General features: G+C 40.6%; 4 protein-coding genes across 10 annotated transcripts; 3 read left to right on the plus strand and 1 right to left on the minus strand.

Annotated features, from left to right (window-relative positions):
- The first annotated feature begins 22,756 nt into the window (after positions 1-22,756).
- On the plus strand, positions 22,757-78,765 carry LOC134204444 (uncharacterized). 7 transcript variants are annotated; one of them, XM_062679262.1, is made up of 9 exons: positions 22,757-23,031; positions 62,184-62,384; positions 62,568-62,676; positions 62,738-62,837; positions 62,903-63,125; positions 63,204-63,568; positions 76,716-76,830; positions 77,098-77,310; positions 77,367-78,765. In XM_062679262.1, the coding sequence occupies exons 2-9, from the start codon at positions 62,280-62,282 to the stop codon at positions 77,589-77,591; spliced, it is 1,455 nt and encodes a 484-aa protein (XP_062535246.1). In that variant the 5' UTR covers positions 22,757-23,031; positions 62,184-62,279; the 3' UTR covers positions 77,592-78,765. The 7 variants fall into 7 exon arrangements, with proteins under 7 accessions (XP_062535246.1, XP_062535248.1, XP_062535250.1 ...); XM_062679264.1 differs by having other exon boundaries at positions 62,184-62,372; XM_062679266.1 differs by having other exon boundaries at positions 62,184-62,372; positions 62,568-62,643.
- LOC134204441 (uncharacterized) lies at positions 29,416-31,902 on the plus strand. Its single transcript, XM_062679261.1, has one exon. The coding sequence runs from the start codon at positions 29,416-29,418 to the stop codon at positions 31,900-31,902; it is 2,487 nt and encodes an 828-aa protein (XP_062535245.1).
- A 26,789-nt stretch (positions 78,766-105,554) lies between the features above and the next one.
- Positions 105,555-110,954, plus strand: LOC134204440 (uncharacterized). The gene is made up of 2 exons (XM_062679260.1): positions 105,555-105,677; positions 107,950-110,954. Exons 1-2 carry the CDS (start codon positions 105,666-105,668, stop codon positions 109,915-109,917), a joined length of 1,980 nt encoding a protein of 659 aa, XP_062535244.1. The 5' UTR covers positions 105,555-105,665; the 3' UTR covers positions 109,918-110,954.
- Positions 110,955-121,809: 10,855 nt separating this feature from the next.
- On the minus strand, positions 121,810-129,875 carry LOC134204439 (REPTOR-binding partner). The gene is made up of 3 exons (XM_062679259.1): positions 129,593-129,875; positions 122,902-122,983; positions 121,810-122,801 (listed from the first exon to the last, which is right to left on the minus strand). The coding sequence occupies exons 2-3, from the start codon at positions 122,915-122,917 to the stop codon at positions 122,587-122,589; spliced, it is 231 nt and encodes a 76-aa protein (XP_062535243.1). The 5' UTR covers positions 122,918-122,983; positions 129,593-129,875; the 3' UTR covers positions 121,810-122,586.
- Between the last annotated feature and the right edge of the window lie 14,304 nt (positions 129,876-144,179).

Raw genomic sequence — 144,179 nt, forward strand, 5'->3', positions numbered from 1 at the left:
AGCGAGTTTGAATCACGGTCCAGTCCAGAATATTTGTAGGAAACATTCACGACGCCCTGAGCATAGTGCAACCATGCAATGGTGGGTATAGAAAAGCTTTCAATTAATAACTGAGGAAATGCTACTAGTATACTAAGTTGAATCAGACCGTATTGTGCTCTTGTACTGTGCGATTGTCTGATATTCCTTGTCTTTGTTGAAAGAAGTTTTTAATACTACCCGAGAAGCTATTTTTATTTCCAGCGCTCAGCGCTTTTTGTACCTGTTGATCCCGTTACGATCTTTGCTTGGACCCGTACCTTCGTTGGACCCGTTTGCGGAAATACAATTCCGACAAGCGATGGTTTTCCTGCAACCTCTTAGAAGGTCACGTCTCCACGCTCAGCAATAAGCATTAACAAAAACAAGAGGCTTCCCACTCTGAATTCTGAACTGAGCAATCAGTTCAAATTGATTCATGGCGAAATTGAACAAAAAATTTACGTACAACGACAAAACTCAGCGAATATTCAAAGTCGTGTCGAAAGGTTTTTTTTTCAGGTTCGTTTATTTGGTAGGCTCAGGCGTGTATAACACTTTACGCTCATGGTTCTTTGTGATATATACAATCAATATCATTTTATTATACAGTTAATAAGAGAGGGGAAGGAGCCAGCGTACTCGTATCGAAAGGTTTCCCCAGAGATGATAAATCACTGGATGAGATTAAAATTGAAATTTCTCAATAACTTGGGGGCAAGCCAGATTAAACGCGACGTGCGATGCGACGGTGCAATTTGAGAGCCTGTTGATAATGATTGTTATTCTTTTACGTGAGTCGCGTCGCTTCGCATCGCTCGTCGCGTTTGCTCTGGCTTGTCCCTTGGATTTGCAACAGTCCAAGTAATTAAGATGCAAAAGAAATCTCACTCTGGTACTTCCCAGAGGAGTATTAAGGCTCCCCCAGACCTAAGCGATTTCATCGCCGCGACGGCGACAACTAGTCGCCGCGATTCAATCGTTGGGTCACTGCAGGCAATGTTCTATTTACGCTTCCATGCCAACGGCGACAGAATCGTTGTCGCCAAGCGATAGAATCGCATCGCAACATCGCAATGATTATTTTCTGATTTTGATGCAAGATTGATGTTCTAGAGCCTGGTGAGCTCTATCTATGACTGCATTTCGAGATCAGTGTTTTACTTGAGTTCAGTATTAGAAAATGTAAACAAAGAGTTTTTTTTCTTTTTTTTTTTTTTTTTTCACTGATTTTATTTGCTAATTATCTAATACATGCATTCATCTCTTAGACTAGGTGTTCCGTGTTTTCTTAACACTATCATCCTTATTTGCTATGTTACTTTTTAGTTATTATTAATACATTTCAATTGCCTCTGGCAGTTAGAATTTTTCCTCTGGTTGAATTGAACCATGTAGGAATTACAATGTTTTCAACTTAAACTAAACTTAACCTATTTTATACTAAGGGTACAGGAGTTAATCGTTACAATAGAAGATTGTAACGATTTTTGTCTAAAATTGAAATTATTTTGTTGGACATTTGTTGCAATGTCTCAATATTAGAAATTCTATGAAGTTCATTGGTACTATACCACGGAGGCAACTTCAGAATCATTTTCAAAATTTTATTTTGAATCCTCTGGAGTGCCTTCTTTCTGGTATTGCAGCAACTAGTCCATATTGGCACAGCATACAACATGGCAGGTCTAAAATTTGTTTGTAAATCAAAAGTTTGTTCTTAAGACAAAGTTTTGATTTTCTGTTTATAAGTGGATATAGACACTTAATATATTTGTTACATTTGGCTTGAAGGCCTTCAATGTGATTTTTAAAGTTAATTTTGATCTAGCAGAAGTCCTAAATATTTAGCTTCGCTAGACCAATTAATTGGAACCCCATTCATAGTGACAATATGTCTGCTAGAAGGTTTCAAATAAGAAGCTCTCGGCTTATGTGGGAAAATTATAAACTGAGTTTTGGAAGCATTCGGGGAAATTTTCCATTTTTGCAAGTAAGTGGAGAAAATATCCAAACTTTTTGCAATCTACTACAAATGACATGAAGGCTTCGCCCTTTGGCTGAGAGACATGTGTCATCTGCAAACAAAGATTTTGACACCCTGGTGGTAAATCAGGTAAGTCAGAAGTAAAAATGTTATACAATATGGGCCCCAGTATGCTGCCTTGGGGACACTAGCCCTTACAGGTAATCTATCAGATTTAGTATTCTGATAGTTTACCTGCAGTGAGCGATCTGATAAATAATTTTGGATCAGTTTAATGATGTACAGAGGAAAATTAAAATTCATCAATTTTACAATCAAACCTTCATGCCAAACACTGTCAAATGCTTTCTCTATATCAAGAAGAGCAACTCCAGTCGAATATCCTTCAGATTTGTTGAGCCGAATTAAATTCGTTACTCTTAATAACTGATGGGTGGTTGAATGCCCATGGCGAAAACCAAATTGTTCATCAGCAAAAATAGAATTGTCATTAATATGAACCATCATTCTATTTAAAATAATCTTTTCAAACAGTTTGCTTATTGAAGAAAGCAAACTGATTAAGGATAACTAGAAGCATCAGCTGGATTTTCTCCGGCTTCAAAATTGGAACAACTTTGGCGTTTTTTCATTTATCTGGAAAATATCCCAAATGAAAACATTTGTTAATTAAATTAAGGATGAAGAGCTCTCAGGAAGTTTTTGATAAGTATGTAGAAAATACCATCATCACCCGGGGCTTTCATGTTTTTAAATTTTCTAGTAATAGATCTCACTTCATCCAAATTAGTTCCCAACGAAGGGTCAAAAACATTCTCTTGATTGAGAATGTCTTCGAAGCTCCGTGTAACCTGATCCTCAATTGGACTAGTGAGACCTAGACTAAAATTATGGACACTCTCAAACTGCTGAGCAAGTTGTTGAGCCTTTTCGCTATTTGTAAATAAAATTTTATTTTCCTCTTTAAGCGCTGGAATTGGCTTTTGAGGTTTTTAAGAATTTTGTTAATTTCCAAAAGGGTTTCGAACTGGGATCCAACTTCGAGACATTATTCTCAAAGTTGGTATTTCTCAGAATAGCGAAACGTTTTTTAATTTCATTTTGCAAATCCCGCCAAATAACTTTCAACGCGGGATCGCGAGTTCTTTGGTATTGCCTTCTTCTCACATTTTTAAGACGGATCAGTAGCTGAAGATCGTCGTCAATAATAATGGAGTTGAATTTAGTTTCACATTTAGGAATTGCAATGCCTCTGGCTTCGACAATTAAATTTGTCAAAGATACGAGAGCATTATCAATATCACTTTTGGTATCGAGAGGAATATCAACATCAAAATTCCTATCGACATACGTTTTATAGAGAATCCCAATCAGCTCTATGATAATTAAAAGTAGAGCTGATTGGATTATAAATGGCTTCTTGTGAGATTTCAAATGTCACAGGAAGATGATCAGAGTCAAAGTCAGCATGAGTTACCAATTGGCCACACAGCTGACTTGAATCCGTTAAAACTAAATCAATTGTAGAAGGATTTCGACTGGAAGAAAAACAAGTTGGTCCATTGGGATATTGAATAGTATAATATCCTGCAGAACAATCTTCAAATAAAATTTTACCATTGGAATTGCTTTGAGCATTATTCCATGAACGGTGTTTGGCATTGAAGTCACCAATTACGAAGAATTTTGATTTGTTGCGAGTCAGAATTTGAAGATCAGCTTTCAACAAATTCTTTTGCTGCCCATTGCATTGAAAAGGCAAGTAGGCTGCAATGAAGGAAAATTGTCCAAAATTTGTTTCAACAGAAACTCCCAAGGTTTCAAAAACTTTGGTTTCAAACGAAGAAAATAATTTATGTTTGATACGTCTATTAATGACAATGGCGACCCCACCACAGGCGCTGTCAAGACGATCATTTCTGTAGATAAAATAGTTTGGATCTCTTTTAATGGAGAGTCCTGGTTTTAAATACGTTTCAGTTATAATGGCAATATGCACATTATGAACTGAAAGGAAGTTGAATAATTCATCTTCCTTACCCTTTAGAGAGCGGGCATTCCAATTTAGAACTTTCACACAATTATTTGGATCCATTGAAACGGAGTCCGATAACAATTTTTTGTGTGTACTTTATACCAACCTGAACAGCTTCAGGAATGGTATTTGCTTTGAACATTGCATCAATCATGTGATGCAATTGTTCAGTTAAAAAATCAAAATCGGAAGCAGTCATGCTACATGAATCGGCAACATAACCATTATTTTCCGTTGGGACATGGGTATAAACCTCATTTTGAGAAGAGAAATTTTGTCTACCAGCAGCGATGTTTGCATAATTGGAATTTACTGAAGTGCTTGCTACCCGATGACGAGCGGCAAAATTTGTTTGTGAATTGTGGTGGGTATGAATTGCTCGACCGGTAACCGGTTTCGAAATTTGAGCGTTTGAAAAATTTCTACCCGTCGAATCTGGGATCCGATTGGAATTTCCCGTCATCAATTTTGCACGGGAATTCAAAACTTTTTTGCGTGAAGGGCATTCCCAGAAATTGGATTTATGATTGCCACCACAGTTTGCGCACTTAAATTTATTGGAATCTTCTCTCACAGGACATGCGTCCTTGGCGTGAGAGGTTCCACCACAAATCATGCATTTAGCATCCATGTGACAATGTTTGGTTCCATGACCCCACTTTTGGCACTTACGGCACTGGGTAGGGTTTTGAAATTTCCCCAGGCCTGCGGAAATGTTCCCATGTAACACGGACATGAGACATAATACAGGCCTTTTCCAACTTTTCATATTATTTAGTTCACTTTTGTTAAAATGAACTAAATAAAATTCTTGAGAAATGCCCTCTGGGAAGTACCAGAAAGGGATTTCTTTTTCATCTTAATTACTTGGACTGGTGAAAATCCAAGTAATTGAGAAATTTCAATTTTAATCTCATCCAGAGATTTGTCATCACTGGGGAGACCTTTCAAGACGACTTTGAACAATCGCTCAGTTTTGTCGTCGTATGTGAAGAATTTATGGCGCTTCTCAGTTAAATACTGAAGAAGACGTTTGCGATCGTCAAAGGATCCCGGCAAAACGCGGCAGTCACCCTTCCTAGCAATCTGAAATGAAACCTTGATCCCCTGAAGGTTACTCAAAATCTCATTCCTAAAGCCAGAAAACTCGGCAACAGATACCATAATTGGTGGAATCCTTTGCTTTTTCGCATGAATCGAATCACCTGGGCTAGATCCGATTTGCTCAATATCATCATTAATCAAATCGAACTGATTGCTCAGTTCGATAGGAGAAAAATTATTTCCGACATTAGAGTTTGAAGGAATATCTGAATTCTCCAGCTTCCTTCTATTTTTTCCGCGCTTTGGCAGGACGGTCTTGAAACCTTGTTTCTTTGAAGGAAGTGGAGAATTCAAAGACTCCCCTTCCTCTTGTTTTTATTAATACTCATTGCTGAGCGTGGAGACGTGACCTTCTAAGAGGTTTTTCCCAGAACGGTGTCCCTGCAGGATTACCACCGCTTGTCGGAATTTTACTTCCGCAAACGGGTCCAACGTAAAACGAAGGCACGGGTCATTGCAAAGATCGTAACGGGATCAGTGGGTACAAATAGCGCTAAGAAGCACCGTTGAAATTAAAATAGCTTCGGGTAGTATTAAAAACTTCCTTCCGCAAAGAGAGAAAGAACCGCACAGCACGAAAGCACGATGCGGTCTGTAAACAAAGAGTAAGAATAAGTAAGCAAAGAGTTGTGTAAAATTTAAATGATTTTTTTTCTGATTTCGATGAGAGATTGATGTTCTAGAGCCTGGTCTCCATCCATGACAGCATTCCGAGATCAGTGTTTTACTTGAATTCAGTGTTAGAAAATGTAAACAAAGTGTAAGCACAACTAAGCAAAAAATTGCGTAAAATGTTGTTAATGATTTTGATACAAGATTGAGTGTGCCTGGTAAGCTCTATCCATGACCGCATTTCGAGGTCAATGTTTGACTTGAGTTCAGTGTTAGAAAATGTAAACAAAGTGTAAGAATAAGTAAGCAAAGAATTCCGTAGAATGTTGTTAATGGTTTTTTTTTCTCTGATTTTGATGAGAGAATGATGTTCTAAAGCCTGATGAGCTCCATCCATGACTGCATTCCGAGATCAGTTTTTTACTTGAGTTTAGTGTGAGAAAATGTAAACAAAGTGTAAGTCAACTAAGCAAAAAGTTGCGTAAAATGTTGTTAATGATTTTGATACAATATTGATGTTCTAGTGCCTGGTAAGCTCTATCCATGACCGCATTTCGAGGTCAATGTTTGACTTGAGTTCAGTATTAGAAAATGTAAACAAAGAGTAAGAATAAGTAAGCAATGAGTTGCGTAGAATGTTGGTCATGATTTTTTTTTTTCTGATTTAGATGACAGATTGAGGTTCTAAAGCCTGGTCCATGACAGCATACCGAGACCAGTGTTTTACTTGAATTCAGTGTTAGTAAGTGTAAACAAAGTGTAAGTCAACTAAGCAAAAAGTTGCGTAAAATGTTAATGATTTTGATACAAGATTGATGTTCTAGTGCCTGGTAAGCTCTATCCATGACCGCATTTCGAGGTCAATGTTTGACTTGAGTTCAGTGTTAGAAAATGTAAACAAAGTGTAAGAATAAGTAAACAACCCAACTAACAATTTTGGTGCTAAAAGCTTCAACTTCTAGCCTAAGGCTGTATAATATTTGTATTAAAGCAGCTAATGCTGAATAAAAAAGGCTTCGCAAATAATTCCTTAAACTTCAACTCGTCTATTGCCCGAATATTTATCAGCTAGTCAGTTTGTGCCGAATATATCTTATCTTTTATAGTTTATGCAGCTTTCATATAGTCATAAAACAGCTCTGTCTGAATTAGCAACAAAGCTTATCGGTTAAGAGCTCATGTATGTAATTGAGTTGCTTGTTAGCAACTTCTCATATTACAGTGAGTAGCATTTACAATGAAAACGTTTTCGCTGTTCTTATAGCACTAACAATATAGCGTAATGGAACTAACGAAACTTTTAGGCAACTTCTGTATCTTTGAAGATTACACAACGTTTAAGTAAACTTCATACTGCTTCTTTTAATAGCTTACCAGTATGGAACGTCAAAACCGCAATGTTTACATTTGATTTTTGTTGCCGGAGCTGTGTATGAGCTATTGATTTCTGTAATGCAGCTACAAAGGTATTCACCTGCTCTTATAGTAATTGACAAAGCGCTGTCATTAATGCTAGTAGAAAGTGTAAGAAAACAAGCCATTTAGAAGCAATATTTCTGTTGACGGCTACTGTTAAACGATTAGCAAGAGAGTGGCATCTATACAGATCGAGAAAATGTTGCCTAATAACAATTTCAGCGATTGATGATGCATAAGAGTGAACCAACAGAACATGCTGATAGATTTTTGAATAATAGTTGAAATAATGCTGAAAGTATAATTTTCAAGCTGATGTGCTAAAAGCAGCATGTAGGCCGCTTTCTAACGTTTATACAGCATGAATATGAAAATAGCGTTAGTAAAACAACCTATAGGGTATGCGAAGAAGCACATCCATAATTTTCTTTGTTATTACATATGTCAAAGTGACGGTGATGACAGAACAGCAGCCATTGAATCAGAAGATCAGGAGTTCGAATCTAGGTAGCAACAAAATTGATATTTCAGTTTTCACAAAAAAAAACATTAAATAAACTTCGAAATTTACTCTCCTCTCAAATAATATTAAATCAAATTGAATTCAGTGGCTGTATAAAACTTATTTAACAGATTCAAAAAATCTGAACAAGCGCTATTGAAGCGAATTATATTACTAAATGGTTTAGTAAAGATTGAGAAAAAAATATGTAACATGCTGTAAAGTAGTTATGCAGGCACGTCAAAAACAGCTGAATAGATTCGCCAGATTTGCTTGTAAAATAATTGAATAGATGTTCTTGATCATATGTATAGCACACATATTCAGCTTGAAGCCGTATAGACGAGTTGAAATAACATTTACATTGACATTAAATGTTAGTTGTGAATGAGTTGCGTAGAATGCTGGTCATGATTTTTTTTCTGATTTTGATAAGAGAATGATGTTCTAGAGCCTGGTGAGCTCCATCCATGACTGCATTCCTAGATCAGTGTTTAATCTGAGTTCACTGTTAGAAAATGATGAGATGTGAGTCAGATTTGGAATCCAACAAAGCTCGACATGCTAGGCGGCTATTGCCGGAACCATATACTACTACCTTTGCCGTCGAAAGAAGGAACTTGCTTTGTTGTTGCCGCTCGGGCACATGTGACACTACTTGGTAATTGTGTAGCCACTTCGCAATGTTCTTCTGGAACTGGTGATGTTACCGCAGATGATTGGCGTACTCCAGATTGTGGAACTGTGGTCTTGTTCTCATGAAGCAAACTATGATGCTAATTGCTAATTCATTTGCAGTATGATGGCCGCGTCGAAGGCAATAAAAGCAAAGGCCAGTCTGCTTCACTGGCTTGCTTATCGTCATCTCCTTGAACACGTCACACTTGTAGATTAGGTGTTTATTTCAACAGCATGCACACAATTCCTTGGACTGATTCGACGTTAGCATTAGCATTTCCCAAATTGCATAATATTGTAGGTGGTACTACTTTAGACCATTGTTAACAGCAAAGCAAACGTTTCACCCGTTTTTGGATAGGAAATAATTTGGGATTAATTATTAACTCTTAGGCGAAGACATTGCTTGTTCCATCAGCCCTGAATAGTGCTGGCCACGTGGTTGCAACTGGTGAGGATGGGAAAAGTTCAACATTTACTTGAGAGAGATGCAGAGAGCTCTACGACCTCTCATAAATGTTACGGAAAAACAGGAATTCTGACGTTAACATCTACAAGGTGTACCAGGACCGACGTAAAGATGAATCAGATGAGCTGCGTCTCCTTGTTGTTCGGTAGCGGTTAACGCTTCGATGTTGTCATGTCTTCCGAATCCGGACATGTTGGATAAAAAATAGTTCACTACAATTGAATCATTATATAAAGATTACCGATACCCATTCATCCTTTGATTCTGACTCCGGGAAGTTGTATAGTTCTTTAAATTTAATTTCAAATCGTTCCTTATTTTCGGCCAACTTATTTCATTCTTCCACACTTATGTTCTCGAACCTCCTTCACACCCTGTCAGCGATGGAGTCCCACCAAGTGAAAGCTGACCGACCACGCTACATGTGAGATAATGTATATTCTGCTGCAAGCTTGAGCAGATGATTCGCTGGTCTTCGTACTACATGTCCCCATTACATGTGTTGAAGAATACGAATCCATTTTGTAATGGATCTTGGACTGTCAGTGGCATTTGAAGAATTGTCTTCATAGCAAATAATTTTGAAAATTCAACGACGTGTAAAATTGCAACTTATCTCATCAAACGAAGTAACAATCGAAATTCTATTAAATTCGATTGAAATTTACAAGCAAGCACCGTTTACATTTATTTTGATTTAAAAAATAGTGAGATCGATTGAATGTTACGTTTGCATGCTCCAAATATGTGCATAAAAATGCATTTAAAATCACATCATATTTTTATCTGTGCTCCTTAAGCATTCCCTCTATTAGACCATTTATTTGCTTTCGATATCTTCGTAGAGATATCCGGGAACGTTTTGTAAGTACTGTTACTTGTGTTCCGTAAACCATTGTTGAGGGTACCACAGATTCGTATAGAATGGTTTCTAACTTTCTAGATGGTTTCCTTTCCTTAAGAAACTCTAAGAAGACTTTCAATGCAATGACTGCATCTTTGGAACGCGATCCTTTGGACTGGACCCAGAAATATTTTTTTGCTATGGCATAATTTGCTTCAGATGCTTTCCACTTTGCGATTGCCGTTTGGATGTGCACAAAAAGCTCAGTGTGCAGCGCCGCATCATATAAATGGCTTCGTTTGGATTCTTCACACTGATCCCTCGGAACAAGGTCACAAATTTCGAGTTCATCAACACTGACGATGCATTTCAAGTTCTCGGTGTTTTTTTGACGTCCGGAAATTTTCAATTTGATTTTTCGATAACCTTACAAAAAGACCATAAGAGTTTAGATTTTTCGATTAATAAGTGCAGATGCAGAAATAGATGGGAAGTGCAAAGTTCATCCTATATCCTTTTTGCTGTTTTTCGTGTGTTCGTCCGGAGGAAAAGCCGAGCAGTAGAGTGCGCGACTACAGTTCCGGTGGATATACTGGGAGAAGAGAAGGTGTCTCGAAGATGATTGAAGGCGCTAAGATATCCTCGGTCCAGCCGGAAGGATCATGATGAAGATAGAAGCTACTTTGTATTCAATTAATGGGCATACGAAATTGGTAAGCACGTTCCAATTATTGTCTAACGCATCATTCGTTTAATACACATTTAAAATATATTCGATGCGTATACAATTGTTTTGTGGAAAATCTACGGTAAAAAAATTATAGTTAATTCGATAGGGGGGATTTTTCGGGGAAATTTCGCAGAATTTCCCGAAGAAATTCCGAAGAACTTCCCGACGAAAATCCGAAGAATTTCTTGAGGAAAATTCGAGCAACTTTCCTAGACTCTTCTGAGAATTATTCTCGGGAAATTCTTCGAAAAACAGAAGAATTTCCCGAGGAAATTCCTCAAATTTTCCGAGGGCATTTCAAAGAATTTCCCGAAGAAATTCAAAAAAACATTCCGAGGAAAATCCAAAAAAAATCCCAAAGGAATTCCGAAAAATTTCTCCGAGGAAAATCCGAAAAACTTCCCGAGAAAATTTTGGAGAAAAATTTCAAAGTATTTCCCGTGAAAATCTCAAAAAAATTTTCGAGGAAATCCGAAAAAATATCCCCTGAATTTTCCGAAGAAATTCCGATAAATGTTCCGAAAAATGTTCCGAGGAAATTCTGAAAAAATCCCGGGGGAATTCCTGAATATTTCTCCGCGGCAAATCCTAGGAATTTCCCGAGGAAATTCCGGAGAATTTTCTCGAGAAATTCTTCGAAAAACATGAGATTTTGTCGAGGAAATTCCAAAGAATTTGCTGAGGAAATTGCGAAGAATTTCCTGAGGAAATTGCGAAGACCTCCCGAGGAAATTGCGAAGTGGAATTCCAAATTCCAAAGAATTTCCCATGGAAAAGCCAAAGATTTCCAAAGAGTTTCCCGTGGAAATTCCAAAGAATTTCCAGTGGAAATTCCAAAGAATTTCCCGTGGAAATTCCAAAGAATTTCCCGTGGAAATTCCAAAGAATTCTCCGTGGAATCTCCAAAGAATTTTCCGTGGAAATTCCAAAACAATTCCCGTGGTAATTCCAAAGAATTTCCCGAGGAAAATCCGAAGAATTTGCATAGTAAAATCTGAAAATTTCCATATTCCGAGGAAATTCCAAAAATTTTCTCCAGAAATTTAGAAAAGAATTTCCCGAGAAAATGCAAAAAAATCAGGAAAGTTTCGAAGAATTTCCAGAGGAAATTCCGAAGAAGTTTTCGAGGAAATGTTGAAGAATTTCTCAAGAAAAACCCAAAGAATTTCCAGGAAAATGCAAAGAAATTATGGAGGAATTCCTAAATATTTCACAAGAAAATCCAAAAACATTTTCGAGAAATTCTGAACAGTTTTTCAAAGAATTTCAAAAGAATTTTTCTTGATGAAATTCAAAAAAAAAGTTCCAAAGAATTTTTAGAACATCAAACAGCAGCATACTATCGTGTCGGTATGCTTACGGTTAAAGATATTATTCCTCTCGAATTAGAGTAAGTAAATTTTCTGTGATTGTAAAGTTACATATTGGTTTTCGCTTATTACTAAGGGCATATATTAATATGAGTACATAATTTCAATTGGGATCGCATAAGGGGAAGGGAAAATTAATATATTTTATATTCTTTCTCGTTTCAGAGAGCGAACAATGGCGCTTAAACCTAGGCTAATTACCCGAGCAGCACAAGTCAGACTAAAACGGTTGCAGCAACTAGATAGTGACCAAATCTAGTCGCATATCCGTTGCAGTAATCTATGTGGGACATGTGTGCTACTTGGGTAGCCAGGGCAAGTTTAATAGCTTCGCCCCATCCCAGGATAACAATGGAGTGACAAAAATTTCTTAGCATGGTCACTCCCAACGTCTGTTTAAACGCATTATATCATTTGCTTATGATGATATTTCTAAACTATATTCCCTACCAACCATCCAACTCCTTGACATCTATGAGGGCGTCGGTGAGTCGCTGGCCTCTCGTTAAGTAGATGTCATATCATCATTTCCTTCCCTTCCTTAGTAACAGAGAAGATGAGCGTGGCCGGCAATGGTAGCTTTCATGCTTTATCATTTTTGACTCCAATTGGGTTGCTATTAAATCCCAAATAGTAATCCATAAGCAGTTGGAGTAAGAAAGTTAAAGAAAATACATGACAGCTATCAGTATGCAATCTACGAAATACTCTGTTACAACGCAACGCAACGCAACGCAACGCAACGCAACGCAACGCGACTGACGATGCATTTCAAGGTCTCACGATTTTATCCCAAATTTCAAAACAAATCAATTAAAGACCATAACGAATGGTTTTCTGGTACGAATGAACCAAAATGTTTTTGAATATTTTCATAAGAATTGTTTTTTTAGATATGCTCGTGAATCAAAAATACGCGAGTCTTAACAGGTCGACAAAAAATATTCCAACTGGTAGTTTTCCTTATTCTAGTACCTACATTTTTCTTTTCTTATGTTCGCTTCTAGAAGAAGCTGCGAACAGGGCGAACATCCTTTCGCGCCAAGAGGAAGTGGCGATGCTGACTGCGGGTCGAACGATGTAAGTGCTTTTGTATCATCATGACTTTGTTTTGCATAACAGTAGCCCATATTTGCAAAGAAACCAAAACAATAAATAGCCGATATAAAAAAATATATCAAATAGAATTTGATTAAATGCCGTCGGAATGCAAGTTCTCTAACGACGTATCATTTAACAGCTGAATAGCTAATCAACGAAAAGGCATAATTACGCCCTGCTTCCAACTATGCATGTTCCTAATTGTTGTTGTCCGGAAATAAATAAAATATTCATGACAATCACTAATGAAAACCCAGCTGACACCCACGCCCATTTGAATCGAATGATTCAATAAGAATGCAGAATTGCTTGCAGCAATACAACTTGAATTAATCGTTTTACCAATTAAACTCATTGTGGTAGCTGATATGTCTGGAGTCGCCGGCTTTATTAGCACAGAGGCGCGATGGGAATATGAATTACAAAATTTACTGCCCAATTTGGTGAGTTATGATCAGGGTCGAAGTAATTAAACTACGGCAGAATGTGCAGCTTGACGTTAAGAGCAAAACGGTAATACTGAACCTGTATGAATTCTTGTACCATGTTTGTTTGAATTCCTATAACTTTAGTATAGATATGTTTAGGGGCAAGCCAGAGTAAACACGACGAGCGATGCGACGCGACGCAACTCACGTAAAAGAATAACAATCATTATCAACAGGCTGTCAAATTGCACTGTCGCGTCGCGTCGCATCGCTCGTCGCGTTTACTCTGGCTTGCCCCTTAGAAGAGAGCCTTGCGAGCAAAGGCGTATAGGGGAACTGTTCCGATCTCCATCTCACCGAACATATATTTATCTCATCGTGAAACAAAGAAATACGACATCAATTTCGTCGCTACTTTTTGCTCCTGCTGAAAAATCACAAAAGTAAGAAATAAATCAAATACCTTTCCATCTCACTGAATATTTATTTATCTCATCGCGAAACAAAAAAGTACAGCACCGATTTCGTCGCTTCTTTTTGCTAACATCCGTGTTCACCGCTTCAATCTTAAAAATAAGAAACTAATCAAATTCCTTTCCATTCGTGGGGTGAATATCTAAAATATAAGATGAAATCCAGGAGCGGTAACCCTAGGGTAAATGATGTATTTTGGACTTTTGGTTATATTTTGCGTGTTTTTCGACTTAGCTTTCTTCAAATAAATAGGAATTATGTGCCTCTTTGGCCTCTATTAGCGCGTATTGGCGCTAGCATTGGCAAGCTTTTAATTTGCATATCAAAATTTGTGACTACTGGAAGAAAGTATATTCATGATCTGTAGGGAAATGTTATGCTATGCCTCAAGTATTCTGCATATAAAATTTTGGTATTAGTTTTTGGTATTGTACCTCTTATGTAAGGCTAGTTCATACCAATTTCTGTTATCGAGGTCGTCGCTCCTGCTCGGGCGGAAGAGGGTGAGCTCAATGGGGCCTCTCTTCAGGACTGCCGGAATACGGGACACCCTGTGGGACACCCTGAATAATTATTGACACTTGACAGATACGACAAATCTGAGCAATGTCAAACTTGAAGTTTGACAGCGCACATAATCAGAGTCAATATCGAAGCGAACAAATAAAAAAATGAAAAGCGTACTTTCCTCCTGCATCAAAATATATCAAACTATTGCTAAAAAGTTTGTAAGGGAGGACCGAAAAGATTTTTTTGTAAAGAATCAGAAAAAAGAATTTGTTATGTGATAAGTGTAAATGTGATATATCCAACTAGTTATGAATAGGATATATCAATGCACCATAGAAGCACTCTACCGTCTAATGGTTTTTATTTGTCTGTTGCTTGGTTATTGGTAATACCCTTTCATGTTTCAAAATAACTAAATAGTTTATGGATATACAACAGTAAAGCACATGTGACGATTGAGCAAATCAAGCGACAAACGTGACCTTTAAGTGGTCTTGTTGTGTAGGGGTTATCACGCCTATCTAGAGAGTAGGAGGTACACAGTTCGAGTCCCTTCAAGGCACGTGGATTCTTTTTCGCAAATTTCATGTCAATTTGTCCATTTTGGAAAATATGCTGTTGAAACATAATCGTTGCCTTTGCCGTACAGTAGACTTTTTATTGTGGTACTTTCAACTAGGGGAGACTGGGGAGACTAGATCCCCTTTTCTGATTTCCGATGTATCACAGCCAAAAATAAATAAACATACGCGATTTCCACATGGACTCTCTAAGAAATATAATATTTAACTTTACTGATGTATGACAGTCCTTAAATTATTGTTGTTATTGATACACAATGGATTTTTTGGAGTGGTGTCCAAAATCGACTTTTACAATATTCGGGGGAAATTGATGCCTCCCCAAGAACTTGCTTTGACAAAATTAAAAAGGTGCTCTTAGATTTTTAAAATATTTATCTTTCCAAATACGCGGAATTTTTGGATTGCTGTGCGTATACATGAACATTTTTTGTTATTGAATTGGACAGCACATGCAATGTTAAAATTTTGAGAGACTTGATCCCTTTTCTATGATATCTACGCAATAATCATTTTTTCCTGGCAACCCTCCATCAGATCTGTAAAATCTACAAAAAAAATAGAAGCCTTAGAACAGATTTATATTTTTTAAATTTTTTCGTCAAATTTTTGTATGATTGACTAATGGGGGATCAAGTGTCCCCATATTGAGGCAATAACTTCAAATCCAAATATCCTAAAACTTTGATGGAATGTTGACATTTTCATCAGTACAGATCATTGAGCATATTTATGGCTTTGTGCTGTGAAAAAACGAAAGCATTTGATCATTGTTATAAAAAGTTGATAATTTTTTTTGCGTGGCCAATAAACAAATCTTTAGGAAGGCCAAAACATACAAACCGCCCTGCAGAATAAATAAGGTTGGCAATCCAAAGAATAACTCACCACATAAAGGTCATTTGTCTACTACTACTACTACTACTACTACTACTACTACTACTACTTTAGTTCTCGATAAAACAGGGGGTGGCCAAGTCTCCCCGGGGATCAAGTCTCCCCACCTTCCCCTACTTTGTTCTTATTGCATCTATAATAAAACAACAATAATTTAGTTTATTTAACGAAATACAATGAATTTATTGCTAATGGGCTCTATCCAGCTAATTGAATTTGAAGAAAAAAAAATAGAATTTATTTTAAAATGATTTATGAATCCAATCTCGTTCTGACGCGGTAATTAACGCTTCCATAATAGTTGGTTCATTGAATTATCAATTATTTTCAATCATTTCTGTCAACCCCCCACAGCCCGGCTACATCCCTGCTGAATATTCTTCGTGTGATTAGTCATTTCCATAATTTACTATCCAAATAAACGGTTTCTTCCCGTACGTCCAAACCAACACACCATGACACCTAGAAAAGTATGCGCAAAAGAAGTCACGATGGCAATTGCATCACACACTGCTAAATGCATAAATGCAAAGGTATGCAATCTGCTAGCAGTTCCGAAGCCGATAAAGTCGGAGATATCTATTCTATATGCACCTCTTCGTGTCTTCATACACAAGTGCGATCACATTTGACGACAATATTATGCGCGTGAGAGTGTCGCGCATCGCGAGGGTGCGCACAGTCGAAAGGCGACGTTGTGTTGTTGGTTGGATAGTCCAATGACTCTCGCCGATCGACCGATGCCAAAATCAATGAACGGTGAGAGAAAACAACATCACACTTTTATCCGCTGGTGGTCGGTCGTGACTCGCTCTATGACGTTTGACTAAACAGATCAGATTCAGTAGTGTCGCGCGAATATGGTCGGGCTTACTAGAATAGCTTTCCGTATTGTTTTAGCTTTCCGTCATTACTATATGCAAACGGCAGTTTAAAATTTTACATAGAAATGCACTTGTTTGAAAAATCGAGAATCATTTGCGATTACGCGTTCCGGAGCCGTGAATTTTGATTTTATAATTTGACAATTTTTCATAAATTTGTTTCAATGTTTCATTTCATTAATTTAGTTTACATCTAAACAGATAACACTGAATCAACAGTTTGACGCCACAATACATGGTTCGAGGCCGCATCTCTCCATCCTCGAAAGCGCCCTACGCTCGCCAAGTCGTTTTGCACCTGGTCTGCCCACCTTGCTCGCTGCGCTCCACGCCGTCTCGTACCTGCCGCATCGGAAGCGAACACTATCTTTGGAGGGTTGCTATCCGGCATTCTTGCAACATGCCCTGCCCATCGTACCCTTCCGGCTTTAGCTACCTTCTGGATACTGGGGTCGCCGTAGAGCTGGGCGAGCTCGTGGTTCATTCTTCGCCGACACACACCGTCTTCTTGCACACCGCCAAAGATGGTCCTAAGCACCCGTCTATCGAATACTCCGAGTGCTTGCAAGTCCTCCTCGAGCATTGTCCATGTTTCGTGTGAGGACTATTGTCCATGTGTTTCGTGAGGACTACCGGTCTTATCAGCGTATTGTACATGACACATTTGGTGTGATGGCGAATCTTTTTTGACCGCAGTTTCTTCTGGAGCCCGTAGTAGGCCCGACTTCCACAGATGATGCGCCTTTGTATTTCACGACTAACTTTGTTATTAGCCGTTAGCAAGGATCCAAGGTAGACAAATTCCTCGACCACCTCGAATGTATCCCCGTCTATCGTAACACTGCTTCCCAGGCGGGCCCTGCTCGGTTCGGTGGGAATTGTTTAGAAAGTTGGAACAGGTGGATAAGCTTGTTGCCTGCGGTAGAAGCTTATCCACCTGTTCCAACTTTCTTAACAGTTCCCACCAATTTCGTCTTCCCAGTCACAAAGCTCCTGTACTAGAATATTCCCGTGTATCGTAAACGGGGCGAGTAATCCAAGCGGATCGAAGAAACCCATAACGCAACTGTGCACGGACTAGATTTGTAAAAAACGTCACTGGATTGTTCGAGAGAACGGAAAGAATGCTCGTAGATCATCGTAAGAGTTCGAGGAGACACTATTTCTTGCAAGTTAGGTGACACTTGTACTGGAAGAGAAATAATTAAAATATAATTACAGTTTGAGCTGATCGCAAATCAACTGCTACGAAAACTAGTTCTTCCTCTGGAGATTCCGAACAGTACCAGTGGGGGACGAAATGCCAATAAGAAGAAGACGAAGAAGAAGTCGAAAAATTTCTTGTGAATATTCCGAAGGGTTAAAATTAGCCCAAGCAATCAATGTAGGTAATAATTTAGGACATGGTTTCCCAAACTGTGGGTCCCGACCCCCAAGGGGGTCGCGAGCGGATTGTTGGTGGGTCGCGCAGAACAAATATTAATTGCAGCTCGAATGCCGAACCTTTTGATCATTTTTTTCAGGAACATTATTTCAAGTTCAAACCGCATTTTATTTTAAATATCCATCACCACGCTATTTTATTTAAACATGTATGCCGAAGAGCTGTCCCCTTAATGAAGTAAAATAAAAACGCTAACATTTTGACAAACAATACCATGTTCGTCATTTTTTGCATTTGTAACGTAAATATTATACGTGAATATTTTTTATGTGTAAGAAGCCGAAACAGATGACATTCTGATTCAATTAATGCTTAATACTACTTGGTAAAATGGTTTTTTCATAGGTGGGTCGCGAGACATATAGAATTTTGCTAGGTGGGTCGCGTACGCAAAGGTTTGGGAAGCTCTGATTTAGGATTAAGAACCCTAGTTTTTTTTATGATAATGCCAATGACCAATTAGGATTATTGTAGTGCGTATAAGAAAGGTTATGTCATAGAGGAGCTTGCATTTAGTTAATCAATATAAAATTCTGAATAATGGTAATGCATTTTAAATTCATAAAAGGGTCTTAGAACTAAGGACTGGATATTCCTTGCGATATGGAACAATGTTGCAATGATATGGAAATGCTAATATCATCTTCCAAACTTAGACGTACATGTTCATGATAGAACGGCTCCATACAAAGTGGTGGCCAAAAATATTTTTTTGGTTTTTCCGCATTATTTTATAGTATTCTAGTAAGATTAGCATATAATTAATTATATTTATGCATTTTCATCGCATCCGTAAAGTGTAACTAGTATTTAACCCAGTAATGAGCTACGTATTCCTAAACAATAAACTTGAACGATTGTTTTTAATTTTAGGGGCAGTTCAAGTGCAAAGTAAAACTAGAATAAGGTTGCTATGTATAAGATTAAACAGGAGAAGTGGAGGTTGAAGACCCTCCCCTAACCAAGATTTGACCCTTCCCCATTTTTTAACGATGTCGTATAAGAGTATTCTTTTATCAATCAGGTATTTTGATGAAGAATTATTTGTCTTCCGAACCTCCCTCCCCACACAAAGTTATCTGCCCCCCCTATGGAAAATTTTTTTTCCGTACAAATGAATCATCCAAACTAATCGAAAGGATTATTTTTTAATATGTTTCCGTTATTTTTGGAAAATCATAAAGCGCGTCGGAACGACCACTGGAAAATGGATTGTGGTTTGAAAAATCACAAAGCGCGTCGGAACGACCGCTGGAAAATGAATTGTGGTTTGGAAAATCACAAAACGCGTCGGAACGACCACTGGAAAATGGATTGTGGTTTGGAAAATCACAAAGCGCGTCTGGAAGACCGCTGGAAAATGGATTGTGGTTTGGAAAATCACAAAGCGCGTCGGGACGACCGCTAGAAATGGATTGTGGTTTGGAAAACCACAAAGCGCGTCGGGATGACCGCTGGGAAATGGATTGTGATTTGGAAATTCACAAAGCGCGTCGGGACGACCGCTGGAAAATGAATTGTGGTTTGTAAAATCACAAAGCGCGTCGGGACGACCGCTGGAAAATGAATTGTGGTTTGGAAAATCACAAAGCGCGTTTGGATGACCGCTGGAAAATGGATTGTGGTTTGGAAAATCACAAAGCGCGTCGGAACGACCGCTGGAAAATGGATTGTGGTTTGGAAAATCACAAAGCGCGTATGGATGACCGCTGGAAAATGGATTGTGGTTTGGAAAATCACAAAGCGCGTCGGAACGACCGCTGTAAAATGGATTGTGGTTTAAAAAATCACAAAGCGCGTCTGGAAGACCGCTGGAAAATGGATTGTCGTTGGGAAATCACAAAGCGTGTCTGGGAGACTGATGGTAACTTACTCAAACCCCACAGGATGGGTCATATATGCCCAGCGTTTTAGATTGGCTGTGTAAAATCACAGAAGGGAGCTAGGCCACCATTTTCTTCATCAAAATTGGTTATCAGGATGTTGGCTTTACTGACAAAATATCGGAGGTCAAGTTTGACTATACCCTGAAAACCCAGATATCTAAAACCTTGCTACGCATCATGCAAACCCAATTTACGTGAATACGAGATCTTCAAGTTACTCCAAAACGTTCTTGAGTTTAGTTCATAGTCTACCACATCAATCAAGACTTTTGCAATGTCCTCATCGTCGGTATATACCCAATCTGGTGCAATAAGCATATCCTAATTTCCATTAACATGAGATCCAAAGTCCACGGTTCCCAAAATGATCTTGAGTCAACATCAAAATGCACATTGACAATGAGGTTTGCCGAATAGTCGTTCGGAAAGGAGGGAATGGTCATTAGGCTGAAACCCATTTGGCCGAATGCCACTAGGCCGAAAGTTGTTTGGCCGAATATACCATTTGGCCGAAAAGACCATTAGGCCGAAAGTCGTTTGGCCGAAAGGGTCGTTTGGCCGAAAGGGTCATTGGCCGAACGGGTCATTTGGCCGAAAGGGTCATTTGACCAAAAGGGGCGTTTGGCCGAAAGGGTCATTTGGCTGAAAGGGTCATTAGGCCGAAAGGGTCGTTTGGGCGAAAGGGTCATTTGGCCGAAAGGGTCATTTGGCCTAATAGGACGTTTGGACAAATAGGTCATTTGGCTGAATAGTTCATTTGAAAAGTTAGAAATTAGGAATGAGGAGAGAGATGCCTCAGTTCTCGCTCTTCATTATTCCCTTCTCACTGTAAAATATGAGAAGCGCGAAATGAGTAGTGAAACGTCTCATTACCCATTTTGCACTACTTACTTTTCACAGTGAGAAGTGAAAAATAAGGAGTGAGAAGTGCAACGTCTCACTTCTTACTCTTTATTTCTCACTTCTCGCTGTAAACAGTGAGTAGTGAGATGTCTCACTACCCACTTCGCATTATTCACTTTTCACAGTGAGAAGTGAAAAATGAGGAAAGAGAAGTGAGGCGTCTCACTTCTCAATCCTCATTCATCACTTCTCGCTATCAAAAGTGAGAAGCGCAAAGTGAGAAATGAGACGTCTCACTATTCACTTCACGCTTCTCACTTTTGGTAGCGAGAAGTGAGAAATGAGGAGTGAGAAGAGAGACGCCTCACTTCTCACTCCCCATTTCTCACTGTGAAAAGTTAGTAGTGTGAAGGGGGTAGTGAGACGTCTCACTACTCATTTCGCGCTTCTCACGGCCCTTTGGCTAAATGGCCCTTTCGGCTAAATGGCCTTTTCGGCCTAATGACCCGTTCGGCTAAATGACCCTTTCGGCTAAATGACCGTTTCGGCTAAATGACCCTTTCGGCTAAATGATCCTTTCGGCCAAATGACCCTTTCAGCCAAATAACCCTTTCGGCTAAATGATCTTTTCGGCTAAATTACCCATTCGGCCAAACGAAATGATCTTTTCGGCCAAATGACCCTTTCGGTCAAATCACCCATTCGGTCAAACGACCCTCTCGGGCAAATGACCCTTTTGGCCAAACGACCCTTTCGACCAAATGACCCTTTCGGCCAAACGACCCTTTTGGCCAAATAACCCTTTCGACCAAACAACCCTTTCGGCCAAACAATCCAAATATTTTTAGTATGACATCATTTGCTTCTACGAGTCGATTTCGAGTCTTAGAACATCGACTCATGGAAGGTCTATTGTACCTTGTGAAAGTAAAAAATGAAATTGTATCGGCTCAATGGACCTGCTTGGATGTTTAGTGACGCACGGATACATCGTTCAGGACATGGCTGATCGGGTCGATCATTTCTTCTGAACTCCAGGACGTTTTGCAGACCCTGAAATAATTTACGTTTATTCAAAACTCGGTAATTTCATGTATTTTGATCACATAGACATTTTTGGACATATTCTCAGCTTAGGACATTTTGTTTCCAGACATGATCCCTGATACCTTCGAGGATATATATTTACTCCAGAATAGTTTAGCCTAGGGAATCCGAAAACAAATCTACCATTATTCAGTTCTTTCCATACTAGTTTTGGCAAGATCGAGGGGGAAAACCCAAATCTGTACGTTTAATCCATTTAAAAAAAGTCGATTTATTCACATTATATTTCTTATTAGTATTTCACACCCAAAAAACAAATCTGATAATTATTGCATAAAATCTTGCCAAGGTTTCAATACAAGAAATGTAAGATACTGATACTGTATGAAAATAATATAAAACTGTAAAATTCTAATTCAATGGTGCTATTAAAATCTTCCGAAATTATATAAGCCAAATTTTTATTTAGTTTCTGTAAGGTTTTATGCCGAACTGTATTAAAATCTGCTATTGGCTGGGTGGGTGCAGTGATGATATGGTTAAAAGAGATGGCAGTCCGTCAAGTTTGTGGAAAACAGTATAAACTGCCAAGAATGCATTTATTGTACCTAATTATCTGAAAAATGATCAATATAATGCCAATTTTAATGCTTTCGACCTCCGGCCTCCAGACAAGTCACTAGATCCTGACTCTTTCTTATTCCCCAAATCCATTGTCACCCCCGATGACAGTAACTATAATTTAGAATTCTTATAATTGACTACAATTGCTAATACAGAATCGAACAATCGTATGGACGCCCCTCCCACCCCAGCAGACGTCACTGGACTTACAGTAGAAAATATCAAACGTTCTTTAAATAAACGAGAGCCAATTCGTTGCTCACGAAGGAATCCATTTGCCAGTAACTCGACTCCACTCCGACACGACACTGCTGTGTATCTCGCGAGCCAGATACGCACGGGATTTTTTATGTAATATTTCTAGTGTGCTGGCAAAAGGAACATTTGTTCTCCAAAATCGCAACATCGCCAAGGATAATAGTTTCCGGGTTGTAAAAAATCGTTTGTTAGTGTAGTGTGAAAAACTTGTGCGATCATATGTGAAAATTGCAGAGTGACATAAACGGAAATAGAACTGTGATCCCGAGACGAAAGTGTAACGGAAAAGGTAAAAATTGCTTCCGTGCAAAAATATTTCTACAAAAGATTTCAAATCAATGTGATTAAAGCGAAGAAATTGAAACGTAGAAATAGTGAGTGATATAATTGATTCTCAGCGAAAGCTGGAACCGAGCAGGTGGTAAGAGAAAAATTAGTTCATCGCCCGTTTGCGTTTGTCGTACGTTGCACACTGGGGCAAAATTTAATTTTGCCTATGTAGCGAACCTAATTTCCATGCAAATGGTTTACGTTACCAGTAGTAGATCTCTAGCGAATCTTCGTGTGTGGGTTAAAACTTTGGATTCTACTGAAGAACTTTGGAAACTATTTACATAACTAAACCAAGCTAGGAATACCAAAATGATACTAAATTCACTCGAGCAACAACAGACATCCAGAATTAATCATCGGGAAGATATAAGCTTCAATCAATGAAACAAGGTTCTGCCCCAGTGTAAGCGACTGATCGTGACGCGTTCGGTGATCTAAGCGGTGGGCGGAAGCTGCGCGAATTGTCGTCTATAACTTGTTTGAGTGTTGCAGAGCGAAATAGCAAACAGAGAGCGATTCAGTGATGTGTTGATTTATCTGAATCACTCAAAGTGCACCATCACCTCTTCGGCAATGAAATGTATGATAGAAGCCGGTTATCGTGAGAAAGATTTTCTCGCAAGAATCTCCAATCCGAATAATTTTCACCCATTTTCATCGGTACGCTGCGGAGTGCTTAGTGTCTTCTGGGTGTGCGTTTACCTACTAAGTCTAATAATAAAAGTCTATTTACACGCTTGGCACGGGCAGCAACGGTGGAAGAAATTTGGTGGTGTATTTTTAAAATCAAACATCTGTGCAACGTGAGGTGAATCTAAACTGTTGTGATTATCCGTTCGATTGAACCCGAACCGAAAGAAAACGTGAAAATGTCATGCAACGTTTAGTATCGCAGGCGGAGCTTGTGTGAGATGGTGCGTGGCGGAACAAATTGCACTGAGCATTCATCGGATGTGAGTCGTAATTTGAAAATTCTTGTGACTCATCGCCGCACCGAGAGAAGGCGAAAATCTAGCGTTGCGCATAAGCAAAACGAAGCGCGCTCATACAGAGCAAAGTGTGTGCGATTGAAAAGCTGAGATCATTAGGCTAATACTGGATGCCGCCAGCTCTATATACATATGTATGTAGAGTCAATGATGTGGAACCAAACTACAAAGAACAACAAATGCTAAACAAAACACTAGTGCAATGGGAAAGTTAATATCCTGCATAGCTGCACTGCAACATCATAAAATGCGTTTGACAAAATCTTAGAAGTACACCTGCTTAAGTGTAAACAAGTGTTCATCGAAGAAAGAATTTTCTCTTACAGATTGTTGAAACAAGAATTTCATAGTTATTTAGTATTTACAGGAAAGTGATCTACGTTTCAAAGCCGATGTTCAACCAGTTGAAGCATTTTTAGTGGAACGTCAGGTCTGAAAGACAAATTTGTTCAATTTCACACTTCAATTTTACATTTCCAACATATAGAGGTGTAGTGAATACGGCTACGGGTTAACTGCAACAAGTACGTCCATTATCGAAAAGTGAGGATCCAAGGATGATTGATTTTAGTATGTGTTTTGTGTAGAAACTAGCGACGAGCAATATTAGGTGATAAATGTAAAGGTTCCTGGTCCAATCCAAAAGTATATTGACTAGTATCTAGACATGCGAGAGTCTAGATTTGATAGTTCCATCAGTATACGGCAGGAATGAAGAATATTCTATAGAAGAATATTTGTGATGGTATAAATTTCACGACCTTCCTTCTGTCAACGTCCCGTAAGAAGAGGGAGGGAAGAGTATCAGTGTGGAAGCTGATATCTCTCCACTGGCCAATGCACTGCAGTGGAAGAAATTGTTTATCGTCTTTTTTTATTCTTTTCATATTTCAAGGCAACAAACACAAATAAACGCGAAATGAAATTAAAAAATCATTCCTTATCTTTGTCAATTTTGGCAGATTTTCAGTTCTTCACTTCGTAGTACATACCAGCCCTTATAACATCGACCGACTTATTGTGGTTTTATAGCACGCCTAAAATGTAAATTGGTGTCTCCAAGAGCATAATAAAATCATGATTGTTACTTAGCAGGTCTAAGAAAGCCCCTAGCAAAGATACATCAAAGAGCCACCTTTCCATAGGCAAAGTTCCTCCAGTTGCAGAATCTCTGCCAGGTTGACCTTTTGGAGACTTATTAAGAATACTAAGGATAATTCTGTAGATGCGCTGTTCTTTAGAGGTATTTTCCATCTTTGATCAGCTAAGGTAAGAAACACGGCATACAAAAACAAGGCACTATCGATACGTACGTAAACATAAATTTTCACTGTAAACAATTGACGTCACTGCTATCGCTGCTCGGGACAAAGCAAGCCAACGCTCTACGATTGAGTTTGGCCATCTTTTGCACTCGTTCACACTGTGATAGCAATCACGTCACTTTTGAACTGTCATTTTTTTCACGAGCCTACCTTGATTCTGTATACCGTGGGTAAGAAAGATGACGCCAATCAGAACGCCAACTTGGATTGACCGTAAAGCAATACTAAATGCAATTCAGAACGCTGGCTTAGCACAGTCGATTTGGCGTTACAGAAGAACATTCAGAGCGCTTACAAAAAAAAAACTGTGGCAGAACGTGTTGGAAATTCTGAGAGCGACTTTCCAAGATTCCTATTTTATAGGAATATGGCTGGCAAAATAAAAGAAAGGATGGATTTAAGATGACGGCAGTGTTTTACAGAACGTAGTTGATCCGGTAGATCAATTGATTCGAAATCTGGAACAGTTTGGAGAACTTAGAACATCTGGTGTATGAATGATTGAATTGCTAGTTATACATATGAGCTATATGGACTTGACATGCGTGGGCTCGATGGGATGACGTCGATGTGGTACGGAGCGAAGTTAACCTGGAAAACCAATCGATCTGAACTCCGGGACAGGGTTACATCGATGTGGAAGTTGACCTGGAAGACCAAATGATCTGAACTCCGAAAAAGTTTGGAGATCTTATAACACCTGGTTTAGGAATTATTCCATTGCAAGCTAGATGCAAAGGCTCCATGAACATGCGTGGGCTTGATCAGGTGATGTCGGTGTGATACAGAGTGTAGTTGACCTGGTAGAACAATTGATCTGAACTCCGGAACAGTTTGGAGAACTTACAACACCTGGTTTAGGAATGATTGGATTGCAAATTATACCCAAAGGTTCAATGGGCTTTCGTGGGCTTGATTGGTTGACGTCGGTGTGGTAAGAACGTAGTTGACCAATTGATATGAACTCCATAACGATTTGGATAACTTAAAACTACTGTAGGAATATTGTTTGTATTACCTATTACGATTGGCAGCGTCCTGACTCACGGTGTTCCAGGAAAAAACTGAACATCCCTACAAACGCAAAACACCAGTATTATGAAACAACGTGAGATAGATCGATAAACAGAATTTTTTAAATTGAACTTTATGTTTTTGTGCGGGAGACGGCCCACTGTGCGCACTACCACCACGCTGATTGAAAGCGAAGACTACCTTCGATACACTCATTTATCTGGATTGAGGACCGAGGATAGGTGATAAACATTGAAGCAAAACAAACCACACAAAAACGTTATTAAAAAGTAAAAACGTGGTTTAATATATATTCTCTTAAACTAAACATACATTATTGGTTGGTAAATCTATTTTCTACTTATTGATTATTGGATTTGTAAGTACACTTGAACTTAAATTTAAAATGAAATAAAATAATTAATAATCATGCAATACACAGACAAAATAAAATCAACTAAAAGGTTGTGGACAGTGACAGGCAGTTAAAAAGATTAAAGGAAGGACTAATAACGTAAGTCTTATTAAAACAGGAAGTTAAAATGTATACTAACTTAATAATAAATCCACAGCTTATAGCATACTCCAAATTTAAAAGCGAGTTTGCTAACAAGTGTCCGAAAAGTTCCTGCTGTCTCATCCTCCACAACAAACTATAAGGTTATTACCTGCAAGGGAGAGTGCTTTCCGTTGATCGCCATGTCAACATCAAAGAAGACGGGGGAAAGAAGGCATGGAGTTGTCAGACAATTAACTGACGAAGAAAGTTCGGTGCTCGCTCGTTGCCCCCTTTGCGATCGCCCGGATGTTGCCGACAAATGGATGGTGCAGTGCGATCTGTGTGAGAGGTGGTTTCACTTCTCGTGTGCGCGGGTTGATGAAGGCATTAAGGACCAGAGCTTTGCGTGTGTTACGTGTGCACTCCAACACGTCAGGGAATCCACTAGGTCGGTCGCATCCAGTAGCAGTTCAGCCCGAAGAAGACTTGAACTTCAGCGTCTGGAGGAGGAAAAGGCACTGCAGGAGAAGCTCCTTACAGAGCAAGCGGAAGAAGAAGCTGCATTCCAGAACAAGGCGTTCGAAGAAGCGAAGGAAAGAAGGAAGAGGATAATGCGAGAGAAATTGGAAATCGCGAAGCGTTACATCAACAAGAAATACGAAGTGCTACAGGAGGAAGAACGATCGAACGACGCTAAGAGCCGGAAGAGTCATTCCAGCACACATAGCAAGAACAGCGACGTGGAGAAGTGGGTCGAGAACCAGCAGAATTTGGTCATGGAAACTGGATCCGGGACGAATCAGCTCCCCATCGGTTCCACACCGATCTCTGAAGCGAATCCCACAGCATCATTCGCTGGCAACTTGAGTGGCGGGGAAGGTGGCGGTATACTTCCAACATCTACTATGCGATCTGAGATCCCTAATCAATCTGGGGCAGCTATCGGCCCATATGATCGTGAGAATAACGCATCGTTGGGAATATTGGTGCCCAATTTCACACAAACCTCTGCACGGCTTGTTTCTATTCATCCTGCTTCGCTACCTACTACTTCTGGCACCCCGGTGCGTCAGCAGCAGATTGCTCAAACCAGCAACATTTGCACGGCAAACGACGTCTCCCCTCCGATGGCCTCCCAACAAGTTCAACCGCCGGTGAACATGAATATTTCTCCACAGGACATCGGCCATAATTCTAAAGCAGCTCTAGAGCGAGAGGTACAGGAATTACAGCAGCAGTTATCTAACATGAAGCGTGTATCCAGCCAGTTCGATCGAAACCTAGCTTTAGGAAGAAACAGACCGTCGATAGAAGCAAATACTAGTTTAAGTAATACAACACGTGCAGGTATGTCAAACTTGCATGTCCCGTTACTAGAATTAGGTAGACAAGCTCAAATCTCGCATAGTTGTCCTATAGGGACTCAAGCTAGGGTCAGTTTCGCTGAGCAGAATATTCCTCAGAATACTGTATCGAGTTCCAGTTCAATGTTACACAGGAACCCGTCAAATTATTTGCCATATAGTCAACCAGAAGTTTCTAACTACTCTTTAAGTAACGTGCCTGTAGTTTCCGCCAGCAATTCGTGTCACCAGTTTGGACTAAGCGTTCCGAATTCTTTCGTCGCGAGTGGAAGAAGTGATGCAAACTCGTTCATCGCAAGTGCTCCTCATATCCAGCAATCTGCTTTCCCGACCAGTGTATCATCCTACCCATTCGTCGCGAGTGTACCGAGTGTTCCAAATCCTGTAGTCACACCGGCAGTTTCCCAAGTGTACAATCCAATCGTCTCGCTGTGCGGACCGAGTTCACAACAAATCGCCGCAAGGCACGTCGTACCCAAGGAGCTACCTGAATTCTTCGGCGATCCCACAGATTGGCCGTTGTTCGTAAGCAGTTATTACAACTCAACTCGTATGTGTGGGTATACAGACGACGAGAATCTTATGAGACTTCAGCGCTGCTTGAAGGGAAATGCGAAGGAGGCAGTTCGTGGACATCTATACCATCCGTCTTCTGTGCCACAGATCATGAACACCTTGGAGACACTGTACGGACGCCCGGAACTAATAGTGAAGTGCCTAATGAGCAAAGTCTACTCAACGCCGGCGCCAAAAGCGGACAAATTGGAGAGCCTCATCAGCTTCGGACTAGTTGTGCAGAACCTTTGTAGCCAGCTGCAAAGTATGGGAATGATTACTCACCTATCAAACCCGTCTTTGCTGCAAGAACTGGTGGACAAGCTTCCCGCCAATATTAAACTAGACTGGGCAATATACCAACGACAGATTCCTGTGGTGGATTTGCGAGCGTTCGGCGCTTATATGAATTCGATAGTATCTGCAGCCAGCAATGTTACACTCTATACAGAGCCGGTGAAACGGTTGGAGAAGTTTAAGGAAAAGAAAAGGGTTCGTTAACGCGCATTCTACAGAAGTAGATCTAAAACTGATAGTGCAGTGAAGAAGGATGAATTCAACGTTATTGCAGCATACCAGCCGAAGCCGTGTTTAATGTGCAAGAAGGATGGACACAAGTTGAGAGATTGCAACAGTTTCAAGCAATTGTCACTGGAGAAACGTTGGAAGACCACTCAGCAATTGAGCTTGTGTCGTCGGTGCTTAATTCCTCACGGTAAATGGCCATGCAAAGCCACGGTCTGTGGCATTGGCAACTGCGACGCACGTCATCACAAACTTCTACATCCCGGAGATCCTCAACAATCGACTGCTGCAGTCACAGCGTCAACGAAAAGTCGGGCTACTCCAACAGCGACATTGAACGTTCATCGTCAGCTTCCGTGTCCAGTGCTCTTTCGGATTCTTCCCGTAACACTGTATGGGAATAGTGCGTCGATCAACACGTTGGCATTTCTCGACGATGGGTCATCACACACGTTGATTGAAAAGGATTTGGCAGATGAACTTGGCGTTGAAGGCAAAGTGGAACCCTTGTGCATGCAGTGGACCAGCAATATCAAACGGATCGAAAGCAATTCTCAAAATATCCAGCTTCAAATATCAGGTGTTGGCAGCGATCGCAGGCAAACATTGGATTACGTGCGAACCGTTGAAAGTTTAGATCTTCCTCCACAGTCTTTGCAGTACGAAGTGATGGCAGACAAATTCGACTACCTCAAAGGCCTGCCAGTGCACAGCTATTCTACTGCTGCACCTCGTATCTTGATTGGTGTCGACAATGCCAAACTGTTGCTGACGTTGAAAAAACGGGAAAGAAAGTACAGCGAACCAGTTGCGACGAAAACGAGGCTAGGTTGGACCATATACGGTAAAGCTGAGGGTCTGGCAGTAGCGTCCGAACATCTTCTCCACCACATTTGCGCATGTACGACTGATCAACAGCTGCACAATTCAGTAAAAGATTTCTTCTCCATCGAAAACGTGGGTGTCGCTCTAGTTCCACAAGTAGAGGCCGAGGAAGATCGGAGATCACGTGAAATCCTGGAGAAAACTACCATCCGCACAGCATCCGGAAGATTTCAGACAGGTTTATTGTGGAAGTTTGACTGTGTTGAGTTTCCTGATAACCGATACGTAGCAGAGAAGCGATTGGCGTGCCTAGAGAGAAGTTTGGCCAAGAAACCCAACTTATACGCAAATGTCAGACAACAGATCCTCGATTATCAGACAAAAGGCTATGCGCACAAGCTTACCGACGAAGAATCAAGCAGTAGTGCACCCAAAAAGGTCTGGTATTTGCCATTAGGGGTGGTGCAGAATCCTAACAAGCCTGGTAAGGTACGTGTCGTGTGGGACGCCGCGGCAAAAACGGGCGGTGTTTCGTTGAACTCCATGCTGATGAAGGGCCCGGACCTTCTCACTTCGTTATCATCCGTGTTGTTCCGATTTCGTCAACGAGAAGTTGCCATCACGGGTGACTTGAAAGAAATGTTCCACCAGATCATAATTCGACCGGAGGATCGCCAAGCGCAGCGCTTTCTGTGGCGCGACAATTCAGAGGATCCGGCGGAGGAGTACGTGATGGACGTAGCGACGTTTGGGTCAACATGTTCACCATGCTCTGCCCAATATGTTAAGAACAAGAACGCAGAGGAATGGAAACATGTGTACCCGGAAGCTTCAGCAGCCATAGTGGAGAACACCTATGTAGATGACTACGCAAACAGCTCCGATACAGTGGATGAAGCTGCTTGCCTTGCCGTAGAGGTGAAAGAAATCCACGCAAGTGCAGGCTTTGAAATCAGAAATTGGCTTTCCAATTCCAAACAAGTTCTCCAAAGGATTGGGGAACAAAGTACGGAATCATCGAAAAGTTTCATTGCGGAGAAGTCTACTGACTCAGAGCGAGTCCTGGGTATGACATGGCAGCCAGAAAGTGACGAACTTACCTTCGCTCTTAAGTTTCGGCCTGACGTGCAACATCTCCTATCGGAAAATGTCATCCCTACGAAGCGCCAGGTTCTAAGAGTCGTAATGAGTGTCTTCGACCCACTTGGGCTTGTTGCATCGTTCGTTGTAGAAGGAAAATGCTTGATTCAAGATATTTGGAGAGCGCAAGTGGATTGGGACGATCAAATTCCAGAAAATCTAGACACTCGATGGCGAAGCTGGTTGAAGGTGCTCAATAATCTCAACCAGGTAAAGATTCCTCGCTGCTACTTTCCTGGATACGAACCTCGTAGCCTGCATAGCTTGGAACTCCACGTATTCGTTGACGCAAGTGAAGAAGCATATGCTTGTGCTGCTTATTTCCGGATTGTAGACCGCGGACAAGTACGCTGCACACTTGTGTCGGCCAAAACCAAAGTAGCTCCTCTACATCCAATAATGTCAATTCCGCGACTGGAACTACAAGCTGCAGTTATCGGAGTTCGCCTGATGAAGTCGGTACAGGACAATCACACGCTACCGATTAGCCGTCGTTTGTTCTGGGAGATTCCAAAACGGTGCAGTCCTGGATTCGTTCAGACCAGCGGAAGTATCGGCAGTTTGTGGCATACAGGATCAGTGAAATTTTGAGCGAAACAAGTGTAGATGAATGGAGATGGGTCCCAACATGACTAAATGTAGCAGATGACGCCACGAAATGGGGAAAAGGGCCTAACTTTCAAACAGGCGGTCGTTGGTTCACCGGACCGTCGTTCCTTTACGAGGATGAGTCATCTTGGCCAAATGAGTACTCGCCACCAGATACTCCTGAAGAAATGCGCTCGGTACAGGCCCATCACCGAGCAATTCCGGAAACCCTAATAGCTTATCAACGTTTCTCTAAATTTCAACGATTACTACGAACAATGGGTTACGTACTTCGCTTCATCGCTCGCTGTCAAAGAAAGTCTAAATTAGAAGATCCTTGTATTGGGTTTTTGTCGAAGCAAGAGTTGCAAGCAGCAGAAGTTGTATTGTGGAAACTAGTGCAGACCGAAGAGTATCCCGAAGAATTGCTAACGATCCGCAAGAATATGAAGCAGCCTCCAGAACATGCGAAGCATTTGGCTCATAGTAGTCCACTACGAAAGCTGTCAGTTTTCCTCGACGACCACGGTGTGCTACGGATTGATGGAAGAATTGGTTCTGCTGAATTCGTACCATACGCACCGAAGTATCCCGTAGTTCTCCCGAAAAAACATCGTTTTACAGAGTTACTTGTCGAGTACTTTCACCAACAGTACGCACACGGATATAGGGAAACTGTAACAAACGAGCTTCGACAGGTCTTCTATATTCCCAGTTTAAGAACTCTTGTCCGAAAGGTGGCCAGAGAATGTGTTTGGTGCGCAGTGTACCGTGCTGTTCCCAAAATACCACGAATGGCACCCCTTCCAGCTCCTCGAGTTACACCATACGTTCGACCATTTAGCTTCATCGGTATCGACTATTGCGGTCCCTTCTTAATTCGCATCGGAAGAAGCAGTGTGAAGCGATGGATTGTACTCATCACTTGCTTGACTATACGAGCTGTACATCTAGAGATAGCTTACACTTTATCCACTGAGTCGTGCAAGATGGCTCTCCGGCGGTTTATAGCCAGAAGGGGTGCCCCGCAGGAGATATACAGCGATCAAGGCACGAATTTCGTCGGTGAAAGTCGGGAGCTACGTGCAGAAATTACGGCTGTTCAGTCCGCATGGCGGACTGAAAGATGAAATTCTTAACCACTAACAGCATGCGCCTCCAAATCATCGTTGGATGCAATCGACGCTCAGAACGACGATGGGAACATAAACAACAACAGCAGCACCTACACGACGTCTATCCATCAAGCGAAGCAGCACCCGTCGCCGACGACGCGAGAGAGTGAGTGTCAGCATATCATCGACGCGACGCCGCGGTGAGTACCACTGAATGCGAGAGATGTGTCACCGTGCAGTGGCGCGCAAGGGCAATCGTCATCATCAATCATCATTGTCATCATCGATAACGTACGCGGTACGCCTGGAATACTCCACGTGCTGCGTGATGTTTCTGGAATGCGCGTCAAAGGGATATAAATAAGCGCGCTCGTCGCGCAGAAAAGTCAGTATAATAATGAATTGAAGCCTGGCGAAAGGCAAGTGAAGGATCAGTATGAATTTGAATGTGACCTGGCTAAAGGTAGTGATAAGTAGTGATAGTATAGTTATGAATTGATGCCTGACGAAAGGCAAATCAGTGAAGTATGAATTTGAATTTGACCTGGCTAAAGGTAGTGATAAGTAGTGATAGCATAGTTAAGAAGTTTAGCCTGGCGAAAGGCAAGTGAGTTTAAGTATTATAAGACCCGGCAAACGGTCTAATGAAGTGTAATTAGTGAAAGAGAAAATGCTAATAAATCTAGTGTAAAGTTAATTTCGTCCGTGGTTTCGTTTCAAAGCCTGAAGTCCGCCCACATAGTACCGTGGTGCTCTAGGATGAGCATTTCCCTTCCGTAAAGTGTTTAGTGTTTTGAGTGAAATTGAGGTGCTGCCAGTCGAGCGAGACTGGTCCAGTCCACCATCATCGAGGTGAAGTCACAGGGACTTCACAGCCTGAGGGCCATCCAGGGAAGGAGTCACCTAGCACTCCTGCTCCCACCCGGCTTCGTCACTGCGGGACGCGAGCAACAATCCCTATCCACAGATCTGCTTCCACAATCCACACCATCCAAGAACCATCTATACAGTCCACTGTTGAGAAATCCAACATTTTTTTTGGTCCTTCGAACCGGATGAGGATTTAATGCTCCGAGAGCTGCATCCGCAGCAGAGTGTCATCAATCGACTGATTAAGATAATCCATTCCCGCTGCTATTACCGATAGCAGTCAGCAACTCCATCTTGCCCAGACGGTTGCTGTCGTTCTGAGAGCTGCACCCGCAGCTAAGTGTCAATCAGCCATTTGAGACGATTTCCATTTCCACTGCTATTCCCGGTAGCAGTCAGCAATCCCGTTACATTCGGACTATTGCTGTTGTTCCTGTCTCGGTAGCATACAATCCAGATGCTTGGTGGAAGTAAATCCATAGTAAACCGGTCATCAGTCCAGTACTGTCCGGTATCCAGTAGTGTGCGGAATGCGAGCGAGCATTACCGATCCGATTGAGTGATTCGTCAATCGACGAACGAATACATCGAGTTGTGGCCAGCGGACACGGACAGAGAAGCGGAACCCGGAGAAGTGAATCGTGTGAATTGAAACAAAGTGAAACAAGTGAACCTAAGTTGAAAATCGAACATTAACCAAAGTGAACAATCTATCTAATTCAAGTGGTAGTGATTGATAAATATTTCAAAATGCCTCCCAAAAGAACACCAGTGAAGAAAATCCTGAGGCAACAAAAGGTGATAGTGCTGCTGACCAGGACCTTGAGCTGTTGGTCTACAATCGTGGATTGACGAAGCGTAATGTGATTCGGATTCAAACCATCCTGGAAAAGGCAAACGAGGACAACGCTGAGCTAACTACCGCTCAAGTGAAAGTGTATCAACGAAGTGTCGAGAATGCCAACGCAGAGTTTACCAAACTTCATCAGGAAATCGTCGCCCAGGTTCTTCCTGTCGAACGTGAGGAGCAAGACGATATCTATTTCGGATTCGTTGAGCTGTACGAAGAAGTATCCATGCTGCTTGAGAGCTGGTTAGAGAAAATTGATAAACCACCAGGGCCACAGCCTGTCGGAAACCAGCAACCGCTGATCATCCAACCATCCCTACCACGTGCCATACCGACATTCGACGGGAAGTATGAGCATTGGGAAAAATTCAAAGTTATGTTCAGAGACGTGGTAGACAGGAGTAATGAGCCCGACCGTATCAAGCTCTATCATCTGGAAAAGGCTCTAGTTGGCGACGCCGCCGGTCTGATTGACGCCAAAACAATCACAGACGGCAATTATGTGCGAGCTTGGCAATTACTCGACGAACGTTTTTCCGACAAACGACGGATGATCGACAAGCACCTAGCAAGCATGCTAAGCGTGAGAAGACTCACCAATGAATCCTACAGTGAACTGCGAGCATTGGTGGAAACTTTCGATGGTCACGTAGAGAACCTCAAATTTCTGGGTCAGGACTTCGCTGAGATATCAGAGTACATAGTGGTATTTATGATTGCCCAAGCTTTGGACGATGAAACCAAGAAGCTGTGGGAATCAACCGTCAAGAAAGGAGAGTTACCTGAATATGCAGACACCATACATTTCCTGAAGGAGCGTGTGTCTGTCCTGGAAAGATGTCAAACAGCTAATGACAGCCAGTACAAGCGACGACAGCAAATCAAGACACACCCATCAAAGCATCTCTCAGTGAAGATCAATACTGCCTTATCGCCAACCCCAGAAGTACAACATTGTAGCTATTGTACCGAGAGCCATTACACGTTCAAGTGCCCGGCATTCAACGACTTATCAGTCAGGCAAAGAATCGCCATCGTAAAGGATAAGCGTATCTGCTACAACTGTCTCCGGCGAGGGCATCGGGTCAAAGATTGTGCGTCGAAGAATTCCTGTATCAAGTGCCATCGAAGACACCACTCTTTGCTGCACATGGAAGAGTCAATACAGCCAACGAAAATTAGCAACGAAGCGAAAGAAGCAACGCAGCAACCTGGTCCAGTTGTTCCAGCACAAGCAACAGTTCCAGTTCCATCGTGTCAAACATCGACTAGCAGTGCATTCACAAATGCAGCCCATTCACCAGTTCCAGTGCGACAAACGAGTCAAGTGTTCCTGCTCACAGCTATAGTCGACGTTTTGGATCAGCATTCGAAGCCTCATCAATGCAGAGCCCTGCTGGATAGTGGTTCTCAGGTCAGTTTCATCACGGAATCATTGGCCAACGCAATAGGAATTCCAACAAGAGAGGTGAGTGTTCCCATAACTGGTATTGGTAGTGCTAAATCCACAATCAAGCAAATTTGTGAAGATCAAATCCGCTCCAAATGCAATAACTTTAAGTTATCTCTGTCCTGCCTTGTGTCGCCTAAAATTACCGGTCTTCTACCTTCCTTCACAATTGACATTGAGTCTTGGAATATCCCACCTGGTACTCAACTTGCGGATCCAAGCTTCCATAAAGCAAACCAGATCGATATGCTTATTGGAATGGATCATTTTTATGACATCATTAAACCAGGCTACATGAAGCTATCGGATGATCTTCCCGGACTTCATGATTCCCAATTAGGCTGGCTAGTAGGAGGTAACTATCTTCAGAGTCAGAGTTCAGGTTTAGTTTTGAAGTCACTGACTGCTTGTGCAGAGCCCGTCCACTACCCCTCAGGGATATTTTGGGAAATTGAGAGTGTGAACACGGAGCTAGTACCAACAACCAAGGAGAAAGTGCGTGAGGACCGATTTTTGGCAACTCATCGTCGTGACGAAACCGGTCGTTACGTGTTTCAATTTCCATTGAACAACCGTGTAGCGCAATTGTCAGATTCTCGTCATATGACATTGCGTCGTTGGTATCTTCTAAGAGCCAAATTAGTACGAAACCTTGATCTGAAAACTCAATACGAAGCGTTAATTGAAAATTATGAATCGAGAGAGGTCAAGGCATCCAAAGATCCACCCGATCTAAAGAAATGGTATCTTCTTCATCATGCCAATCTTTGCCCATCGTCAGATAACCTTATTACAGTTTCTCGAGAGCAAACTGTCACTGAGTTGGTTAAGAAGCACATGTGGTGGAATAGACCCAGTGCTCTACGTAATACAGTTTATGAAGTCGATGTTGTCGACCTTCCGGGTGACAACGAGATACCAGAGTTGAAGCCAACTGTATCTGTTTACACAGTAACGAGAGTTGACGAGTTTCCAATATTTTATAAGTTTGAATCTATCCGGAAAACGCAGCGAAGTGCTTACACATTGCATTTCCTGTCCAACTCTCGAGAGAAAAGGGAAAAACGAGTTCTTTCATCCTATCTAACCGTTCCTGAACCTAGAGAATCCAGACTGCTTTTGAATAAGTTAGTAAAAGTGAAGACAGGTGACAAAATCATCGACTTAGAAATTTGAAACCCTTTCTCTACATCGATTTGCAACGAGTTGCAAAACAAATTCGACACTCTCAGCTCCCCAATAAGACAAAGGCCAGTACATCCAACCTAATATAAATCCAGTTACTCGGAACCTTATTGCCACAGTCCGTAGCGAGATCTATAGAATTCTCAGCCATTTGCGAGAGTACTCTTGGAGCAGATAGTCCAGAGAATATTTAACGGAACTTCATGTTAGCGGTCAATGGACTCAAAAGCAAATAAGTGTAAGACCTGGTTTAGTTGTCATGTTGAAGGAAAATAATATTCCACCTCAAAACTGGAGACTAGGCCACGTAGACAAAGTATATCCAGGAGCGGAAGGTTTAGTTAGAGTTGTGGATGTGAAAACCAAGTCGGCAGTATACAAGCGATCCATTTACAAGTTAGCACTACTACCAATACTTGACAACCTCTCATCGTCTGAACCAAATGTTGCGGCTTCCACTCTTGCGGGGGGAGAATGTTCAGTCCGCATGGCGGACTGAAAGATGAAATTCTTAACCACTAACAGCATGCGCCTCCAAATCATCGTTGGATGCAATCGACGCTCAGAACGACGATGGGAACATAAACAACAACAGCAGCACCTACACGACGTCTATCCATCAAGCGAAGCAGCACCCGTCGCCGACGACGCGAGAGAGTGAGTGTCAGCATATCATCGACGCGACGCCGCGGTGAGTACCACTGAATGCGAGAGATGTGTCACCGTGCAGTGGCGCGCAAGGGCAATCGTCATCATCAATCATCATTGTCATCATCGATAACGTACGCGGTACGCCTGGAATACTCCACGTGCTGCGTGATGTTTCTGGAATGCGCGTCAAAGGGATATAAATAAGCGCGCTCGTCGCGCAGAAAAGTCAGTATAATAATGAATTGAAGCCTGGCGAAAGGCAAGTGAAGGATCAGTATGAATTTGAATGTGACCTGGCTAAAGGTAGTGATAAGTAGTGATAGTATTATTATGAATTGATGCCTGGCGAAAGGCAAGTATTAGTATTGAATTTGAATTTGACCTGGCTAAAGGTAGTGATAAGTAGTGATAGCATAGATAAGAAGTTTAGCCTGGCGAAAGGCAAGTGAGTTTAAGTATTGTAAGACCCGGCAAACGGTCTAATGAAGTGTAATTAGTGAAAGAGAAAATGCTAATAAATCTAGTGTAAAGTTAATTTCTTCCGTGGTTTCGTTTCAAAGCCTGAAGTCCGCCCACATAGTACCGTGGTGCTCTAAGATGAGCATTTCGCTTCCGTAAAGTGTTTAGTGTTTTGAGTGAAATTGAGGTGCTGCCAGTCGAGCGAGACTGGTCCAGTCCACCACCATCGAGGTGAAGTCACAGGGACTTCACAGCCTGAGGGCCATCCAGGGAAGGAGTCACCTAGCACTCCTGCTCCCACCCGGCTTCGTCACTGCGGGACGCGAGCAACAATCCCTATCCACAGATCTGCTTCCACAATCCACACCATCCAAGAACCACCTATACAGTCCACTTTTGAAAGAACAACAACGGCTGTAAATCGTGAGTTAGCTGGAACATTCACGAACCGTGATACCCAATGGCGGTTCAACCCACCTGCGGCCCCACATATGGGTGGGGCATGGGAACGCCTGGTACGCACGGTAAAGTCTACGTTGGAAACAATTTCTGTCAGCAGAACACCGAATGAAGAAACCTTCAAGACACTCCTGACCGAAGTTGAGGGAATCATCAATTCCAGGCCCTTGACCTTCGTACCATTAGAGATGGAAGACGATGAAGCGCTAACGCCCAACCACTTCCTTATGTTGAGCTCTAGTGGTGTGGTTCAGCCAATGCAGATGCCCTTGAATGACAACGGACGTAAGCTCAGGACTAACTGGGATCACATACGGAGTCAACTGGACGAGTTCTGGACGAAGTGGATCAAAAGTTACCTGCCAATGATATGCCGTCGTACGAAATGGTTCGACGACGTCAAACCGGTAAAAGTTGGAGACTTGGTTGTCGTTGTCGACGAAGGTGTGCGAAACAGCTGGACTCGTGGAAAAGTAGTGAAGGTGGTTCCTGGCAAGGATGGTCGGGTACGTAAGGTAGAGGTGCAAACTACAAAAGGAGTGTTCCAGCGATCGGTTGCCAAGGTGGCAGTGCTTGATGTAGCTGTGGATAGTATAGCTGAGGCAAACCAGCAGCAATACGGGAAGGAATGTGCGGAGACGGCCCACTGTGCGCACTACCACCACGCTGATTGAAAGCGAAGACTACCTTCGATACACTCATTTATCTGGATTGAGGACCGAGGATAGGTGATAAACATTGAAGCAAAACAAACCACACAAAAACGTTATTAAAAAGTAAAAACGTGGTTTAATATATATTCTCTTGAACTAAACATACATTATTGGTTGGTAAATCTATTTTCTACTTATTGATTATTGGATTTGTAAGTACACTTGAACTTAAATTTAAAATGAAATAAAATAATTATTAATCATGCAATACACAGACAAAATAAAATCAACTAAAAGGTTGTGGACAGTGACAGGCAGTTAAAAAGATTAAAGGAAGGACTAATAACGTAAGTCTTATTAAAACAGAAAGTTAAAATGTATACTAACTTAATAATAAATCCACAGCTTATAGCATACTCCAAATTTAAAAGCGAGTTTGCTAACAAGTGTCCGAAAAGTTCCTGCTGTCTCATCCTCCACAACAGTTTTCTTAAATCTGATTTAGGTATTTTTAATTTGAACTTTATGTTTTCTTAAATCTGATCTTGGTATTCGGCGTGTTAAGAGTCGATGTCCACATAGGGTTTTTAAGCTGCGTGCACGCACTCCGCGTCTACGCAAGATACCCATGTATACATGTGCATTACTCCATTTGACGCTGGGTACCTTGCGTGGATGCTTTTTTTAATCTTCATTTTTGTGATTGCACGCAACTGAAAAAAAAACGCTACGTGTAAATCGACTCTAATGTATTTTATGCGGCAAATGGGGTCCAGCACACGATAGTACACTACAAAAATTCCACACATTTTTATTGGCAAAAATCCATTAATTTAATTCATGATTCTAATTAGTGCACACATAACCATTCTCCACGCGAAGTACAAATATAATCTATAATCAAATAAAATGTATGTGTGGTCTCTAATATGCAGTTATTGAATTTATGTGTGGGTACAAATTGCATATATCTGGGTCGCCAAATTGCAAAAATTTATGTGTGCGACACATATATTCAATATAAAGAATTTTTTCGGTGTATGATTGGCAAAATGCTTGCCTCGGCACAGTCAGCATCGACAAGCATGGACAGGAGCAACCCAGAAGCAGCTCTAATGTTTAAAGGACGGCGACAAGGTTTCGATTAGGTTACGGTGGATAAGGCAGTTCCAAGCCGTAGGAGACGTCTATCATTGATAGCCTGACGTATTCGAAAGCGAAGCACTCTATTGTTGGTCCTGTGGGGCTTGGGTAGGGTGCAGACCAAATTTACCCTGGTTTTGTTTTTACAAGCGTGCCACCAAGCGCATTTGCTGGCGATCATTTCGAACAACCCTACCGAGGTGGCCAACTGAGGAATGCGCATGTCTAAGTATGTCCAGTTCTTCACATGACACCTTCTAGCGCAATATTAAGCAACAAGCACGAGAGTCCATCGCCTTTTAGTAGACATACAGTTTTGTACACCATCCACCGTCAGCCTTGTTAGCTTCCCGGGAAAGCTATTATTGTCCATAATAGCTCTATGCCACCTAGCTGCCGCCTTGCATTGGGACCTGATATTTATGGTATTTTTGAAGGTTTTGCTATACAATAAAAAGCTGGTCCGTTGTCGAGCGGTCGACAACGAAGCCGACTCGATAACTTCCCACGAACTTATTCACTATTAGTGACGGTCGACGGTAGATGATCTAGGATATCACTGTGACATTTGCCCCATTTACAATAAATGCGAGAAGCTGGAGTGCCAAAACTTTCGAGAAGATCAACATCCTGATCTTCTCAGAAGTTTTCTTACGTCAAAAGCGACAATTTCATGTAGATGAGGCATATGAACCCTCCCTTCCATTCCTACGGTAGCTGTTTTGTTTCCCAAATTTTGATTATCAGTCTATGTAGACCATTGGCTAGCTTTTCCGGGCACTTCTTGATGAGTTCAGCTACAATACCATTCTTACCAGCAGCCTTATTGGTTTTTAGTTGTTGAATGGCATTCTTAACTTCCCACAAAATGCGGGCTGTTTGATTTCCATTCGTCGTTCAACAGACAACAGTCGTCTCTTCCGCTGACTTTTCTCACTGCCTATACTACCGACTGGGCTGCGAAATGGTGAGTTGACATCCGGGAAGGGGCGCCTAACATAGCTCTGGTCCTCACAAGTTCCAATACTCACGCTTCCACGGGTCTTCCGATGACAATTGACCGCCAGCTAAGGGTTGCGTACTTAGCTGGTAGTGCAGCCTGGGCACTGTTGTCCTTCTGACATCAGCTAGAGTGAGAGGGTGCGTCCTGTGGGGTCTGCCTAGGATGTGGTGGGGTTCGACAGTGGGCTCTGTTGAACTTCTATAAAAGCTGCATGTGTCCCCAAGCAGGCCCTATCAAAGCGACCGTGTGCCGCTCAAAGCGCACTAGCCTAGTCCTGGTGTTGGGTAGGACTTTAAACAAATTTGACCCGACTGATCGAGCGTCTGTCCACCAAGGAGGTGCGGCTCCAACAGCGTCTGTTCTGGCATCCAGCGGCTGAGTATGAAATGCTATTCCCCGGAAGCTATACCTAAGATGGCAGCCCCATCCCGGTGGATAGGGAACCTTGGGCCAACAACCTACTGTTCCCGAAACATCAATTTGTTCGAGAATCCGATAATGAAAGAATACGGACTGATTTTACGGCGACGACTCTTAGCGCGAAACAACGGACACGAATAGGAACATGGAACGTTTTAACCCTAGCCCAGCAGGGTAAATTGGCACAACTTGCCAATGAGGCACGCCGCATGAAGCTTGAGATCCTGGGACTGAGTGAAGTCCGTTGGCCAAACTTTGGAGAACACAGAACGCCGTCGGGACAAGTTCTGCTATACTCTGGTTTACGAGGTGAACACGCTCCCCGGCATCGCGGAGTTGGCTTCCTACTAAGCGCTCAGGCACACTCTGCGCTTATGAAGTGGGAACCTATAAGTGAAAGGATAATCGTTGCCAGATTTAGAACACGGGTCCGAAACCTTACTATAATCCAATGTTATGCGCCAACCGATGCTGCCGATCTGCAAGACAAAGAGAACTTCTACAGTCAACTCAATGCCGTCGTAGATAGAATTCCGAAGGGTGATATCAAGATCTGTTTGGGCGACTTCAATGCGAAGATCGGATCCGACAACTCGAACCATGAGCGCATTATGGGACGCCATGGTCTCGGAGAAATGAGCGAAAACGGAGAGCTGTTCGCAGAATTTTGTGGTAATAACGACATGGTGATCGGGGGATCGCTCTTCCCTCATCGACCGGTTCACAAGGTCACGTGGATCTCCCGTGACGGCTTTACAGAAAATCAAATCGACCACATCTGCATCAGCCGAAAATGGAAACGGAGCCTTCTTGATGTACGGAATAAACGTAGTGCCGATATCGCGTCTGATCATCACCTCCTCATCGGCGAAATACGCCTGCGCATTGCGCGGATTCGTCGGCAGGAGGAAAGAGTTGGACGACGATTCAACACACGCCGACTGGAAGATGCCACGGTGAAACGGTCCTTCGTTGAAGAACTGGAGACGCGTGCTGCAGATATTCCGGAAGGTGGCAGCGTGGAAGACCAATGGACCGCCATCAAGAATGCCTTCATCGCCACCAGCGAGAACAATCTGGGTGAACTACGCACCCAGAGAAAACAATGGATCACCGATGAGACCTGGAGGAAGATAGAGGAGCGAAGAGAAGCCAAAGCCGCGATAGAGCGATCAAAAACCAGAGGAGCCAAAGTTCTAGCCCGCCAACGATACGCGGCTCTTGAGAAGGAAGTAAAACGCTCATGTCGACGGGACAAGCGAGCGTGGGCAGACTCTCTGGCCGACGAAGGAGAGAGAGCCGCCGCAACCGGGGACATTCGCCTCCTCTACGATATCTCACGACGCTTAAGCGGGGCGAAGATGAATGCAACGATGCCTGTGAAAGACGCGAATGATCAGTTATTGACCGACCCAACTGACCAGCTGAAACGCTGGTTCGAGCACTTCGAACAACTTTTTCAAGTGCCAGCCAGGCCATCACCACCTCGGCATGATCTGCCTAGGATCCGACGTATAACACGCGTCAATACCGAAGCTCCATCACTGCTAGAGATTCAAACAGCCATCCAAAGCATGAAATCGAATAAAGCCCCAGGGGTCGACCGCATATCAGCCGAGATGCTCAAAGCTGACCCCATGACATCCGCTCAACTACTGCATCGTTTATTTCATAATATCTGGGACACCGCAACTTTCCCGGTCGACTGGATGCAAGGTATCTTAGTAAAGGTGCCCAAAAGGGTGACCTGACTGTATGCGATAACTGGCGAGGCATTATGTTGCTGTGTACCGTTCTCAAAGTTCTGTGCAAAATTATCCTAGCCCGGATTCAGGAGAAGATCGATGCGACTCTCCGGCGGCAGCAAGCCGGATTCCGTGCCGGAAGATCCTGTGTGGACCATATTGTCACGCTCCGCATCATTCTGGAGCAGGTCAACGAATTCCAAGAGTCCCTTTACTTGGTATTCATTGACTACGAAAAAGCTTTCGACCGTCTCAATCACGAGAATATGTGGGGCGCCCTGAGACGCAAGGGAGTTCCTGAGAAAATCATCGGCCTCATCGAAGCACAGTACGAGGCCTTTTCGTGTAGAGTACTGCACAATGGGGTCCTGTCCGACCCTATCCGGGTCGTAGCTGGTGTGAGGCAAGGATGTATCCTATCACCGTTACTGTTCCTCATCGTAATCGATGAGATTCTGGTAGGTGCGATTGACCGTGAACCAAACCGCGGGCTGTTATGGCAGCCTATAACCATGGAGCATCTAAACGACTTCGAATTGGCTGATGACGTTGCACTCCTCGCGCAACGGCGCTCTGATATGCAGAGTAAGCTCAACGACCTTGCCGAGCGCTCCTCTTCGGCAGGTTTAGTCATCAACGTCAACAAAACCAAATCGTTGGATGTAAACACGGCGACTCCTTCCAGTTTCACAGTAGCCGGGCAACCAGTGGAGAATGTTGAAAGCTTCCAATATCTTGGTAGCCAAATGGCGTCGGACGGCGGTACCAAGATCGACATAGGCGCACGGATCAAGAAAGCAAGGGCTGCCTTTGCGAGTTTAAGAAATATCTGGAAAAACAGGCAGATAAGTGAACGCACCAAAATACGAATTTTCAACTCTAACGTGAAATCTGTGCTGTTATACGCTAGCGAAACATGGTGTGTATCAGTGGAGAACACTCAACGGCTGCAGGTGTTCATTAACAGATGCCTGCGGTACATAATTCGGGCCTGGTGGCCTCACAACTGGATCTCAAACAATGAGCTCCATCGTCGTTGTCACCAGAGGCCGATAGCAACAGAAATTCGGGATCGAAAGTGGGGCTGGGTCGGCCACACTCTACGTAGGGCGGAAACGAAATCTGTAAACAAGCATTAGACTGGAACCCAGCGGGACATCGCAGCAGAGGCAGACCCAGAGGCTCATGGCGGCGAAGCCTCAATAAAGAAATAAAAGAAGTCGACCGAAATCTAACCTGGCAACAGGTTAAAGCGATAGCCGGGCAACGCTCAGGATGGAGATCTTTCAAGTCGGCCCTTTGCACCACCGGAGGTGTACAGGATCCGTAAGTAAGTAAGTATACTACCGTTCAAGTACTCTCCGAAGTACTGCTTCCACCTTTAGTTCGGCCGTCAAAATGTCATGAAGCTATTGTGGGATGCGTTGAGCTTCTGATAGAACTTACGTTTCTTCTCTTGAAAAGGTGGGTCTGGTCGCCCTTTCCGTCTAAAGCGTTTCTCGTTCTGCCGAGTCCCTAGCAGCAACACGAGCGCTCGCGCTGCGTCCTTATAAGGACATTGACCCAAACTATAGAACCAAACTATAGACCCAACTATAGACCCAAAAAAACAGATCTTACAATTATTGTATGAAACGTGGCATATACAAATCTGTAAGGTTTTTATACAGAAGTTGTATTAAAATAATACAAATCTGTATAATTTCAATACAACGATTGTATTAAAATCTTCCAAAAATTGTATATGCCCAATTATTATACAGTTTCTGTAAGGTTCTTATGCAGAACTGTATTAAAATCTGCCATCCACTGGTTGGGTGATAGTCCAGAATCTGTCTGCACTTTTCGTCGAACCAATCGTTACGTTGACTTCGTCCGACATAGCCGACGTCGTTCTCCACTACGTCGTTAAGGTGGTTATACAACTAAGCCACAAATCGGCCATCTTGGAAACCACGTGCTTTTTGTAGTGATTTTTCAAGAACACGAATTGAGAGAACCATAAAGCCCATTGGGATGAAACATCCGTAGATCGTTTGCTTACTTATGCTAAACAATCGACTTTAATTTTAGCATTGTACGAAAATTATTACGCTAGATTTGAACTTTTAATAATAGGAGTAGAAAATCGTGTGGTGAATTTGAAATTCACCTCACGATTTTAAACTCCTATTATCAAAAGTTCAAATCTAGCGTAATAAAGTCGATTGTTTAGCATAAGTAACCAAACTATCTACGGATGGCTCATCCCCATGGGCGTTGCGGTTCTCTCAATTCGTGCTGTTGAAAAATCACTAGAAAAAACACGTGGTTTCCAAGATGGCCGATTTGTGGTTTTATTGTATAACCACCTTAATGGCTGCTTAAAATGTACTTCAGCAATCTTCAAGAGGAGCCCCATCGAGCTCATCCTCTTCTCGCAATGCTACTTCGAGATGCTGCGCGTCGTATGCATTGGCGAAATCCAGTTGCTTAACTCGCACACCCAACCGGCGGTTGTTAGATTTTCTAACAATTCTGTATAAGAATCTACCAAAACTTGTTGTTAGATTCTTATACAAAAAATGTAAGAAAAGCTTACAAAATTGTTAGCTTCTTATACAATGTTTGTATAAGAATCTTTCAATTTCGCATATGCCCAGTTCTTATACAGGTTTTGGTAGATTCTTATACAGAATTGTTGGAAAATCCAACAACCGCCGGTTGGGTGCAGGTTCACACAATTGAACCCTTTCAATACACCTGCTGCAGCGCTGCGATTCCGAGTCCGCAATCTTTCAGCACATCAGCAAGTATTCAAGTGCTTTTCGTCGCTGTATACAACGAGAAGATAGAGAATAGAGTTGCTTGTTTATGGCTGGCTTGCGAAGCCTGACACCAGCCCCCTAAATTTCCGGTTAACCTGTCAAGCCCTACCCCAATTTAAGGAAAGCCCTGCGAATTGTGCTTCGTTGGCGATTGTCAAGCCATTGAATTAGACCCTTTTGTCCCATGGCCCCTTTAAAATTCATTCAAATGAAAATTTGTATTTTAATGATTTTGTATGATATAAGTTCCATGATTAACAACTTGCTCCTATATTAAGAACTAGCTTTTTTCCGAGAGAGAGAGAGTCTCGAACAACAACAGAAACCTTTATATGCCAAATTTGGTTATGCAAAAATTGATGTTTCATTTGTATGATAGTCGAAAATCGGACGACCACAGTGAGATGGGCACGTAGCCAGAATGTCTGGCACGAATGCCAGAATGAATGATCCGACGGGAGCCAGAAAGCGAGGTACGCAACGAGCTACCATGGACCGAGCTGAATGGAGAAGACTTTTATGCAATGCGGCCACTCCGAAATTAGTCTGAGAAAATGTATTTAGAGGAACTGTTCCGTTTTTCATATCACTGAACATATATTCATCTCATCGCAAATAAAAGAAACACAGCACCAATCTCGTAGCTTCTTTTTGCTAACACGCGTGCGCACTGGTGAAAAAAATCACAAAAACAAACAGCAAACCAAATGCATTTTCATTGCTTTGATGAGATAGAAATAGGAGCTATGGGATGAAGTGCCAAACCCTATCTTCTTCTTCTATATACATCAAAATGATTTTCTGTCTGTCTGAACCTTATAGACTCGGAAACTACTGAACCGATCGACGTGAAAATTTGTATGCCGAGGCTTTTGGGGCCGGGGAAGGTTCTTAAGATGGTTCAAGACCCCTCCCCCTTTGGAAAGGGGGACTTCCATACAAATGAAACTCCAATTTATTCTTAACACGAGAATTAATCAAGCAAAAGAAACCAAATCTGGCATGTGGAGATTTTGGAAGGGAAGATATGTTTCTGTGGTAATTCAAAACCCCTCTCTCTCTCTCTTCTGGAAAGGGGGGCTCCCATACAAATGAAACAGAAATTCCTGCATAACTCGAGAAAAAATCAGAGAATAAATCAATTTTAGGCGAAACGAAGTTCGTCGGGTCTGCTAGTAATAAATAATTATATGGTAGTCCCTTCCAGACCACCATAAGAACCTTCCTCGCTCGGCCCCAAAACACATGCATACCACATTTTACACCGATCGATACAGTAGTTTGCAAATCTATAAGGATTAGACAGACAGGCAGTTGTATCATTTGTTATTGTTATCTGACATTTCGAGCGGGCTTGGTAGTCATATGGCTACTGCTTCTGCCTCATACGCAGGAGGTCGTGGGTTCAATCCCAGGTCCGTTCCATTATCCTACTTTGTATCTTTCTCTTTATTTCTCATGTTCTAGCAATCGCTAGAACTGGAAATGGACTTCCATACCGTTCCCATTACTATTCCTATACCTTCAACTTGACTATTCTAACAGTAATCTGCTAGAATTGGAAATGAACTATAGAGCTCGTTTCCTACATCCAATTAGAAATTCCATCAGTTGCTTTCTCCTATCTATCACATTGGCAGCTAGTTAACCAAGACGGACCTCTGCTTCTCGAACCTAACCCAAAAATTCCAACAAATTCCGCATGAACTAGTGGCAAGTGCAGAGGTATATTCGGCTTGCAGTGGGCGATTGATTGCATCACCATTTCCTCCCCCTTCCCTACATTGACTTGCATTCTGAGGTGGCAGGCGCCAGTATGACCTAACAAATGAGATCACCAGTACTTGTACATTGAAGATGTGTGCTAGTTCTAAGCAAACATCTGTTGGTTCCCTGTGCAAGAACAGCTGATCTGGTCATAATGGAGTAGCAACTACGAGCAATCAATCAAGCTCAAGCTCAAGCTCATCATTTGTTATTGTTATCTGACATGTCCACTTCTGAAAAAAATCACAAAAAAGAAAAACAAAGCCATATACGCATCAATTCTTTGTTATCGAATGTTATGAATTTAACTACCAAAAACCCAACTTATGTTTTTACTCATATGAGAAAGACGTTATAACTCTTTAAGTGGATGATTGAGAGTATTTTTTCTCTTATCTTCATCGCTGTTCCTGAAAGTTTGTTTAATAAATCGAAACAAATGAATCAACAAACAAGTTCACGGAAAGGCCAATTAATCAGACCCGTATACGGGGGTGGACAGTAACGAGCGTACATACAGATACACTTTTGTATGTACACTCCCGGTCATAAGTTTGAGTTCACCCTCTAAAACATATGACAGTTTTTTGGCCATATTTCTTTGGCTCATTCGAAAGATAATAAGTAGATCTTAAACTTGAGACGTTTGACAGAACAATTTTTTGGTGGAAAACATGTTAAAATTTAGACCAAAGTTACAATTTTTTGTCCAAAAATAATTTGAATTTTTAAACTAAAATTCTTGGATTATGAGCCGACGTAAGTTCAAAGCATGTGTGGGAAGAGGACCGTGAATCCGAACAATACCAACTTTCAGAATATTTGACAAGAATCCGGATTCTTTAAATCACTGAAGTAGTGATAAACGGGTATGATTCGTTTCGGCCAAAAGTTTGGGGTCCCCGCTCAAAAATTGTATTTTTTCAATAACTCTGTCATTTTAGTACGATTTGAGCTCTCCAGGAACTATATGGAACCAAATTAGTTCAATTTACCGTTCGGATATGCAATGTGTAGTTATAGTTCAACTGATTATATTGAATATTTTACAATAACGTGAAATTTTCCTCCAAGAATATTAAAAAAACAAGTAACTATAATTCAACTTCTAAACAAATTTTCTCAAATATTCCTAATACAAATTTTGCAACATAAACCACGAAATAAATTTAGGCTTATTCTACGTTTGGACCGGACAAGTGAATTGAACAAGTCGCTCGAATTGAACGCGTATTAAACGTCATTATGCTACGTTTAGACAAGGCAAGTGAAATGAGCAAGTCGCTTGAATCGAACGCGAACTGAACGTGTAAACACCTTAATTCAATTCACTCGAACGAAAAGAAAGTTGAACATGTTCAACTTTTGGCAAGTCAATTGAATTCAACTGAGTTGTTCAATTCACTTGCCCTGTCAAAACGTAGCATAAACATCTTCGTTCAATTCACTTGAATGAAAAGAAAATTGAACATGTTCAACTTTTGGTAAGACAATTGAATTCAACTGAGTTGTTCAATTCACTTGCCCTGTCAAAACGTAGCATGTTTGTGCTTAATATGCACCTTCATGAGCTAAAAATGGGCAAAAAATAAATGAGTGTTGAGTAAATTGCTTCTCTGAATCCAAGAGGTGAACTAAAACTTTTACCCGATGTCGGTCATACATGTTTCTCACTATTTTAGTAATTATAGTTAAAACAAGATATTTCCGCCGTATTTTCGAAACAAGTATCAAAAGAGTATGCTTTTAGGATCCTGTTTCCACATTTGCTTTGAAATATTCCAGAAATTTAGGTTTATACATTTAGATTAAATTGAGGCAAAAAAATATTGGCATACAAGCTAAATATTGGCATACATCTCAAGAATAATTTACTATATCAAATATCTCAAATCTCATTATTTATTGTATGATCTCTGAAGATCAGAAATCGAAAAAAAGTTCTGTAGCCAAATATGTGCAAAAAGCTTTGTCATATTTGTAGGGGGTGAACCCAAACTTTTGGCCGGGAGTGTATAAAATAGGTATTGCTTGCACGGAATACAGCTAGTTGTATCGAGCCATTTATTTTAGAGCAGTATTCAAAGATTTATAAATCCGCTCAGCTGATTCAATTCTCATAATCCAAGTTTGCGTGCGCACCACATGAAGAAGTTTTAAAATTCTTAAGAAGATAAAGGTAATTTAGAGGAAACATATTTACTTTTAGGTACATACATACATATGTATTCATAGCCAGATGTATGACTAAGAACGGGTTTCAACGAACAAAATTATCTCTCCGATGCGCACCAGGCTATAGATATAATCAATATACGAAAAAAGACAACGTTGATGTAAGCCGAAGTCATTTGAGCACACCAAATCAACGACAGACTAACGGACGTAAGCACTTTCAAGGTTGACTTGACACATATGATAATAGGCTCGTCCGCCCATGCATTGATGAATGCACACTGGATACTGATGAAGGTAGCGGCGACGTCGATCTAAGACGGTTTTTGCCGCCGACTAGTAAGCGCGCGCCCATTTCTTGTGCATTGATGAGCCCACGCTCTGAATGGCGGTTGTTGAGGTGCTTGTACAGTGGGTGAACGAATTAATTGGATAGATCAATGCAATGTTTGACCCATTCTCATCGATGTAACTTTGCCAATTAGTTGATACTGGCTGATTGTGCCCGGCTTTGCTCAGAATTAAAAAGTTTTCCAATTCCAAAGGTCCAACACGTTGATTGTAGCGCCGTCACATGGATAATATTATTAGATCATAGAAGCATCTCAATGTGTTATCTAATTCGATTAATCTGACTACACTGTGATCGGTTTCTTCGAAGGGACATTACCTTGCGTTTTGTTTTGAGTCCTACTACTTTGGCAACTATCATGAATACAACATCAAACGAGATTTCTAGGGTGTTTTAGCTCAAAAAATATTTATCAATTTTCTTCAAAATAATAATTATTTCTGTGGACCAAAATTTAAAAAAATGTGGCCAATGCAAATACACTTACCCAATGAATTTAAGAAAATACCGTCTCAATTCCAAACAGATCTACCAGAACATGTGATAAAGTTTGACCCAGAACAATGCGTTTTTTTTTCTATAAATTCTTTCTGATAGTGATCAATTAAAACTAATACTTTTTTATGTTGCCTTACGATAAGTTTCCGGAAGGCTTGGGATAACCAATGCACTTTTATCTAAATCATTTTAGAATGATCAAGGGCAATCTAATAAATTCCAGAATATCTGGAATCGAGGAATAATGTCCAACTTCTGATGACATGATGCTTAAAACTGATGACCTTGACAGTTTAGCCGCCAGCCTACCGAACAATTATAAAGCGCGCTGCGCTCATCTAAAAAACTGATTCTTTTAGTGATAGGATATCAGGTTAGGTAGCAATATCTTTCCGTAAAAACCGGATTTCGCTAACGGAGAGCATTGCTAAATATATTCTTAAAGTTTCCCTTTCTTTAGTTTTCTTAACCCTTTCGGGACGGATAGGTCATATATGCCTGGAATTTTAGGTTAGCTGTGTAAAATCACAGAAGAGAGCTAGGTCCCCACTTTCTCCAGTTGTTCATCAGTATGTTGATTGTACAGGAAGAATTAAAATCATATTGACTCACCAGTTGGAATGTTTAACGATGCACGGATACATGTGGCCAATGGACGTGTGGGTACATGTGGTACATGACTTGGTTGTTTGGGTAGTTCATGTGTTCTGAACTCCAGGAAGAATTAAAAAAGGTCTCTAGTATCTTCTAAAAGTAATCAGTGTGATCCTATCAGCCTAACGGACCTGCTGGGATGTTTAGCGCTGAGCGGATACATCTTTCATGACTTAATTCATCGGGTAGATCACATGATCTGAACTCCAGGGCGTTTGGAGACCCTGAAATAGTTTAGCTTTATTTAAAACTCTATTATCTGTGAAAAAAAACTAAACTAGTACGTTAAATCTACGTAAAAAAAAGTCGTCCTAAAAGGGTTAACAGACAGCATGATAACTAATGAGTGTCATAGAGTCAAAGGGGAGAAGTGTCAGTCTCCCGCACCTAAATGGTGAAAACTTTTACAAAGGAGTACTAAACCATTTAAACAATCAGAACCTACCTATGGTTGAAGTAAAAACAGTTGAAGTTGAATCAATGAAAATAAATACTAAGGTATGGAAATCCATATATTGTGTGCGTGCCTTTCGTGTATGGCGAAAAAGCTTTCACTACTACATTCGAACGAGCTCCCATAAGAAGCCGTGCAAATATGTACGTCACCATTTGCTGTTTACATTTCCCATCATCCACTAATACACTTGCATTTGGTCTTCTTCCTCACCTTCTATCTATTCTCATTGAAGTTGAATGTAAGCAAAACTAAATAGGCTAGATGTACCAGTTGTGGCTATAGCACCAGTTGTCGCACTAGTGCTTTATATGCCAAATGGCCAATCAAATCACCGCAAACTAAGTTCATATCGATAAAGCATATTTATATGATACGATAAAACCTTTGATCTCCTCCGAAACAAGCAAAGCATAATTGTGAAAATTGATTTTGCATAATTTTTGACATCCTTTGCACCAGTTGTCGCACTAGTGGTCCCTATTTGGCCAGTCCCATAAGAAAACAATGGGATTTGCCAAATAAGGAACCAAAATTAATAATAGTGCCACAACTGGTGCATGCGTTCCTATTATGGATTAATCAATTTTGATGATTATAACAAATTTTTTGTGGTTATCACAGCTGTTCTAAGAAGCAGGATGTGAAACCTTTCGCTTGATATATAAAGCCCCCCACATGCCTTTTAATTATTTTAAAAAAATAGTTGTTCTTATGTATGGCGACAATTGGAACACCCACCCTACATGGTAATTTTGCGAAATCGAGTCATTGGTAATGTTTCCGTTCAAATTGATGATGAAACAAATGATCGCGTTCGAGAAATTAAATATCTTGGCGTGATTATTGATGATAAATTGAAATTTGACTCTCATATCAACAATGTCATCAAGAAAATAGCCAAGAAGTATGGAAATTTATGTCGATTAAAAAACGAATTAATTGTTGCGAGTAAAATACAGTTGTACAAGTCAATCATCTCTCCTCACTTGGACTTTTGTGCTTCCATTTTATTTCTAGCTAATGAAACACAAATATCGAGGTTACAGCGTTTGCAGAATAAAGTAATGCATTTGATTTTGAGATGTAATAGATTCACTTCCTCCTCCTTTCTGTTGGACGCTTTGCAATGGTTATCAGTGAAGCAGAGAATTGTTTATTTGACTATGGTGTTCATTTTTAAAATAATAAATAGATTGCTGCCACGATATTTGTGTAATCGAATTGAAAGAGGAAGTGACATTCATGGATATAATACTAGAAACGCGGAAGAAATAAGAACACCTTATTTTTTGCATGGTGCTTCACAAAATTCATTGTTTTATAAAGGAATAAATGTTTTCAATTCGATGCCTGCCCACATCAAGCGAGCAAGTACACTATCACAGTTCAAGAGACATTGAATTTCACACGTGAAAACTGTTTTTCAAACAGCTATTTATTTAAGTTTTTATTATTGACTAATTGTGTATCTTGACGAAGTTTGTGCTAACGGATATTTTTGTTTGGACGAATGTAAATGATTTGATATTTCATTAGGGCGCTCACAGACTATATTGTTCGCCTCGATGATGATGATGGTATTTTATTTGTTGATGTATTTAACTCTTTATGTGTAGTCTACGAAAGTTTGAGAATCGCGCGCGTAATACAGGTATAAATGACTTTTTTGTATTTATCACTACAATTTGAAATATTTAGAACTGTAACTAGAAACTTTTGGTATCTACGGAGAGGTAACACAAGTTTTGAATGTTGTCGAGTTTTGTACAGTAAATTGATTGGTACTAGCGAGAATGGTTTGAGTACGCGCTTCCTGACGAAACTTTTGGCATCATGCGAGAGGTATCATAAGTTTTGTATTTGTATCGGACCCGCTGTAAGGTACACCGGGGCAAGTTGAAACGGTTTTTTCAAAGTTGAAATTCGAAGTGCTGTAAAAAAATCACCCTTTGATATATTTTGAATCCGTTTGCGGTGTTTGCTAGCTCGGGCCAAATATTATTCATAAAAAATAAGCAATCTTAACAAACTTTTTTATAAATATTTTTTATATTTAAATTATTTTTTTATATGCATCGTTTCAACTTACCCCGCGAATCGGGGCAAGTTGAAACACTGCGATATACACAGACGTGAGCTAATTTTGCCGTATTAATAACAAAATGTATGTACTCAGTGAGACTCAAGAAGCACGAGGTTGGAAAGGTGACTATAATACTGCCAGGATTCGCATAAGAGTCCCATGTAAGTTTTTGACGATTTTGATTTTCTTTCAGTAATTAGCTTAAAATTGTCTTCTGTTTAAGAAAAACTGATAGAATAGTAGCCTTTGTTCTAGAAATTTGAATACAAGTTCCACTTTTGTTGTCTCATCTTGATATTTAATCTTTAGATTCCAGATTTTGATAGGTACTCTTTTACACAAGAAATAAACTTAAGTATGGTCTATTTAATTGTGGGACAATTAACACGGATAAATACGGATAAAGAATTTTTTGGAGAGATACCAATTTTTTTTTTCAATTTTTTAGATTTTTTTGTATTTCTCCATGTAAAACAAGTTTGATAAATTCAACAGCAAATTACTCAAGTCAACGAAACTGACATGGGACTCTCATGCAAATAAGGGCAGTGTACAACAAAGTCACAAGCGTATTTTCAGAGACCAAATTCTGGAGAACGCGCTGCGTTGAAAATTTATCAAATTGATTTCCTCCTACTGTGACCACTCAGATTACTATTCAGGATGCTTCATTATTTGGTTCACTTGTATATTGCGCAGTTGATTAATTCGGCTGTGGCTTCTTCATAACTACATTAATTAACCAGCCATCACATCTCTCATAAACTCTTCGATTAGAGAAATAAACAGCTGGGGTAGTGAAAGATGTAGTTAACGAAATGTTCACATACTCTATGTTTTATTTTTCTGAGAGTTGCTCAGTAGATTAAGAATCACAAAACTGCAGTTTAAACATGACCCCTTTTCATTCTAGTGGAGATTGCAGGTGGGTTGCATTCAGGACTGAAGGGGTGGAAATTTATTAAATTTAGGTTCAGAAGTTTGCATGTTTTCATAAATTTATGTTTTTTGAATGTATGTATTAACGGACCATGTTGAATTCTTTAAAAAATTACTTTTAATTGCGAGGGTGACGTTTTGAATCGTTTGTTTCAACTTGCCCCGCACCACGCATTTCTATTTGCCCCGATGAGTTGAACATGCAGAGCAATATCAAACAATTAAAATACAAAAATTAAAACGGGTCTTTCATCGATTTTTCATAATCATTATGCTTATTCAACATTGAATGATTACCTACCGTGAAAATTTGATGAAAAAACTCTACCAAACATGGTTTTGAGACCTGTTTCATTGACACGTCAAATAGTTGGTTTGTATTTTACAAAGGGCGAAAAATAAACAATGGCAGGGATTGCTTTTGAAAGCTGCAATCTTTCGGGAATGGCAGTCAGAAGGAGCGTTTAGGCGAGTAGTTTGTTGAAAAAAATAAACCAGTGCATTCGGTCGTTTCCTATCTGAATTACAGCTTCCGTTTCAACTTACCCCGCATTTCAACTTGCCCCGGTGTACCTTATCACTGATGATGCTTGCGAACATCTGCAGTAGAACTCAACGGTTCTTTTTACTTATTTATATTTTTTGCCGGAAAGCGATGATAATTTGTATTGTTGTTTATATCTGTGAAAATAATCGGATCGTTTATTGTTTTGCAAAATCTGATTAAATTGATCACAATTAAATATATTGTTATGGGATTAGCCAAATTGGGACCACTAGTGCGACAACTGGTACAAAGGACGTCAAAAATTAGGCAAAACTAATTTTTACAATTATGCTTTGCTTGTTTTGGAGGAAATCAATGGTGTTATCGTATCGTATGAATATGCTTTATCGATATGAATTCGGTTTGCGGTGATTTGATTGACCATTTGGCATATAAAGCACTGGTGCTATAGCCCCCAACTGGTACATCTAGCCTATTCCAGGTTCCTGGCGAGCGTGGGGCACATTCGAGGATAGAGAGATGCGGCCTCGAATCGTGTATAGGGCACTGCACAGACGTATCTCTTTCTCTTTCGTTCATCATAAATTTTGACGTTTACTGGCCTTGTTGTTTACTAATTTCTTTGCAGCGAGAAAGGGACAAAGCAGTCCGTGCAGTGCCCTATTGTGGCGTCAAGTTGTTGATTCAGTGTTACCTGTGTTACCTGTTTAGCGGGACCATCCACAAAGTACGTCACGCCTCTAGGGGAGGGGGGATTGGTTTCACAGCAGCGTGACGATCCATACAAATTTTTTAGAGGTTTGTTATGAAAAGCGTGACAAAGGGGGAAGGGGTTGAAAATTGCCAATTTTAGCGTGACGTACTTTATGGATCTTCCCTTAGATGTAAGATAAATAAATTCAAGACAAAATTTTCAAAACGACTTATCTGCTTTTGTAAACAAAGATTCAAACGACGATTCGACGAATCTGATAGCTCTCCCACGCAAACCAACACCATCAACGGGTAGCGGAAACCTTCACATACCTATTGATGGTGTTGGTTTGCGTGGGAGAGCTATCAGATTCGTCAAATCGTCGTTTGAATCTTTGTTTACAAAAGCAGATAAGTCGTTTTGAAAATTTTGTCTTGAAATGAATGAAATGTATGTGAGAATGTGCATTATGTGGCGTAAACAAAAACCTAAGTTGTAACTGCTCTTTCTTATTAGCCAAAAACCCAGATTAATCCACCTAGCGGTGACGATACTTTTCTCGATTCAATCGTTTTCTTACCTTAGTGTGATACACATCATAAATAATTGCCTACATTATGCCTCCTGCAAACGCTGCACTAAGGAGTAATTATAGTCAATACCTGGCCATAAACCAAATTTATGAAATTGAATAAACCCAAACAAATATAGTTCCATTTCATAATATATAGCTTGTAGAATAACCATCCGGGATTTTCGGGGCATTTTGTAACATTAGTTAAACATAATATAAATGTAAATAACATTAATGAAAGCACTAAATAATTCCAGGAATTTATCTCATTTTCTCCTATGTGCGCTGTAAGGCGAATCAACCAGCCAACCATGTATGGTTAAACATAGAGATGGGCGAACGCTCTCGAGCCGTTCGTTTGAACCGGTTCGTAAGAAAAAGCGTTCAAACCACGGTTCTTTAAATTTGAGCCGCGGCTCTCAAATGAACCGCGCCTCAAATAGAAAAGACTCGATCAGCCGCCTAATTTTGAGATTTTCTGTTTGTTTGTTTGTTTGCTACTCTTTTACATACTCATCAGCATTTTCTGGCCTTGAAATAAACGAGCTGGTAGCGCAGTCCGTATTTCTGGATCCTCGATTTGAAAGAGGGTTTTATTGTCTCAGTCAATTCTTTGACTCTTTTAAGGCCAACTTACCTAACAAACCCATTTTTTCAAGTCTTTAGTCATTTTAAAAATCAAAAATAAAAACTGAAAAAATGCTGCACGAGTGAAATGATTTGATATTGGTTTAAAATCGGGCGCATGCTAGGCCAAGTTTAAAAACCAGCACCACAGACAAACAGACATAACACTTGTAAAGTTCTCATCGTTCACTGATTTACTGGCCAATTTAAATAGTCATTAGTTGGCCAATCGATCACTCGTAGCGCGCACATCGGATTTGCTCGAGTTTGACGTTTGCTCACTACCGCCATCTGGTTCGTGGGCAAATCACTTAGTGAAAACAGCAGATGTCGTTAGTGTGTGTACGACGATGAATTGGATGAGTGAATGTTCAATGTGTTATGTCTGTTTGTCTGTGCCAGCACTTCTTTGACTTTTTATTTCTTATTTAAAAATAGTTAAAGGCGTCAAAAAAATATAGGTTTTTCGATTGAACGAATATTTTTTTAACGGGAAAAGTTAACTCTAAAACAGGTACAATTACTAAAACAGGAAATCGAAGAATAAACAGCTACTTCATTGGTGTTTTAATACACCTGCTTGGTATGTTGAATTTCTTGAAATTGGTTTCTTGTTAATGATATTCAATATATTAGCTGAATACGCAAGATATAAGGCTTTTGTGTGTATTTTCTTCTTTTGAAAGAAATATCAACAACAGTAATTTTGCCGTTCTAATCTCAACACTTTTTAATTTAAATTCCATTAATCTTTAAATCGTTCAAATTACAACGGTGCGTGGAGAACGAAATAAAACAAAACAGCAATAAAGTCCTCTAGTAGACATGAGTTTTAAATCAAGAAGTTACTAGAAGTTCAAAATAAAAATGATCTCCGATAATTTGAAAGATGTATCGCTAAAACCGCCGGGAGTTCACAGTTTATTTGAATGAACTAACGAGCCGTTCAAATGAGTCGGCTCATTTAAGTGAACGCTTGGTTTAGAGCGGCTCACCTGAATGAACCGTTTTGCCCATCCCTAGACTTCAACATACCATTTTCTTCATAACTTTTGAACGCAGTAACCGATCGTGTTTATATTCATTCAATAGTGATCAACTAGGATTTGTCCCCCGTCGAAGCAATTTGTTGTGAAAAATCGGTTAAGAATTACTATATAAAAATTTGGCTGATGTTTCTCGGTTTTCGTGTGTACATACACACACATACACACAAACAGACATTTGTTTAGCTCGACGAGCCGAGTCGAATGGTCGAATATAATACCATGGTTCTAAGAGACTTCTATCAAAAGTTCGATTTTGGAGTGAACTAATAGCCTTTCAGTACAACTGACGAGCTCGGTGGTCTAGTGGCTACCGCTTCTGCCTTATAAGCAGGAGGCCAGGCTCGTCCATTTCCTACTTTGTATTTCTATCTTCGTTCTTTCGGTGTTTCACGATCTTCCAAAACAATTCCTACTGTTATAACCTTCCACACAATCCCAATACCTCCCGTGGCACCTATGAGAGGTCGTAGAGTTCTCTGCATCTTTCTTAAGTAGGTGTCCAAATAACCATCCTTCTGCTTCCTTAGCATTCGCAAGGGCGTGGCCAGGACAGATCTCGACTATTGGAAAGTGCTTTGCTTCCATCTAAGAGGTAGTGATTAGTCCCAAATCATTACCTGTGGTAACTGATGAAAGTGATGCTACTCTCGTACAATAGTCTTGGCTTGTACCACCTACGAATTTGTGCGAATTGCTCAATGCTAATGCTAATGCTAACTGATAGCCTTTCAGTACAACTGTGTTGTACGAGAAAGGCAAAAGGTAATAAGATGGTTTTACATTCCTTTTATACCGTGAACACCAGAAATTTTTTAACGCTATTTTTAATGAAGATTTTTTGGACGGTTTTTCATACATTCTTACAAATCCAGATGTCTATTGCATTACTTGAATTCCTTAAAAGCGAGTAGGTTATGTTTGTAAGCATCTCGAGTAACACACTTGTCATAAACCAGTTCATGTAACTTCTGGACAACCAGATTCGGTCGTATTTTTTAACCATTTCATTTATTTGACAGTTGTGTTCCACGCTTTGCGAAGCCAGAATTCTTAAGTATGATATGTTTACAATGTATATCATTTTATCATTAACAGATAGTAGGGAAGGGACATAGACCGTGGTGACACAAGGTTAAAAATTACTTAATTCAGGATGGACAGGATAGAGAATTGAGTTTAGGCTGCTCATCCGGACATTTGACGTTGGAATCGGCTTTTCGTGGTGTCATGCTCAATTTTGGCCAGGCAGGGATTATCTTCCGGATGGCCAGGGCTTAGTTGTACACAGAATAAAAAAAAAAGAATCGAGCGAGAAAAACTGAGAAATAGAAAAACAAGAGCATTAGCCTTTGTAATCAGCCGAGCACAGAAAAGCATAGATAGCCTGCATATAATCCACATCGCGATCTCCCAAAATACCTCTTACTTCCTTGAAGAGTTGTTTACCTCGGGTATAAGGTATAGGGTATAGTTGCCTCTGAAGGCGTCATTTTCTGAGAAGAACCAAACTACGTGATCGATGTCATCGTAACCGGCTCCACACCTACATAAGTTTCTATCGACAAGGCTTATTCAGTAGAGATGTGCGTTTAGTGAATCACGCGAATGAAGCCTCGACTTAGGTCCTCACCACTAAACCACGCTCGCACAGAAACTATGGAAAACAGTCACCGTCCATGTTCATTGTGTGGCCAATTCAAAAAACGCAAAGTATTTCAGATTATTCGTGTAATTGATTGCTAGAGAAAAACAATGAAGTTAAAGCATATTAATGACTAAACTCTTCGAATGTATATTTGTCTTGACGAAGACGCACTGTGTTTCATCGTGGTAAAGATAGGAAGTATATTTTCAAATGCTTTCAAAATGTTATTACCAGTGATAAGGGAACTGTACCGGTTTTGGCCATGTTCCTAATTTGGCCAATTTGGCGAATAACTCCAAAAAAAAAGCAAATCGCGAAGGTTTTATTGGTTCCAACAAGACATATATCCCTCATGATTCAACGCTGCTTTAAACTGATTGATTATTTTGGAAAAATGTGTATTTTTCAGGGTTGGCCAGATTAGGCACTAAGTTGGCCAAAACCGGTGCACTTCCCTTATACTGAAAACTTTTAAATACGTACGGTTAGAACTTTGGAAAACTACGTGTTAGACTACTTATAATTATATAATTATCAACCCATGTTTTTTTTTTCAATCAAAATAATTCAACTTTCATGTTGCTAATCTAAAAATAAATCACTATCTCCGGTAAACATGTGTTTTAATGTTTAAAAAAGCGTCAACCAGCCCCATTTTGTTTTCGCGCTGCCGTCACAACCAATTGTAACATAGTAGTTTTTTTTTTCGTTTACGCGACAATTAATTTGCTTTTGAGTTGAAATACAACTATAAATGATTGTTTACCGAAAAAATATCAACCGCTAGCCAAGAAAAATAAAAATCTCATTTCTCCAACATTTTCCACGTGAGGCAAAAAATAGTACAATCCACCTTTTTATTTGTTTTTACAAATAACTTCTACACTATTTAGTAGGATCCGTGAACTATCAACTATTAGTAAAGTTTCAACTTAGCGGTTTGTTCTGAAAAAAATATCGATTTTGAAAAAGGTGTGGAATTTCACCCGGATTTAGTCTACCTTTGTGACTCGAACACTCGCTTTTAAATAACCATTTTGGCTTTATTCGTGTAATTCCCTGCATAGGATCTTGAATTTATTTGTAATCTTGATCCTCAGAACTGAAAACTGGAGTTTTTAGTTTTAGGGTGCAAAAACGCCAGTGTTCGGAATATGAGTCATTTCCGGGATTTGAGCCAAAACGGTATATATTATACAATTGGCTGGCATAGAATTTTCAATTAATAACTGTGAAAATTCTAATGAAACAGTAAGCTGAATCAAGCCAAATTCCATTTGGAATGTAGTGCTATTGAAGCAAAAAATATTTGAAGCAAAAAGCATTGTAAACATATTATACAAACTCTAATTACATTGAAGTTCAATTTATGTAGATAGCAGCCATAATATGTAAATGTATATTTGTGAATAACCGTTTTACTATCTTTGTGCTTTCTAAATCTTTTTCCAGCTACGATTACTTTTGGAAACCAGCCAAATGAACTGAATAAATACGAAACCTACGAAGCACTGAACTAAAAATACCAAATATAAACTGATTCCAAAGATGGCAGACCACGATCAAAAGAAAATGCAGGAAGCCTACATATCCCCAGGGATTTCACGGGAGCGTAGTTTTATCCGAGCTTCCAACCAGCAGGTAATGGACATGGTAATAATCTCGCTCTTCTGTTGTAAATTTACCTATTTTCGCTAATAAAATGTCTCTTCTTCTAACTCGGAATCTATCAATGGAATGTCGGTGGAGGTATCAATGTTTCAATGAACCATTTCTGTTTCTAGTTGACAAAATAATAAACAATATATTGAGTAACCTATGCCTATTTCTCCACAGAATGCCAACAAACGACGCAGCCTGGCCTTCACCCAGAGTCAGGCAATGCAACATGCCCAACAACAACAGTTGCGTGGTAAGCCACCGATGGAAATCTATCGTCCTCCAAGTAATACCCGCTACTAACAGTAACCTTTTCATGACAAATCTGTAACTTCTACCGCCCGTAGATGTTCGCATGGATGGACTGGCCAACAAACTCAACGTGCATGCTCAAGAATTTCAGATGAACAATCTCCCGGACGGCCGTATGCCGCTGCAGAATTCCAGGTACGCTAGTCCGAACCGACAACGTGTCACATTTCGGTCTAATCGGCTGGATCTTTTTTTTTCAGATCTCTCAACATATACAGCAGCTCCTTGCAGCACTCGAAATCGAACGCGCACATGCCGTTGAACATGCATCCTCGAGCACATCAAATGCAACTGGGCAACATCGGCAGTCCTCAAAGGGGACCGATCATGATGTCTACCCATCCGATGCAGCACGTAGGAGTACAGCTGCAATCTTCCCACATGCCATTGGTCAACTCACCGTCAAGCGGAAATATTTTGCACGTATGACTAATTCAGCTTGTGTTCAAACCATAAGGATCTGGTAATAAGCTTCAACCGTTTTGTTTTTGTCATCCACAGTCTGGACCACGAGTGAAATTTGCCCCAGAGCCGGTGATACACGCAGCACCCCAAGCAACCAATTTCCCCACATCGCAGACCAGCAACAATGGCCAACAGTCGCCGTCAGTAATGTTTCCACCGGGCAGTTCGATAGGCCTTACGCCCCTGCAGCGTTCTAAGTCGCTTTCCTCTGCTGACACGCTGACGCGTGGGTTGGCCGGACTGGGACTGGCGGTGGGACCCGAGGCCAACGATATCGGACAGTTTTCACCGGAGATTCAGGCTATTCTGAACAAAGCCATTGAAGATCCGAACCAGCTGAATGCCCGCTGCCTTATGGAACTGGCAATGCAGCTGATGCACCGAGCGGTGGATGGGCGAAGGTTAGTGATTATCTACCAGTCTTTATGACATAAACTGCAGGCTGTTGTACAACCCATTGTACAGACTTGATTCAACATTAACTAAAATGCAAATGCTATGAATATGCAATAGATCACAAGCAAATCAAAAGCAGATCTCTTTGCTCTAACACAATAGTTTTCTATATCTTGAGACAGTCATTTAGTTCAGCTGATGTGTCTCAAATAAATTAGAAAAGCTTTGATTAGACTCCATTCAAACTGATATTTACATTTGAAATCGAACAACACTCTTGCTGTATAGCAAGGCAGGCACTACAAGGTAGAGATCAGAATCTATAAATTCGCGGGGTAAGTGCAAACGTTTGTGATGGCCAAAAAGAATTTACCGTTGATTAGATCGTAAGCTGTTTCATGATTAGGTAAACTCTATGTGACCTTTTGGATATAACAGATTATGGACAGATAACCGGTCTGTACATTTCCTCACTTATTTAATTAATATAAGCCCGATACAAATATTAATTTTTTTTTATGTCACTCCCCCCCCCCCTTCAGCTTTCCAAAAATATTGAGGGGGCAAAAATAATGTTTTTTAAATTTTGAACATTGTACATAACTGTTTTTATCTTGTTACGAAATATACCATCTATAGACCATAAATTTGTTATCAAGACTATTTTAATTGAAAATACGAAAATATTCTATATCCTATCAGGTCCCGAATATTGAGGGGACTCTTGCTCACAGATTCCGTCCTCCCTTGCAATATGTGGCCATTTCCATCCACGTTTTCAGCATCTATTGTTATCGGTGTCTGATGGCTTTTATGTTGCTCGGCACACAATATCCAGCTGTAAGGCCGTCAGAATTATGAATTTTAGACATCATCTGCGTTATATCTGCCTATACACAACATGTTTCACAATAAAGTAGTACATTCGAATATTGGTGCGTGGAACAATCCGATTGGGTCTCCAAATATTTCGAAAACTCGCGAAGGTAGCCCCAGCCTCTCTGATTCGTGCTTCAATGTCGATCTTAATTTCGCCGTCTGATGATATCAGACTGCCAGGATATTGAAATCCTCCGAATGTCCGGCTACTGCAAAGTTTGAGGAGCTGTTCCCGTTGACACTCAGCCACCTCGTCATGCTGACGTTGATGGTGAGACCCGTCGCAAGTAAACATACGGTTAACTCGTTGTACTAATATAGCATTTCGTGATCATTAGCCAATTCAAATCAAAGTCGTCTAGATATTACACGGAAATAAACTGCCAAAGCAGCTCAAGGTAAGGACTCTTGCTCACAGATTCCGTCCTTCCTTGCAATATGTGGCCATTTCCATCCACGTTTTCAGCATCTATTGTTATCGGTGTCTGATGGCTTTTATGTTGCTCGGCACACAATATCCAGCTGTAAGGCCGTCAGAATTATGAATTTTAGACATCATCTGCGTTATATCTGCCTATACACAACATGTTTCACAATAAAGTAGTACATTCGAATATTGGTGCGTGGAACAATCCGATTGGGTCTCCAAATATTTCGAAAACTCGCGAAGGTAGCCCCAGCCTCTCTGATTCGTGCTTCAATGTCGATCTTAATTTCGCCGTCTGATGATATCAGACTGCCAGGATATTGAAATCCTCCGAATGTCCGGCTACTGCAAAGTTTGAGGAGCTGTTCCCGTTGACACTCAGCCACCTCGTCATGCTGACGTTGATGGTGAGACCCGTCGCAAGTAAACATACGGTTAACTCGTTGTACTAATATAGCATTTCGTGATCATTAGCCAATTCAAATCAAAGTCGTCTAGATATTACACGGAAATAAACTGCCAAAGCAGCTCAAGGTATGGTACACAGTCAATCGCACCCACCAAGATCTTATCGATAACGCCCATAAGTAACAGGGAAGATGAAATCCTTGCCTCACATCAGCGACTATCTGAATGGGGCTAAACAAAGCTCCGATCTGAAAATCTGAAAACCCCTTGCACCCCTGAATTCCACACAGATTTTCGTGACTCAGACAACAGAAATCCCTTCCGTAGTCAATGAATTACAAACAAAGCGACACTTCCAACTTGTTGCCGTGCTCCAGAATGATGCGAAGTGGGGAAAAATATTGCGTAGGGTAAAACGGTATAATGCGCCATACCTGGCCAAAACGCCCCACTTTGATTTCTAAAAAACTATAATTACCTAAGAGCCAAACTCAGTTGGTACCTATAAATATTTGTAAAACTATCATACTATGTGAATATGGAAGTATTTTTGTATTACATATATCAAAATAGTAGCAAAATACAAAAAGTTACAGTTTTGATGTAACTTTCAATGTTTGTTTGCTCAACATTCTGGAGCGACGCAAGCATACTGTCCGCAAAACTTGCACTGGAACACTCAGTTGGGCAACAAAATAACTTTTCTCAGTGGTTAATATGATATAAAATGGCTTCCATCTTCAAAAATTTTAATGTTTTTCAAAAATGTGTTTTACTGGACAAATCGCCCCTGGACACAAGCGCGGTGAGCTTGCGGCAGTTGCTTCCAAATTATATGGAAACTATTGTAATTGTAATTCAAACCTGCTTTAATGGACTTATGTTGGTTTTTTAATGTCAAGCACATAAGGATTTGTAACCTTTTTATTATGGGATTGATAAAATACTAATAAAGGGCTGTGAAACGTATTTGGTTGAGGTGGGGCGTATTGCCCAGGCACTTTTTGAAATCCATTTTTTCACGACTTTTCGAAAAAGCTTAATTACGTGTTCTCTGTAATTTTTTATATGACTACTCACGGGCAATGCATTAGCGACTTCCTGGTCTACCGAATAACACAAACTTTGTATAAATTGCGATGAAAAGTAAAAAGTTATCAAGGAATTGCCTTAGGGGGGCATATTATACCGTCTTACCCTAATAGTTGCTACAACATTCGCACAGACAGTATAGGATCAGCCCTGAACACCTCCACCGACAGCCGACCGACATTGGGGGCCCCTTTAGATTTCATGCTTCGGATGGCTGCTTCATGAAGAACACTGACTGAGACTTGGAGAAAGTATTCGAAGTGCTCGCACCAACATTTCAGCTGTCCAAGTCAGTGAGTAATTGATAATCTCCGGTTGCTGCAACCATCTTTTCTGTCCTGTTCTGCCTGCAGCAGCGCCCGCCTCCTACTTACAGAGACACATACCGTTGACGGGGCTCGAACTCCTCTGATTCTCTCTGTTGCTCAAACTTTGCTTCTCTATGCTCCTCTCTATGTTGTCGCCGGTTGCGATAAAAGCATTCTTCGTCGCCCACTTCTCTTCTATGCTACCACCTTCCAGAATATCAACTACCCGAGCTCCAAGTTCTTCAACGAACGATTTCTTCACAGCTGGATCTTCTAGTCGGTCTATCAACGCTGCGTTTATTACGGGTACCGTCTCCACTTTCAGCTGATCCATTACCAGAGGAGCCAAATACTAGACCTGTCAACTAAAAACGGCTTCAGAGAAGTTAGTCAAACGCTGCTGGCTGCATACGGGAGAAACGGGCGCAGGTGGGCTCCACGGTCGACGATGGAAGGAAAGCCGAAACAACCGTCAATAATAGCCTCTTTTACGATATTTCACGATGCATGACTGGAGCAAAGACAAATCTGTGGATGTCAGAGAAAAACGCGACTTGTCAGTCACTCACCATACCAACTGATCAGCTGAAACGTTGGCTCGACCACTTAGAAACACTTCTTGAAGTTTTGACGACTTATCCTAATTCAGCTATAGGGAAAGGATGACAATTTTCCGACGGCAGCAGGCAGGATTCCGCCACACTCGATCAAGTCAGAGCGATTATGTTACGCTTTGCATCATTGAATTTCAAGAGTCCTCTAGTTGGTACTAATTGACCACAGAGTCCTGCACAATAGAATCACTAGAGTGAGGCAAGAATGGATGTATTATATCTCTGTTGCTGTTGCCCATCGAAATCGACGAAATCATGGACCGCTCTAGCAGCCCACCACCATAGAGCAATCGAACGACCTCAACCCAGATGATGATACTGCCTTATCAACGCAAAAATGCTCTACCGTGTAGAGTAAACTGAATGACCTGGCCGTCTGACTGAATGACACTCATGAACGTCAACAAGACCAAACCGATGGATGTGAACAACTTCAATTGTGCGGTTGCCGGGCAAACAGTGGAGAAGGTCGACAATCAACAACGGGCGGCGGACCAAGATCAACATTTAACATGGAGATCCAATCGGTTCAGGCAATGTATCAAACCTCGAATACGCAACTCTAACGTGAAATCTGTTATGTTATACACCAGTAAGACTTGGTGTGTATTAGCAGAGATCACATAAATTTGCGAGTATCTATCAACCGATGTCAACGTCCATTGAAATCCGATATCAACAGCATATCTACAACGTAAATGGACGTAGGCCGGTCACACACCACGTAAGAGCGGAGAAGAAATCTGCAAGCAAGCTGGACAGGAATCCGGCAGAACATCGTAGCACAGGCAAACCTAGGATCTCCTGGCGACAAAACCTCAACCTTCCGGGACTCGCATGGTCCTGGATCACGCATGCAGCCCCGCCTCTCTTGTGAATGACAAGCGAGCATTTTTCGAGGGTGTTGTACTTTTTACAACGGTGCGAATCCCGGAAGGTTAACAGAGAAATAAACGAAGTCGACAGGAATCAGATTTGGGCCAAAGTCAAGGATGGAGATCTTTTACGTTGGCCCTATGTATCCCTAAAGGTACTCAGAACACACGTACATGGGTGCTGAGAAGGAAACCAGCCCCGGTGTCGTAAAGCCAATGTAATTTTGATTAACTATCTTTATAAAGAAATAGAGATTTATTCAGATTATTTTAGAACTTATTTGGAAGAATGTTTTATTTTACATAAAACTCCCAATAGTAAAGGTTGTTTTTTGTGTATCGTACCTTTGCTTGAAGTAAGGTAAACGAAAATCTGCAACCAGACACCTGAGAAGACATCTCAGATCGTGTGGGGGTTGGGAAGCGCCCAGACAGCAACCGCCGTGCTTGAGCCGAAATGACCTCCGTACGACTATACAAAAATCCCCGTAGTCCATCCGCTAACAAGTAGTAGGGCATGCTGATATTGTGGATTTACTCGATATCAAGATTTTCCCGATTACTTTAACGGCTACTCAGAATGAGCGCAAAAAATCGAGGGGAACGGCAATGTTAATCTATCTATCTATATATATAAAACTCAATGTTTGTATGTATGTTTGTATGTATGTTCCAGCATAACTTCTGAACCCATTTACCGATTTTAACCAAATTTGGAACACACATTCTTTATCTTGAGGAGACGACGATAGGGGGGTTAGGCATGATCTTTGGAAAAGGGGGAGGGTGTGGGGGGAGGTGTATTGCTTAGTTATCGGTCAACTCAGTGTAAATTCTGAACCCCTTGGCCGATTTCAACCAAATTTAGAACACAAATTCTTTATCTTAAGAAGGGGACGGGTCGAGCATGCATTTTTGAAAAGGGGGAGGGTATGGGGGGAGGGGTATTGCTTAATTATCGATCAACGCAGTGTAAACTCTGAACCCCTTGGCCGATTTCGACCAAATTTGGAACACAAATTCTTTATCTTACGAAGGGGACGATAGGGGATTAGGCATGCTCTTTATAAAAGAGGGAGGGTGTGGGAGGAGGGGTGTTCTTTACAAAAGAGGGAGGGTATGGGGGGAGGGGTATTGTTTAGCAATCGATCAACTCAATGTAAATCCTGAGCCTCATGACCGATTTGAACCAAATTTGTATCAAATATTGTCTGTCCTAAGGAAGCGATTTTAGTGGATGTGGTTAAGTAATTTAAAAAAAGGGGAGGGTGTGGGAGAGGGGGTATTGTTTAGTTATCGATCAATTCAGCATGACTTCTGAATCCATTTATCGATGTCCACCAAATTTGGAACCCATATTATCTGTCTAAGGAAGACTATATCAGACTGGGTATGAGTGCCATAGCTAAATGAGAGAGAGGGTATATTCATTAAACGAACAGTTTAGTATACCTTTTTATCGCATAGGTCAATTCAAACCAAACACGTAAGCATGTAATCCCTACCCAAAGGAAACTATTATAGAGAGGCTGGAAGGGACTTTTGAAATGGGGGGGGCGGGGTGTATTGGGATTGGGTATTGTTGTTCATCGGAATAATTGTATGCCCAGTGAAAAGCAATGATTAATGTGTTTCCTTCTGAATGGTGGATGTGATTGCTTCTTCAAAAGTAGGCATTTGCCCGGCATAAGGCAATGGTGGGTGTGATCCCTTCTTTAAAAATATGCGTTGCCCGAATATGGCATCGATGAATGTTTTTCCTTCTTTAGAAATAGACGTTTTCCCGGAATAAGACCTTTCAAACCCACGATCCCTTCTTCAAAATCAGTCAATGTTTCCAAAAGCCTTCTTTTAATCAAATGATAAAGTATGAATAAGTAAACACAACTACCCTGTTGATCAATTGGTTTTATCATTTTCCGATTGTAAACGAAAACTGCAAACCAAACTGGCAATTCCGAGCAAGGCCGGGTACATAAAGCTAGTGTCTTATAAAACTTAATTTTAATGGTTACATATATTTAGTCAAATGAAATCAATTCTTCAATATTACAGTCGCAGAACTTTATGAAATAATGTAGGTATTTTTTTTCGCGGTTTTTTGGGGCAAGTATTAAACATTTTATATCTCACGATCAGGTAATAAATATCATATGCATCTAACTACCCCTCACCTAGTGGGACACGTGCTCATTCTTTAGTCCGCCAAAATTGCAAATGCCACAAAGCACGTGGTTGCCGGTAAACAAATATTCGCTCTTTCACTCAGATTGCTAGTTGGAATTTTTTTTGACGTTTACTTTGTCTCGCTCAAATCAACAACGAATACTCTAGCGACTACTTTAACGAACACTTGGTGGAACGGCTACTCTAACCGACGTGTCCACCTAGCAAGTAAACGTAATATGATGCATCACCGATTCTACTTCACACTTCACATGTATTCCGTATAGTCCGGGAAGTCTGCAATTCCGAACCTTTGCAAGAACTTCATTTCAAAAGTATATCTGACCATTGCCCCCATTTATTCAACCAGGGCCCTGTAGCATAATCAGACTAATAATATTAGCTACAAGTTACAAGTTACAAGTCGAAAAATTACAAGTACTTGTAATTTGTGTTGCATAAAAGTGATTCGCCAACCAATAATATTAGTACTTGTATTATTAGTGGGGTTGAAATTACAAGTCTGTCAGGTTCATTTACCTGTCAAAATTCATCCGACAGTTCACTGTCAATGCGGCGATAAATGATTTGTTTATGTTTTTTGCAAGTTTGTGCATAGAATACTGGGATAGGTATACACGGAACACGAATTTATTATAGTTCTCTCTTTAATTTATTGATTCCGTGGTTAAATCCGGTTTCGTGGTATCGGCATTTTTTACAAAGAAAAGGTATTGCACACTGGAGTGATTTTTACGTGGTTTTTATAGGGGGATTTTGGGATTGACATGAGTTTTAATTTAGGCGATTTGTACTTTACTCGAAAGTATCTTCCATGAAAAATCTAATTTCGCTAGACTAGACGCGTGTTCCTGAAGCAGATCCCAATTCACGTGTTTTGCTGTACTTTAGTCCAATAATTGAAATTATTATGGAATTCAGGCGATTTCTTAACAGATAAATCATCTCAAAATTTAAGTTCAAAATACTTACTGATGATAAATTCGCTTCCAATTTTATTTAAAATTTAAGTAGTTTTTCCTTCCAAGATTGTTAAGTACAACAACCCACATTCGAGTTAAATAAAGTCAACTTAAGGTAAACTAAAGTTACTAAACCCTGCTTTGGGTAATATGTTTTACGTGGATTGGTAAATTACGTGTTAGAAAAGTCCTTTAACACAAATTTGTATTATTGGGCCAAAGTACGGTTTTAAGCGAAAACAACTCATTTTTGAGTAGTTGATGCCGCACCATTTGAATACTTGATGTCAGCATTTGTGGTTCCTCCATCAGAGTTATCCAAAAAAAAAAATCATAATTCTCAGTTTTGTATTGGAACGAGAAATTTATTCTTAGTGCATAGTATTTCACCGTATGGTAATGTAAACCGCTTTGAATAAAAGTTTCTTTCTTTGTTAAGTCGTTAAAAACAATAAAACAATGTACATATATTTACTTTGCACAGCTGAAATATTAAAATAAAAGCTACTTGTAAATTAAATTACAGGACCATTCATACAAGTAAAAGAAACTACAAGCCAACGCTAATAATTTGTACTTGTATTTTCTTTATGCAACAGTTACTTGTAAATTCTGCTAATATTATTAGTGCGCTTTACTTGTAATATTAGACTTGTAAATTAATACTTGTAGAATTATTATGCAACAGAAAACTACAAGTTACAAGCTACTCTACTAATATTATTAGTAAAATTTCGATTATGCTACAGGCCCCAGTTTGAGTTTCACACTTGGCTTAAAAAAAAGTTCTGACAGTACTAAACATTTTGTTGTTATTGTTTTAACAGTTAACAGTTAACATTCTTTGCTATCATTTTCCATGGAATGATTACATTTGGACTTTTTGTTTGTTTCCTTGTTATTTTTATTATCCCCCCACCCCCCTCCGAGAGCTGTCGGACATAAAATAAATTTCATATTTGTATCGGCCTAATTTAATAATAATAATATGTCATAATATTATAGAGTTTTGGCACTTCCTCAGCAAGCGTGCTGAGAATTTTCACCTACCCCGGGCAATCTGAATGCCAAAGGGGATTAGGCTCTGTGGATCTCATTCGCCGGTTATATTAGTTATGGTGGTTCAGGAATCTTCTTACGATGCTGCAAATTCCAAGAACCTCTGTCTTTTGGATGCTATGGAGGTTATGAGATAGTTCCAGCTCTCCTAAGGATCTCAGAAGAGATTTCGGGACGATTCCGGTTGCTGAGATAACAACCGGAATTATACGCACGTCCTCCAGGTGCCACATCTGCTTCAACTCCTCCGCCAAGTCGTGGTACTTCGTTATCTTGTTGGAGAATGTTGTTTGGACATTATGGTCTAGCGGTACAGCAATGTCGATGAAGGTTACCTGCTTCATCCTTTGTCGTAGACCACAATATCGGGCCGATTGGCACGAATGAGGACATCCGTTATGATCTCGCGATCCCAGTACAGCTTCACGAAACTATTTTCCAGAACCGGGACAGGCACATATTTGTAGTAGGCGACAAACTGGTTAACCAATTTGTGCTTTAAAGCAAGCTGTTGGTGCACAATCTTGGCTACTTCGTTATGACGACCGAGATAGGCTGAATCAGCTAAGGCTGAACACCCGGACACGATATGTTCGATCGTCTCTCCTACTGAATTGCACTTCCTGCAGCGGTCCTCCACGTTTTCGTGCAATATATAGTGCCGATAGTTCTTCGTCGCAATTACCCGGTCCTGGATGGCTACCATGAATCCTTCTGTTTCCGAGAAGAGTTCACCCCGCACCAGCCACGTATTCGACGCCGCTTTGTCGATATATTCCAGCTCCAGTTGATGGGGGTGCGTCCCATGCAACTCCTTCTGCTTCCACGATGCGATCATCTCGTCGACAGATTTGATGTCGCAATTCAGCTGATAGTCCTCCTGCGCCAGATGCAGGGCACTGAATCCGTGGTCACACACAGCGCGATAGATTTCGTGGCGGTTCTGGCTTTCCACGAAGTATCTTCGCAACTGCTGGATCTGGGAAACACATAGTGTTTGTATATCGGTGACGCCTCTTCCTCCTACTGTACGTGGCAGGGTGACTCTCTCAATGGACGATTTTGGATGGCGCATGCGATGCTTAGTGAACGCCACTCGTACTGCTCGTTCTAACGCCTCCAAGTCAGTCTTGGTCCACTTCACCACCCTGAAACTGTATGTCAACAAGGGCACAGCAAACGTGTTTATCGCCTTCACCTTGTTGCCGGCCGACAAGAGGCTCTTCAAAATACCGTTGACACGATGCAAGAACTTTTCCTGCAGCTCTTTCTTGATCGTCGTATGGCGAATTCCTTTCAGTTGCAGGAAACCTAGGAACTTGTACGTTTCGCCTTCAACCATGTTTCGAATCTAGTCCTGTTCGTTGACGCGGAAACTGTCGGCATCCACCAGGTGACCCCGGTGTAGATGTATGGATCGACATTTATCGATACCAAACTCCATCCGGATGTCGTTGCTGAATACCGTTACAAGCCGCAGAAATTGGTGCAGCTTCTCCACAGATTGCGCAAACAGCCTCAAGTCGTCCATAAAGAAGGTGTGGGTAATGTTTGTACTCCTTTCCCCACTCTTCAAATGATAGCCATAGTTGTGTTGGTTGAGTGCTCTGCTAAGAGGGTTCATGGCAAGGCAAAACCATAGAGGACTAAAGGTATCGCCTTGGAATATGCCCCTAATGTGAAGGGATGTGCTCCACATCCCCATAGCGTGCTGCATTAGCCTGATGACGTTACCGTCTATCTTATACAACTGCAGTACCTTAAGAAGCTACGAGTGAGGTACTGAGTCGTATGCCTTTTTATAGTCGATATACGCCATGCTCAGGTTTCTTTGCTTGTGGGTGGCCTGCCCAACAACGACTGCATCAATGATGACCTGATCCTTGCAGCCTCGTGTGTTACGTCGACAACCTTTTTGTTCCTCGGTCATCAGGTTGTTGATGTCGCAATGGTTCTGCACCCTCCTCGCTATTACCGATGACAGCACTTTGTACAGACTCGAAAGGCACATTATTGGTCTGTACTTGGCTGAGTTAAAAGTGTTCCGATCCTTCGGCAGAAGATAAGTGACACCCCTAGTGATGAATTCCGGTAGCTGCCCGGGGTTATCTAGTACCGTGTTGAAGCATTCCGCCATCCGCCCGTGGACTGTTGTGAGTTTTTTATACCAGAAATTATGCACAAAATCGGGTCCTGATGCAGCCCAATTCCTGGTATACCTAGTAGCCTCACATATGTCTTGGGCGGTCACGTTGATAGCGGTCATGTCTCCAATTCCACCACAATATTGCTCTTCTTCTGCCATCCACACCCCATCGCCGTTGTGTATGACGGGGTTCTCCCATAGATTGGACCAAAACTGCGTGACTTCTCCAATCTCCGGAAGGCCCTCGCCAAAGTCGGCTTTGTCGTTTCGGATGTGGTTGTAGAACTCCCTTTCGTTGATGTTGAACATTCGATTTTGCTCCTTCCTCTTCGAACATTCTCCATAACGTCGCAGTCGTTTAGCAAGAGCACTCAACCGCTGTACATGGGTGTCGAGGATCTCAGTTATGTTCGCCTCTGTGAGATCACGGAGTTCTGTGGGTTTCACAATTTCAGCAACATTCTGAACTAGCTACGTTGATCGATTCCCCTACTTGTACTGTGCTAATCGACCAACCTTTGACAGCAGTGTGGCGATGCGGGTCTCCAGACGTCGCATCCACGCGGGTTTTTGTGCTTTGGAGCAAGCGCGTCCATCATTATTGGGGCATGTGGGCGCGTCCGCAATCCCAACGTTCTTACAACAGCCACTGCAGCCGAATACACGATAAATTGCAGCTCCTCAAGGTTCTCCACGGTTTCCAAGTACTGTGGCAAAATATCCTGGATAAGGATGCTTACTGCACTTGTCAACCGATAGGAGTACTGCAACTTTGGTATCCGGTGTCGGGACATGGGGTCTGTCCCCACGGAACTGTGTAACTGCTGTGCTCATATGATGGCTAGTTTTCGTCCTTCAATTGCTGTCGTTGTAATTTCATTGTGCGGTGGGTGCAATTGAATCGCGACGGTTACTTGCGATTGATGCATCCAACCCAGCAGAACTCCTTCTCGACGTATTGCCTCCTCCTCCTCTACTAGTTCCTTCTGCACTTCCCGCTTGATGTACTCTACGTCTTCTGGAGTCTGCATATTATGTGACATAATAGCTCTCTGGCGTGTGTACAACTTGTTCTGGTCAAGCTGGGGTGCAAACCGAAGGAACCTCTCATTGAACATCTCCAGCATCGCCGGTCTGCCGGACATATCCGTTTCCATTATTATTACTATCTTAAATAAGAATTAAACGTAGATTGACTCAAGAACTCGGGTGCCCAGAAATGCTATATACTTGCACTAGCTCCAGATGTTCCCGAAAAGTACCCATCATTTTCTGATCTTTCGGTTTCAGCTTAAGCTGGATAAGTTTGAAAGAACAGCAGCAGGTAAATTCTAGATCACGATCTAGAATTAATCTAGGATATTACAAGGGACATGCTCGGATACTTGGCTCCATCAAGAGTATGTCGAAAAACTGTTCTTCTAATGTGTCAACCAACGCAACCAACCCATTTTGTACGGGTGACACGAAGGTTAGCAATATTATCCAACCAATATTATCACCTACTTTTATGCCTAATGAACACAGTGTACAACGGTGTAGCTAAATTTTATGTCGAAAATTAGGCAGCTACCGAAACTAGAACACGACACACACAATTTGGGACTGCCGGTCGGCACTGTAGATCATTGCTAAATAAACGTGATGTTTTAATAAATGGCGAACTGAGGGACTTTATGCAAGTCTTGGCATATACATTTCAAGATGATCCATTGCTTCAGAGATGAGCCTATAGATGATTTCTATGTTATGAATGGTCCATTCGTAAATATGGTATGATATTAAGAAATATAAATGTAATTTCATATTCTACAAAATCACAGATAGCATTTTTGCGAACGAGACCACTAAATGGATGTGTAGGAGTTATCGCGCCTATCTAGAGAGTATGAGGTGGTGGATTTGAGTCTTTTCAAGACATGTGTATTTTCTTTCATAAATTTTATTTGTCAATGTTCGGCACACGTGCACGGCTTAGTCCATTAACTAACAACTTCATCGCCACTCAGTGGCGTAGCCAGGGGGTGGTTTTGGGCATAAACACCCCAGAGACAAAATTTCTAGAAGATATTTTTTTTCGAAAAAAAAAATGTTCAGAAAACCCCCCCAGACCAATTTTTTGGCTACGCCACTGTCGCCACTTATTGTTATTCACTTGCACCTGCTGAATTTCATTATTTCCATTTTCATTGCAGGTACGCACTTCCAATATCACGATTATGCATTTCGATCATTGCGAAAGAACAAAAGGAAACCTTTCTGGAAGCCCTTCTGAACACCTGCCGGCAATGGTACCAAGAACGTGATAAGGTAAGGGTCTATCAGAAAGAATAAATAAAGCACTACATGCAAAAAAAGCGTTCCCGACTTCGTGAACCAGCAAAAATACACCGTGATTTAAATCATGGATTCGGGAACACCAGTCACGTTTTCCAGAATGTTCCAGAAAACGTGACTTTGTTCCCGAATCCGTGGCTGTTGTTCATGAAAAAATACACCGTGAACTTGTCAGTTCACGATTTCATGAACGCTTTTTTTTTTGCGTGTAAAATAAAATACTGCTTTTTCCTATTGTAGGTCCTAGGCCCACCGATGAACATCAAAAACCCTTCACGACCCCGATTCACCGCATTTATGGCCTTTTTGACGGAGATGTTTTGCCAACTGAAACGTCGTCAACTGCAACTTCGGACGGAATGCGACGGCGTGCCGCCTCCTATCGTACTGTTGACTGTTTTGGGAAAGTGCTGCGAAGATTGTGTCAAACCGCCGGTTCGATCACTTTCCGAGGTAATCCTGCTATCAATATTATACTTTGATTTATTGATCTATTCAATTCATTCTAGATCGAATGCCTCTTTTTCGTACTGACCTGTATCGGGCGGGACCTGGAGACACACTTGCCGCAACAGCTGGAAACCCTCCTGGCCGGAGTCCGTGATGCGTTCCTGAACTCGTCTGCCTCAGCCCCGGCCATCCGCCGCACCTTGCTGCAGTTGATCGAACTGCAAGCCTCCAGATGGCAGCTACCCGGCAATACCGTGCTCTACTACTATCCATCGTCCAAATAGATGCACGCACGTGATCGAACGAATTAGCGGATTGGATTGATGGACTGCCAGTCTGGTTGGTTTTCGCATGTGGAGTTTCCTACCAACAACATTCATTGAATCTACTATTTAGCAGCCACCTACCGTCGACGCAGGTGTTGGAGAATGGAGAAAATGTCGAACCAAACGAACAAACAAAAATAAATCGAACAGTAGAGACAGAGAACGAAACACACTGGAAGTGAAGCTTATAAAACAAACAAAAAAAAACGACTCGATCAGACTACATTCCATCAAAACACTAACATTTTGAAGGCAAAGAAGAAAGTTAGTATACTTTTATTTATTATTAAATTTGAAATAATGCAACAATCTTGAAGATTTAATCTTAAGATCCAAGAATTTTAACGAGCCTTTGATTATTGTTTTCAATTACTCATAACGAAAATTTCTCCTATTGTGTTAGAACGAAACGATTTTAGAACTTTAGATATCTTACCAAACAATAAAACTGATGGAAGTAATCTCTTAAAACAAATAACGAAATGTAAATGGACTAGTCATTTCTGTATTATATTGTCTAGAGCACAAGATATGGAATCTGTTACATACTATTAAATAGAACATATAGCGTAACGTCAACAAAACTCATGAAACAACAAATCAAACAATGACTGACTAACATCCTCGTGTTGCATCACTATTATAATTTCATTACGTATATATCAACCAACCAACGCACCGCAAAAGCTCTTAGATATGTACCATGTAGGGTACAGCAAGCGCACTTGTATAAGGCATGCCAATGATGTTTACCTTAAGGGCCTGATGATGATAAGACAGGAGGGCCGCTACTGGTTGTTAACTTATTTAACTTATTCAGATCCAAGTGGTTCAGTAGATTGATGAGCGAGAGAGGGAGAGCCGACGACAATGAAAAGATTACGGCTAAGCTGAATGATGTAGGTTTTTCTTCGCCGCAAAGGGTATAGAACAGTGAAAGATCAGTTTCATAATTGCGTGCGAAACATTTGCTGTGAAGATGAAATAAATGGTAGAAATGGAACGTGTTTTATAAGCCCTGGGACAATTATTAATAGAAAATTATGTATTTTGAGTGCCGTTCGTGCAACTTTGTGTCATAATGAGATTTTTTTTCTAGGAAATAAATTATTGATCCCATGATTGATTATGGGATTAGTATGTAATTAATTATCCGAAAGCAATTTATTACCTAATTAAAAAACAGCGGTGGTGATGCCTTTCTTGGTCTTTATAAAATGTATCAAAAGAAGCTCTTTAGAGAAGTATAAAAAAAAGTATATACGGTACAAGATTTTTGGAAGTTCATTTATTATAGACATTACAGACAGTTGTTTGCAATAGTTTTTCTTAAAATAAAAATATGTGCCAAAAAATGCAGCATAAATGGATTGTGAAGAAATCATATCAAATCTGTCATAAAATCGTTTTCACGAAATTAGGTGCAGACATAATTTGAAAATGTCAAAAACCGCGTCATTGTTGTATCTTGTACATAATGATTTATAGAATGATGCTATAACAATTTTAATGCACACAATTGAAAATAATTTAATTTGAAGTTAAATTGTGAATAAATTATCAATCAGAAGCCTAGCGGAGTTTAGGACAAGTGAGCCACCCGGCCACCGCACCCGGCGTTGATTCAGTAAATCAAAAAATCTAGCTAGATTCGATCGTATTACCAGTCATAGTGTACGTACACTATGGTGTTGTGTTTGTGTACGAATACAATAAAATCTTTTCTGATTTCAACCGTAAAAATGGACATGCGAATAAAATTGTTTAAATCATTTTGCTGTGTTTTGCCCTATAGAGATCATATCGCTACGATGCGTAATTGATGAGAACGAGTGATTCGTCCGAATGAGCAAATACATTTTACTACATTTCAACAGCAGCTTAGTCTTCACCCCATTTATTTTAGCATTAGCATTGTTACGGTGTAATTCGTAGATTGGACACTAGTGATACTCATGTTTTACTTTTGAGATCCTTATCTAGAATGCTATCAGAAATCAAGAAGGGGAGTGGTTCTTGATTCCAGTCTTAAACAAAAATAACAAAAGCATGAGAATTACTACTCCTGGCCACGCCCATCTTCACCGTAACTAGGGAGAGGAAGGAAGTGTTGATGTAGTACTTACTTAACGAGAGGTCACCGACTTAGCGACACCCTCTTCACACTACGACACCCTAGTCTTCACCCCTTTTATTATAACAAATACTAACACGCAATTTTTCTATGATGTTGCACTGCGTGAGTTTGGAGAAATATTCATTAGAAATGATTATTTTCACCCAAAATTCATTGCCAATTCAAAATTTCGTCCAGTTTTCTTTTTATTGCCGCATTATTGTTATGCGCAATCAGTTTCAATGACGTTTATTTATTTGATCAAGCCAAATACCACCAACATAAGACGCAAACACAAAATCCTCAGGAACTTGTTTTGAACTCGTTGGAGCAATTTTATTATTCAGCGCCAATGATGACCGACGGTTGATCCAAGGGTACAGTAGTTTGAACAAAACGTTACACTTCGTCACCGTATTGTCAACCTGTTGCCGGAAAATAAGCTTGCTGTCGAGGGTCAAACCAAGATAGTCGCCCTCATTCGCCCATTCCACAGTCGTGCCATTGAGGATGATTTTACAGTCTCCAGGCGAAACATGTTTAAGGGATTTAAAATGGAGGAAAATTATGACCAGGGTCTACAGATCTTCCAGCTGGTGAGGTACGCTGCCAGGGCATCCAAGCCTCGTTGGAGTTTTGCCACTAGCACTCTGATCACTCTACCGTTATAGACGATCGAAGTGTCATCTGTGAACAGAGACAGAATTCCGCCTTCTGGAAGTTCTGGGATGTCGGAGGTGAACAGATTGAAAAGCAGGGGCCCGAGGGGACGCCTGCGACGATGTTGTGCGCATTGGAACTTGCTCCGCTGATTGAGGCATAGTAATTGTTGATGATTTTCACCAGGTAGCAGGGAAGATTGTAGCGTTGTAGTTTGTACACCAGGCCATCATGCCATACATTGTCGAATACCTTCTCGACATCGAGTAAGGCCATGGCGGATGTTTTAGAGACAGACTTGTTCCGTCTGAGGACGTTGGTAACTCGAGTCAGTTGGTGTACGGTTGACCGACCGCGTCGAAAACCAAACTCGAGCAAGATGTTGAGATTTTCGGCAGACTCAAGTAACCGATGATGAATAGCTTTTTCGAATGCTTGGATAATCCTGAGAGAAGGCTGATGGGGCGATAACTTATGGGGGAGGAAGGATCCTTCCCAGGCTTACGGATGGGGATGATTTTTGCTGACTTCCAGGACGATGGAAAGTAGCTGAGACGGAGACATGCTCGTTAACGGCTGCTTCGTGTGGATTGATGATGCTAACTTCCAGAACGGCCGAGTCTGGGAGAGCGCGGATCTTATTGGCAAAATCACTATTTCTTAGGTTCACCATTCTGGCCTGGATTACTTTCGTCAAGCAATTGCAACGGATTTTGAGTGCAGGCAGCCCAGTACGTTGGTACTGTCTACGAACCACGTTGAGATCTTTAGTGAGGGTGCCAATGGTTAGGGTCATTGCTTACCTCACGAGGCGTTGACACATGCTGCTATCTGGCCACCGAGATTGCTTCTTCGATGGCGCATAGCTGGCGGTCGATACATTCTGGCGTCTCCGGACGCACCTCGTATTTGATGGTGGTGTCAACGCACTGCTGGAACCGCTGCCAGTTTACTCGATGGTAATTCCTTCTGGAGAGTTGGTGACGGTTGATCGACGAAGCGATTTCGGCCACCACCGGATAGTGATCCGAGCTGAGCTCCTGGTACATAATCGGTTGTGAGATGTGATCGTCTATGTTGGCTATGTACAGGCCTAACGTTGCGTGGACTCTTGACCTACTCAGCCGAGTGGGAGAATCCTGGTCCAGGATCGTGAAGTGACCTTCCACCATTTCATTGCTTCAGATGGCACCGTTTCGATTGCCACGACTGTTGTCCCAGGCTTGATACTTCGCGTTCAGGTCACCGGCAATGATGTACTGACCTTCCCGCCGCGTAAGCTTGACAATATCCCTCCGAAGGACGCCATCGATCTCCTTGGCTTGAGTTGGGCAGTAGGCCGCGATAAGGGTGATTACTCCGACGGAAGTGGTGACTTCTACCCCAACGGCCTTGATGATCTTGAGCTGCAGACTTGGTAGCAGACGATAAATGACGTTGTTCCTCAGTGCGATAGCCACACCTCCTTCCATGGAGTTGGACCGATTGAGTCTCACCACCTGGATGTCCGGAATATGTACACTCACCTCGGGCTTCAGGTGCATTTCCGTGATGAAAGCCACGTCGATCTCTCTATCGTCGAAGAAATCAGCCAGCTCAATGGATTTTGGTGAGCAAGCATTCCAATTGACCAGACCCACCCTAGCAGCTATTTTCAATGACGCCAGCCGTTCGTGAGGTTGCAAAGGTGGAAGTATCAGTTTCGATCGTCGAGGCCGGGATGGCCGGAAAGTTCGCCTCGTTGAGAGCAGGAACACAGTTCTTCTTCGGCAGGGTCCTGGTGTAAAGCCTTCTTCCGCCAACTCCACCAACTTTGAACAGACCTTGGTTGTAGCCCGATGTTTGTCGCCGTAGTTGGCGCATTTGGAATCAGCCACCTCTATCTTGTCGCACTCTTCGGTCGGATGGGGTTCGCCACACTTGTTGCAGCGCAGCTTCATGCACAGTTCCTGGTGCCGTGCCCGAAGTTGAAGCAGTTGGTGCACTGCGTGACGTCGCGGTACACTGGCCGATATCACTCCCAGTCAACGACTGTGTAATTTATAACGCCGTACAGCTTCAGGTCCTTCCATGTGGTGGAGCCGTGCTCCAAGTGGACCAGTTAAAGCTGGTCGCGATATCTCCTCGTCTTGTCGTGACGAGCGATTTTATCGATCCGCAATGAGATCTTCTTTCTTCATGTCGTGGAGCCCTCACAGCAAAGCCTTGAGCGGCTTCGTGCCAGTGTAGTACTCATACTTGTGGACCTCGAGGAACTCCACGACGGACTGATGATGGTCCTTGTTTGCAGGCATCACTTTCACGCCCTCGCTGCAGAGCCGAAAAGTACAATTCAGCCCCTTAGCGATCAGCTGGCACATTTTCGGGCGCAAATCCGGCGGATCGCCCTTCACAAACACGGCACAATGGGGAAATCCGATTCCAAAGGTGGAAAAAATTGATAACTTTCTTCACGAACAACTTACAGAAGAGATCAAGAGCTTATTCGAAATAGAATTTTGCAAAGAATTCAGTGAGTGCTGTTTCATGGACGTGGAACGCTTCTGTATGTAGTTATCGAGCTCGTTTTGCCCTAATGCCCCATATATCGCGAGTTTACAAACTATTTGTCATTTTATCTTTAAGACATTGTTCTAAAATTGTGTTTGTCTATTCACTGTGGATCCACAGAAGGGCACTAAATATATTTTGTTGGTAAAAGTTGGGAATTTAAGGGATTTTGGGGTCAAATAAGCATCAAAGTGCATTTTATGTGCAATTTTCATGTATTCCGTAAAAAATAGTAATATTTACAGATAAGTGTTGATATTATTGTCTCAAAGTGTTGAACAGATATTGACAAATGTTTGCCGAACAAAAATTAATGAAATAAATCGTTTCACAAATGTTTTATTTGGTTATTTATTGAGTAAAAAACGATTTTTAAAAACTTTTGAATAGCACCGATGCCAAACATTTCCAAACCATACCCGATAGCACAACTAGACAAGAATAGTCATATGTTATGAGTCTTGATGTGATCATAGATAGGAGGTGATGGGAGGTACTCTTTTTTCTTACCTTTTTGCCCAAATTCCCCTATAAAATAATATAACTCAATGATTCTGAGCAAGGAAATGATGTAGTAATGTTAATTTAGTTGATATTTTCCAATGATATAATGAAAATAACAAATAATCATATAATTCATTAAAAATATTGAATTATAGGGGATTTAGGGGTCATACAGCTCATTTAATGTAATTTTTTATTCAAAATAGTATAACATTTTTCATGGACGACGCACATAGAAGATTAAGGGCTTATTCGAAAGGAAGTTTTCCAAGAAATTCAGTGAGAGATGTTTTATAGACGTGAGACACTTCTGTATGTAGTTATTAATCTATTTTTGCCCCAATGTCCCATACATCACAGTTTATCATATTTTTCGTGCCTTTATCTCCCAAGTATTGTACTAAAGATGTGTTCTCCTATTCATTATAGATCCATAGAAAAGCACTATTCATGCTTTGTTGGTAAAAGTTGAAAATTTAAAGGATTTTGGGGTCAAATAAGTATTAAATTGCACTTAACGTGAATTTTTCATGTAGTCTGTAAAAATTAATAAAAATATTATCATTCTCCCAAAATGTTCTACAAACATTGATAAATGTTTGCGAAACAATTACTAATGAAATAATCATTTCGCTGGTGTTTTGTTTTGTGATTTATTAGGTAAAATTCGATTTTTTAAATGCTTCTGGAAAGTGCCGATGCCAATCATTCCCAAACCATACCCGTTTGCACAACTAGATAAGAGTAAATATATTAGTCGATGTGATAATAGATCGGAATAAATAGGAAATATTCTTTTCTCATAACGTTTCACCCAAATTCCCCTTATGAAATAATATAGCTCAATGATTCTGGGTTAAGAAATGATGGAGTAACATTGATTCAATTATAATTTGTCAATGATACTATAAAAATGACAAAGAAACTCAGAAACTTTTTTTTAAATACATAATTAATGATTTTTTTCACTTATTTGTCCCAAAATGTCTTAAAAATCCATTTTTAATGTAATATATGGATTTTTTTATGGTATCCATTTCTGTTAAAAAAAATTATAACAATAATATAAACTATTATCTGTAAATATCTGAATAATCAATAGGCTGTTGATTTCGCCAAAATTAATCATATGTAGAGCTACATCAATGCTTACAAGTTTTTAAATCACAGTATATTAACCGTGAATGATCATTCGACGTAATATAGTGCAAATGATTTCTTGGGTATTATTATTTTTTACAATTACATAGATGCAGTTTGATGATTATTTGACCCCGAAATCCCTTAAATTTCCAAATTCTTCCAACAAAATATGTATAGTGCTATGTATGGATCTACAATGAAGAGGAAAACAGAATTTCAGTGTAATTTTCAAAAGATAAAAGTACCAAAATATGAGACATTTTGATGTACGGGACATTGTGGCAAAACCTGCTCAATAACTACATACAGAAGTGTCTCATGTCTATAAAACATAACTCACTGAATTTCTTGGAAAATTCGCTTTCGATTAAGTTCTTAACCTTATCTGTGAGTCGCTCGTGAGAAAGGTTATCCTATTTTGTATACAAAATTTCATTAAATGAGCTGTATCACCCCTAAATCCCCTATAATTCAATATTTTTAATGAATTATATGATTATTTGTTATTTTCATTATATCATTGGAAAATATCAATTAAATTAACATTACTACATCATTTCCTTGCTCAGAATCATTGAGCTATATTATTTCATAGGGGAATTTGGGCAAAAAGGTAAGAAAAAAGAGTATCTCCCATCGCCTCCTATCTATGATCACATCAAGACTCATAACATATGACTATTCTTGTCTAGTTGTGCTATCGGGTATGGTTTGGAAATGTTTGGCATCGGTGCTATTCAAAAGTTTTTAAAAATCGTTTTTTACTCAATAAATAACCAAATAAAACATTTGTGAAACGATTTATTTCATTAATTTTTGTTCGACAAATATTTGTCAATATCTGTAATATAAGCGATGCGCTTAGGCACCTTTCCCGCGACTGAATCGGCCACCGAGTCTCCCATGACGAGTCCGGGAGAAAATAACGCCAACGCGACGAATCCCATCGTTTTTTGAGCTCAAACAATCAATTAGCAGTCTTAATAAGTAGCAAAGACTTTGTTGCTCGTACATTCGACGTTTCGGTTAATTTATTTAACCTTCTTCGAGGGGTTCTAAAATTCAATCTTAATAGCAAAACTTCAGTCGTCAACTCCCAGATAATGAACAATCAATTAGTAAATTCTCATTTATCTGGATTATTTTTAATGAATTTTGCTAAGTTACATTTGAATCCAAAAAGTGTTTTTGTTACTGCTTCTCCGCATTTGAGCTTTTGAAATTTAGAATATTCATTTATAGCATTTGATTAATGCAAAATTGTTTAAAAATAATTAGGAATTAGATTAGAATGGTATTAGTTTAGAATGTAGGTTCCATTTGGAAATGAAAAAAAGTTATTCGGGACTCCTTGGTAGATTTTTTCTAAATATCCAGAAAATAAATGATAAGAAGCTATTCGATAACTGCAAGTCATTTAACTGCAATGCTTTTACCGCAATTCGATAGTTGCAACAGTTTTACAGTTATCGGACCACTAAACTTCAAACTGATGTAAAACTTAATGACAGCTGCATTGTGATGCACATTTAAATGCACTTTTATTGCATCTGACGTCGATTGACAACCGTTTGACGTCTAGAAAGCGTTACAGTTATCGAACGGAATTCGTTATCTGAAAAGTAAACGTGTTGCAGTTATCTAACGGCTACTGTAGTTGATATTTTAGCGATGCTAATTGTGTTGTGTTGTCAAAGTTGTCGTTTAACATTATATCAAGATATAAATTTTGTAATCTAAACAAGCTATAAGCATCATTATTACTTTCGTCACCTTTTAGATGAAAATGTATTTAAACCATCACCAATTTTAAATAGGAAACAATGGGACAGGACTGCGAATGGTTGAATGAAACCTGTTGCGAGAAAATAGGTTAAAGATAAGTGTTCAAAAAGTGAGCTAGTTTTTTTTTTGTTCTAAAAAAATGTATTGTGTCCATAACTTCTAAGCCCATGATTCGATCCGGCCAATTTCCAATAGAAACAATATGCTAGGATTCCTCGTTAAATACAATTCAATTGTGTACAAGTACCAGAAAAATTGTTTTGGCTTTTTACGCCAGTTTTATTCTACTATCCTACGATCGATTCCAATGAGATCGATGTCGCCTTCAAAGCCCAACGCCACCATTTGCAGAATTGAGATGATTTTCATTGGTGGTACAGAATCTGAAGTATTACAAATTTCAATAATAGTTGAGACTCATAAACCGAGAACTTTATTTTTGTCTATATTAGCGAGACTTTCAGCCCTAGGCTGGCCGAGAACTCTTTGATGTATTGTTCTTACCAGGGAATCAATTTTTCTGAGATGCGCATTGCGCATGCGAAACAAGCGACAAAAGAGGACCAACGACAAAGCTTTGTTTTTGTCGGAGATAATAATGACAAAGATCCGAAAAATTTTGTTGCTAACTCCCGTTATTTTTCATTATTTCTACAGCAAATTTCAGTTTTGTGCTATCGTAGTTTCGGCTTTTATGGAAATATTCGAGAATATAACTCTGATTTCAAAAATAGCATCGTATTCTCGGAAATATCAGAGCATACAAGGCAAACGATTCTTGTCATATTGCGTTCGAGTTCTGATAAAAGTTTTTTGTGAGGTTTGTGTCAGTAACAAACTTTGTTGATGACAAAGAGTATATTGTTAGGCGTTGCTCGAATATTGATTCCCTGGTTCTTACCATTTCTTCTTAAAATTGGATTACTTTCAACTTATTTTACGATTTTAAAAACTATCTCAACCATAAAATGAATTCTGATACCTACATATGTTTACAATTTCTTTTCAATAACATGAAGCTTCTTCAATCGCTATTATCCATTGTACCATTCGATCCATCCATTGTTAGTATCCATATGGAAAAACGGCAAACCTGCATAATGCATGATATGCTCAAACTATATCCAGCGTTGGCACCTCCATCATAATAATTCATTGGTGGTTGGTCTGCCCATAACAAATAGTTCAGTCAACAATTTGGATAAGTTCGTTCAACTAGTTACCGTCGTGAACTACTTGAATTTACGAGCGCACACATACCTCATTGTCCTCGATTTCCTTGGATTATGTTGCTGAACAAGGTGCCGCCGCCGCCGTCGCCGCGGCCGCCCGACTGGCACATCACAGCGCCACTTCAACGTTGGAGGTGAAGGTGGTACCTAACTTTGAACAAGGTTTTCAAATTTCCGTCATGTTTCGGATAGCATTTCGCCGCGCTGTAACCTAGTGCTGCTGGCATACGGGAGACCGAAACCACCCACTGACTGACGGCAAGGCTCACCAGCGAGGCTATTACGTCGGCGTTAGAGGTTTCAGTTCCTTGTGTTTTTGTTTCAATAATGATAATTTGCGAAAGAAGTTATTACTTTGAATGGAATTGGAAGTTAGTGATTTGTTTGACGTTAATTTTTATTTAATTTTATTTAATATATAAATTGACGTGGCTATTTCCATTCAAGGAAAGATATCACAATTACAAGAGATAAAGGTCTAGCAATCAAAGCTTACACAATGTAGGAGCAGTTTCCACCGGGCCCTCTACACTAAGCATACCTACTTCCTGCTAATTATGTTCGTGCAAATTATGTAATAAAGTTAACGTGAGAAAACATACCCCGCATGTTGCATATGCTTGTAAGATAACATCTAGGTAAGCACTTGTTTCGATATAATTTCCAGATTGTTATACATACATCAATGAAAGGGCTTTCTTGGTTTACCATTCAGTTAGTTAGCTTATCATCATGAATGTGCGCTCGGTGTATATAGAGCAAAGAAATAGCTCGATAAACTGAAGCTATGCATTCGTTTGATAGCCATTGCTTAGTCTGAATAGGTCTGAATAAGTGGATCAATACATGGTTGAAAAATAAAAGAAATGATATTTTGGGCAATATTACTTTTCTGAACGTGTCTGTTTTGCCCCACCATGATCCAATTTCTTGAGAAATTCTCAAAAAATCAAATTTTGAAATAAATCATTGATTCAACTTTGAATAGACTAAGTTTGAGATACTCGTGGGTCATGCAGATTAGTTTTGCCGATTTCTGTTTTAAAAGCTTAAATACTGCACATCAAAAATTACATCACCATGGCATTTCAGCCACAGTTAATATCAAATCTTTAAGGGGAGATGCCCCCGTCAAATATATTCAAAATATTCACCATGCAGGAAGAGAAACGAAAAATAATTTTGCACAGTCCTGCAAAATCCATCTGCGTCAAAAGCCGAATTTTACCCTTCATTCAGTCCCATGATGACCCATTTAGGGGAACTGGGGGTAGGACGCCCACGTTAAGGAAAATGCCATTTTTATCAATGAAAACCACCATTTCAGCCAGTTTTCATCAGCGCATACTGAAGAACAGCATATCTGCGACTGACTACCCATAACAGATATCTAATTGTCCATTTTATTGCACAGAAATTTGATTTTTAAAAAGCACCCGAAAAAAAATGATTTTGAAACCATGCGGGGTGAGATGCGCCAGTGGATGGGTTAAAACGCGCATGTGCTTATCGTACTGATTTTCATTTTAATTGCCTACATTAAGGCAATTAACCGAATGTTTCAGCTGTTTCGGTCATACGAAATGAGCATGGGCGTAATGCCCCACACCGACCTCAGAAGTTTGAAGGCCCATAAAATCGTTTTAAAACCATTTTTGACGACGATTTCGTGTGGAACATAAAGAACACGAGTAAGCAGCATGGCTCATGGCTCAATTATTAATTTATCAATGTATAACAGCGACAGAAAGACTAAATTCCACCGAGCTAGAATTGCATCAAAACACGCAAAAATCGTGTTTCGAGTTTCTCATGTATAACTAGAGAAAAATCATGAAATATATGTATCCAATGGCAATATTTTTCATTGCTTTATCGTATAGACTATTGAAAATAATCAAAATGGGGATATTTAACCTTATTCAGGGGTGGCGCGTTTTAACCCCTATGGGCGTGCTACCCCCACTCCCCCTACGTTTGGCTTGATTTAGCCAGCTGCCATTGTAGCAAGGAAGTGATGCAATGGTACTACAATAGTGGAGTTCAGTTTATCCCAAAAAATCTGAGTCCATCAAATTGTCCTCAGCACCATACAATTGAGTCATTTGGGGTGATTATTAACCAGAAAATGAAGATGAAGGGAGCAGTCCTCACTGACATTGGCCGTATGGAGAGTTGGTGGAATAAACTAGCCAAAATCATGACTGAAGAAGGTGTGCGCCGACTGACAAGCAGCATCAACAGAAAACTGCGAGAATTTCTTCGAAATAACGATTCATGATTCGTTTCTGCCATTCATATGAAATAAAATAATATAACTTTTGATCCATTCTTAAAAAGTTTTTCGATCAAACTAAAAGTTAGCAAAAAAACACGCATTTGAAAGTGCCCCATTTCTTAATGATCTTGTTATTAAATTGACTAAAGCACTTCATTTTATGACACTTTAAAAATGGTTTCCTTGTAAAAAATTGATTTGTTCATAGTACCTAAAGAGTAGAGATGTCCAGCTGGTTTGGTTTTATTTATTTATTACCAGACTAAGGCCGGAGTGGCCTGTGCAGTACACAAGAGTCTTCTCCATTCAACTCGGTCCATGGCTACACGTCGCTCGCCAACCACGCAGTCTGCGGAGTGTCCGCGAATCGTCCTCCACCTGATCGATTCACCTTGCCCGCTGTGCACTTCGCCTTCTTGTTTCCGTCGGATCGTTGTCGAGAACCATTTTCACCGGATTACCGACATTCTGGCTACGTGCCCAGCCCACCGCAGTTTTCCGATTTTCACGGTGTGAACGATGGATGGTTTCCCCAACAGCTGATGCAACTCGTAGTTCATTCACCTCCTCCACGTATCGTCCGCCACCTGTACCCCACCATAGTTGGTAGGCAGCACTTTTCTTTCGAAAACTCCCAGTGTGCGTTAGTCCTCCACGAGCATCGTCCAGGTCTCGTGTCCGTAGATGACTACCGGTCTAATAATGGTTTTGTAGATAGTCAGTTTGGGACGGCAGCGAACTCTATTCGATCCGAGCGTTTTACGGAGTCCAAGGAACGTACGATTTCCTGCCATAATGCACCTCCGAATTTCTCTGCTGGTATCGTTATCGGAGGTCACCCAAGTACATGAATTCTTCTACCACCTCGATTTCATCACCACCAATACAAACTCGTGGGGATGCCTTAGGTTGTCCTCTTTTGAGCCTCTTCCTATCATGTACTTCGTCTTCGACGTGTTGATGACTATCCGTTTAGCTTCACTTTTCAGTCTGATGCAGGCTTACGTCATCGTCTCAGAGTTACGTGCCATAATATCAATGTCGTCGGTGAAACTAAACAACTGGACGGACTCCGTGAAATTCTTACCACTCGTGTCAATCCCTATTTATTTATCATCAGACTAAGGCCGGAGTGGCCTGTGCTGCACATAAAAGACTTCTCCATTCAGCTCGGTCCATGGCTGCACTACGCCAACCACGCAGTCTGCGGAGGGTCCGCAAGTCGTCCTCCACCTGATCGATCCACCTTGCCCGCTGTGCACCTCGCCTTCTTGTTCCCGTCGGATCGTTGTCGAGAACCATTTTCACCGGATTACTGTCCGACATTCTGGCTACGTGCCCGGCCCACCGCAGTCTTCCGATTTTCGCGGTGTGAACGATGGATGGTTCTCCCAACAGCTGATGCAACTCGTGGTTCATTCGCCTCCTCCACGTACCGTCCGCCATCTGCACCCCACCATAGATGGTACGCAACACTTTCCTTTCGAAAACTCCCAGTGCGCGTTGGTCCTCCACGAGCATCGTCCAGGTCTCGTGCCCGTAGAGAACTACCGGTCTTATGAGCGTTTTGTAGATAGTCAGTTTGGTACGGCGGCGAACTCTATTCGATCGGAGCGTCTTGCGGAGTCCAAAGTACGTACGATTTCCAGCCACTATGCGTCTCCGAATTTCTCTGCTGGTATCGTTATCGGCGGTCACCAGTGAGCCCAAGTACACGAATTCTTCAACCACCTCGATTTCGTCACCACCGATAGAAACTCGTGGTGGGTGGCTCACATTGATCTCTCTTGAGCCTCTTCCTATCATGTACTTCGTCTTCGACGTGTTGATGACTAGTCCAATCCGTTTAGCTTCGCTTTTCAGTCTGATGTAGGCTTCCTCCATCCTCTCAAAGTTACGTGCCATGATATCAATGTCGTCGGCGAAACCAAATAACTGGACGGACTTCGTGAAAATCGTACCACTCGTGTCAATCCCTGCTCTTCGTATTACTCCCTCCAAAGCGATGTTGAAAAGCAGACACGAAAGACCATCACCTTGCCGTAACCCTCTACGGGTTTCGAAGGGACTCGAGAATGCCCCTGAAACTCGAACTACGCACATCACCCGATCCATCGTCGCCTTGATCAACCATATCAGTTTATCCGGAAAACCGTTTTCGTGCATTAGCTGCCATAGCTGGTCCCGATCGATTGTATCATATGCGGCTTTGAAGTCGATAAATAGATGATGTGTGGGAACGTTGTATTCGCGGCATTTCTGCAATACCTGACGTATGGCGAACACATGGTCTGTGGTAGAGCGTTCACCCATAAATCCTGCCTGATACTGCCTCACGAACTCTCTTGCAATTGGTGTTAGTCGACGGCATAAAATTTGGGAGAGTACCTTGTAGGCGGCGTTCAGCAATGTGATTGCGCGGTAGTTGCTACAATCCAGCTTATCGCCCTTTTTGTAGATGGGACACACGACACCTTCCATCCACTCCTGCGGCAGAACCTCATCCTCCCAAACCTTGGTAATCACCCAGTGCAGCGCTCTAGCCAGTGCTTCACCACCTTGTTTAAACAGCTCTCCTGGTAGTTGATCAACTCCAGGGGCTTTGTTGTTTTTCAGCCGGCCGATCTCCTCCTGGATTTCCTGGAGATTCGGAGCCGGAAGTCGCATGTCCTACGCGCGTGCTCCTAGGTTCATTACCATACCGCCACCGTTGTCTGCCATATCGCCATTCAGGTGCTCTTCGTAGTGCTGCCGCCACCTTTGGATCACCTCACGCTCGTTCGTAAGAAGGTTCCCGTTTATGTCCTTACACATATCGGGCTGTAGCACGTGGCCCTTACGTGAACGGTTCAACTTCTCATAGAACTTTCGTGCGTTATTAACGCGGTACAGTTCCTCCGTCTCTTCACGGTCTCGTGTAAAATAAAGACTATGATGTTTTGGTGGTTCTCACCAGACTGAAGCTTTATTCATTGTTTCGACTTAAGCTAGCCTTAGTAACTAATGAGGAGTCTGAAGTCCTATGTAAATTACAACCAATCAGTGATCGATGCACCGATCGAGAGAGAGTGAGAATAGGCATAGAAAGAGACCACCCATTTGGCTCTGCCACTCCGCAGGCAGCTTGAGAACGAGCATTGCCTGGAAACAGTCATTAAGTAACATTCTGTAAAATGACACTTTCCAACTGAAAGTGCTTATGCATTGAAACGGCCATCGAATCGACGGGTTGCTGCTTATGCAATGCAACGGCCATCGACTCGATGGGATGCTAACTGATAGGGTCTAGAATTTGACCCAGCATGGAACAACGTGCGAGTTCTGTTGAACTCAGGCATGGTTCGATGACATGTGTGAAGCACATGCCACACCACCACTCTTTGGGAAAAAATGATTGAAGATCGTTTTTGTTTTGACTTCAGATACCTCTTACAACATGTTTTGATTTAATCATAGTTTTCATTATAAATTTCATTTTCTTAAATGCTAGCTCATCCTTCCCCTTCGAGAAAGATGATTTTCAATAGTAGAATCATTCACAGAGTTTCATATAGCACATTTTGAGAAAAGAAATTATAGTTATTTGTGTATGATAAATGCAACTTAAGTTTGATTTATAATTATTCGATTTTTATGGACTATTATTTCATCTTGATTAATAATATTTTTAATTTTTACATTTGGATGAATTATTTGTACAATTTCAAATGGACCAGAATAAACTGGGTCCAGTTTCCTTCTCTTTTCTTTCTTCAACCATACTCGATCTCCTATCCCTACTACTATTGGGCTCGATTTTGTATTTTGGCTTTCGATTCTTACTGATTTAGCTTTTTCTAACAAGGTTTTTGCTTTCTTTGATGCCTGTTGCATTTTATATTTTAGTTCGTATAGGTAAGACTCGTGGTTATAGACTGGATCTACTGCTGATACATTTGAAAATTGGCTCGGAATGTTTGCAAGATTGCCGAAAACTAGTTCGAAAGGGGTATGTAAATGGTCTGAGTGCGGCGTAGTGTTATAGCAAAATGTGTAAAAATTTAACCATGAATCCCAATCATCTTGGTTTTCATTGATAAAACTTCTAAGGTATTCGTTTAAACAACGATGGTTTCTTTCAAGACTTCCTATTGTTTCGGGATGGTAGGCTGTTGAAAATTTATGTTGAATTGCTAACAGTTTGCAAACGTTTTCGAAAATTTCATTCTTATACTCGGTACCCAAATCTGATTTAATCGTTTTTGGGCAGCCGTATATGAGAATGCAGTTTTCTACCAAAGCTTTTGCTAACGTGTTTGCCTGTTTATCAGGTATTGGTGTTGCAATTACATATTTGGATAGGTCGCATTGAATTGTTAAAGCATACCTATTTCCGTTTTTAGACTTGGTTAAAGGTCCAATCGTATCAATCGATACGAGATCAAAGCTCTTGGTTGGTGTCGTGGTATTAACGAAAGTTTCGTTTGTTTTTGGTTTATGTTTGTTCCGGCTACACTTCACACATAGTTTGATAAAATCTGCTATAGTGTTTTTCATGTTGTGCCAGTAATATTTCGACCTAATCCGGTTAAGTAATCTGCTTGTACCAATGTGACCTCCCGTAGGGGTGTCATGGTTTTCAGAGATTATTTTTTGAATAATTTCCTCATCGGTTATAATCTGAGCTGGTTGGTAGATGATGATTGTTAAATTTTTCAGTATTTTGTTGCATGCATCTTTAAATGATTGACGAGGAATCACATTAAAAATTTTATCATCATTCTTCATTGCTAGCTTTTTTAATTTTAGTTTGTCGGCCATATCATCTAATGTCTGCAGACATTTTTGTAAGTTAACTTTTCCACTTTGGTAGAATAATTGCTCTTGTGCAAGAATCCTTTTCAGCGTTTTCGTTAAAATTCTTAAATTCAGAGTATTATCATTGATTTCAAATATTACTTTCGGCATGTTAAATGCGTCAAGGTTGTTAACCGATTTATAAGCCTTGAGGTGATCAATCTCGTCAGCAGATAAATTAGTTTGTGTGTCATTATTAGGTTGATTCAATTGTTGCCTTGTCATGGATCTAGTTTGAATAGGCAATATCGAGAGATTTTTGAGTTCCTCAGAGTCGATCATAACACGAGATAGAGCGTCGGCGCCAACATTCTGTTTTCCGCTAATATGTTCAACATCAAAGGTAAACTCCTCTAAATCTACCCTCATTCTGGTCAGTTTTGAGTTGGGATCTTTCATCGAAAATAGGTAAACGAGTGGGCGGTGATCTGTTTTCACCGTAAAACGTCTACCATATAAATATGGTCTGAAATGGTTGATTGCCCAATGTATGACTGTCAACTCTTGTTCAATCGTGGACTTGTTGCTCTCGCCTTTAGTGAATGTTTTGCTCGCGTAAGATATTGGTAACTCAATGTCACCGTGAGGTTGAGCTAATACAGCACCGCATGCAATCTTGGATGCATCCGTGCTAAGAATAAATTGTTTATTATAATTTGGGAATTTCAAAATTGTAGGTGATAGAAGTTTCTGTTTTAATTTATCAAATGCCTTTTTACAGGTATCGTTCCATTCAAATTTTATACCTTTTCTCAAAAGTTTGTTTAAGGGAGTAGTAATCTCGGAAAAATAAGGAATGAACCTTCTGTAGTAATTACAGAAAGCAGTGAATCGTCTGACATCATCCGCATTTTTCGGTTCGGGATAGTTAAGAATTGCTGAAAATTTTGATTTATCGGGTTGTATTCCCTCACTAGATATGTGATGGCCAAAGTAAGTCACATCACTTCGGAAAAACATACACTTCGATGGATTCAACTTTAGGTTGTATTCTCGAAGTTTTAGGAAAACTTTTTCAAGGTTAACTAGGTGATGTTTAATTGAACACCCAACGATAATAATATCGTCGATGTATAGAAAAGCACATTCAGGGGGAAGACCACTCAAAGTTATGGTCATCATTCGTTGGAAGCTATTTGGCGAAATGTTGAGTCCAAATGGTAGTCTATTAAATTCATAATGACCGTTAGAAGTGGAGAAGGCTGTATACTTTTTGGAAGAATCATTCAATTCTATCTGGTGAAATCCAGACATTAAATCTAACGTAGTGAAGTATTTAGCCCTTCCCAGTTGATCGAGAATGTCATCGATTCTGGGGAGTGGGAATTTGTCGGCAATGATATTTTTGTTCAATCGTCTAAAATCAACTACAAGTCTCCAATTCTTCTTCGTACCGTCATTTGACTTCTTTGGTACAAGCAGTATTGGAGAATTGTAAGGTGATACTGAAGGACGAATAATGTTGTCGTTTAGCAATTTTTCCACGTTCTCGTTTATTTCCTTCTGGTGGACCTCGGGGATTCGATAATTTTTTGTGTAGACTGGCGTTTGATCATTTAGCAATATTTCTTGCTGATAAAAATTATTGCATGTTAAGTTATCATCTTGGAGTGCAAAAATGTCACTAAACTTTGAGCATAAACTCGTTAAGCTTGATTTTGCTTCATTTGGAACTCCATCCAGTTTCAGTTCCGTTAGGAGACGTTCCTGTCTATTTTGAGAATCTATCTTACTAAAAGTGAAAACATCAAAATTTTCTAATGGCTCATATATCCTATCAAAAGTTTTGTTAATTTTAATCATTTCAGGGGTTGTGTTTATAATTTTTATTAGATGGTTTCTGGTGTTTATTATTGCTTTTGCACAAAAAACACCTGGAAGAATTTCTGCTGAGTCCATGAAGTAGTTTCCTTGAAGTAGTCCAGAATCGATAATTCTCAGGACTTCGCATCTGGGTGGTATTACGAAATGTCCACTCAGGTTATCCTGAATAGTGAATTCAATTTCGTTATTTTCATGAAATGCAGTCAGTATCCATGAGTCATAATTGATGTTGCAACGAAATTTAGTTAGGAAATCCCTTCCTAAAATTCCGTCGGTTGGTAATGGAAATTCATCTGCGATTAATTGAAATTTTTGTTTAATAAGAACGTTATCAGGACAGATGATGTCTGTTGATATTGTTCCGATAGTTTCTAATTTTTGTTGAGTAATGCCTGTAATTGAGCACGTTTCATTAATGTTAACAAGTTCACTGTCATTAATTACGTTTGATTTTAATATTGACACATCCGCTCCACTGTCCACTAGAAGAGTGCACACTCGATCGGAGGCAGCTAATTGAATATTTATAAAATTTGTGCAAGACGTGTTAATGTTGTAGCATTTTAGCGTCTCACAATATTCGCAAGTGCTACTTGTTGGCTTTGTAAAGGGACCTGTTGGTTCGACTGTTGCGCTGGTTGTACGTTCATTCCCGTTGTGCCCACCATGCCCGTCGTGCCCCCAACGTTCAGCTGTTGGGGGGCTTGCATGTTTTCCTGTTGTGCATAGAAAACACGACTCTGGTGGCGAAAATTTCCTCCTCTAAAATTGCTTCTATCTCTAAACGAATGATGATAATTGCGTTGTGATCCGTACTGTCCTCTAAAGTTTCCGTGGCCTCTGTAATTCCCACGGCCTCTGAAGTTACTGTGGACGTTGGAATTACTGTTGCTGTTGAAATTTCCTCGGCTGTTATTCCTAAATTGACGGTTTCCATATTTCAGATACCTATTATTCCCTGAATTACCAGTGCTTGCATGGAAAATTTGACTTGTTGACGATGGTTCGTTTTCTGTAATTTTTTCAATAGCAGAGTCCAGGGTAGTAAACTGTCCCGCTTTTAACAATAGTTTGGTTTCCTCGCTTCTTATGCCGCAAGCAAGTGCCTTCACCCCAGCTTTAACCGCCATTCTCGAAGCTGTATCTACTGGGACTTGCTCATTGATATAAGCTCGTTCCAGCTCTAAAGTTAACTTTTCAATGTCTTGGGTGAATTTTGAAACTTCACCACTTTGCTTCGTAGCATTTAATTTTGCTACTACAGTTTCAGGAGCTATGGTTATTTTGCATTTATCTTTTAATTTTTGGATAATTTCTTCAACATCTTGTGGATTACTACCCACCGCTGCTCTTGCTTTCCCCTCTAGCCTTGATAGAATAGTATTTAAGGCTGCTACTCTATTATCAGCGTTAACCAACGATTTACAGGCATCTAAGGCTGACACGATCATTTCCAATTTTTCACCCCTACCATCGTAAACAGGCACTAATGAAGTAATGATCCTGATAATTTCAATAACACTAGCCATTTTTGTTTTCGGAATTTGAGCCAAACGATTACAAAATATTATGCTTTGTACAACTGATTTGAACGTTGATGCTTTCTTTGCTGTCTGAAGTTTTTGTTTAATAATATCAAGAATTTCCTGAGCTGTTATTCTACTGCACTTCACGAAATAATCAAATTTTACTGGATTTATGTGGTTTTCATTTTTTATTAAAATTTCTGTAATAAACTTGTACAATTCTTTAACATATTTTTGTTTCTCACATAACGTTTTATATAAATAATTTCTGTACGGGTTTTTGATGAAATTCGATTTAATTTTGATCAAATTGTTTAAATGACGTTCAATGTCACCCTCAATTTCCATGTGATACTAATGAATAATTTAAAACTCGTTCGTTGCATACTAAATCCAATTAAATTTTAGTTCCAAATTTATAAATATATGGTTTACAGGTTCCACTCACTAGATTACACAATATGCACTTTAAAATGAATGGTAGACTTTACATCAAAAGATTATAAAAAACTCACTTTTTTTTCGTTGACGGGTTTATCCATGTTCAGACGGGAGCGATGGTTGGTTCGTTCTTGCTGGAGTACACAGGGGTCACAGGGGCTCAGGCGTTGCGTTTTCTTATTGGTTACGGGGTCTCTCGCTGGGGTTTCGCAGGGGTCGCAGGGGTCACTATTGCGAAATCACTTCATTCAAATTCGCGAGTGATTTTGCCGCGATTTTATTAGCGCGCTTTCTCTCGCGTTTAACGATCGTTCTGTACAAGGCTAGTACTAATTGAAGCGCCATTAGGCCAATGATAATATTGAGTTTAATATCATGGCTCAGATGGAAATCTGTATGGACCTCTTGTGTGTTTATAATCGTGAGGTCATGATTTCCTTCCTGATTCACCTTTGGGGATGATTTCTGATTTCCCATTTCTTCTTCTTCAGAACAGCGAAAATGTCACAATATCGTTCTTATTCAACTTGTTTTCCATGCGCTTCGTAAATTTCCTTTGCTCTTTGATCACGTGCACTACGGTTTGCGATGATAAATAACTGGATTAAAGCTTAAATCCATTTTTTTTTGATAACTTATATCACTTCTGCAAACGTCCGGATTTTGATGCAGCACGATTTCAGTGTTCATTCCCTTGGATTCACTGTGTGCATTTTTCGCTATTTCACACATAAATTTGTCTATCTCACAAAATATTGTAGATAATTCACTTTAGCTGTTTCGCGAACATCGCGTATGGTAATGGCTAAAACTTCACTGTGCTTAAGATACAGGTACCGGCCACTTGACGCGGTCTGCCATGTAAAATAAAGACTATGATGTTTTGGTGGTTCTCACCAGACTGAAGCTTTATTCATTGTTTCGACTTAAGCTAGCCTTAGTAACTAATGAGGAGTCTGAAGTCCTATGTAAATTACAACCAATCAGTGATCGATGCACCGATCGAGAGAGAGAGTGAGAATAGGCATAGAAAGAGACCACCCATTTGGCTCTGCCACTCCGCAGGCAGCTTGAGAACGAGCATTGCCTGGAAACAGTCATTAAGTAACATTCTGTAAAATGACACTTTCCAACTGAAAGTGCTTATGCATTGAAACGGCCATCGAATCGACGGGTTGCTGCTTATGCAATGCAATGGCCATCGACTCGATGGGATGCTAACTGATAGGGTCTAGAATTTGACCCAGCATGGAACAACGTGCGAGTTCTGTTGAACTCAGGCATGGTTCGATGACATGTGTGAAGCACATGCCACACTCGATCTTCCTGCTGGCGCTTTTTCCTCCGGAAAATGCTAGGAACTTTTTTCAAATGGGCCTAATTGATTTTGACCTTGATTTTTGGAATGGCGATTGTGCTCTTAATTCAAACTATTTTGGTCAACTAATGCACCTAATAGAAAGAATATACTGCGATCCATCTGGTAGTAACGTCAGTTGAACGAAATTTGCTGCATAGAGAGAATATGAGTCGTTTCAAATTTCAAGGTCAAATACAATTACGCCTATTTGAAAAAAGTTCCTAGAATGGAGTTTTATCTGTTCCGCGCCCGTTTGTATCGTACCTCGTTCGCCCTCGTGCGGTGTTACAGCAGTCTCGCCCATGCTGCATTCTTCTGCTCAACTAACTGCTCACATTCGTCGTCATACCAGTCGTTTCTCTGATCCGGATCCACCGTGCCTAGTGCAGCGGTTGCGGTGCTTCCAATGGCGGATCGAATATCTCTCCAGCCATTTTCAAGAGATGCTGCGCCTAGCTGCTATTCCGTAGGGAGTGCCACTTCCAGCAGCTGCGCGTAGTCTTGGGCTAGTCTACCGTCTTGTAGCCGCCCAATGTTAAGCCGCGGCGGACGACTCCGACGCGTGTTGATCACCGTCGAGAGTTTTGAGCGCAGACATACTGCGACGAGGTAGTGGTCGGATTCAATATTCGCACTGCGGTAAGTGCGTACGTTCGTGATGTCGGAGAAGAATTTACCGTCGATTAGAACGTGGTCGATTTGGTTTTCCGTTACTTGATTAGGTGATTTCCATGTGGCCTTGTGGATATTCTTGCGGGGGAAGAAAGTGCTTCGGACTACCATTCCACGGGAGGCTGCAAAGTTTATGCATCGTTGGCCGTTGTCGTTCGATACGGTATGCAGACTATCCGGTCCGATGACCGGTCTTGTCACCGATGACGATTTTGACGTCCCGCAGTGGGCATCCATCGTATGCCTGCTCCAGCTGCGCATAGAACGCTTCTTTCTCGTCGTCGGATCTCCCTTCGTGTGGGCAGTGCACGTTGATGATGCTATAGTTGAAGAAACGGCCTTTTATCCTCAGCTTGCACATCCTTGCGTTGATTGGCTGCCACCCAATCACGCGTTGGCGCATCTTTCCCAGCACTATGAAGCCGGTTCCCAGCTCGTTGGTGGTGCCACAGCTTTGGTAGAAGGTAGCCGCTCGATGCCCGCTTTTCCACACTTTCTGTCCTGTCAAGCAGATTTCCTGCAGCGCTACGACATCGAAGTTGCGGGGATGTAATTCATCGTAGATTATCCTGTCGCAACCTGCAAAGCCTAGCGACTTGCAGTTCCATGTTCCAAGCTTACAATCGTGATCCTTTATTCGTCGCCTAAGTCGTTGCCGATTGTATCGAGTCGTATTATCTTCTATGTCGTTCGTAATAGTTGTTTTTAAAGGCGGCTTATTGGGCCTGCGCAAACCTCCTGTCTCGTCGGAGGGCCGTCGTGTCGGGGCTGTTTAGCGTCCCACCTAACACCAGGACTTGGGCTTGTGCGCTTTGAGCGGCACACGGTCGCTTTGGCGGAGCCTACTTGCGGATACATGCAGCTTTTTATAGAGGTTTAACAGGGCCCACTGTCAAACCCCACCACATCCTAGGCAGGCGCCACAACTCGCAGATGGCCTGGGGAGGGATCGTCAAGCCCTTGGACATAGTCCCTGCTGCTGTGTCAATCCCTGCCCTTCGTATTACTCCCTTCAAAGCGATGTTGAATAGCAGACACGAAAGACCATCACCTTGCCGTAACCCCCTGCGCCTTTTGAAAGGACTCGAGAACGCCCCTGAAACTCGAACTACGCACATCATCCGATGCATCGTCGCCTTGATCAACCGTATCAGTTTATCCGGAAATCCGTTTTCGTGCATTAGCTTCCATAGCTCGATCGATTGTATCATATGCGGTTAGATAAATCGATAAGCGAAGATAAGATAAAGCGAAGTCGATAAATAGATGAAGTGTGGGCACGTTGATTTCGCGGCATTTCTGTAATACCTGACGTACGGGGAACACCTAATCTGTGGTAGAGTGTTCACCCATAAATCCCGCCTGGTAGTGCCCTACGAACTCTCTTGCATTAGGTGCTAGTTGGCGGAATAAAATTTGGGAGAGTACCTTGTAGGCGGCATTCAGCAATGACTGCGCGGTAGTTGCTACAATCCAGCTTATTGCCCTTTTTGTAGATATGGCACACGACACCTTCCATCCAGTCATGCGGCAGAACCTCATCCTCCCAAACCTTAGTAATTACTCAGTGCAGCACTCATGTCAATGCCTCACCACTACCGTGTTCAAACAGCTCTCCTGGTGGTTGGTCAATTCCAGGTGCTTTGTTGTTTTTCAGCCGGCCGATCTCCTCCTGGATTTCTTGGAGATTTGGAGCCAGAAGTCGCATGTCCTGCGCGTGTACTTCTTGGTTCATTTCCATACCGCTACCGTTGTCTGCCACATCGCCATTCATGTACTCTTCGTAGTGCTGCCACCACCTCTGGATCACCTCACGCTCTTTTGTAAGAAAGTTCTTGTTTATCTTCTTACACATATCGGGCTGTGGCACGTGGCCCATACCTGAACGGTTTAACTTCTCATAGAACTTTCGTGCGTTATTAGCGCGGTACAGTTGCTCCGTCTCTTCACGGTCTCGATCTTCCTGCTGGCGCTTTTTCCTCCGAAAAATCTAGTTTTGTCTGTTCCACGCCCGTTTGTATCGTGCCTCGTTCGTCCTCATGCGGTGTTGCAGCAATCTCGCCCATAATGCATTCTTCTCCTCAACTAACTGCTCATATTCGCCGTCATACCAGTCGTTTATCTGATCCGGGGCATCGTACCTAGTGCATTAAGCGGGCTTGGTAGTCATATGACTACTGCTTCTGCCTCATACGCAGGAGGTCGTGGGATCAATCCCAGGTCCGTTCCATTCTCCTACTTTGTATCTTTCTCTTTATTTCTCATGTTCTAGCAATCGCTAGAACTGGAAATGGACTTCCATACCGTTTCCATTACTATTCCTATACCTTCAACTTGAGTATTCTAACAGTAATCTGCTAGAATTGGAAATGAACTGTAGAGCTCGTTTCCTTTATCCAATTAGAAATTCCATCAGTTACCTTCTCCTATCTATCACATTGGCAGCTCGTTAACCAAGACGGACCTCTGCCTCTCCAACCAAACCCAAAAAATCCAACAAATTCCGCATGAACTCGTGGCAAGTGCAGAGGTATATTCGGCTTGCAGTGGGCGAGTGATTGCATCATCATTTCCTCCCCTTCCCTACATTGACTTGCATTCTGACGTGGCAGGCGCCAGTATGACCTAACAAATGAGATCACCAGTACTTGTACATTGAAGATGTGTGCTAGTCCCAAGCAAACATCTGTTGGTTCCCTGTGCAAGAACAGCTGATCTGGTCATAATGGAGTAGCAACTACGAGCAGTCAATCAAGCTCAAGCTCAAGATCAAGCTCCTGGGGCATCGTACCTAGGGCAGCGGTTGCGGTGCTTCCAATGGCGGATCGAATATCTCTCCATCTTTAAGAGACACTGCGCCTAGCTGCTCTTCCGTTGGGAGTGTCACTTCCAGCTGTTGCGTGTAGTCTTGGACTAGTCTATCGTATTGCAGCCTCCCAATGTTTAGCCGCGGCGGACGACTCCGATGCATGTTGTACACCGTCGAGAGTTTTGAGCGTAGACATACTGCAACGAGGTAGTGGTCGCACTGCGGTAAGTGCGTACGCTCGTGATGTTGGAGTAGAATTTACCGTCGATTAGAAACTTGGTCGATTTAGTTTTCCGTTCCTTGATCAGGTGATTTCCATGTGGCCTTGTGGATATTTTTGCGGGGGAAGAAAGTGCTTCGGACTACCATTCCGAGGCTGCAAAGTTTATGCATCGTCGGTCGTTGTCGTTCGATGCGGTATGCAGACTATCCGTTCCAATGACCGGTCTATACATTTCCTCCCCTCCTACCTGAGCATACATGTCACTGATGACGATTTTGACGTCCCGCAGTGGGCATACATCGTATGTTTGCTCCAGCTGTGCATAGAACGCTTCTTTTTCGTCGTCGGGTCTCCCTTCGTGTGGGCAGTGCACGTTGATGATACTATAGTTGAAGAAACGACCCTTTATCCTCAGCTTACACATCCTTGCGTTGATTGGCTCCAACCAATCACGTTAGTACATCTTGCCCAGCATTATAAAGCCGGTTCCCAGCTCGTTGGTGGTGCCACAGCTTTGGTCGAAGGTAGCCGCTCGATGTCCGCATTTCCACACTTTCTACCCTGTCCAGCAAATTTCCTGTAGCGTCACGTCCAAGTTGCGGGGTATGTGATTCATCGTAGATTATCCTGTCGCAACCTTCGAAGCCTTGCGACTTGCAGTTCCATATTCCAAGCTTCCAATCGTGGTACTTTATTCATCGTACACCATTTCCATACAAACTTTAAATGACGTGTGCACAATCAAATTACATTGAAATTTGTTGAAAATTTAGGAGGATTATTAAAATAGCAAATGCAATCGTATAAGCAACGGGGGGCAAAAAAGTCAAAAATTGAATCACTCTAGTGTGTATGTGTGTGCGCAATAAAACTCACTCTTTTTTAAACACTTATCCTCAACCGATTTGCTCGCAACTCGACGAGGAATTCTATCCCATTGTTTCCTATTAAAAATTGGCCAGATCGCATATTGGGCTCAAAAGTTATCTTTTGGACTAATCTAGGACTAATCAGGGTTTTTCTTAGACATGAAAAAGTAATACCCTGTATTACGATTTGTAACAGATCCTATAGTATAGATTTTCCGGATTAAAACCGTGCCATCTTTGGTTTTCTTAAGTATTCCGAATTTTGGAAAATTATTCCAGTAACCTGCTTTAGATTTGAGTATCATGAAAGGTGTTCAACCATACATTTGGTACGTTTTGAAAATTGAATACTCTTCGTTGTCTCGATTTTTGTTTTTTTAGTCGTTATAAGTAGTTCAATGATATTTTTTCTTACCTTTATCCATTTACCACAAGTTAATTTGCCCAAGATAATAGTCGGAAAAGATAAACTACTATTTTATACAAACTTTCCGCAAACAGCAGCAATCTGTTCAAGAGGTACCTTAGGGTCTTTAAAGCCACGCGCGAACCACCATCATGTGCACAGCTCAAATGAACAGAAATATGAAGCGCAGCAACAACATACATTGGTGCATCATCATCATCATCTTGATCGTCATAATAGTAAATGCACCACTTTTTTCCAACTACACAGTTTGGTTCATTTGTTTGTTTACCCATATGCCAGGTATTGGTCGAAAACAAAGTCGTCACGCGACAGGCTCTTTAGCCCGTTGCATCGGCGCGCCATGGCTCAGCTGACTTGCTATTCGCATCGTTATTTCGCTATTTCCATTTCGTTTCCTCGCGTGGTGCAGCCGGAAAATAAACCTATCGGTAGTTAAGCCAGAAGAAAAGCGAAAGTACACCCGTAAGGCGTCAAGGCTTAATTAGTGCTAAAATTAAAACCTTTTACCAGTCGATTTTCCATGGTTTTTGTAAGTGCCTGTCACGAATACCAGCACAGACAGAAGGCCAGCACACGACTACTTCTGAAGACAGTGACTTGATTCCTTGTTGCGAAAAGCCACCCCACCGAGCTGGTGGGACCCCAGGAGGCACAATGGACAAAATTTCCGCCCGCCATGGTTGGACTGTTTAATTAATATATAAATAGATATGGGCCCAGGAAAACCGCAACCAGTGAACTTTCTTCTCTCAAACCATCTATACGTGTATCGCAATGAAGTTTACGGTAAGCTGAGACTGCTGTTTGGTGCTTTTGCTGGGCGGTGATAGAATGCTGGGTGCAAATCTTGGGTGTGACCGGAAGGCGTTCTGGGCGTGTTGCAAATGGAGAAAAGAATTGGATGAACATTTGGTGGAAACTAGAAGAAACTATGTGGACTCTTTCAAACAATAAAGTGATACTATGCATGGGATTATAAATCTGTGTTTTATTAAAAAAATGTTTTGGACAACATACAAAGGACAATAGAACCGCCATATCTGCTGAAAACGAACAACGTGAAGCTCAAAATATCAACAGTGCAAAATTATACACATTTCAATGATGGACATTAAGGATATAAAGTGCTAGAGCTTAATGTGAATAGAAAGCAACAAGGACAGTACAAATCAACGGAATTAGGTTCAAAAGTTTTGAAATGCATTTCAAAATGAATCACGTGGTGGTGGTGATGTGAAAAGATGGATGTTTAATTTCTATTAGACTAAAAGACATATGGTGATGCCCTCAATTGCTCAATTGCGACAAATATTTGAAAACCATAACACGTGTATTGTACATGGAAGATGAAACTATAGACACCTTTGAAGGATATTTAAAAAATTTGCAAAACGGTACAATAAGTTATAACTGATTCGAGTCGAAAAGCAAAGTGCACTCTCTCTTTCAAACTATTGAAAAAAAAGTTACTAAGCTTGTTAAGCTGCCGCTACTCGCATATCAGTCCCATTTCGGTTTTCGTCACTTTTGAGTTAACACCGTGAATAGCATTTAATTTTATCATACTTCCACATAACATGATACAAAATGAGACTTTGTTCGGGAGAAATGTGAAAAAATACCAAACCAACCATATTGAATATACCCGCATACTAGTCCCATTAAGAATTTACATAAGTGGATTGCTCTAAATTTAATTATTTTTCCATTGATTTGAATCGTTTTGCATTAACTCACTGAATGAGGAATGACTCTGCAAAATTTCAACCAGATCGCAGAATGTTTGAATTTATTAGATTTTTTTGAAGTTTTGCATGAAAAATGCGGTTTGAGACTTCATCGGCTATTATCTCAGTATGCGAAAAACCAATATGGGACTGATATGAAAGTACTGGCAGTAAGAATCATCATCAAAAGCGAATTACGATGAACCTGTAACACTTAAATGATACATTTGAGTTGCAGGGCAAGTAGCGGAATTAAATTGAAAGATTTTATAGTGTGTGGTCTTATGACAAGTGAAGCTATTGTTATAATAAAAGTCTGTTGTTATGTTAAAAGTCTGCGTCATGAGAGGCAAAAATCATATTAAATGACATTATGTCACATTTCGTGACATTTTGAGAATTTCCATTCAGTGTTGGTAAAATCGCGAGCCATCTCACTCGTAATTTTGCTGGTAAGCGTTACGCGTGAGTTTTTCATGGCGAAAAATCATGTCGCATCAAGTTAAGCATTGGAAATCAATCTAATACAATCGAACGATTATATATAAGAGAGCGTGAGAGTAAATCGTCAATTTCCCTTCTTGGGAAAAAAATGTTGCAAAAGGCAGTTTTTTTGAAAACTAAAGCGAAATACAACCAAATGAAGCATCCACCGGATATAATTATGTCATCGCTATTTGATGATGTATTTTTGAAACGAAAATACTTCCCCCATCCAGCTGGAGACTGCTTTTTCTCCTCGGTGTGTGGTTTTATTACTAGGGCTGGTACGAGCACGTGGCTGTCTTTCTCGTCAATGACTGAATGACGGTAATTTGAGCCTTAACACCTAGCATTAGACAACGGACAAGACATCCCCACAACATCCAGTAGGCCAATGGAGAATTTCCCACTTTACTAAAACTGTTTTACTTATAAGGGCGGAATCAAACCTACACTTCACGGCACGCGAATGCGCTTAGTTGACTGACCTGCTAACCGCACGGCCACGAATCCCAAAAAAAACTGATTCCCAATATTCACAACGATTCAAACAACCGCAAGAGTTAACATCCTGGATTCATTCATCAATGCATCGTGCACGATTCAAGTATTTTATTTGCATTTTTGTATAGTTTTTTGTTCGGAGCAGTTTATTAACGTTCTTCTAATAGAACAATAAAAAGCTAATCATTTGCGAAATGGTTTTTGACCGATGATTTCACCCACGGTTCTGCACAAAAAGCGCATTTTTTTCTGTAAACGAGTTTGCTTGCTCATAAGTGGGGGACAATGAAAAACGCTACACTCCGTGTAACTATTTAACTATTACTTGCTTACTCTCTTCCTAGATACTAGCCGCCTCCCTGGCCGTGGTTTGCACGGCGACACTTGCACTAGGGTCGAAACCGGCAGGTCATACTGGTGCTGACGGCCAACTCGAACAGACTCCAGCCGAAGATCGGCAGTGGAAAGTGGAAAAGCGTCATACCGGAAAGAAGATCCACATTTTTCTCGGCAAAGGGCCAGGAAAGAGCAAAAAGTCCAGTAAAAAGCATGTCGATAGCGACGGAGCAGAGACGCAAACACGTAAAACTCCCGAGTTGACGACACGGTCGGACAAGGTCGAAGATTTGGCCGCATCGGCTACATCCGACGCGCCAGACACTGCCGTTGGTGAGAGCCAACACTACGAAGTCCCTGAGCACAACATTGTGAAGGAGAAGATCAAGATCAAGCACCACCACCACCATCATCATCACAACCATGTGAAGACGGTGGTCAAAAAGGAACCCTACCCTGTTGAAAAGGTGGTTCAGGTTCCGGTCGAAAAAATCGTTCACGTCCCCAAGCCGTACCCAGTGGAAAAGATCGTAGAAAAGGTTGTGCACGTTCCGGTTGAAAAGATCGTCCACGTGCCGAAGCCCTATCCGGTTGAGAAGATTGTTGAAAAAGTAATCCACGTGCCCAAACCGTACCCAGTAGAAAAAATCGTTGAAAAGCCTGTTCATATCGCTAAGCCTTATCCAGTTGAAGTGAAGGTTCCGTATCCTGTGGAAAAGATTGTTCACGTCGACAAACCCTACCCGGTCGAGAAGATCGTTGAAAAGGTTGTGCATGTCCCCAAACCATATCCAGTGTACAAACAGGTTCCAGTACCATACGAAGTCAAGGTACCGTACGAAGTACCCAAACCAGTTCCCTACCCTGTCGAAAAGAAGGTTCCCTATCCAGTGGAAGTGAAAGTACCTGTTGAAGTCGAACGAAAGGTACCTGTCCCGGTAAAGGTGGAAGTCGAGAAGAAGGTGCCTGTTCCTTTTAAGGTTTATGTACCGGTCGAGAAGAAGGTTCCATATCCAGTTCCGGTCAAATCCCAGTCCCAGTTTCCATTTGACAAAGATATCGGATATGCGTCAACCAAACTACATCCATTCGAATCCCAGCATCATGAAGTGAAACACTACGGCGACGAATATTCTAATGGTGAGGAAGGGTATAGAAGAACTACTAAGACTACATATAAGAAAAAGTCTAAGAAACATAAGAAAACTGAGGAATATCAACAGCAGCAGCAAAACCAGCAACACTCAGCGCCAGTGACTGAAGATAATCATGAAAATCACTCTGGACTGTCCAGCTCTTATGCTAATAGCGGAAGCTCGGAAAACTCTCAGCTATATCAGAACGGTGCTCACTATTCGCATACCACGATATTTACTCATCCTCCATCGCCTGCGCATAGCAACTCTCAGCAGCAGCAACAACAACAGCAACAACACCAACAACAACAACAGCAGCAACAATACCAACATCAGCAACAGTACAACAGCCATGACCAACATCAGCAACAGTACAACAGCCATGAACAACATCAGCAACAGTACAATAGCCAAGACCAACACCAACAACAGTACGGCAGCCAAGACCAACAACAATACAACAGTCAAGAAAACAGCAATTACTTCAATCAGCAACTTCTTCAATACAGCCAACAACCCAAATATGGACCATCGACATTCCCCCAACAAAACGACTACCAATCGCAAGCAGCTAGCCAGGAGAGTCACTACCACCACACCGATCACTATGGGTCGGGTACAACCCAACAAGAGGTGATTGTGACCCCACCAGCAGCCAACGGACAACTCACATACGACATGTCACAACAAGCTATGCCACAAGCGTTTACCCTCACCGCACCATCCAATCCGGGAACCACGTTGCAGCTCGAATCCCAACCCCAGCCATTCCAACTCGTCCAGTTTTCGCCCTTCCAGTTCCAAACGCCCACCGGATTCTCGCTGCCGACCGCTAGGTAAAACATTTTCCAATGCAACGTGGTAGAATGTTTCGCGAAGAAAAACAAGACTGCAAATCAACCCCCATCCCCCCATGCACGGTTACCAGTTCGGAAGGAATCCCTCCGATATCATTAACTATTTATAGGTATTGTTTACAACTTAAGCTCCGCCTATGAAATCTATTTTTGTAAAATAGTATTGTTGTTGAACCGTTCTCAAGTGTCCTAGTGGTTAAGCCTCTCAGCCAGGTTAGCATAACTTCAAACTCGTAGGCCACTTATGCACTGTTCCGAAGATCACCACATCGCCACGTAGCTTGCTGACCATGTGCTGATTTTAATAATGATAGAACATACCAAAGCTCATTATCAATGTAAGCGTGATATTAAGATAATTTTCTTTTCTCGGCTCCCATATTTTCCTGCATGAAGAAAAAGAAGCATATAGCCAATAATGAGACAGCGGAACAAAAGCGAAGCTCTAGATCGTTTAGCAGATTAAGTATTGTGTCGTTGATAGGTTTTGGTTGGCTGGTTTCAAATCCAAGGTCAAATTCCTTTCAATACATTGAGTGAATGATAATCGTTTCTAACCATGAGTGCTTTTCAAACTTTTGTTTTCAAGTTGCTAAAAATGAGGTCAGAAAGAAATTAATGTATTTTCGATCCTTTTGAATTTATGCTAAAATCTATCACATACCATTTTCCCCTATTTACAAACTCAACGTACTGAAGCAAATTTGACCTTAGATTAGAACTCGGTGATCCATAATTTATCGAAAATATAATATGATCTTAAGGACATACGAATGTTTCGATGTGCTATAAAAAAAGACAGAAAAATCTGATGTTTTATACTCATAATTATTCCAACCAAAGCACAATAGAAAACCATTGAACCCCATAGCCATTCCGACAGCTTTCGGTTAGGAAAATATTGCCTTGAAAAGAGAACTTACAAATAGAAAATCTTTGTGTACATATTATACTTCCTTCTATTGAAGAAACTGTTTGTGGTAAGGCAGATTGATTGCTAATAGTTGCAAATACAAAAATCGAAAGTAATGATTCATGTTTATTGTTTTGAAGAAATTCCCATCACGCTACCGTATAGGGTAAATCACTACTTGGGCCTATGGACCCGGTTCCCGGCTCACTGCACAGAAAACTAATGATTTAAACTGTTTGGAAATCGTAGGTTTATGGTTGATAATTTTTAAAAAGTCTCCCATTTATTTTTCACAACACTCAATATTTTTCTATCACTTGTTTTACTCCTAATTGATTCAATTGTAGAAAATAAAAATGTAGAATTCAAAATTTCACTCTCCGATGCCACACCACTGAGCCGGAGTGATTCTTTCCACTTTTACAAAACGGTATTATCGAATAAACACCTACCTGAAAATCGTCACAGTGCTCGATACAACCATTGTATGAAGCTGTTAATCACCACACCATAATTCTAAACACCCGCACTTCAATTGTTCTTATTTGTTCGTTTCACTAGAACTAATTTAAACATACTAAAATACATTTTAAAATGTATTCACAAACCGAACAAAAATTCACCTCGGCCCAAGAACTTCTAGCCGCACCGTGCTGCCAAAAGGCCAGGATTATAAAAATGATCCTTCACCGTTAATAGGAAAATTGTCTAATATGTTGACGTTATCATGTTATTTATAGTTCTCTCGATTTTAAAAGGTGAAATAAATATTGTTTTAACGTATTTGGAAGAAATTTGGATGAGTTTATATATCTTCTCAACCAAATAAAAATGATTATGAATAATACCATCTGGCATCTTGTTGTCGTGGAACGTGCATATTTTTGTTTACATCGCATTTTCTACCGTCCCGAGAGAGAATGAGAGTAAAATGTTGAGAGATTGAGTGAAATTTTGCTTAGGCCGGGAACTGGTTTTTTTGTATGCCGGATTGGGAATCGCTATGACTGAAATGAGTGCTGCACCTCGTTAATTTAAATCAAATAAAAGCTTCTTTGAACGATATTTAGAACGAATAGCTATTTTTTAAGCAGAAGTGAACCCCAATGCAGTATTATACAGCCTACAAATTTCAGAAAAAGTTGCTTCCTGTCATAAATATCAATTAAATAATGCAGTCGTACGCATGTTAGGCCGGGAATGGGGTAAGAAACCCTATTCACCATTGTTAATCATTGGAGTTGAATGTTAACATTCCTGGAATCGTTGTCGAGAACCATTTCCATCGGGTTACTGTCCGACATTCTAGCTACATGCCCGGCTCACCGCAGTCGTCCGATTTTCACGTTGTGAACGATGGATGGTTCTCCCAGCAGCTCATGCAACTCGTGGTTCATTCGCCTCCTTCACGTACCGTCCGCCATCTGCACCCCACCGTAGATGGTACGCAGCACTTTCCTTTCGAAAACTCCAAGTGCGCTTTGGTCCTCCACGAGCATCATACAGGTCTCGTGTCCGTAGAGAAGTACCGGTCTAATACGCGTTTTGTAGATAGTCAGTTTGGTACGGCAGCGAACTCTATTCGATCGAAGCGCTTTGCGGAGCCCAAAGTACGTACGATTTCTTGCCATGATGTGTATCCGAATTTCTCTGCTGTTATCGTTATCGGCGGTCACCAGTAAGCCCAAGTACACGAATTCTTCAACCACCTCGATTTCTTCACCACCGATAGAAACTCGTGGTGGGTGGCTTACATTGACCTCTCTTGAGCCTCTTCCTATCATGTACTTCGTCTTTGACGTGTTGATGACTAGTCCAATCCTTTTAGCTTCGCTTTTCAGTCTGATGTAGGCTTCCTCCATCCTCTCAAAGTTACGTGCCATAATATCTATGTCGTCGGCGAAGCCAAATAGCTGGACGGACTTATTGAAAATTGTACCACTCGTGTTAATCCCTGCTCTTCGTATTACCCCTTCCAAAACGACGTTGAATAGCAGACACAAAATACCTTGCCGTAACCCTCTGCGGGTTTCTAAGGGACTCGAGAATGCCCCTGAAACTCGGACTACGCACATCACCCGATCCATCGTCGCTTTGATCAACCGTGTCAGTTTATCCGGCCACAGCTGGTCCCGATCGATTGTATCATATGCGGCTTTGAAGTCAGTGAATAGATGATGTGTGGGAACGTTGTATTCGCGGCATTTCTGCAGTACTTGGCGAATGGCGAACACCTGGTCCGTGGTGGAGCGGTCGCCCATAAAACCCGCCTGGTACTGCCCCACGAACTCCCTTGCAATTGGTGCTAGTCGACGACATAAAATTTGGGAGAGTACCTTGTAGGCGGCGTTCAGCAATGTGATTGCGCGGTAGTTGCCACAATCCAGCTTATCGCCCTTTTTGTAGATGGGACACACGACACGTCTAGGTCTTTGCCGATTATATCGAGTCGCATTATCTCTTTTATTGTTCGTAATTATTGGTTTTCCAGGCGGCTTATTGGGCCTGTGCAAACCTCCTGTCTCGTCGGAGGGCCGTCGTGTCAGGGCTGTTTAGCATCCCACCTAACACCAAGACTTGGGCTTATGCGCTTTGAGCGGAACACGGTAGCTTTGGTGGGGCCTACTTGCGGATACATGCAGCTTTTTAAGGAATTTAACAGGGCCCACTGTCAAACCCCACCATTTGCTAGGCAAGCCCCACAACTCGCAGATGGCCTGGGGAGGGATCGTCAAGCTCTTGGACATAGTCCCTGCTGCACTGAGATGATGATGATGATACTACCATCTATTGTAGCAAGGCACCTGCCGATAGCACTGGTCATATCTGACAAACGATTTGATCTTTGTTTATATTATTGAATGCATTTCATCAAACTCCTGTATGAAGGGCCAAAAATGGGTGGAGTGGTGGAGCGAATAAATTATTAGGCCTATAATGTCGTTGAACCAAACTAGTTGAAAGCCTTCAACGTATGTTTATAGATTCACACCTCAGCGTGTCAATCAGCGACCAGCAAGCCATGACTCTGCCTCTTCTGGTCAGATCTCCGCAGCGTGCACACGCATCCACGGAGAGTCGCTGTCATATTTTCGTACCGGCCATTTAGGGCCACACATTTTGGCGACCCTGTCAGTCTACTTTTTTGATCCTGTCGCTGATCTCATGAGGTGAGTTGAATTCAATTGGTTAAATAGTGAAGAGTGATATTTTATTTTAGAGTTTTTTAAGAGTGATATTTTAGTTTGCAAAATTACAAGGCGTGTCTCGAAGACCGTCGAAAAATGGTTTGTGGTTTGCAAAATCACAAAACGCGTCTCGAAGACCGTCGGATAATGGTTTGTGTGTGGTTTGCAAAAATCACAAGACGCGTCTCGAGGACCGTCTGAAAATGGTTTGCGGTTTGCAAAATCACCGTCGGGATTTGGATTGAATTGGATTTGGATTGAATTTGGATTGGATTTAGATTGGATTTGGATTTGGATTGGATTTGGATTGGATTTGGATTGGATTTGGATTGGATTTGGATTGGATTTGGATTGGATTTGGATTGGATTTGGATTGGATTTGGATTGGATTTGGATTGGATTTGGATTGGATTGGATTGGTTTGGATTGGATTTGGATTGGATTGGATTGGTTTGGATTGGTTTGGATTGGTTTGGATTGGTTTGGATTGGTTTGGATTGGTTTGGATTGGTTTGGATTGGTTTGGTTGGTTTGGATTGGTTTGGATTGGTTTGGATTGGTTTGGATTGGTTTGGATTGGTTTGGATTGGTTTGGATTGGTTTGGTTTGATTTGGTTTGATTTGTGTTGGTTTGGATTGGTTTGGATTGGTTTGGATTGGTTTGGATTGGTTTGGATTGGTTTGGATTGGTTTGGTTTGATTTGGATTGGTTTGGATTGGTTTGGATTGGTTTGGATTGGTTTGGATTGGTTGGATTGGTTTGGATTGGTTTGGATTGGTTTGGATTGGTTTGGATTGGTTTGGATTGGTTTGGATTGGTTTGGATTGGTTTGGATTGGTTTGGATTGGTTTGGTTTGATTTGGATTGGTTTGGATTGGTTTGGTTTGGATTGGTTTGGATTGGTTTGGTTTGATTTGGATTGGTTTGGATTGGTTTGGATTGGTTTGGATTGGAATTGGTTGGTTTGGATTGGTTTGGATTGGTTTGGATTGGTTTGGATTGGTTTGGATTGGTTTGGATTGGTTTGGATTGGTTTGGATTGGTTTGGATTGGATTTGGTTGGTTTGGATTGGTTTGGATTGGTTTGGATTGGTTTGGATTGGTTTGGATTGGTTTGGATTGGTTTGGATTGGTTTGGTTGGTTTGGATTGGTTTGGATTGGTTTGGATTGGTTTGGATTGGTTTGGATTGGTTTGGTTGGTTTGGATTGGTTTGGATTGGTTTGGATTGGTTTGGATTGGTTTGGATTGGTTTGGATTGGTTTGGTTGGTTTGGATTGGTTTGGATTGGTTTGGATTGGTTTGGATTGGTTTGGATTGGTTTGGATTGGTTTGGTTGGTTTGGATTGGTTTGGATTGGTTTGGATTGGTTTGGATTGGTTTGGATTGGTTTGGTTGGTTTGGATTGGTTTGGATTGGTTTGGATTGGTTTGGATTGGTTGGTTTGGATTGGTTTGGATTGGTTTGGTTGGTTTGGTTGGTTTGGATTGGTTTGGATTGGATTTGGATTGGTTTGGTTGGTTTGGATTGGTTTGGATTGGTTTGGATTGGTTTGGATTGGTTTGGTTGGTTTGGATTGGTTTGGATTGGTTTGGATTGGTTTGGATTGGTTTGGATTGGTTTGGTTGGTTTGGATTGGTTTGGATTGGTTTGGATTGGTTTGGTTGGTTTGGATTGGTTTGGATTGGTTTGGATTGGTTTGGATTGGTTTGGATTGGTTTGGTTGGTTTGGATTGGTTTGGATTGGTTTGGATTGGTTTGGATTGGTTTGGATTGGTTTGGTTGGTTTGGATTGGTTTGGATTGGTTTGGATTGGTTTGGATTGGTTTGGATTGGTTTGGATTGGTTTGGTTGGTTTGGTTGGTTTGGATTGGTTTGGATTGGTTTGGATTGGTTTGGATTGGTTTGGATTGGTTTGGATTGGTTTGGATTGGTTTGGATTGGTTTGGATTGGACTTGGTTTGGATTGGTTTGGATTGGTTTGGATTGGTTTGGATTGGTTTGGATTGGTTTGGATTGGTTTGGATTGGTTTGGATTGGTTTGGATTGGTTTGGTTGGTTTGGATTGGTTTGGATTGGTTTGGTTGGTTTGGATTGGTTTGGATTGGTTTGGATTGGTTTGGATTGGTTTGGATTGGTTTGGATTGGTTTGGATTGGTTTGGTTGGTTTGGATTGGTTTGGATTGGTTTGGATTGGTTTGGATTGGTTTGGATTGGTTGGATTGGTTTGGATTGGTTTGGATTGGTTTGGATTGGTTTGGATTGGTTTGGATTGGTTTGGATTGGTTTGGTTGGTTTGGATTGGTTTGGATTGGTTTGGATTGGTTTGGATTGGTTTGGTTGGTTTGGATTGGTTTGGATTGGTTTGGATTGGTTTGGATTGGTTTGGATTGGTTTGGATTGGTTTGGATTGGTTTGGATTGGTTTGGATTGGTTTGGATTGGTTTGGATTGGTTTGGATTGGTTTGGATTGGTTTGGATTGGTTTGGATTGGTTTGGAATGGTTTGGATTGGTTTGGATTGGATTTGGATTGGATTTGGATTGGATTTGGATTGGATTTGGATTGGATTTGGATTGGATTTGGATTGGATTTGGATTGGATTTGGATTGGATTTGGATTGGATTTGGATTGGATTTGGATTGGATTTGGATTGGATTTGGATTAGATTGGATTTGGATTGGATTTGGATTGGATTTGGATTGGATTTGGATTGGATTTGGGTAAGATTTAGAATGTTTTTGGAAGAAATTGGAACTTCAAAAGAAAGAAAAAAAGAAGTCCATTCGCGACCCACAGTTAAGGAACCCATGTTCTAAATAATTGTTCTGGTATAAAACCATGAAGTTGAAACAATTTTATTTTGATGTGCCGTTTTCAATAGATTTAACCGGTTGCTCAAATGCAACAGATGTTCGCCTTAGTTCACCTTTAAATAACCCAGGAGAAAAACAAGCATTACGTCCAATGTCAGAAGATTTTTTTTTGCGCTTCTAATGAGAGAAGAAGGGGGGGGTTGAGTAGAATGCCTTCATAGATAGTTCATAGATTCAATCGGCGAGCAGCAATCCATGACTCTGCCTCTTCTGGTCAGATCTCCGCAACGTGCACGCGCATCCACGGAGAGTCGCTGTCATAATTTCGTTCCGGCTTTTTAGGGCCACACACTAGTCATATCGCCCAAAATGTCGTTTGGTCTGACCTGTCGTTTGGCCCAAAAAGTCGTATGGCCGAATAGGTCATTTGGCCGAAAATGCCGTTAGGCCGAAATGGTCGTTTGAAGAAAGGGCCATTCGGACGAACGGCTCATACGGCCGGAAATGTCGTCTGGCCGAACAGGTCAGATGGTCAAAATGTCCTCTGGCAGAGCAATAGTAAATGTGAAAAAAGTGAAGTGATTAATGATAATTGAGAAATGAGATACTGGGATATTGGTCAAAATTTGTGTCGATTGAAATTTACTAAATTTACACTCGGCCAACCAGTCCAAACAAACCCTACCCTACTGGATGTTTTCGAGTATCGCGTGAAATCTCTCTTATGCAGACGATCTGAAATTTTTTTTGGTGATACAATCGGCTAATGATTGTCACCGATTACAGAGTTTGCTGGATCTGTTCGTTGCCTGGTGCCATCGGAACCGGCTTATTATCAGTGTTCCGAAATGTTCCGTGATGACGTTCCATCGATTGAAGGAGTCAATATTGTTCGATTATCGGATAGACGACACGATACTTGAAAGAGTTGAGATGGTTTCCGAGCTAGGAGTCATGTTGGATCCAAAGCTGACATTCAATTCTCATTATACAGCGATAGTCTCCAAAGCAAATCGTCAGCTGGGCTTTATTGCTAAAATTGCCAAAGACTTTACCGATCCATATTGCTTGAAGTCTCTGTATTGTGCGCTTGTACGACCTATCCTTGAGACCGCTTCTGTTATCTGGACGCCAAATGATGTATCGTGGTCCCTAAGGATTGAACGTGTTCAGCGGAGGTTCATTCGGTTGGCATTACGTAGTTTGCCCTGGCGTGACCCATTAAATCTTCCAGCTTACCCTGATCGCTGTAAACTGCTTGGTATGGACACCCTTGAAAGAAGAAGAAAAATTCAGCAGGCAACATTCGTTGCCAAGGTACTGAACAACGAAATTGATTCTCCGCAGCTACTTTCGCTTCTGGACTTCCGCGCAATTCAACGTCCTCTCCGGCAACGATCACTGCTACAGGACAGGTCCCATCGAACGGCGTTCGGCTACAATGAGCCACTATCGTCGATGATCCGGACGTTCACGGTAGTTGAGGATCTTTTCGATTTTAACCAAACAAGCACACGCTTCAAAAAGAAGATTTATCGGTCGTCATTGCTGTAGGTGTAATTATCGTGTGTTATAACAAGTTATGTAGAGTATTTTATTCATTGAGACATTGTAGTCAGATGGATCAGCACTAAATAAATAAATAAATCAGTATTGTATACTTATTATAATTAAGTGATAAAGTTAGGTGCCGGTGAATGTATTGCAGTTATTAGGAATGCACCTGTGCGACGAATCTCATTTCCGAAGGTAAAAATTTCATCCTTAGGCATTGGCGTAAATAAGGGGGGGCCGGGGGGCCTGGCCTCCAGACCTGTGGCCCCTCCCAGAAAATTTTGAAAAGTAATTCCAACTTAGTCAGTTTTTATTTCATTTACATATTTCCTACATATTTCTTAATTTTGGTTATGAATTCTATAAACATATTTTTTGTTGCGTTATCACATCTATACCATTTGTTCAGTAAAGCATCGAAATATTTAAGTTGGACCCCCGGGAACATTTTCTCGATTTTTAAGCTAAAATCAATGCCGCTTCTAATTCAGTTGCTAGCTTGAAATAATAAATTTGTTCTGCATTTGTTTGACTAGTATCCTGGTCGCAGAAGCATAAAAACATAATTGTATTAAGATATAAATATTTCTGTTCTATTAAACTACCATCCGTTTCAAAAAAGACTGAGCAACTACATCAAAATGAGCACATGTACACAAATCCGGTCAATGAAATTTCGAACGACCATTCGTTCAAAAATTTTCGAGTTAATCGCAAGGTATGCCGCAAAACAGTTGATCAAATTCCTATGGAGCTGTTTGCTCTCGCTATATAATTCTGGCACAGAAAGATATAAAATTATAAAACTTAAGAATCTTTGTTACAATGACAGAAAAATCAACAACGCATTCCATTGAAAGTATTAGGACAAAACTTAGGCAACCTTCGCACTCACAACAGAGATTGCATTAAAGAAATATTTTATAATCCTCAAAAGATCTTGTTCCATTTAATTTTTGGCGATTTCATAAGGATCATCGGAAAACTTTTTGTGCCTGCTTTAGTTAGAATTTGTTTTTTAGGATAAAAAAATTAGATTTAGAAACCAGTTCGTATCAGAAATCATTTCTTTTGCAGCACAATTCAGATCGATTTGGTTGCTTTTCAAGTCTCTTTGATTTTGCAGAGAAATCTCTCACCTATTCAGAAAACCATAATAAAGCCTCTTCCTAACGTCAGTAACTACAAAAACCCTATGTTATTCTGGAATTTGATTTATGACTCATAATTTTATGACTCATAAAAAACACTTTAAGATTCCGATTTTTTTCATGTTAGTTCTAGGACGAATGAGCGATAAACTTAGTCAAACAATTTCTATTGCAATCCATGCGCACAGTGCTTTAAATCGCCTTTGAAAATTACATCCCACCAGCTGACCAGCTGGTGCCATGGCCCCCCCTAGACCGAGACTCTAGTTACGCCTATGTCCTTAGGTAACGTGAGTTTTACTTTTTACTGCAATTATATTAAATCCAAGATAGCTTATAATTGTTTCCGGGAAAGAAACCTGAATTAAATATCTTTGAATGTGTTGCAATGGTTATTTAGAAAGAACAGTGTCAATTTTGGGCGTTTTCGTTAGCTAAAAAATAGTACGAGCAGAATGGGTGCTTTTTCAGTCAATTTTCAAGAACACGGATTGAGAGAACCATAATGCACATAGTTGTGATACACTCCCTGAATCATTTGCTTACTGTACGCTATATAATCGACTTTAGTTTCAGCACTGTATGAAAAGTATTGTGTCGTATTTGCCCTATTGAAGATGGGAGTGGAAAACATGTGGTGAGTTTAAAATTCACCACGGAACTGATTTTTACAATTTTACAAAATTTTACAAAAGATATGATACCTATCGTTTATAGCATCCGACCACGTGTTGGCTTCATTTACGAACAGCACTCCCAAAGCGACGACGGTTGACATCGAAGTAGGCGTTGTGTTGTGCGTGACACGCTCACCCAGCATTACTAACGTAACTGTCCACCAGACTGGCCCAGCTTAGTAGGGGGAGGAAAAAATGTTGTCAAATTCCACGGGGCACCCCCCACGATTGTGTCTTTTGGTGAGAAAATCAATCTCCCAAAATTTCAGCTCAATCGGTTGTTGCATAAGCTAGCGCATTTGATTTAAAGTTTGTATGAGGATTTCAGTCAAAATGTATAGAAAAATACACCTCCGTCACTCATTCGATCTGGAAATCGGTTCGGATTGCTCGATTGAGCTCAGAATTGCAAAAAGGGCTGTTGGTATGTTACAGAACAATTTCACAGAACATTGTACAATGATTATATGAACTTTTACTGAGCTTTCAGATGATTTAACAGGAGCTAAATTGTGTACTTTTGGATTTATTGATCGAATCGTGTCAGCTGAAAACTATATAAAAGTCCATTAAATCATCTAGCAATGTTCTATGAAATTGTCCTGTAACATACCAACTGCCCTTTTTGCAACTCTGGGCTCAATAGAGCAATCAGAACCAGTTTCCAGATCGAATGGGTGTCGGAAGTGTATTTTCCTATATATTTTGACCGAAATCCCCATACAATCAATCCCCAGATTGATTTTCTCACCAAAGACACAATCCTGGGGTGTGCCCCGTGGAATTTGACAACTTTTGTTTCCTGGGCCAGTCTACTGTCCACAAAGCACATGCTTCGGTAAAGTAATTCCATGTCATTTTGATACGACAGCAACTGGCCGATTCCACATGAGGCAAAATGTAATCCAAATGACACATGACAATTTGGAAAGATTTCACGCTCTTGTGGCTATATTTAGAACAATGTACCTGTGGACAACAACATAAGACTACTCAAGCACTATGAGAACATAAAAATGTGAAGAGAATTTGGCTTCTAAAAAAAGCTTAGAACAAATCAGTCAAATGACATTCTACAACACTGCTTGCAACTAGCTTGCAACCATGGACTGTTCCTTGAAAGAGTTAATGATTCTTACCGCCTCGCCTCTAATCTAACCAAAATAAAGGACTGATATTCCGGCAAAAATGACGTTTGTGTGCGTGTTCAGTCTAACCCCCGCTGGCTGGCAGTAATATTATGGAAGAAAACTTTTCTGCGAGCTCGGTCAAAAGTTGTTGGCCACATCCGTGTTCACAGAAAGTACGCAACACAACGTCAATTTAATTATGTTGGCTTTAGTTCCGCTGTGCGAATGCAACTAAAATCCCGCTAAAAAATAAGTTTCTTGATTTCAAGCCATAAACAGTTGAACATATCAGTTCCGCCGGAAAACCATGTTCAGATATTAACTGCTACAGTATTTATCAACTGGATCGAACACTGTTTCGATACCAATGAACAGATGATGAGTTACCTCGCATTAATTACCAACATTGGAAAGGGATTGTCATCAACTAACTTAACAAATGGTAAATCCATATATTATCCATGCTAATGGCTTTATTAGTATCTTTAAAATATGCATTACAAAAATAGTTGGGTATTTCATTGTTTGAGTGTGTGCTGACCGGAAGTTTTCAACATTTCAACAACCTAGCAAATATTTATAATTCTTGCATTTTATAATGGACACGACAGGTTATATTAAAGTTTGCTCAATGAAGTTTTATCGAGAAAATCGATTAACAAACTCTATTTAATGTGGATCGACTCACGTTCGTTTCAATGTTCCCGCAAAATCTGCCGTACTGTTTGCATGATTCTCTGTGTTTGTGGTGATCAAAGTAGATTATGTACATCAATTTCATGTTATTTGGTTCATATAATCATATATCATCAGTTATTGTACCACTTAATTGTACTTAGCTTAACGGTATTTGAGGTAACTGCTTTAGATGTAAGCCATTTTCGTTTATTTATTTTTATTTTTGTAGCATTTTTATAATTTTACATGTTTTTGTATATTTTTTGTAGTCATTTTTGGTTAAAATAAAAAACATAAACATAAAAACATAATGCTAAAACGATTAATTCTAAACTAAGTCTGCAACTAATATAGATTAATTTGTATCAAACTGAAACGCCCTTTGAAAAGCGTATCGAATCAATCCTAACCAAACCAAATAAATTATTACTACTAAAGCCAAAGAACGGAGGAAACTCAATCTTGAATAACTGATACGAAGAAATCAAAGCCTCCCAACTATATCAAGAACCACAACGACGACGATGAGGCTGGAATACCCCTAAGTTACTCCTGCTTCAGGGCACCCAGCTCCTCCAGCAGCTCCTGCAGTCCCTCGGGAAAACGACCAGCATCTACCTCCAGTGCCCAATAGTGGAGCTTCTCCAACTCGCGGCGTAACTCAAAGACGGCCTTCTCACGATCGCTAACCAGTTCCTCCAGGTACTGGTAGCGCAGCTTCTTACGTGCTCTGCATTCCCGTGCACTCTGTCGGCTGCGTTCTGAGGGAGGATAAAAGGGTGATTAGTTAATCGTTAAAGAATAGAAGCCCACAGGATTCCGTTCAACTCCTGTTAAGCCTGATAGGTTGGTAGCACTCACCAAGCTTTGCCTTCATATCGATTTTCTCGGTAGACGCCTTGCGACCTGGTTTACGTCCACGTTTACCGCTTTCCTTTCTCTCCTGGAAAGGAAATCAAATAAAAAGGATATTCTTGAATCAGTTTTGCCTCAACACTCTCGTTGGTACCCTTGACAGTATGATCGTCGATTCCCAAATTTTAATAAAGTATAAAGAAGGTTTCGACTACAAATCCTCACTGGACACAATGTTTGGTAGAAGAAGGACAAAAACATCAACTCAAGGCGAGAGTTTGATAAGGAAGCTATGGTTTGGCACACTATTTGTGGTTGCGGTATCGATTTCGAAAAATAGGGGAACTGATCGGCACTTCATGTCAACTAATTTTATTTATTTTTGTATTTTTTTTTCAGCTGTTAGCACGCATGTTAGAAAAAAAGCGAAGAGGTCGATGCTGTATTTCCTTGTTTTACTATGAGATGAGTATATATGTTCAGTGAGATGGAAAACCGAACAGTTCCTCTATATTTATTTATCAAGGAATGTTTGATAAATGACTTGTAACGTAATTCGAAGATATGATGAACAGGACATGTCCTCTGGCGAGATCAGTGCGCGATCAGTTGAAAATTCACGAATTTTCCTATATATCCGCAGACTTGAGTTAATGAATATTGGGCATTGACAAAATCACATCTTAGGAAACATGCCTCGGCAGCAAACACAACAGTTTGTTTGCCTCAAAATATTATTTTTGGGTAAAACAAATCCGAGTGGGGAGACATTTTTCTTTTTGCCTTTCTCGTACAACAAACTTGTACCGAAAGGCTATCATTTCACTCCAAAATCGAACTTTTTATAGAAGTCTCGGAGACCCATGATGTTATACACCAATCGACTCAGCTCGTCGAACTGAACAAATGTCTGTCTGTCCGTGTGTATGTGTGAGTGTGTGCACACGAAAACCGAAAAATATTAGCCACTTTTTCATATAGTAATTCCGTGCCGGTGACAAGCGCGATGTCATCATCATCAATAGACATAGACCGCTGTCATCATTGAAACGCAGTATGAAAAAAAATTATAGCCCGGGACATCCTGGCTACGATCTGGCGATGGGCTAAACAATAGGATGTCAATAGCCTGAGTAATTCTTAACCGATTTTCTCGCAACAAGTTGCATTCGACAGGGGACAAAGCCTTGTTGATCACTATTGAATTTGATAACGATCGACCATTGCGTTTAAAAGTTATTAAGAAAATGGAATCGAACTATAAAAGCGCCATATAAGGTTGGTGTCTTGGCTAAATGCGAGAAAGGCAGTATCACCACTCGGTGGATTAAGTTGGGTTTTTAATATTTATATCGGCCTTAAGCCACAACCATAGTGGGCTTTGTGGCCATGCCGTTAGCGACTTTACTCGGCTAGCAGCATGTGTTGTGGAGTGTGGGTTCGATTAACGCAGAGAGAAAAACTTTTGGAATAGCGAAAAGTTCTCTGCAGTTGCACATAACAAGCATGTTGATGATTGATTCGGAAATTCTACTTCGTAATTGGAGTGAACTAGCTCTGCTCAGGGAAGTTTGGGACTGATTTTATAATGTGCGCCACATTCTCATGGAAAACAGGAAAGTGAGTGACCGTTTGTACGGTGCATTTTTGACAAAACTGTTGCTAAGACGTCGAATAAGCAAATTTAAAAAATCTCCAATGCAATCTACCTGATCGAAACAAAATGTTGAATAATATGTTAAAAATATGCTTCTGAACTAAAATCTAGAATCTGAAGATTCGGAAGCCTCCGTTTGAGAGGCATGAAAGCTTTTTCCGAAAAGCTCGGTTGCTTCGTTGCAATGTTGAAGCATCCTTCTACGCTTCTCGGAAGCCTTCTTCCAAGCAGCTCGGAGGCCTCCTTTCAAAAGGCTCGGTAGTCTTCTTTCAAGTGGTTCGGAAGCCTTTATTCAAGAGGCTCGGAAGCCTCATTTTAAGAAGCTCGGAAGCCTACTTTCAATAGGCTCAGAAGCCTCATTTAAAGGTACTTGGAAGCCTCTTCTCAAGTGGTTCGGAAGCCTTGCTTTCAAGGTGCCCGAAAGCCTTCTTTTAAGAGGCTCGGAAGCCTCTTTTCAAGAGTCCTACTTTTAAGACGCTCAAAAGCCTACTTTCAAGAGACACGGAAGCCTCATTTCAACTGGCTCAGAAGCCTCATTTCAAATGGTTCGGAAGTCTTCTTTCAAGAGGCTCGGAAGCCTCCTTTTAAGAGTATCTGAAGCCCACTTTCAAGAGGCGCGGAAGCCTCCTTTTAAAAAGCTTGGAAGCCTTCTTTGAATAGGCTCGGAAGCCTCCTTTTAAGAGGATCTGAAGCCTTCCTACGTTACCATAAAGTTGTAGAAAGTACAGCCCTAAAAGTGGAAAAGGGCATTTATAAGTCCGAATTAATGGTTTCACATCTTGAAATGAAGCATCAGTAATGCGCAGCTATGCATTAATAATGCTGATTTAGAGTATCGTTGTCTGACAGTTGAAGAATAAATGCAGCTTCACATCGCTAAAACTGATCTAATGCAATTAGCATTCAGCATACCGGTTTATGATTGATATATGTGCAATAATGTAATGTTTGGTGGAACTTGGATTCTTTCCAGATGCCCGGAAGCCTTCTTTCAAGGATCCCGAAAGCCTCATTTTAAGAGGCTTGGAAGTCTATTTTCAAGAGGCTCGGAAGCCACCTTTCAAGAAGCTCGAAAGCTCTCTACAAAAGGCTCAGAAGCCTTTTTTCAATAAGCACGGAAGCCTACTTTCAAGAAATTCGGAAGCTCTTTTTGAGAAGCTCGGAAGTCTGTTTTCAAAAGGCACGGACGCCTACTTTCAAGAGACTCGGGTGCCTCCATTTGAGAGGCTCAGAAGCCAAATAGAGGAATTGTATCTCGTGTTATTGTATTAGTCGATTATTTAGCTTATTGAATGTCAACTTTCCTGAAGAACCCATATTTTTAAGCCTCTAACTATTCTAAAAATCGAAAACAAAAACAAAAAAAGTGCTGCACGTGTGAAGCGGCCTGAAAATTTCAGCCGATGTTCGTTAAAAGTCAAATGTTAGGCCGATGTTGGCGCAATACTTAGATGCGTCGAAGATTCTTTGAGAAAATTGATCTTAAATAAAATAAAGAATCGATTGAGTGAATAAACTAATTGACAGGAAAGCTTAACTGAACTTTCCCAAAAATCCCAAATTTATCCCCAAGTGGTGATTATGCCTTTCTCGATTCGATATGTTGGATTCGAATTAATGTTGTAAATGCTGTGCTAATTGCCTACATCTTGGGGGTTAAAATATTTGATGCAACTCTATCACGCTGCTTATAAATTACTCAATAATTGAGTAATTTCTAAGCAATTATTATGAGAGTAATGGATTGCGTCATGGCTAAATTGATTAATGACTTAAAGTGTGCATGTAAACAGCGTATTTGTTAAAAGAAAAATAGAAATATTATTCAAATCGAATGAGTTATTAGCAAACAAAAACAATAGTGTCCAACTAGGAAAGTTTCTCCGTCGAATGAAACTAGTTGCACTCGAATCTGTCAAGTCCTTCTATATGAAACGTGTTTAACAATAAAAAATTCCCGGGGCGACACACACACACACACACACACACACACACACACACAGTCAGACATGTGCTCAGTTTTTCGAGCTGAGTCGATTGGTATATAACACTATGGGTTTCCGAGCCATCTATCAAAATTTGGCTTTTGGAGTGAAATTATAGCCTTCTGGTACAACTTTGTTGTACGAGAAAGGCAAAACATATTTTTTACGCCTTTAAGTATTTTTAAAATTTAAAACAAAAATCGAAAAAGCGCTGTTTTTTTAGATTGGCCCGATTTTAAACGAACATTGGGTGATTGGCCTCACACGTGCAGAACTTTTTCGGTTTTTGTTTTCTCTTTTAAAGAGGCTTAAAAAATATGTGTTCTTCGGGAAAGTTGACCTTAAATAATGATTCCAAGAGGTCATGCTTGATGAAGTAACGTCGTAAACTTCAGTGATTGAAGAATGCGTCAGCGAATATTTCCAAAACTGGGGGGGCATCGCTCCTCGACTCGAAACGAGTAAACCATGCAAACTGTCATACGAAAGAGCTGTCAAGAGGAGATCCGCAATGAGGCCCCTGAATTTGGCCAAAATCGAATGGGGTCTGTACACGTTTTGCCAAATATAATATTTACAGCTCAAAACCGAATTTTTGAACCCACGATTTTTTTTTCCTGTTAGTCGCAAGTTTCATTACTGCGCATCTGGTACGCTGTATAGCGCATCTAATTGCGAACAATGTGCACTAGATGCGCTATAAGTTAAACGCGTATTTCGCGAGTTCGAAATTCGATTTTCAACTGGAATTATAATAGGGGGAAAGACGGCTTTGGCAGGTTTTGTTCTATTGTTGTCAGGGGGGTTTTTGTCGACCAAATTTTATGAAATTTGGCCACAATATTCTTTGATATGCAAAGAATGTTTAGGCCAAATTTGAGCATAGTCAGTCATAAAAAACCCCCATGCCTATAATAGAACAAAACCTGCCAAAGCCCTTATTCCCCCTATTATCATTTAAAAAACAATGCTTCTATGTTGGTGAACTGCTCCAGGAATTCATCTCATTGCTCCGATATTCATCCCATCAAAAACAAAGCAATGGAAATTTTATTGTGATTTTTCAGCAGTGAGCACGCGAGATGGCTATATGCAGTTTTTTTAATCTCTCCTGAAGATCGTGTGAAGTTGGATTTAAAACGATTCTTTTTATATTTTCGTTAGTTCAGAGAGGTAACCACTCTCTCTTAAATAAAATCTAATACTAAAGACACACTTATGGTACAAGTACCATGGTTATATACCCTAGTACATACTGTACCATGGATTTTCACGTTGTACCAGCATGGTACTAGATGACACACTAGTGGTACAACTTGTACCATGGTACGAATACCACCAGTGTGTCATTAATATAAGGAATCGACCAATTCTTCGGACTATCAGAAAATTACGAAAAAAATTTGCAAAAGATTACCTTAGTAATGAAAAGGACCCACGCAGCATCGCAGTTATAAGAATTTGGCTCACTATGCACCAAGACTGTATCTCCTGCACAAATGACGTCGCGCAGTGGCACAATCATTTACATTTAGTCAGGGCCTGGTTTTGGGGGGATCCGTGGGTCATGGCCCCGGGGCTTCACAAAACCTTTATATCAAAATAAACCTTTTTCGTACATTTATGAGCCTTTAAAACTGTCGCCCCCGGGGCCCCCTTCTGGCAAAGTTCGGTCCTGTATTTAGTTGTGTAGAGTTCGCGTTATTAGAGCCTGTATCAAACTTAACTCGCCAAAATCGTTATTCAGAATCGTGAATTCACTAAATTCACAGCCCTCCTATTGCTATTTATTATCACTTATCTGTTTCTATAGAGTATGTGTACTGATTTTGGCCACTTTGGTGCCTGATTTCAAAAATAGGCTATGAGTTTCAACAGCGTAGAAGCCTAATGCTTATATTCCATGTTGTAGCTACTGAAACTCTAAAACTTTCCTTTATTTTATGTATTTATTCATAAAATTTGGCAAATTCTTAGTCATGACCAGAAGAGGTACATTTACCTCGATGCCTACTACAGAAAAGTGAGGATTGGTGTCGTTACGCCGAATACAATAATTGTTGTCGTTTAGTAAGTTGGCAACAATGGTTCCTTACTCTATGAATGTTGCCAGACAATTCAATGAGTTCCAAACAGTTCAAATTTTTACATGATAATAGGAAGGTAGTATTAATTATATGTGTGCATTTCTGTCTCTAACACAACTTGTATGTAGTATAAAAAAATTGACATTATTTTTTTTTAATTTACGACGTCGTTTTTGAGCTAACACCATCTTCTGCTTTTAATATTAGTTCTTTTATATCATTTGTTTGTCACTTTTTGAAACATAAACTCACACTTACTAGGTTTACCACTCGCTGTAAAGCGGCAAAGTCAAAATAAAATCTTGATTTTTGTCCGTTGAAACGCAGATACATTATGGTTATAATTATTTTAGATCCTCGATTGCACACCTTAAAAGGCAGTCAACTAGACTGCACTATCAACTTCAAATGATAGAGAAACAAAAACGTTTAGCATGATCCGAGATTGATAAATGCGTATCAAACTTCTGTTACAAGTTGCATTCTCGCTTGTTCGCAACACAGATGCAGCAGATATTGACATCTAATCGCTCTCGCTAGCCAGCGTAACCTCGGCACCCTTCTTCGCTGTAGATTAAAGTTGACGGTGGCGCGCGGCGGTAGACTGCGACGCGCCTTTTGGTTGCGCCGCTGAACCCAGGCCTAGCCATTACTATTACACCATTACCTCGTCGCAGTATCTGGTTGCCCGCCCATCGCCCATTTGGATTGCAGAAATTTGCGACGTAATAACCGTTTTCGACCGAATCGAAGAAGCACCTACCAAATGCGACACGAACGGCTGCGACCCGAAAGGGAGGCGCAATTTAGAATGCCGGTTACGACCTAGCAACAGGGGATTGTATCTTGTTGCTAAACGCGAAAGTTGTATCTGAATGGGATGCGGTTTCGTGACCGTCATATATCAATGAAACGGGGGACGTTTTGTGCTGGAGTTGTTTGAGAGTTAACCAATTACCGATACTGACCTGTTTACCAGGTGAAACAACCGACGCGTAGATGACCTCTTGCTGAAGTATTTACGCAAAGTTCGGCAGCTCTTCTGGTAGGACACTCCACAGTTGGGCAATCGCCAGTCACCGCTCGTTCCAAACAACCTTTGTACCTTGGCGTTGGCTGCCTTGGATACCTTTAGCGGAACACGGATTGCACCCGGGTACACTGTTCACGGTGGACACAGCACGACGACGGAGAGAGAACGATTCCCGATGTGATGTTACATTGGAAAGATTTAAAACGCAACTGATTCATGCTCGATTTGGCGACCAACCCACTAGCGGCATCGGGCGAAGGCGAATCGCCGACCCACCGAGCAGCAGAGCAACAGTGCTCTACGACGTAGCTGCTGGCGTATGTTAGATAGGTGCAGCCGATAGCTCTCGCTCTCTTATTCTCCGCTTATGCTGGAGGGTTTCTCAAGTGATAAATGGCCTCCCACTACTTGTTGCTTGGGTTTCAGGAAGCTGGTTGGCCACTCGATTTGCTTTTATGAGCTATCCAATACTTCAACATTTCAAAAACTGTATTAATTTTTTAGATACATAATTACAATTGCATGTCTTTCCATAATGCTATCTGAATAACTGAAATCGATTAACAGCAGATTCAAATCCATTTATTATGATACCCTCACTAGATCTAGAAAACTCAATAATTATAGGTACAATTCTCGCTTAACTTTTCAAAAGGACCTAAGTAACATTTTTTCATGAATTTATTTGAATAGCGCATTCAACAGAACAACATGAAAGCTTTTGATTGCAGTACTCAAATTAAATCACGAAAAAAATGTTACTTAGGTCCTTTTGAAAAGTTAAGCGAGAATTCATTAAAAAATTTCCATAAACATAACCAAATAAGCTGTTGTTTACTTTTAGGAAGTCACAAATGTTTGCAAAAAAGTTGAAAACTTTCAATTAAATAACGTGTTGTCAGCATGAATACGACGAAATCTTTGACGTAGAATACGGGAAAATGTAGGGGGGTCATTCTGCAGAATCAAACTTGAGACCGTCACGAAAAGTGGTCAGGAAGTATGAGCTAATAACTCATCCATCTTCCAACCGATTTTGATGATTTTTGTATCAATTGATCGACAAACTCTTTAAGATTTTGCACAACTATTAGAAACAATTGAATAAAGGCGCTAAAGTATTGAAAATTTTAATTTCGTCAGGGACTGTTGAAAACTTTTTATACACAGTTAATTGCCTTCATTTCGGCTATTAGTCATCTGGTGCGTGAATTGATGGTAAAATCAAATTCGAAAAATGATTTCTAGCAAGAAACCTATAATTACTATTCTGAGTCACTGCACTCTAATACGTAATTCTACGTTGATTTTGCAGGCGTGTCTCTGATACAACGTTCTACTTTTTCTTTAATTTGGTTAGTGTCATAGTGAGCATTTTTTCATAAGAAAACCAAAAAGTTCACTGTTTGTGTAAAAAAAATCCACCCAGCTTGGGTTAGGTATCAACACAACAACACACCTTTCCACCTGTAATATAGCACTCTGGGATAGGACCTTAAGATCTTCTAGTTCAATACCAAATTTCCAAAACGACTTAACTGCTTTCGTACACAAAGATCCAAACGTCGATTTGACGAATCTGATAGCTCTCCCACTTAACCAATACCATCAATAAGTAGCAGAAACCTTCACCTACGTGTTGATGATGTTGGTTTGCGTGGGAAAGCTATCAGATACGTCAAATCGACGTTTGGATCTTTGTTTACAAAAGCAGATAAGTCGTTTTGAAAATTTGATATTGGTCCTTTGGCAGGGTTGTTGTGATGATTCCTGGCGGAGATTTGTAATGATGAAGAAAACGTTTTCAATCGAGCGGAAGAGGTTGGGGCGAAGTTGACTTGATAGCCTCAAGAAGCTCCAGATAAGGGCCATGTAACCTAAGTCAAGCTTATCCAGTATGTCTCTAATGTTTTCCTTTTCTGATTTCTCATGGGATGCACATAAATCGGACCTTAACTCCATTCGAGACATTCCCAGACTAAGTGGTTGATGTATTGATATCCTGCACCACAGCCACAAAGTTGCTATCTGCGAGCCCCATTCGAAAGGAATGCACGTTTAGTGAATAGCGATTGGACATTAGCCGACACATTACCTTAATAATATTTCGGCTAAGGTTCAACCCCTTGAACCAGGGTTTCCACGATACCTGAGGGAGAATTGAATGTAACCATGTACCCAGACCCAGATAATGTTCTAGCTGAGCAGGGCCTCCAAACGAGCAATGAGCATGAGCATGAGCATAATGACCGTGCATTTCGTAGTTGCTACTCCGTGATCGACAAGAACAATCGCAATTGCACAGGGAACCAATGGATGGAAGCATGGGATTTTGCTCTCCAACCTCAATGTGCACAGTCCGAGAGCTCTAGCAAAGACTAATTAAGACGTCACTGTAGAGCTCTTTCGAGGGACCACTTCTAGTACGTCATTTGGTCCCTCGGTACCCAAGTTTGACATTTCAGAGATTCCCCCATTTTTGATCTACCTTGCGATGAATTTGCATCAGTGGTAGTCGATGGCAACGACGACTAATTGTTTGAATCCAAATAGTTTGTTTGTTTTGCTTGTAGAAAATTTAGTTTAAAATATTCTGTAATGTTAAATGAATTTTGCTATACAATTTCGTCGGAACAATGTTACAACTATTATACAGGATTTCCCATGGAAAATTATGCATGATCTGTGGTTTTCAACAAATATTTGCATGGTATATTATAATTACTGTACTTCAAAACAAAATAGCCCATTGAAAAGAGGAATGGCAAAATTTGTCTTAGTAAAAACTCAAATTACAAGACGCAGTCTTAAAAATACCATTGATTGGTCTGATATCTGTACAGAGAAAAAGCGGTCTTTCATGTTCAAACCTAGGTTCAAACTATACCAACTCATACTAAGTTTCAAAAGCACCCTAATGTAATGACATTAAGTCAATCAATCTACAATATAACTATTGTTGTTAAAGCTTTCTTAGGTTATATACATGTCGACAATATGTGGAAACATTTTAAAGGTTTTCCCAACACATTTAATTACAACTGGAAACATTCAGACTTCAACGACTTTTCTTTTCCAGTCACACAGGGCTATAAGGTCTCCGTGCTAAAGGTTCCAAATGTTAATCAAAATACCAGAGTAACCATTCCGGCTTCCCGACCGATGTGATTTCATTTGGATGCGCGATATCTACAGGGTGATAAAATAAACCTTTTGTGGATCGACCTAGACATTTGTGAAATATCAGATTTGTCGACAACTGGGCAGAACAGACTCCTTATAGAGTACTTTCAGCAAGCACTCAACTCAAAATGGTTGTATTTCCATCGTCTGATATTATTTATAAGATTACTGATTTGTTTCCTCCTTTTCACCCTGAAATAATAAATAAGTTATCCAGTTTTAGGTACAATTAAAGCCATTTCTTAAAACCAATCCTGTTTCAACGGTGCATTATGTTTTGACTTTCCAAACATTTATCAAATCGCCTTGGCAACTATGATGAAGTTAAGGATGAAGTAATAGTTGCTTAGTTTTTTTTATAGAGCAAGGTGATTTCAGATGGGGGTATGATAATTTCTATGCTAGTACTGCATGAGCGCAAAAAAACTGGGCAGTTGTATGGGACATGAACGTCTTAATTAGTCTTTGGCTCTAGTATTTTGGATCACAGCGCTGGCCACGTCCTGACGGTCATCGGGGGGTAGGAAGGATTGATGATGATGAGAACACCCCTGCACTCGCCACGAGTTCCAGCGGAATTTTATTGGCATCTGGGGGTTAGGTTTTATAGCAGAGGTTCGTCTTGGTTAACGGGTTGCCAATGTGATAGTAATGCAAGGGTGGTGTATATTCTAATTGGATGCCGAAACAGTTACCTGCTAGAACTAATCAAGTTGTAACTAAAGAACTAATCAGTTCTAACGATTGCTTGACCATGAGAAATATATGAAAAGATACAAAGTAGAAAGAATGAAACGGTCCTGGGATTGAACCCACGACCTCCTGCGTATGAGTCAGAAGCTATAGCCCAAGCCCATTATAGATCGGTCCAGACTCCGCGATGCTTAATAATTTATTTTCCGACTGACTGCACAGAACGATTCACACTGCACAGAACGAAAACACACTCGACCGCGCATTAATTAATTTAATTTCCCACCAAAACTGTACAAAGCAGACCAAAGCAATTCGGATTCCCAAACATTTTGCGTACTTAAGCTCACTCCTGACGGAATCCAGGTTCCAAAGTGCTCGCGTTTTCGGGGGCACATCACTCGATTCAGAGGCGGCGCACAACTGTCATTTTTGTTGATTTAGCTTTGCTGCGTCGCAGCATGCGTGAAATAATAAAAATGACAGATGTGCGTTGCTTCCGTATCGAGTGGTGTGTCCCCGAAAACGCGAGCACTTTTAATCTTGGATTCCGTCAGGAGTGACCTTAACAATATTATGGATTCTGATTCGCGCCATTCCATCGTACATATCAATTTGTCTCATACCTGGCTCTGCAAACTGCAGATTTTGTTACCAAGTTCTTACCAAGGTAAAATCATCTTCAGTCGGCGGATATATCTGCCGTCCCCAACTACTGCTGTATAAGCTTGGCTTCATGGCTTGAATTTGCATTTAGAAAAACATTTTCTGTGAAAAAAAATTCTGTTGTCAAAAAATACGTCTGCTCATGAGCCTTGACTACTACGATCCTCGATATTTCCGGGGTGGAGTTAATGTTCGTCAAACTGCTTGATCGTCTGTGCGGCGCATAATCAGCCTCCAGACGAGCAATTCGACACGGTTGTTTCATAAGGGCCAATGTCGCAAACGTAAACAATGCCTTTTCCTGCAAATTTCTCGACAACTAGGACCGCTCGCAGCTAACAACCACTTGGAACTGGTGGAGCTCCGCGCCTTCTACCAAACGGAAGTGGAAAATACTGCCAGAAGTCTCTAATCTTCCTGAAATCAGCAGAAGAAGTCAATGTTTATGTTTGCGACTTTCGCCCTTTTGAAACAACAATGTCGAATTGTGAAAAATCCATTGGCGCCAACTTTGGAGAACAAGTCCGCTTTCTCATTACCCGGAATCGAGCAATGTGAAGGACCGATACCAAAGTGATGATGTGAAAGCGATTCGATAGAGCACTCAATACCAATCGCATTTCGCAGAAGAAATACGGTGAGTGCTGTATCGGCCTCATACAACAAATAGCCTCTATTGAGCTGAGACTATACGTAAAAATGAAGTATTGATCAGAATGAAGAGAGTCGCCGTGAATAGAATTCGTACAATAAGAAAATAATGGTATTAAAAAAATGGTATTAGATGCGTTAGAGCTTTAATATGTGCGTTTGAGCGGCGTATTGGAAAAAAAACTACCGTGTTCGATGACCGAATGCAGAATCGATGTGCGATAAAGTTATATCAGATTCCAGATGGGCGGTGTAGGTAACTGTGCGCATGAAGTTGATTCATTGTTGGCATTTCTGATACATATGTCTAATGTGAATTCCCAAAATGCCTTTCGAACCGAACCAGACTCCTAAATACGTATGCGAAATGCCAGTTTGGGTGGGTTATACTTCCTAGAAAAGACAATCAGCTCAGTTTTCTCCGGAGTAAATTTGATACCCAGCTGAATAGCCCAAGTGTACAAATTGTCCAAAGTCCTTGCAGATCGCCCGCCCTTGTTTCTGAAAAGAAGACAAAGGCGGCATCCGCAAGTTGTCTTAGCGAGCAATTTCCATGCGACATAAAGAAAGGGGGAGACCCACGTAACTGATTCTAGAAGTTGTTGAGTTTCCATGAGAAAAGCTCAAAAGTAGTACAAATAGTTATTCAATATTGGTTAGAGCCCGCACTCGTGGAGTTTGTCTGACATGCAAATAAACGTGTAGCATCCCTTACATCTTTCGCCTTATTCAAATCTGTTTCACATTAACATCTTGAAATTCAATCCTAGAGAACGAAGCCTTAAATTTATAGTTTACATTCCGTTCTCAGTAGGTCATAAAATTCCATTACAAGGTCGCCTCGAACCTTTCTCTTGTTTACACACTTTTGCCTGTTGAATAAGCACAACTGTTTTTAGCCTTCCGCATGGGCGCAGCTATGCTTACGCTGCAGGGTCATATGGTTGTAATTAAATTGTTTTGGAAACATCGCTGGTGGCTTGAGTTTGGGCAAGCATGAGCAAGTAGCCTTTAAGATATATGGTAAGCGAAATACACGAGCAGTCGAATACTGAAGCTGAAACAGAGAATGTGACATGTTATGCTATCATCCGAACTCCAAACTTTAGTTGGCATACCGTGACAGAGATCACTGAAAGTGTGAATAGTGATAGATTAACTTAGCCACTGAAAAGTGAAATCGAATCAAAGTCGCAAAAGTTGAACTACTATTGGTGAACAAACCTAAGTGGCAGTGCAGTGCACACACGGTGAAACGGATCGAGCAAGTGTTTGTTTCTTTGCCCAACAAAAATTGAACAATCGAAATGGGCTGGTTTAGTGACACATTTATCACCCACAATGAAGTAAGCACCACCGAAATACGTATCGTCGCTGGAACAGCAGTGATTCTGCTAGTAGTGCTGTTGGCGTACCTGTGCTTAAGAATGCATGGCAAATTCACAAACGCAAAAATACAAGATAGAGTGCAACGAGAAATACACAGATAAAAATATGTTGTGATTTTAAATGTAATTTCATGCACATATTTGGAGCATGCAAATAAACGTAACATTCAATCGATCTCACTACTCTTTTAAATCGAAATAAATTTAAACGGTGCTTCCTTGTAAAATTCAATCAAATTTAATTGAATATCGAATGTTAATTCGTTTGATGAGATAAGCTGCAATTTTACACGTCGTTGAATTTTATAAATTATTTGCTGTGTACGACTCAATAATTTGAGCGCTAGTAACGTGGTGTAATGCAGAAATTATGCACGAACATAAAAACTCTCAATGTCAAAAACTAAACTCTTTGTGTAACGTTAACGAAAACTAACGTACATATAGACAATAGTGCAGTGCGTTAAGTTCAATGAAGACGAGTATTAGACAAAAGTGAAGTGCTGTAGCCAAAGACGAGCTAAATTATTATCAACAACAAGAAACAGGCGAAGGAAGAGCCAATTATGAGTTAATACGCAACGACGAAGATTGAACAGGGATGTGCCAAAATATCATCAACATCAAGAAACAGGCGAAGGAAGAGCTGATTATGAACGACGAAGATTGGCCAAGGAAGAGTCAAATTGTCATCAACACCCGTGGATTTTGGAGATCGGTGCGCTATGACCCAGCGCTATAGACGACGTTGCTGATGATGTGCTGTACACTGCGAGCGGTAAATTAAGGTACTGTGAATCTTGAAATGTAAATAGTGGATCCAACCTTGAATTGATTACTAGATTATATACCCAAACTAAAAATCATGTGCGATTTCAAGTGTAATGGACATAATAGAATGTAATTTAGCTCAATTAAAAATTATTCAAACGAATTTTAGAAAAGCTCCTAATCGGAAATATCGCAGAAGTACACTACTGAATAAACTTGCGGAAGTTCAAACTCTTAGAAATAATATAAATAATGAATTAATCGCCATTGAAAACACTATTGCTATTGGAACATTTGATCAAATTAGAAAAATAGAAAGGTCGATAACTGGGGAATTGCAGCTTACTATTGAACAAAAATTAGCTAACCTGGGTGATAAACCTGATATAACATTAAAAGCTTAGGAAAACTTATTGTCATTAGTTATCGGTTAACCAAATCTGCAAAAATGGCAACGCTTATAGAAACAGTCAAGACTGTAACCGCACTTTTGCCTACGTACGATGGCACACCTAGTAAACTGAGAAATTTTTGGACGCACTTGAAGTCGTCAAACAGATTGCCACAAAAGCAGATCAATTACCGACGGTAATTAACATTGTTTAACAACATTGGAAGGGCGAGCAAGACATGCTTTCCCGGCAGCACCTGCAACTATTGATGCAATCATCACCAAACTAAAAGAGGTGTCGTCACCGATTCCTCCCGAGACTATCATTGCCAAATTGTCCTCTTGTAATCAGAGAAATAATATCGCTGCATACACTAAGGAAGTAGAAGAACTAACAATGCAACTTGAAGCGGCGTATATAGCGAAAGAAATTCCTACGGCCGTAGCTCAATCAATGGCTACGAAAGAAGGAATTAAATACTTAACTGCGGGACTGAAAGACGAAAAAACTTCCATCATTATTAAAGCGGGCCAGTTTAAATCAATTACAGAAGCAATTAACAAAACTCTTGAAGAGTCTCCTCAGAGCTCAAATGTGGTAACAGTACAGTATGCAAGAAGCCACCTAGACAATATCAGTCTAGATGGCAAGCATCTGAAATCAACAGTCCAATCGATTCCATAATTCAAACTACCGTGGTGGACGCTATAATTATCGCACCCAAAATAATCAGCGCTACCATGATCGCCCACAAAATAGTGAAAACCGTGAAAATCGAGATGGCAGAAACGAAAATTTTAACACTCATCGGCGGTATGGTAATAATCAATCTCGTGGGAGCAGAGGTCGAGGTGGACCTCCTCCTCAACGAAACGTGTATGTTTCGGAAAACGGCAGAGGGCCTTCGGAAAATCCCCACGCCGAGGCACGACAACGCAACAGGGAGACAACATTTCCAAACAGGGAGTAAATGTGTTTAACTGTGACTTAAATTACTCCAATTTCGTTCAACTTAGACTAGATATGTGTGAGAAACCTGTAAATTTAACTGTAGACACTGGTGCGGATGTGTCCATAATTAAAGAAAATTTGTTAAATGAATTCCAAAAATATATATTAAACAAAAGTGCACCATTAAAGGGGGTGACCGATGGGAAAATTGAAACTATCGGAAGCACGCCCACGAACATAATAATTGATAACACTTCCATACCACATAACTTCCAAGTTGTTACAAAACATTTCCGATTCAAACAGATGGTATACTTGGAAGGATTTCTTAGCCAAGCATGGATGCAATATTTGTTTGAAAACTTGGCTTATAACATTTGAAATTGGTCGAAAAGATTTGAAGTACCAATAGAAGATAAATTTAATGGTAATATAGTTATTCCTCCAAGGTGTCAAGTCATCAAAAGTTAAAATTATCCCACGTAAAGGAAGACAGTGTAATTCTGTCCAAGCAAATCAGACCAGGAGTGTTCTGCGCCAATACCATAGTTGGTCCTGAGGCACAATATGTAAAATTTGTAAATGTTAATAATAAAGCCGAAGTAATTCCACATAATTTTGACGTTTTGAAAATTGTACCAATCAGAAATTACTCCACATTACCGCTAGATAAACATGAAAATAATGACAACGATAGGGTTCAACAGTTAATGAATGAACTTAATTTACAAAGCTCATTGCCAGAAGTCAAGCGGAAGCTGGAGACTTATGCGCAAAATTTAATGATATCTTCGCATTGAAAAATGACACACTAACAGCGAATAACTTTTATAAACAAAAATTCATTTGGAGAAAAGTAATCCAGTTTATATAAAAATTATAGATTACCGGAGGTTCACAGGCAAGAAATAAATAACCAAGTGAACAAAATGCTTCATGATAAAATTATTCAACCATCCATTTCACCTTTTAATTCACCAATTCTTTTGGTGCCCAAAAATCCAACACTGACGAAAAGAAATGGCGATTAGTCGTTGATTTTCGTCAGCTCAATAAACAAATAATACCGGATAAATTCCCACTTCCACGCATTGACGAAATCCTAGACCACATTGGACGAGCAAAATATTTTACTACTTTTGGATTTAATGTCCGGGTTTCATCAAATTGAGCTCGACAATAAGTCAAAACGATATACAGCCTTCTCCAGTCCTGATGGACATTACGAGTTCAATCGCCTACCATTCGGATTGAACATATCACCTAACAGCTTCCAGAGGATGATGACGATTGCGCTCAGTGGACTACCACCAGAGTGCGCGTTTCTTTACATTGACGATATCATTGTCATGGGTTGTTCCGTCAGTCATCACCTTAAAAACCTGGAATGCGTGTTTACCAAACTACGAGAACATAACTTGAAACTTAATCCTTCGAAATGTGTCTTCTTTGCATCAGACGTTACGTATTTGGGTCATCATATTTCTGAAAAAGGCATCCAACCAGATAGGTCGAAATTCTCCGCAATAGAAAATTATCCCACACCGAAAGATGCAGACGAAGTTCGTCGATTTGTCGCGTTCTGTAACTATTACAGACGATTTATTCAAAATTTTGCAGAGATTGCCTACCCTTTGAACAAACTATTACGGAAAAATGTAAAATTTGATTGGACCTCAGAATGCCAACTTGCATTCGATTCTCTGAAAAAGAAATTAGTATCACCTACCATACTACAATTTCCTAATTTTAAAGAACATTTTACCCTGATAACCGACGCTTCGAAAATTGCATGTGGTGCAGTCCTTACTCAAAAGTATGATAATATTGACTTACCAATTGCGTTTGCGAGCAAAGCATTCACAAAAGGTGAAGCCAATAAATCAACTATTGAGCAAGAGCTCACTGCAATTCACTGGGCTATTACTCATTTTCGTCCCTATCTTTACGGTCGTAAATTTACTGTGAAAACAGACCATAGGCCGTTAGTATATTTGTTTTCAATGAAAAACCCTTCATCAAAATTAACCAGAATGAGAGTAGATCTCGAAGAGTTTGATTTCGATGTACAATATGTGCCTGGAAAGACAAACTTTGGAGCTGATGCTCTGTCTAGAATCAAAGTTGATACCGAAGTCTTGAAAGACATGTCTGTTCTTATGGTACAAACAAGAGCAGCAGCAAAGAAAAATGAAAATAATACCGATAATGACATACAAGTGAATTCCGGCAATGAAGAGACTGATCACCTCAACATCCGAGAGTCACTCAACTACTATGAAACATACAACCTTCCTAAATTAGTCATTGAGCGCTCAGCCACACGAGATGGCATTTTAATCAACATAATGGATAAAAGCTATAAAAGGGAGTTGACTCAAGCGTCAATCATCCACACAAAGCTATCCGAAGTAAATGAGAATCTAAGTAAAATCGTGAAACAAATTGAAGCAATTGCAAATAAGCTGAAGGTAAAGTTGTTAGCTCTAGCGTTGACTAACGAAATCTTCCGAATAACTGATATTCAAACTTTCAAGCAAGCTTGTAACAACGAATTGAAGAATTTAAACATCTTGATTTATCAACCACCACAGTTGGTTGTTAACAAAGATGAAATAGAAAACATAATTAAATCATATCATAATACGTGTATTGGAGGCCATGTTGGTTCAAACAGACTTTATCAAAAGTTAAGGTGCCAATACACATGGAAAAATATGAAGAAATCTATTTTTGATTTTGTCAAAACATGTTCAAATTGTCAGAAAAACAAACACACAGTTAAAACAAACGAAAATTTTGTCCTAACACCCACACCGCATAAACCTTTCGATTCAATTGCCATGGATACAATTGGACCATTTACAAAATCTAATACAGGAAATAGGTATGCACTTACAATACAATGCGACCTATCCAAATATATAATCATCAAGGCAATACCAAATAAACAAGCAGAAACTTTAGCTAAAGCGTTTGTGGAAAGTTTCGTTTTGATATATGGAACACCTTCAATCATTAGAACGGATCAAGGTACCGAGTATAAAAACGAAATTTTGACAAAATCGCTGAACTATTACATATGAAGCAATCTTTCTCAACACCTTACCACCCACAGACTATTGGAAGTCTTGAAAGGAATCACCGTTGCCTGAATGAATATATAAGACAGTTTGTCAATGAATCACATAGTGATTGGGATGAATGGTTACCTTATTATTCGTTTTGCTACAACACGACTCCACGTCCAGATTTTCAATACACTCCATTTGAACTAATTTTCGGTCATCAAGCAGTTCTTCCTCAAATTCTAATTGATCCAAAAGCAATAGAACCAATTTATAATTTAGATCAGTATCAGTTTGAACTTAAACAAAATTGCAAGCAGCTAGAATTAAAACCAAATATTTAATAGAAAAGGAGAAAAATAAACGAATTCAAAAGCAAGGCATGAATAGTAACCCCATCGAAATTCAAGTAAATGATAAGGTAATGATTACAAATGAAAACCGAAATAAATTAGATGCAGTTTACAAAGGACCATATACAGTGGTTCAAATAAATCATCCAAACGTTAAAATCAAAAATGAAAAATCAGATATACAAGAAGTTCATAAAAATAGATTAATTAAACTTCACTAAAAATAATATCAAAACAGGAAAAAATGTTAAAAAAAATATAATAGTTATAGCAATGTTATCTCAAATTCAAGCCAGCAACTTTTATCGGAACGCTCTGGGCATTCCTTCTCAAAGGGGGATGGTGTAGCATCCCTTACATCTTTCGCCTTATTCAAATCTGTTTCACATTAACATCTTGAAATTCAATCCTAGAGAACGAAGCCTTAAATTTATAGTTTACATTCCGTTCTCAGTAGGTCATAAAATTCCATTACAAGGTCGCCTCGAACCTTTCTCTTGTTTACACACTTTTGCCTGTTGAATAAGCACAACTGTTTTTAGCCTTCCGCATGGGCGCAGCTATGCTTACGCTGCAGGGTCATATGGTTGTAATTAAATTGTTTTTGGAAACATCGCTGGTGGCTTGAGTTTGGGCAAGCATGAGCAAGTAGCCTTTAAGATATATGGTAAGCGAAATACACGAGCAGTCGAATACTGAAGCTGAAACAGAGAATGTGACATGTTATGCTATCATCCGAACTCCAAACTTTAGTAACGCAACATTCAATTGAACTTTATTTAAATAGAAATTAATTTAAACTGCGCCGACTTGTAAAATTCATCCCATTTTATTTGAATATGAAATGTTTACTTGTTTGCTGTAAGCCGCTGTATTTTTACACGTAGTTAATTTCCGATACGCTTTGCTGTGTGTAGACGGTAGACCCTTATACTTAATGTCAAGCCATCTGAAAAACATCAACCAGCACGCTGGTTCTACACAACACAGGTGAGAAAAACGTGTACGACCCATGAACATGCGCGTCCCGGAAGGTAAAATACAATTCCAAATAAGTGAGATATGGATTAAAAGTTGGGAATCACTGTTGTACGATACCAATTATTCAAAGGGTTCGTTATGTCCAAATGATGTGGATTTATGTCCGCCTCATCAAATATTTATATTTATGCCCCAAAATCAATGCCTTAAAAAAATCATTGGAGATAAATCCTGCATTAATCGATTGTTCGGTTAACATCAGCTCAAATTTAGTTGCTGTTGCAACATAGCTGGCATCACTTCAAAGCAGCCACGCGACTCTCCTATTCATTTTAGTTAGTTAACACTTAGCGGCAATCGTAATCACACGCCGAATGCACATTGCGATCGGTTCGTGGGAAGCTTCTTGTTTTGCTGGCGATGTTGATTTTACTGTTACCTACATACCCTTTTGTACTCTATACCGCAAACGAAGTGTCTACGTGAGCTGAACATTCACAAGCATGACGCTCAAACCAGAATAAGCTGAAAAAATCTACTACGCATTTGTTTTCGATTCGTAGACCTCCAACTTGTGGCGTATTATCTTGTGGTTGCAATGTACAAAAAAAACTAAAATTAATTCACCTAACGGAGATGTCCATGCATGTGTCTAATCCTAATGTGCTTTAAATCAAAACCCTTTACTTGCTTTAGCAATTTTATGTGATAAAGCAAATGAATTCAAGATCAAGATACCAAAAATTCTAACAAATGTTTTAACATCAATTGAAGTCGAGCCCAAGAAATTAATCAAACCTTTTATAATTTAATACATTGAGAACGATATATGTTTTTGTAGTGAAATTAAAGCATTTCGCAAATCGTACGTGTTTCACACCGCTTCCCAGCCTCATATCCCCATCGCACCGAGGTGGCCACCTTGGCTAGACATACACACTATCCTTATCGCATTCTTGCTCCATCTTCGCATGGCAACTTACTACGCAGAGAGCAACCACACACAAGCCGGATTCAATTTCACTCGCTCAGGATTTATTGCGGCCCACAAGCGACGCACTGTAATGCACTGGAGGAGACCGTGGCGGACGCTGATACTGCGTTCTGTTTGGGTTCCGTTGGTTGAGCAGACTTTTACGTCATACACACCAACTGCAATGAATGTCGGTACAGCTTTAGAAGGGGAAATGTTTACTACGCAGTTAACCGACAGTGGTTTTCAATCACGTGGTCCATGCATACTCTCGATCTTTTTCATATGCTTAATTTCAGTTTGTCAGTCAATTTTAAATTGATTGTTGGTCATATGTATAAATTTATTTTTCTAACAATTATACATTAAAAGTCTTTTTTCTTCAGACGTATTTGTAAATAGGAACCGGGTAGTTATAAGCTGTGGAAAGTTTTGGTCTACGAATGTTTTTT

The sequence above is a fragment of the Armigeres subalbatus genome, unplaced genomic scaffold, assembly GCF_024139115.2.
Source record: "Armigeres subalbatus isolate Guangzhou_Male unplaced genomic scaffold, GZ_Asu_2 Contig58, whole genome shotgun sequence".
Classification (NCBI taxonomy): Eukaryota; Metazoa; Arthropoda; class Insecta; order Diptera; family Culicidae; genus Armigeres; species Armigeres subalbatus.

Coding starts and splice junctions, on each gene's coding strand:
- LOC134204441 (XM_062679261.1), top strand. CDS start 29,416: ATGTGCAAGAAGGATGGACACAAGTTGAGAGATTGCAACAGTTTCAAG.
- LOC134204444 (XM_062679262.1), top strand. CDS start 62,280: ATGGCAGACCACGATCAAAAGAAAATGCAGGAAGCCTACATATCCCCA. Junction 62,677..62,737: donor GGAAATCTATCGTCCTCCAA/GTAATACCCGCT, acceptor TACCGCCCGTAG/ATGTTCGCATGGATGGACTG. Junction 77,311..77,366: donor CGGTTCGATCACTTTCCGAG/GTAATCCTGCTA, acceptor AATTCATTCTAG/ATCGAATGCCTCTTTTTCGT.